Raw genomic sequence first — 144,179 nt, forward strand, 5'->3', positions numbered from 1 at the left:
CAATATTTTTTCCTCTAACAGGTACACCACTGTTACGAACCCCGTGGCTCTAAACGTCTAGGGTGGATGGACCTGAGACCCGTAACATAAATCATGCAAATTATAAGTGTGGCATGGAACAGTGAGAACAAATATGACACAACAACCATGAACTACCGTCAAACACAAATGGTTTATTTCTGAACACACGGTAAAGGTTTGGGAAAAAGGGCTGAGCAGGACCCAAGAAATGAAACAATAGTGTAAAACACCCCTAAACTGATCTTGCCTGCCTCAAGAACCGCTAGGCTACTGCTACCATACAAAAATACAGTGGGTGGTCCGCTCAGGTCTAACTAGTGTTTATAGACAGTTCTTTCTACGGGAAATGTATGCCCAAGGGCAGCTAGCTCAAACTCCCCTTTTCCCAGAAACACACAATAGTTACCAAACAGAGTAACCAACAAATTAATGAGTACTCTATACACAGGACATCACAGTATCCATTACTCACATACAAAACAGTGGTCTAACAAAAGTACCAACCAGAGTAACCAGTAACTTAGTGAGTAACCAAAAACAGGACACCACCGTGTCCATACTCACATACGGAAATATTCTCTCTCTCTCTCAACAAACACAAGACTGGTTTTTATACAATGGGATGTGTGATTGAACAAACGAGTAACAGGTGGTGCAATGCACAGGAATGTTCACTGATTGGTCCAATCAGCAGACACCTCAACGACCACCAATCAGGAACATACAGGACACCTGTGATTAGGGCAGAAGGAGAGAAAAACACAGGACACAGGATACCTGTATCCGTAACAACCACCTATCTATATCTAGAACCACCTATATATATCTAGAACCACCTATCAATATCTAGAACCATCTATATCTATAACCACCTATCTATATCTAGAACCACCTATTTTGTGAAGTGCACCAGTCCCTCCTGCAGCAAAGCACCCCCACAGCATGATGCTGCCACCCCCGTGCTTCACGGTTGGGATGGTGTTCTTCGGCTGGCAAGTTCTCCCTTTTTCCTCCAAACATAACGATAGTCATTATGGCCAAACAGTTCTATTTTTGTTTCATCAGACCAGAGGACATTTCTCCAAAAAGTATGATATTTGTCCCCATGTGCAGTTGCAAACCGTAATCTGGCTTTTTTATGGCGGTTTTGGAGCAGTGGCTTCTTCCTTGCTGAGCGACCTTTCAGGTTATGTCGATATAGGACTCATTTTACTGTGGATATAGATACTTTTGTACCTGTTTCCTCCAGCATCTTCACAAGGTCCTTTGCTGTTGTTCTGGGATTGATTTGCACTTTTCGCACCAAAGTACGTTCATCTCTAGGAGACATAACGCGTCTCCTTCCTGAGCGGTATGATGGCTGCATGGTCCGATGGTGTTTATACTTGCGTACTATTGTTTGTACAGATGAACGTGGTACCTTCAGGCATTTGGAAATTGCTCCCAAGGATGAACCAGACTTGTGGAGGTCTACAATTTGTTTTCTGAGGTCTTGGCTGATTTCTTTTGATTTTCCCATGATGTCAAGTAAAGAGGCACTGAGTTTGAAGGTAGGCATGAAAAATACATCCACAGGTACACCTCCAATTGACTCAAATGATGTCAATTAGCCTATCAGAAGCTTCTAAAGCCATGACATCATTTTCTGGAATTTTCCAAGCTGTTTAAAGGCATAGTCAACTTAGTGTATGTAAACTTTTGACCCACTGGAATTGTGATACAGTGAATTATAAGTGAAATAATCTGTCTGTAAACAATTGTTGGAAAAATTACTTGTGTCATGCACAAAGTAGATGTCCTAACCGTCTTGCCAAAACTATAGTTTGTTAACAAGAAATTTGTGGAGTGGTTGAAAAACAAGTTTTAATGACTCCAACCTAAGTGTATGTAAACTTCCGACTTCAACTGTATCTATATCTATAACCACCTATCTATATCTATAACCACCTATCTATCTATAACCACCTACCTATATACTGTATATAACCACCTATCTATATCTATAACCACATATCTATCTATAACCACCTACCTATATAGTGTATATAACCACCTATCTATATACTGTATATAACCACCAATCTATTTCTATAACCACCTATCTATCTATAACCACCTACCTATATACTGTATATAACCACCTATCTATATCTATAACCACTTATCTATATAGTGTATATAACCACCTATCTATATACTGTATATAACCACCAATCTATTTCTATAACCACCTATCTATCTATAACCACCTACCTATATACTGTATATAACCACCTATCTATATCTATAACCACTTATCTATATAGTGTATATAACCACCTATCTATATACTGTATATAACCACCAATCTATTTCTATAACCACCTATCTATCTATAACCACCTACCTATATACTGTATATAACCACCTATCTATATCTATAACCACTTATCTATATAGTGTATATAACCACCTATCTATATACTGTATATAACCACCAATCTATATCTATAACCACTCATCTACAGTGGGGAGAACAAGTATTTGATACACTGCCGATTTTGCAGGTTTTCCTACTTACAAAGCATGTAGAGGTCTGTAATTTTTATCATAGGTACACTTCAACTGTGAGAGACGGAATCTAAAACAAAAATCCAGAAAATCACATTGTATGATTTTTAAGTAATTAATTTGCATTTTATTGCATGACATAAGTATTTGATCACCTACCAACCAGTAAGAATTCCGGCTCTCACAGACCTGTTAGTTTTTCTTTAAGAAGCCCTCCTGTTCTCCACTCATTACCTGTATTAACTGCACCTGTTTGAACTCGTTACCTGTATAAAAGACACCTGTCCACACACTCAATCAAACAGACTCCAACCTCTCCACAATGGCCAAGACCAGAGCGCTGTATAAGGACATCAGGGTTAAAATTGTAGACCTGCACAAGGCTGGGATGGGCTACAGGACAATAGGCAAGCAGCTTGGTGAGAAGGCAACAACTGTTGGCGCAATTATTAGAAAATGGAAGAAGTTCAAGATGACGGTCAATCACCCTCGGTCTGGGGCTCCATGCAAGATCTCACCTCGTGGGGCATCAATGATCATGAGGAAGGTGAGTGATCAGCCCAGAACTACACGGCAGGACCTGGTCAATGACCTGAAGAGAGCTGGGACCACAGTCTCAAAGAAAACCATTAGTAACACACTACGCCGTCATGGATTAAAATCATGCAGCGCACGCAAGGTCCCCCTGCTCAAGCCAGCGCATGTCCAGGCCCGTCTGAAGTTTGCCAATGACCATCTGGATGATCCAGAGGAGGAATGGGAGAAGGTCATGTGGTCTGAGACAAAAATAGAGCTTTTTGTTCTAAACTCCACTCGCCGTGTTTGGAGGAAGAAGAAGGATGAGTACAACCCCAAGAACACCATCCCAACTGTGAAGCATGGAGGTGGAAAAATCATTATTTGGGGGTGCTTTTCTGCAAAGGGGACAGGACGACTGCACCGTATTGAGGGGAGGATGGAAGGGGCCATGTATCGTGAGATCTTGGCCAACAACTTCTCTCCCTCAGTAAGAGCATTGAAGATGGGTCGTGGCTGGGTCTTCCGGCATGAAAACGACCCGAAACACACAGCCAGGGCAACTAAGGAGTGGCTCCGTAAGAAGCATCTCAATGTCCTGGAGTGGCCTAGCCAGCCTCCAGACCTGAACCCAATAGAAAATCTTTGGAGGGAGCTGAAAGTCCGTATTGCCCAGCGACAGCCCCGAAACCTGAAGGATCTGGAGAAGGTCTGTATGGAGGAGTGGGCCAAAATCCCTGCTGCAGTGTGTGCAAACCTGGTCAAGACCTACAGGAAATGTATGATCTCTGTAATTGCAAACAAAGGTTTCTGTACCAAATATTAAGTTCTGCTTTTCTGATGTATCAAATACTTATGTCATGCAATAAAATGCAAATTAATTACTTAAAAATCATACAATGTGATTTTCTGGATTTTTGTTTTAGATTCCGTCTCTCACAGTTGAAGTGTACCTATGATAAACATTACAGACCTCTACATGCTTTGTAAGTAGGAAAACCTGCAAAATCGGCAGTGTATCAAATACTTGTTCTCCCCACTGTATATAGTGTATATAACCACCTATCTATATACTGTATATAACCACCTATCTATATACTGTATATAACCACCTATCTATCTATAACTACTATCTGAACACTACTAGTATTCTAACCTCAGGGCTATCCTATAGAGGTTATAGAGAAATAAGACAAGTCTGGTTTTTAGACCAAGTACACAACCCCATCTAACATGGCTGCCATAGAATGTTGTAGTGTCATGTAAAGAAACCTCAATGTCCCAACTCTCTAAATGCATCACTCTGTCTGCAGCCATTGACAAACTGACTGAAAAGTCTCAGGATGGCACCATGATCACTGTGCCAAAGATGGAACATTCACACGCGTCACACCACAGACAGACCACACACCCCAGGCTGACCACAGCGCCATCGTAGGGGTCAGCGACACAGAGTCCATTTCTGGAAGGGACAATGAGGTAAGGCTGTGTGTGTTGTGTGTGTGTGCGTGTGAACACATGCGCATGTGTGATCTTGTGTGGACGTGCGTGTGTATATGAGTCATCAGTGTTCTATGTTCTCAGGATGTTTTCTACACTGAGGCAGAGATGGAGAGAAGGTGCATGTTAAGCACATCATTACATTTACATTTGACATTTTAGTCATTTAGCAGACGCTCTTATCCAGAGCGACTTACAGTTAGTGCATACATTATTTTTATATTTTTCATACTGGCCCCATCCGCCATCTCCTGTACCTCTCAATCTCACTGGGCCCCTACACCAGACTGGGTGAGTAGGTCTCAATCTCACTGGTCCCCTACACCAGACTGGTTGAGTAGGTCTCAATCTCACTGGTCCCCTACACCAGACTGGGTGAGTAGGTCTCAATCTCACTGGGCCCCTACACCAGACTGGGTGAGTAGGTCTCAATCTCACTGGTCCCCTACACCAGACTGGGTGAGTAGGTCTCAATCTCACTGGGCCCCTACACCAGACTGGGTGAGTAGGTCTCAATCTCACTGGTCCCCTACACCAGACTGGGTGAGTAGGTCTCAATCTCACTGGTCCCCTACACCAGACTGGGTGAGTAGGTCTCAATCTCACTGGTCCCCTACACCAGACTGGGTGAGTAGGTCTCAATCTCACTGGTCCCCTACACCAGACTGGGTGAGTAGGTCTCAATCTCACTGGTCCCCTACACCAGATTGGGTGAGTAGGTATCAATCTCACTGGTACCCTACACCAGACTGGGTGAGTAGGTCTCAATCTCACTGGTCCCCTACACCAGACTGGGTGAGTAGGTATCAATCTCACTGGTCCCCTACACCAGACTGGGTGAGTAGGTCTCAATCTCACTGGTCCCCTACACCAGATTGGGTGAGTAGGTATCAATCTCACTGGTCCCCTACACCAGACTGGGTGAGTAGGTATCAATCTCACTGGTCCCCTACACCAGACTGGGTGAGTAGGTATCAATCTCACTGGGCCCCTACACCAGACTGGGTGAGTAGGTTTAATAGTAATATGATAATATAGTCATTTAGAAGACGTTTTTATTCAAGGCCACTTAAATAACTTTCAACATGGACAGTGACACATGAATTCAGTAAGTGGCCCATGCGTGACTCAAACCCACAACCCTGGTGTTGTCATGACCACACTCTAACACACAACCCTGGTGTTGCCATGGCCACACTCTAACTGATAACCCTGTTGTTGCCATGGCCACACTCTAACCCACAACCCTGATGTTGCCATGGCCACGCTCTAACCCACAGATCCATTCTAGATAGAACCGTCTGCAAAGGGTTTTACCCAGCACCAAAAGGGGTTCCCCTATGGGGTCAAACCGAAGAACCCTGTATGGTTCTACTTAGCACCTTTTGTTCTGAGTGTATTGTGTCCCTTCCTTCTCCCTCAGGTCCTCTCCTGGAAGTGTAAGCTCCCCCTACAGACCATAATGCGCCTGCTGCAGGTGCTGGTCCCGCAGGTTGAGAAGATCTGTATCGACAAGTAAGTCAAACATCACTGGTCATATTGGTCACCAAAGGTTTATTTCTATGAAGTGTCACAAGATGCCTCCTTGTCTGTATACCTGAAGACACAGACACAAAAGTGAGCAGTTCAGTCATCTGCACCCCCCAATACAGCTGGGCTTCAACATATTCTTATAGCCTACATATTCTTACCTCTTTGCTGATTGATATCCATTCAATTGTGTCCATTTTCTGTTTTAGAATGATTTGCACACATATGAAAAGATAGATGGTATCATCATAAAACAACATCAATTTAGATCACACAAGGGACAAACCTTACCTTAAATTGAGATCTTTAAATGTTTCAGTGAAGTGCCTGCACCTGCTGTCCTTTCAAATTAAAATCCAAATGTTTCAGTTGGGCAGTTAGGTTCCTGCAAGAACCCCCACCAACTAAGGAGGTTCCTCAATGAACCCCACCTCCTACAGGGTTCTTGGAAGAACCTTTCGGGGGCCATTTTCAGTGCCAAGAACCCTAAGATTCTTCGAAGAACTTTGAGGATCTTAGAAGAACCCTTGTTGAACCCCTAATTTTTAGAGTATACTTATAAATAATAATAATAATAAATATAAATTGTTTACTGTTGCTTATTCATGAAAGTTATTATAAAGTGTTGCAGAGACATCAAAATGAAGCTTCTGGATAGCAGCCTAAAATATTATTGGATGGCATTGCTATTTAACATGAATTGTATTTAATTGACACATTAAAGTGAGAACGTGTCATGATGTGAAATTGCACTCCTCCAATGAGACCTTACTGCTATGTTCTTTGTAAAGTGGCAATGTGACAATGTTGTCACGCTCGTTGACTGAAGCGGACCAAGGCGCAGCGTGATAAGCGTACATTCTTTATTTGGTACACACACAAACCAAAACAATAAACCAAACGATACGTGAAGTCCTAAGGTTACAACACAAAACCCTACGGAACAAGATCCCACAATAAACTAGTGAAAACAGGCTACCTAAGTATGGTCCCCAATCAGAGACAACGAGCTACAGCTGCCTCTGATTGGGAACCACCCTGGCCAACATAGATCTAAACGATCTAGAACGAAATCATAGAAAATTTAACAGAAACTCCACACCCTGGCTCAACATTTAAGAGTCCCCCGAGCCAGGGCGTGACAAATGTACTGTATCTCGTCAGGAACTTGAAAGGACACTATTGTCTATTTCAGACTGAAAGAAACAAATATCCAAACCAATTTTGTGTTGCTGCGTAAAAGTCAATGGCTATATCTTACATGTACATTGTTATATTTTGTCTGCATATCAATCTGCAATCATCAGTGTTGACTGTAAATACTGTGCTTGAAGTTTAAAGTAGTATTTCTTTCTTGAATTATGCTGTATAATACTATATTATAAATGTTTCATAAAGGAACCAGTAAAGAGCTGGAGACACTTATCTCCCTCAATAACTTTAAGCATCAGTTGTCAGAGCACCTTACCGATCACTGCACCTGTACACAGCCCATCTGAAATTAGCCCGCCCAACTACCTCATCCCTATATTGTTATTTATTTTGCTCATTTGTACCCCAGTATCTCTATTTGCACATCATCTCTTGCACATCTATCATTCCAGTGTTAATACTAATTGTAATTATTTTGCACTATAGCCTATTTATTGCCTTACCTCCATAACTTGCTACATTTGCACACACTGTATATATATTTATTTCTGTTGTATTTTTGACTTTGTTTTGTTTTACCCCATATGTAACTCTGTGTTGTTGTTTTTATCGCACTGCTTGCTTTATCTTGGCCAGGTCGCAGTTGTAAATGAGAACTTGTTCTCAACTGGTTTACCTGGTTAAATAAAGGTGAAATAAAAATAAATAATAAAAAAGCCTTTCAATTCCTTTATTTCATTACAATCATATTGCATTTGAAAGGACCATAAGAATAATTTTCTGATCCAGAGCTTAGTTGTACTTTCTTTATGCTATTCCTCATTTGGTCCATAGGTGGCAGTGCTGTCTAACCATATGCCCCATTTATATTCCTTAAAAGGGCATCTTCATTTTTACATTTTACAGTTTAGTCATTTAGCAGACGCTCTTATCCAGAGCGACTTACAGTTAGTGGTACATTATTATTATTATTATTATTTAATTTTTTCATACTGGCCCCCCGTGGGAATCTTCCTTCCTCCCTTCCTTGAAGTAATCACTGATAAAACATGACTGGAGAGGTGAAAGACGTGGGGAATCAACTCAATGGTCACTGTTAATAATTGCACATAGATCATTCACAATTTCACATAGCCTTATCGGTGGTTTCTGAAAACAAGATGGCGCCGTACTAGATTGCCGCTGTTTTATGAACTCCGACCCAACTTTGCTATTTTGTGATTCTTTTGCCGTTTATCTTACATTATTTTCACGAAATGTATCCGCTATCATTTCTTATAACCGACAAGAACTTTTGAACATCAGATTTGCAGTTACTTACCCCAATTCTGCCTTCAACTTCGACTCATCTGCCCTGGGCTCTTTTTGTAATTCCAACCCAATTTTCGGGGTATGCAAAAAGAAACACCGGCATTACAGAGGCAGGAGAGGGGGATTCCTGGCGAGATCAAGGTGAAGGTAAAACCGGCCACCTCTTCCCTCCATTCTATTGGCCAATGTACAGTCACTTGATAATAACATGTATGACCTCTGATCGCGGATTTGGTACCAACGGGACTCTCGTAACTGAAATATTTGATGATTTTCTGAAACATGGCTTTCGGACAAGATAGCCCCCATGGCTATCCAACTCGATGGATTTTCCATTCAACGAGTGTATAAGACAGTAGAGTCAGGGAAATCGAGAGGGGGAGGGGTTTGCCTCCTTATCAACAACAAATGGTGTGCTGACTCGAGTGCAGTGGTAGTCTTGACCCATTGTTCACCTGTCTTGGAATACCTGATGGTCAAATGCCGACCCTTCTACCTCCTGAGGGAGTTTTCAGCTGTTATCATGACTGTTGTAAACATTCCACCTCAGGACAGGAAATATAACAAGCTGGCACTTAACAAACTGTACGAGGCTATAAACAATCAGGAAAACGTACATCTGGAGGCTGCCTTTCTTGTCGCCAGCGATTTTAATTCCACGTCATTAAGACACGTTATGCCCAACTTCCATCAACACGTCTCCTTCGTCACTAGGGGCTATAAAGTCCTAGACTTTTACTCTACCCACAAGCAAGCATACAAGGCCCTCCCTCGTCCGCCATTCGGCAAATCAGATCATTGCTCCATACTCCTGCTTCCTGTTTACAAGCAGAAGCTCAAACAGGAAGTACATGTGACTCGCTCCATTGAGAAATTGTCATCAGAATCAGAGATTATTCTACAGGACTGCTTTGTTTGCGCTGATTGTAATATGTTCAGATATTCCGCCGATAACATTTATGAGCTCCTCCATCACCGGCTTCATAAGGAAATGCATCTGCGACGTTGTCCCCATAGTGAATGTTTGCTGCTTCCCCAATCAAAAGCCCTGGATTAACTCTGAGGTTGGCGCTAAACTAAAGGACAGGGCTACCGCACACAGGGCTATCGCAGACAACCCCGAGGCTACGGCTGAGGACAGGAACAAGTACAAGAAGTCCCACTACGACCTCTGCAGAGTCATTAAGCGAGCAAAAAGAAATATAGGAATAAGGTGGAATCATATTACACAGGCTCCGATGCCCACCGCATGTGGCACGGCTACAGTCCATTACAAATCACAAAGGAAGACCCAGCCGTGTTCTACCCAATGATGCCTCTCTTCCAGACAAACTCAATGCATTTCATGCAAGCTTCGACAATAATAACACCGAACCGTGCTTGAGGGCCCTGCGGCACCGTGAGTGGCATGGGCATAGGTGTGGATGAAGGACTCCCAGTGCAGCACCATGGACAGCGACACTCAGTTCAGCACTGTGGAATGCTGCACTACCTTCAGCACCAGGCCAGCCGAAGACAGCGCCACAGCTCTGCTCACCCAACACACCTGTGCAGGATTACTAATCAGCACACCTGAAAGGCATTCCCTAATCAACTGACTGGCAGAAGAGCGCAAACTGGACCTCACTCAAGTGTAGCAGTTAGGAAGACACATCCACAGCCTGCCTACTTTCTCTCTCTCCTTCCACAGACTCCTCAGAAGGGGCCGGACGGTATTCCAGGGTGCGTTCTCTGTCACGCCCTGGCTCTGGGGACTATGTTATGTTGAGCCAGGGTATGTAAGTCTATGTTTGTATATCTATGTGGGCCTGAGTCACTCCCAATCAGAGGCAACGAGTGTCAGCTGGTTGTCTCTGATTGGGAGCCATATTTAACTATCGGTCTTTTCACTTTGTGTTGTGGTTTCTTGTTCCGTTAAGGTTTGTTCGTGTTGTAACCTTAGACGTCACGCATCGTTGGTTATTGTTTTGTTCGTGTTGATCAGTTAATAAATATATATTATGTTCACCTTCAACGCTGCGCATTGGTCCTCTCTCGTAGACGATCGTGACAGAAGAAACCACCAGAACTGGACCAAGCAGCCTAGTGAGGAGCAGAGTAGGTGGACTTGGCAACAGTGGAGGCAGAGCTTCGACTGGGTCAAGTCGAATGAGGAGCTGAATGACGGAGATTGGAAGCAGAGGAGCGAGAGGTGGGCGAGAATTATCGAGGCCTGGCCCACGGGGAAGAGAGACTCCCAGAAATTTTTTTAGGGGGGCTCACGACGTCGGACCAGCAGGAGGCCGCGATAGAGCGGCCCAGTGGGTTGCCAGAGGAGGCCGCCAGGTTACGGGGGCCACTGGTCGAAGAGGGGATGGAGGATGTAGAGGCACGGCGAGAGGTACTGGCGTGTGTTGCCAGTCCGGTCCGGCCCGTTCCAGATCCCCGGTGTAGGGCCAGTGGTGTGTGTCCCCAGTACGGTCCGGTCTATTCCTGCTCCCCGCACCAAGTCAGGGGTGCGCATCGTCAGCCCGGTTCGGCCCGTTCCTACTCCACGCACCAAGCCTACGGTGTGCGTCGACAGCCCAGCCCGGCCCGTTCCTGCTCTCCGCACCAAGTCTGTGGTGCTTGTCGCCAGCCCAGTCCGGCCCATCCAAGCTCCCCGCACCAAGCCAGTGGTGTGCGTCGCCAGTCCGGCACGGTCCGTGCCTGCTCTCCGCACCAAGTCTGTGGTGCGTTGCGTCAGCCCTGTCCGGCCCGTTCCTGCTCTCCGCACCAAGTCTGTGGTGCGCGTCGCCAGCCCAGTCCGGCCCATCCAAGCTCCCGCACCAAGTCAGTGGTGCGGCGTCGTCAGCCCGGTCCGGCTCATTCCTGCTCCCCGCACCAAGTCAGGGGTGCGCTCGTCAGCCCGGTCCGGCCCGTTCCTGCTCCCGCACCAAGTCAGTGGTGTGCTTCGTCAGCCCAGTCCGGCCTGTCCCTGCTCCACGCACCAAGCCTACGGTGTGCGTCGTCAGCCTGGTAAGGCCCGTTCCTCCTCCACGCACCAAGCCAGGGGTGCGCGTCGTCAGTCCAGCACAACCCGTGCCTGGGTCATGTCCGGAGCCGGATCCGCCGCCGAGGCGGAGTGCCCACCCGGTCCCTCCTGTTGTGGTTGTTTGGCGCGGTCGGAGTCCGCGCCTTTGGGGGGGTACTGTCACGCCCTGGCTCTGGGGACTATGTTATGTTGAGCCAGGGTATGTAAGTCTATGTTTGTATATCTATGTGGGCCTGAGTGACTCCCAATCAGAGGCAACGAGTGTCAGCTGGTTGTCTCTGATTGGGAGCCATATTTAACTATCGGTCTTTTCACTTTGTGTTGTGGTTTCTTGTTCCGTTAAGGTTTGTTCGTGTTGTAACCTTAGACGTCACGCATCGTTGGTTATTGTTTTGTTCGTGTTGATCAGTTAATAAATATATATTATGTTCACCTTCAACGCTGCGCATTGGTCCTCTCTCGTAGACGATCGTGACATTCTCAGAGCATGCGCAGATCAGCTGGCAGGCATATTCACAGTAATGTTCAACCTCTCCTTGTCCCAGTCTGTAATCCCCACGTCTTAAAATGACTACCATCATTCCTGTTCCCAAGAACTCTAAGGCTTCATCCCACAATGAATACCGCCCTGTAGCACTCACATCTGGTATCATGAAGTGCTTTGAAAGGCTGGTTACGGGACACATCAACTCCATCATCCCAGACGCCCTAGACCAGTGGTCACCAGCCGTTTGCAGTTCTCCCAGGGTCAGCTCGATGAGTTGAAACAGGATAACGGCAAGATTACAGCAATCTGGAAGTCATTGATAGAGGACATCAGTTCTGTGTGTGAATCCATGATCTCGAGGGACAGTCAAGGTGTGACAACATGGTTGTGGATGGAATTGCAGAATCTCCACATGAGACCTGGATGGAGTCTGAGGACAAAGTGAGGGAAATTATCTCTGAGAAATTGAAGATGGACCACAGGAAGAATGGGGTGGAGCGCGCCCACAGGACTGGAAAACCCACCACCGGCCCAGGTGACAGGCCCGATTGTCACGGTTTACTACGCCAGAACCCAGAAGCAGACCAGGACAAGGTACTTTAGAGAAAAAGGTGAGTGTTTATTAATTGACTCCCGAGTGAGGCTGAATAATCCAGGGACAGAGCGGGTGGCGTGGATGGGTTGTTGAGGGTGCAGTGGTAGGTCCAGACATGGCTCGGCAGCCGCCGACCATCAGGCAGAGGTTGGGTGAAGGTTCCGGGTGAGAGACTGCAGACAGAACAAAACGGAGGTGAGTACACAGCAAAACAACAAGGTGCAAAACAACAAAACTAACGCTAGAACTCAAGGCTGATACGCTGACAACATACTGTTCATGGCTAACGATCCGGCAGGAACTGGATGTTCGGCCAGAGCCTAAGAAGGGTGATGATCAGGACCAGGTGTGCAGATTGCTGATGGGATGCAGGTGCGGAACAACAAGAGCGCTCCCCGGAGCGTTCCCGAACCCTCGGGAAACTGGAGCTTACGAACAGGAACACTCGTCACCAGACAGGACCCGACTCAGACAGCCGGGATCGTTACACCGATAGTGGTCAAGTTCCTGAGGTTCAAGGACAAGGCAGCTGTTCTGGAAAGAGGAAAGAACTTGAGAGGAATGTATATCTTTCTCAACAAGGATTATCCTGAAGCTGTGTGCCAGAAGAGGAAAGAACTTATCCCAGCCATGAAAGCTGCCAGAGCGTGTGGGGACATTGCTTACATCCGCTATGACAGGCTTATTGTCCACCCTCCCTCCCAGAAGCCTGGAAGGGATGAGCGAGCCAAGCCTATGGGTTCGTAGCTTCAACCCCGCAGCACACACACACACACACCAATTGATTAATGGACTGCTGAATGTATATATATTTTTATTATCTTTCTTTGTTTGCTCTTTTCAGTATTATGTCTATCTCTGATAAGCTACCCAGGAAAGGGCTGAAAATAGCCCATATTAATATATGTAGCCATAGAAATAAGGTTAATTAAATCAATAACTTGCTAAGATCAGCTAACATTAATGTATTAGCCATTTCTGAGACTCACTTAGATAATTCATTTGATGATACAGCAGTAGCAATACAAGAATATAACATCTATAGAAGAGACAGAAATGCTTATGGGGGAGGTGTTGCTGTATATATTCAGAGCCATATCCCTGTAATGCTTAGAGAAGATCTTATGTCAAGTGTTATTGAAGTGTTGTGGTTGCAGGTTCACTTGGCACATCCAAAGCCTTTTCTTTTGGGGTGTTGCTATAGGCCACCAAGTGTGAACAGTCAGTATCTAAATAATATGTGTGAAATGCTTGATAGTGAATGTGATATAAACAGAGAGGTCTACTTTCTTGGGGACCTGAATATTGACTGGTTTTCATCAAGCTGTCCGCTCAAGAGGGAAGGTTCTTACTGTAACCAGTGCCTGTAAAAAAAAAAAAAAAAAAAAAAAAGAGAACAGCGCCGGAAGAAGATGGCTGCCGTTTTACAGCCCTCTAACCAATTGTACTATTATGTGTGTTTTTCCGCGTTATTTGTAATTTATTTTGTACATAATGTTTCTGCCATCGTCTCTTATAACCAAAGAGAGCTTCTGGATATCAGGACAGCGATTACTCACCTCGCGTTGGACGAATACTTTTTCTTCAACGAGGCGTTCGCGAAGGATATTCTACAGACACCCAACAAGGCCCAGATCCCCGTCATTCGCGTGAGGAAGAGACGGAGATATCGTGGACGCAGATCCGGGTGCCTTGTAAGGATCCGACGGCTAACGAGTAAACTGCCTCTCCCATCAATCCTATTAGCCAACGTTCAAGCTTTTGAGAATAAAATGGACGATTTAAGATTACGGTTATCCTACCAACGGGACATTAAAAACTGTAATATCTTATGTTTCACGGAGTCGTGGCTGAACGACAACAATGACAACATTCAGCTAGCAGGCTATACGCTACATCGGCAGGATAGAACGGCTGCCTCCGGTAAGACAAGGGGCGGCGGTCTGTGTATATTTGTAAACAACAGCTGGTGCACAAAATCAAATACTAAGGAAGTCTCGAGGTTTTGCTCGCCTGAGGTAGAGTATCTTATGATAAGCTGTAGACCACACTATTTACCAAGAGAGTTTTCATCTATATTTTTCATAGCTGTCTATTTACCACCACAAACCAATGCTGGCATTAAGATTGCACTGAATGAGTTGTACAAGGCCATTAATCAACAGGAAAACGCTCATCCAGATGCAGCGCTCCTAGTAGCCGGGGACTTTAATGCAGGGAAACTTCAATCCGTTCTACCTCATTTCTACCAGCATGTTAAATGTGCAACCAGAGGGGAAAAAACTCTAGACCACCTTTACTCCACACACAGAGACGCATACAAAGCTCTCCCTCGCCCTCCATTTGGCAAATCTGACCATAACTCTATCCTCCTGATTCCTGCTTATAAGCAAAAACTGAAGCAGGAAGCACCAGTGATTCGGCTAATAAAAAAGTGGTCAGATGACGCAGATGCTAAGCTACAGGACTGTTTTGCTAGCACAGACTGGAACATGTTCCGGGATTCTTCAGACAGCATTGAGGAGTACACCACATCAGTCACTGGCTTCATCAATAAGTGCATCGATGATGTCGTCCCCACAGTGACCGTACGTACATACCCCAACCAGAAGCCATGGATTACAGGAAACATCCGCACTGAGCTAAAGGGTAGAGCTGCCGCTTTCAAGGAACGGAACTCTAACCCGGACGCTTATAAGAAATCCCGCTATGACCTCCGACGAACCATCAAACAGGCAAAGAGTCAATACAGGTCTAAGATTGAATCATACTACACTGGCTCTGACGCTCGTCGGATGTGGCAGGGCTTGAAAACTATTACAGACTACAAAGGGAAGCACAGCCGCGAGCTGCCCAGTGACACAAGCCTACCAGACAGAGCTAAACCACTTCTATGCTCGCTCGAGGCAAGCAACACTGAAGCATGCATGAGAGCACCAGCTGTTCCGGACGACTATGTGATCACGCTCTCTGTAGCCGATGTGAGTAAGACTTTTAAGCAGGTCAACATTCACAAGGCCGCAGGGCCAGACGGATTACCAGGACGTGTACTCCGAGCATGTGCTGACCAACTGGCAAGTGTCTTCACTGACATTTTCAACATGTCCCTGACTGAGTCTGTAATACCAACATGTTTCAAGCAGACCACCATAGTCCCCGTGCCCAAGAACTCTAAGATAACCTGCCTAAATGACTACCGACCCGTAGCACTGACGTCTGTAGCCATGAAGTGCTTTGAAAGACTGGTCATGGCTCACATCAACAGCATAATCCCAGAAACCCTAGACCCACTCCAATTTGCATACCGCCCCAACAGATCCACAGATGATGCAATCTCTATCGCACTCCACACTGCCCTTTCCCACCTGGACAAGAGGAACACCTACGTGAGAATGCTATTCATTGACTACAGCTCAGCATTCAACACCATAGTGCCCTCTAAGCTCATCACTAAGCTAAGGATCCTGGGACTAAACACCTCCCTCTGCAACTGGATCCTGGACTTCCTGACGGGCCGCCCCAGGTGGTAAGGGTAGGTAACAACACATCTGCCACACTGATCCTCAACACGGGGGCCCCTCAGGGGTGCGTGCTCAGTCCCCTCCTGTACTCTCTGTTCACCCATGACTGCATGGCCAGGCACGACTCCAACACCATCATTAAGTTTGCCGACGACACAACAGTGGTAGGCCTGATCACAGACAACGATGAGACAGCCTATAGGGAGGAGGTCAGAGATCTGGCCGTGTGGTGCCAGGACAACAACCTCTCCCTCAACGTGACCAAGACAAAGGAGATGATTGTGGACTACAGGAAAAAAAAGAGGACTGAGCACGCCCCCATTCTCATCGACGGGGCTGTAGTGGAACAGGTTGAGAGCTTCAAGTTCCTTGGTGTCCACATCACCAACGAACTATCATGGTCCAAACACACCAAGACAGTCGTGAAGAGGGCACGACAAAGCCTATTCCCCCTCAGGAGACTAAAAAGATTTGGCATGGGTCCTCAGATCCTCAAAAAAATTCTACAGCTGCACCATCGAGAGCATCCTGACTGGTTGCATCACCGCCTGGTATGGCAACTGCTTGGCCTCTGACCGCAAGGCACTACAGAGGGTAGTGCGTACGGCCCAGTACATCACTGGGGCAAAGCTCCCTGCCATCCAGGACCTCTATACCAGGCGGTGTCAGAGGAAGGCCCTCAAAATTGTCAAAGACTCCAGCCACCCTAGTCATAGACTGTTCTCTCTGCTACCGCACGGCAAGCGGTACCGGAGTGCCAAGTCTAGGTCCAAAAGACTTCTCAACAGCTTCTACCCCCAAGCCATAAGACTCCTGAACAGCTAATCATGGCTACCCGGACTATTTGCACTGCCCCCCACCCCATCCTTTTTACGCTGCTGCTACTCTGTTAAGTATTTATGCATAGTCACTTTAACTCTACCCACATGTACATATTACCTCAACTACCTCAACTAGTCGGTGCCCCCCGCACATTGACTATGCAACGGTACCCCCCTGTATATATAGCCTCCCTACTGTCACTTTATTTTACTGTATATATAGCCTCCCTACTGTCACTTTATTTTACTTCTGCTCTTTTTTTCTCAACACTTTTTTGTTGATGTTTTATTCTTACTTTTTTGTTTAAAATAAATGCACTGTTGGTTAAGGGCTGTAAGTAAGCATTTCACTGTAATGTCTGCACCTGTTGTATTCGGCGCATGTGACCAATAAGATTTGATTTGATTTGATTTGATTTGTAATCTGGTTCAGGTTATTAATCAACCTACCAGGGTGTTTACAAACACTACAGGAACAAGATCATCCACATATATATCGATCAAATATTTACTAATACTGTAGAACTTTGTTCTAAAGCTGTATCCGTACCCATTGGATGCAGTGATCACAATATAGTGGCTATATCCAAGAAAGCCAAAGTTCCAACAGCTGGGCCTAAAATAGTGTATAAGAGATCATACAAAAGATTTAGCTGTGACTCATATGTTGATGATCTAAAAAATATTTGTTGGTCTGATGTGATTAATAAGGAGCATCCAGACACTGCACTTGATGAATTTATAAAATTGCTTCTTCCAATTATTGATAAATATGCACCTGTTAGGAAACTGACTGTTAGAACTGTTAAGGCTCCATGGATTGATGAGGAATTGAAAAACTGTATGGTTGAAAGAGATGGGGCAAAAGGAGTGGCTAATAAGTCTGGCTGCACATCTGACTTACTGCAAATTGAGAAATGATGTGACTAAACTCAACAAAAAGAAGAAACTGTATTATGAAGCCAAGATCAATGATATAAAGAATGACTTTGGAGTACTTTAAATGAAATTATGGGCAGAAAGACTAGTTCAACTCCATCTTTCATCGAATCAGATGGCTTATTCTGTTATGATTTAACTGGATAGAACCCAAATGCAGACAAGTACACCAAGCCAGAGAAGTTTTAACAGGTTTATTATAATGTTCAATAGTCCAGGTTTCCAATAAATGGGGAAGAGCAAGTCCAGGTTACAGGGAGGGTACAGATCCAGGTCAGGGCAGGTGTGGTACCGTAATGTCCTAGTGTCCGTGGTGAGTCCAAAGGAGAGGCCCGATAGTGGAGAGCAGGATGGTGGTGGCAGGAGTGAAGCGGAGGCAGGAGTCAGGTTCCAAATATCTGTGGCACAGGAGAAAAAGTAAATAAACAGTCCAAAAAACACAAGAGCGAAAACAGACAGGTTGAGTCGGCAGCGAGACTAACATGGTTGTCTTGACTATGATCTGACGATGAGTGGAAAGTTTGACCGGGTCTTAAAGGCTGAGGTGATTATGGTGAATGAGCTGCAGCTGGAACCCTGACTCCCGCACACCAGACTTCACTCCTGCAATCAAGGACAGACAGAGGGGGAGGGGAGAGCAGAGAGAGAGCTACCTAGCAGCAGTAGGCCTAACAGTACCCCCTCTACGGACGCCACCTGGCGGCCGACAGGGTTTATCAGGATGTAACCTATGAAACTCACGAACCAGAGCAGGATCCACAATGAAGCTCCTGGGCACCCAGGAACGTTCCTCAGGACCATAACCCTCCCAATCCACCAGGTACTGGAAACCACGACCCCGGCGGCGAACATCCAGAAGTCGCCGGACAGTGTAGACCGGACCCCCACCCACGATCTTGGGCGGAGGAGGGGGACGAGAGGGCGGGCACAAAGGGCTAACCGACACAGGCTTAATCTGGGAAACATGAAAGGTGGAATGAACCCGTAGGGGAGGCAGGAAGCTGTAGCTTAACCGCGCAGGGGGTTAACAATAGACAGTATCTTGAACGGTCCTATAAAACGAGGCGCCATCTTCTTCGACTCCACCTTCAATGGAAGGTCCCGTGACTTCAGCCATACCTCTTGACCAGGAGAGTAACCGGGAGCCTGGGACCGGTGACGGTTGGCTTGCCTCTGCATGTACGCCGAAGCTCGGGACAGAGCTACCCTGGCCTTCCTCCAGACCTTGCAGCAGCGGCGCATGTGGGACTGCACCGAGGGTACCGCAAGTTCCCTCTCTTGGGAAGGGAACAGGGGAGGTTGATAACCCAGAGCACACAGAAAAGGAGACAAACCAGAGGAAGCGTTAGTCAAGGTGTTATGAGCATATTCCACCCAGGGGAGCATGGAGCTCCATGACCCAGGGTTAGACCCAGTGACACAGCGAAGTGCGGTCTCCATCTCCTGGTTCGCTCTCTCGGCTTGCCCGTTGGTCTGGGGGTGATATCCAGAGGACAGGCTGGATGTAATGCCCAAAGCTTTACAGAAAGCTTTCCACACCTGGGAGACAAACTGGGGACCCCTGTCAGAGACAATATCCGTGGGTAGACCATGAGAGCGGAACACATGTTCAACCAAAATATCAGCCGTCTCTCTGGCAGTGGGCAGTTTAGGTAGGGCCAAAAAATGAGCGAACTTAGAAAAACGATCAATCACCGTAAGAATGACAGTCTTACCAGATGAGGGGGGGAAGTCCAGTGACAAAATCCATAGCGATATGCGACCAGGGCCGGCTGGGTATAGGTAGAGGTCGTAGATGACCAGCGCTGGCCTGGGTGGAGTTTTTACTTCGTGCACATACCGTACAAGCAGCAATGAAGGCTCGAGTGTCCGCCTCCATCGTGGCCCACCAGAACTTCCGTCGCACAAAGTCAAGGGTCCGCGAAACTCCAGGGTGACAGGTAAGGGGAGACGAGTGAGCCCACTGAAGTACCTGGGAGCGAGCAGACTCAGGGACAAACATCCGGTTAGGAGGACCCCTCCCAGGGTCAGCTTGATGATGTTGAGCCTGTCTAACAATCCCCTCGATGTCACATGCGATGACTGCAATACTGCAGGTAGGAGGCAAAATGGGTTCAGGGTTACTACCAGTATCAACAGCCGAATGAACACGAGACAGGGCGTCAGGCTTGACGTTGCGTGACCCAGGACGGTAAGACAGAGAAAAATTGAATCTCCCAAAAAATAGTGCCCACCTGGCTTGACGGGGGTTGAGCTGCTTCGCTGACTGGAGGTAAGCCAGATTCTTATGATCCGTCCAAACGATGAAGGGTTGTTCCGCCCCCTCCAACCAATGTCGCCACTCCTCGAGAGCCAGCTTAACGGCGAGCAGTTCACGATTTCCAACATCATAATTCCTCTCTGCCTGAGAAAGTTTCCTTGAGAGAAAAGCACAGGGATGCAGTTTGTTATCTTCAGGAGAACGTTGTGACAACACTGCACCTACCCCAGTGTCGGATGCATCCACCTCCACGACAAACTGGCGGTCGGGGTCCGGCTGCATCAGAATGGGAGCCGAGGCGAAGCGATGTTTCAGTTCTTCGAACGCTGATTCGGCCCCTTCATTCCAAGCGAACGGTCGTGAGATGGAGGTGAGAGCGGTGAGTGGCGCCGCAATGCGGCTGTAGTCCTTGATGAACCTCCTATAGAAGTTCGCAAACCCCAGGAATCGTTGAAGTTGTTTGCGGGTAGAGGGAGCTGGCCAGTCCGTGACAGCAGAGATCTTAGCTGGGTCCATCCGCAGCTCCCCCTGAGCTATGATGTAACCCAAAAAGAGGTCTCAGACACATGAAATTCACATTTCTCCATCTTCACAAACAGTTTGTTCTCCAACAACCTTTGCAACACCTGGCGCACATGCAGTTCATGTTCCTGGGAGGACTCTGAGAAAATCAAGATATCATCCAGATAGACAAAAACAAACCGATTCAACATGTCCCGAAGGACATCATTGACTAGTGCCTGAAAAACAGCAGGGGCATTAGACAACCCAAAAGGCATAACCCGATACTCAAAATGTCCCAAGGGTGTGTTGAAGGCAGTCTTCCATTCATCACCCTTACGAATGCGCACCAGGTGATACGCATTTCGTAGATCCAGTTTCGTAAAGATGGTAGCACCATGAAGGAGGGGAAAAGCAGAATTAATCAAAGGCAGAGAATACTTGTTCTTAATGGTGATGTTGTTAAGTCCACGGTAATCAATACAGGGTCTGAGGGTCTTATCCTTCTTAGCAACAAAAAAGAATCCCGCTCCTACAGGTGACGAGGAAGGACGCATAATACCTGCCGCCAAGGAGTCCCGAATGTAGTTCTCCATAGCCTCCGTCTCCGGCCGGGAGAGATTGTACAGGCGACTGCTGGGGGAGCGGGGCTCCTGGCTGGAGGTCAATGGCGCAGTCGTAAGGCCGGTGAGGAGGAAGAGAAGTAGCTCTGTGTTTGCAGAAAACGGATGCCAGGTCATGATACACGTCAGGAACAGCAGAAAGATCCATGGACTCCAGTGGAGGTTGAGGCACAGTACTGGCAGGAGTCTGAGCAGAACACAAACAATTCACATGACAAAATGTGCTCCATGAAACAATGCTACCTGTCACCCAATCAATGTGTGGATTGTGTTTTATGAGCCAGGGGATACCAAGGACCAGGGGAGTCTGTGGGCAGTCGATAATATGGAATTGAATGTTCTCCTGATGATTTCCCGACACTCTAAGACAAACAGAAACAGTCTGATGGGTAATGCGGGTCAACAATTGTCCATTTAGACCCTTAGCCTGCAGCGGACAGTCCATAGGAACAGTCTCCAAATCCATTTGTTGAGCCCACTCTCTATCCAAAAGCTTTCGTGGCACCAGAGTCAATCAGCGCACTAACAGAGAAATTCTGGAACTGCCACTGGAGGGATGCCTGGAGCAGAATGCGGGGAGAAGAGGAAGAATCCGCTGCTCGGCTCACCAAAACTTCTCCCATAAATGATGAGCCGGCCCTTTTCCCGGACGAACTGGGCAGGAAGGAACGAAATGACCAGCTTCTCCACAATACAGGCAGACCCGAGCCTGAATACGACGTGCACGCTCCTCTGAGGACAACCGTGCACGACCCACCTCCATGGCTTCGGGTTCAGTGCTCCTCGTATCGACTCGGGAAGACACGGCTCTCTCCGTAGGGACGATGCAGGGAGGAGTTTGTTGATGACAGACAGGTTGCTTGGAACTAACACTCCTCTCCCGGCGGCGCTCCCGAATCCGATTATCCAACCTGATAGTGAGTGAAATAAGATTATCCAGCGTAGGCGATTCATCATATGACACCAATTCATCTTTTAAAGTCTCAGACAAAGCATTGATGAACACTCCTTGTAATGCCTCGTCATTCCAACCACTCACTGCTGCTAAAGTCCGAAACTCCACTGCCATCTCCGCCACACTACGAGCCCCCTGCCGAAGAGAAAACAACCGTTTCGCAGCCTCCTTGCCTCGTACGGGGTGGTCAAAAACCTTCCTCATCTCCGTGGTGAAGGCCACGTAAGCGTTGCAAATGTCCGACTGACTCTCCCAGACCGCGGATCCCCAGGCACGAGCGGAACCGCTAGTAGAGTTGATAAGGTAGGCAATACGGGCTCTTTCTGAGGCGTAGGTGAGGGGCTGTTGTTCAAACACTAACGAGCATTGAGTCAAAAAATCGCCACAGGTTCCCATGTTCCCGTCATAGCGCTCTGGAGCAGGAACAAAAGGCTCTCTGATCTGGGCTGAAGGGGTAGTAAGGGCAGACACTTGATTGGTGAGTAATTGAACCTGATTAAGCAGCACCTGACTGTCCTCAGCAATCGTCTTAAACAGGGTATCATGTTGGCCAAGTAGAATGCCCTGATTGGCTATGGCAGTCCAAATTTGAGTGCACTCTGGGGTGGTATCCGAGCTACTGTCTGCTGGGTTCATGTTGGTCAGATCATACTGTTATGATTTAACTGGATAGAACCCAAATGCAGACAAGTACACCAAGCCAGAGAAGTTTTAACAGGTTTATTATAATGTTCAATAGTCCAGGTTTCCAATAAATGGGGAAGAGCAAGTCCAGGTTACAGGGAGGGTACAGATCCAGGTCAGGGCAGGTGTGGTACCGTAATGTCCTAGTGTCCGTGGTGAGTCCAAAGGAGAGGCCCGATAGTGGAGAGCAGGATGGTGGTGGCAGGAGTGAAGCGGAGGCAGGAGTCAGGTTCCAAATATCTGTGGCACAGGAGAAAAAGTAAATAAACAGTCCAAAAAACACAAGAGCGAAAACAGACAGGTTGAGTCGGCAGCGAGACTAACATGGTTGTCTTGACTATGATCTGACGATGAGTGGAAAGTTTGACCGGGTCTTAAAGGCTGAGGTGATTATGGTGAATGAGCTGCAGCTGGAACCCTGACTCCCGCACACCAGACTTCACTCCTGCAATCAAGGACAGACAGAGGGGAGGGGGAGAGCAGAGAGAGAGCTACCTAGCAGCAGTAGGCCTAACATATTCATCACAAAACCATTTGATGTTGCCAATTATTTAAATGATTACTTCATTGGCAAAGTGGGCAAACTTAGGCAAAAAAAATGCCAACAATGAACAGTGAGCCATCGTATTCATGCATAAAAAAAAAACTAATAATGAAAGAAAAGCATTGCAAGTTTGAATTTTGTAAAGTTAGTGTGAGAGAGGTGGAAAAATTATTGTTATCGATCAATAATGACAAACCTCCTGGCATTGACAACTTAGATGGAAAGCTACTGAGGATGGTAGCTGACTCTATAGCCACTCCTATCTGTAGAATCTTTCATCTGAGCCTGGAGGAAAGTCTTTGCCCTCAGGCCTGCCAAAGTAATTCCGCTACCCAAGAATGGTAAAGCGGCCTTTACTGGTTCTAACAGCAGACCTATAAGCTTGCTGCCAGCTCTTAGCAAACTGTTGGAAAAATTTGTGTTTGACCAAATACAATGCCATTTCTCTGTAAACAAATTAACAACATACTTTCAGCATGCTTATAGGGAAGGGCACTCAACATGTACTGCACTGACACGAATGACTGATGGTTGGTTGAAAGAAATTGATAATATGAAGATTGTGGGAGCTGTACTGTTAGATTTCAGTGCAGCCTTTGATATTATTGACCATAACCTGTTGTTGAAAAAACATGTGTTATGGCTTTTCAATCTCTGCCATATCGTGGATTCAGAGCTATCTATCTAAAAGCACTCAAAGGGTTTTATTTAATGGAAGCTTCTCTAATGTCAAACATGTAAAGTGTGGTGTACCACAGGGCAGCTCTCTAGGCCCTCTACTCTTTTCTATTTTTTACCAATGACCTGCACTGGCATTAAACAAAGCATGTGTGTCCATGTATGCTAATGATTCAACCATATACGCATCAGCAACCACAGCTAATGAAGTCACTGAAACCCTTAACAAAGAGTTGCAGTCTTTTTTGGAATGGGTGACCACTAATAAACTGGTCCTGAACATCTCTAAAACTAAGAGCATTGTATTTGGTACAAATCATTCCCTAAGTTCTAGACCTCAGCTGAATCTGGTAATGATTGTGTGGCTGTTGAACAAGTTGAGGAGACTAAATTACTTGGTGTTACCTTAGATTGTAAACTATCATGGTCGAAACATATAGATTCAATGTTTGTAAAGATGGGGAGAGGTCTGTCCGTAATAAAGAGATGCTCTGCTTTTTTGACACCATACTCCAAAAAGCAAGTTCTGCAGGCTCTAGTTTTGTCTTATCTTGATTATTGTCCAGTCGTGTGGTCGAGTGCTACAAGGAAAGACCTAGTTAAGCTGTAGCTGGCCCAAAACAGAGCGGCATGTCTTGCTCTTCATTGTAATCAGAGGGCTGATATAAATACTATGCATGCCAGTCTCTCTTGGATAAGAGTTGAGGAGAGACTGACTGCATCACTTCTTCTTTTTATAAGAAACATTAATGTGTTGAAAATCCCAAATTGTTTGCATAGTCAATTTACACACAGCTCTGACACACACTTACCCCACCAGAGTTTGCTGCCGAAACAAGGGTGGTAGGCCTGATCACCAGCGCCGATGAGACAGCCTACAGGCAGGAGGTCCATGACCTGGCAGTGTGGTGCCAGGACAACAACCTCTACAGAGTGTGTTGCGGACAGCCCAGTACATCACTGGGGCCAAGCTCTCTGCCATCCAGGACCACTATATCAGGCGGCGTGAAAGGAATGCCCGGAAAATCATTAAAAACTTCAGCCACCCAAGCCATAGACTGTTCTCTCTGCTTCCGCACGGAAAGCGGTACCGGTGCATCAAGTCTGACACCAACATGCTCCTGAACAGCTTCTATCCAAAAGCCATAAGACTGCTAAATAGCTAACAGAATGGATACACGGACAATTGGAGTTGACCCTTGTATTATATTTTAATCTTTGCACCGTCTCTATGCACACTCACAGGACTTCACACACACTGACACTGACACTCAAGCACACACATAACATACACACACATTTATACTAACTCTACACGCACACATACAATCATAATATACGCTACTGCTACTCTGTTTATCATACATCCTGATGCCTAGTCACCTTACGTCTATACATATCTACCTCTATCACTCCAGTATCCCTGCATATTGTTAATATGGTATTGGAACTGACCCTGTATATAGCTTCTTACTTTCTTGTGTTCTTCTTATTTCTTATTTTAATTTATTGTGTGTTTTTGTTCTACCTTGTTATTTCTTGTGCTACATTGGTATTGATTACTGCATTGTTGGGTTTGGAGCTTGCAAGAAATACATTTCACTATACTTGTGCACGTGACATTGAAACTTGAAAATAAATATCACTGATATCAACACAACTATACACCTTTCGTCTGGTGCAGATACAGTTGAAGTCGGACGTTTACATACACTTAGGTTGGATTCATTAAAACTTGTTTTTCAACCACTCCACAAATGTCTTGTTAACAAACTATAGTTTTGGCAAGTCAGTTAGGACATCTCCTTTGTGCATGACACAAGTAATTTTTCCAACAATTGTTTACAGACGGATTATTTCACTTATAATTCACTGTATCACAATTCCAGTGGGTCAGCAGTTTACATACACTAAGTTGACTGTGCCTTTAAACAGCTTGGAAATTCCAGATAATTATGTCATGGCTTTAGAAACTTCTGATAGGCTAATTGACATCATTTGAGTCAATTGTAGGTGAACCTGTGGATGTATTTCAAGGCCTACCTTCACACTCAGTGCCTCTTTGCTTGACATTATGGGAAAATCAAAAGAAATCAGCCAAGACCTCAGAAAACAAATTGTAGACCTCCACAAGTCTGGTTCATCCTTGGGAGCAATTTCCAAACGCCTGAAGGTACCACGTTCATCTGTACAAACAATAGTACACAAGTATAAACAACATGGGACCACGCAGCCGTCATACCGCTCAGGAAGGAGACGCGTTCTGTCTCCTAGAGATGAACGTACTTTGGTGCGAAAAGTGCAAATCAATCCCAGAACAACAGCAAAGGACCTTGTGAAGATGCTGGAGGAAACAGGTACAAAAGTATCTATATCCACAGTAAAACTAGTCCTATATCGTTTAACCTGAAAGGCCGCTCAGCAAGGAAGAAGCCACTGCTCCAAAACCGCCATAAAAAAGCCAGACTACGGTTTGCAACTGCACATGGGGACAAAGATCGTACTTTTTGGAGAAATGTCCTCTGGTCTGATGAAACAAAAATAGAACTGTTTGACCATAATGACCATCGTTATGTTTGGAGGAAAAAGAGGGAAACTTGCAAGCCGAAGAACACCATCCCAACCGTGAAGCACGGGGGTGGCTTTGCTGCAGGAGGGACTGGTGCACTTCACAAAATAGATGGCATCATGAGGAAGGAAAATTATGTGGATATATTGAAGCAACATCTCAAGACATCAGTCAGGAAGTTAAAGCTTGGTCGCAAATGGGTCTTCCAAATGGACAATGACCCCAAGCATACTTCCAAAGTTGTGGCAAAATGGATTAAGGACAACAAAGTCAAGGTATTGGAGTGGCCATCACAAAGCCCTGACCTCAATCCTATAGAAAATGTGTGAGCAGAACTGAAAAAGCGTGTGCGAGCAAGGAGGCCTACGAACCTGACTCAGTTACACCAGCTCTGTCAGGAGGAATGGGCCAAAATTCACACAACTTATTGTGGGAAGCTTGTGGAAGGCTACCCGAAACATTTGACCCAAGTTAAACAATTTAAAGGCAATTCTACCAAATACTAATTGAGTGTATGTAAACTTCTGACCCACTGGGAATGTGATGAAAGAAATAAAATCTGAAATAAATCATTCTCTCTACTATTATTCTTCATTCTCTCTACTATTATTCTGACATTTCACATTCTTAAAATAAAGTGGTGATCCTAACTGACCTAAGACAGGGAATTTTTACTAGGATTAAATGTCAGGAATTGTGAAAAACTGAGTTTAAATTTATTTGGCTAAGGTGTATGTAAACTTCCGACTTCAACTGTAGTTGAGAAGAGGAACTAATGCAGGTTGTTGTCTGGTGCAGATAGTTGAGAAGAGGAACTAATGCAGGTTGTTGTCTGGTGCAGATAGTTGAGAAGAGTAAATACTGCAGGTTGTTTCAGCAGGATGTGATGTTCAGTCCTAGCCTGGTCCCAGATCTGTTTGTGCTGTCTTGCCAACTTGGCAAAAGCTGTGTGAATTGTCTAACTGCCACTGTGCCACTAACTTTGACAAGAGATGGGACCAGGCTAGTTGAGCTATGTAACACAGTGGAATCTGGAGTAGACAGAACAGAAAGAGGAAGCCAGTTGTCCACCTTTGATAATACAGAGAAGGGAACACTGGTTAAATATTGTTTTGGGTGTACTGTACATAATAATAAAGGGGCAACCTGGGATTCAAACAAGAACAACGCGGTCGTCCCCCACACTTGCTTTGCTAAACACCTGAGGGACGGGGTGGATAAATATAACCACTCTCAAGTTCATAGACTGAGCTATGGATGCAAGGACTTACCATCCATCAGATTAAAATGTTCTTTTTAACCATGTTTGTAATCAATGGGGTAATAAAACGTTATATTTTGTGTTATAGGTAAGACAGTTGTTGTAAGCTCCTGAGATAGTAAAAAAAAATAGTGCCAGTGCTTGGTCTGTGTTGTGTTACAGTGTGCCACAAAGAAGAAAGACTCATATCCCATAAAAATTCTTCATAAAATAATGTGCAATTTATTACAAAGTCATCAATTATAATTTAATATACAACTATTTATACAGTTTATTAGATACAGTTTAATAGTTCAGTGATATGGACATATTTCACTAAAAATGAAATTGTATTATATAATGGTTTTCTTTTTATCCTTTATATACATTTCAGTGCATGCTCAGGACAGGTCATAGTATAACAATAAAACATAGATTGTAAAAAAAAATATCTTTATACATGTTCAGAATGGTTTCTGTAATTTTCCTGCTTAGGAGGTTAGGAAGACCTCAAAGAGGCTGGCGACTGAGTGCATACGGTAAAAGATTCCGAAGGGGAGTCCGATATTCACAACAGCTGCCCACATGGTGAACTTGTAGAACTCTGCCCCGATCGTGTTGTCAAACTGGGGGCGGGCGCCAAACGCCGGCATGATCCAGAGCTGTCAATGGAAACAGAGTCATGATATTCAGTCCAATCTTTCAACCTAAACATACGAGTTACGATCATACTCTAATATGATGTATTGTACTGCACAAATCCCAGGGAGCCCTTTTGGCTCATGTGCAAGTTAGGCAAACAGGACAAAAGTTAATTTAAAGGGATGGTTCAGTAGTTTCAGTTTATTTGCGACGTACTGTACCTACCCACTGGGCACAGACGTCAATTCAACGTCTATTCCATGTTGGTTCAATGTAATTTCATTGAAATGACACGGAAACAACGTTGATTCAACCAGTGTGTGCCCAGTGGGTAGGGAGTTTCATCCAAACTTAATAAAAACTGTTTTGGATGAAAGGACACCACCCTAGTTTAACAAGCCCTTTAAAGGGACAGTGGTGGGTACTCAGTAGGCTACTCACAAGGATGTTGCAGAGCAGCAGAAATGCACAGATCTCCTTCAGGGCCCTCCTCTTCCAGGTCAGCCTATGGCGTTGAGGCAGGGGGGAGCCACAAGGAGCAGAAGGAGCAACATGCATACTGTGAACTGTGAGGGCCGGGGACGACTTGGTCTCCATGAACGTCCCTGGTAGGTTGTGTATGTCTCTTTGGGCTTGGGCTTGGAGGACGTATGGGTTTGTGAATACGGATGCCTGATGCACGTCTTCGTGGAAAGGCTTGCGATGCAGGCCCTCGATGATGAAGATGTTCTGCAGGCAGAGCTGGATCACAGTGAGCAGGGAGACAGCCAGGTTGAGAACGTTGAGGTGGCCCTTGGCCCCCGTCGCCACCACAGCCACGATGGTGAAATAACAGATGGTGAACTGTCCAATGGAGGCGCCTATCAGCAAGCCTACATCCAGGCTCCGCGTGGGGTTCTTCCCCGACACGTGGTCCCTCTGGTCTAGTCGGTAGATGGCGCAACCGGCCACGGTTGAGACGGACATGAGCGTCACAGCCACCGTGTTCATCACGTAGTGTATCATCAGCGCCGTGTCACGTTTCCCCGGGTCCCCCTTCTCCATGTCCACCTCATAGATGACGAAGGTTCCCAGGCCCGCCACCAGCATGACCAGCCCGACCACAGGCCCCACCAGCACGTCCTTCAGGCGGAAATGGAGCGAGTGGTGGTTATGCTCGTCCACCAGGCGGCCCACGTTCTTCCACATGACGTAGGCCATGGCCGAGGCAAACAGGCTGTACTCAATGTTGAAGGGGTACAGGTAGTAGTATGCCTTCTCTAAGATGGCACAGGCAGAGTGGCTGCACTTACAGCTGCTGTATCCGCCAGGGGCTGAAATAAGAGGGAGAAAAGATTTGCTTCATTGTTTGACTCTGTGAGGTGATGTTTTGTTATGTTGGTTTGTTTCTTTTGTATTTCATGGTTGGGGGCAATTCTATTTCAATTCAGTAAATTCAGAAAGTAAACTGTACATTTCCATTTATTTTATTCAACCTTAATTTAAACAGGGAAGTCCCATTTCAGTTTACATTCTGAATTTAAATGGAATTGACCCCAACCCTTTAGCATTTTCATTAGATTTGGTAGAGAGAAGATTCAACAACACAATATTCTCTACCTCTGATGTCATAGGAACGTGTGCTGTTGCTGTCCTCTGGTGGAACAACAGTCTGGTGTATGGACTCATCTGTGACTGCTGCCATCCACAATATCAGGTTGGTAGACAGAGTCAACATCAGCCCACAGCTTCAAGAGAGAAACACAGGAGTTTAGAACAGAATATAATAAAATACTTTCTATTTTTATATCCTGTTTCATTCTCTAAGAATATAATGGAATAGTTTTTATGTTTCCCAAGGGGAACTTCAGGGCAACCGGCAATGTTAAAATGTCCAACCATCAATCATACATCAATTTACAACATCAATAAATCATAATAAATAAATAAATAAATGATAATAAATTCAGTTATACAGTAGCAGTTAGTTCCGCTCACCGAGTTATGTTCCGTTGTAGTTGTACACAGGCTTTAGCGTGGAGCCAGAGGAAGTATGTCTGAAAAAGATACAATGTTCACTTAGACTTGCATTTTTCCCACCAGCCAAATCCCTCAGTGGTTTCCCTATTGTCATATCCTCTAATGGTAGCTCCATTTGAGACGGCAGAATTTGTGTTCTTACCTGGACAAGTATGAATACAGATTGCACGACAGGGAACACTATCTTCACAGCGGAGTCACAGTGCAGGTAGCCTACGTAGTTAGCAATCTTAAACACATCCATAATCAGACTGCATATGCCAAACAGCACCAGACCACCTAGAGAAAATAGTACAATGAAGTCCATTTAGAAATAATCACTCTCATTCAATCACTCACACTTATTCAATGATCACACTCATTCAAGACAATGGGTGAATGTAAAACTGTGTCTAGGTAAATGACATCCTATTAGAATAGAACTCTTCCCCAATCAAAAGAGAGATTATTAATGTCCAGTGATATTAACAGACATTGATTCCTATAGGGTAATGTTGAAAAAGTCCATAAACTTCACAGATTTCCCGGGATAAAAAAAAGGAAAAAACTAGGAACTTTGGAAAAGTTTCTGGAATTTAGCAGCCGTAGACCCAGAAGATCTGAAGAGGATGTCTTCTCTTACCCCTGAGCCACACAGGCCCGGCATGGCTATCCTTGTAGAGCACGGCGTGATCTTCCCGGGACGTGTAGATGGTGTAGTACAGCATCCAGGCAGTGGTGAGGATGACGAGGAGGATGAGGAAGATCTGCAGGTTGATGGCGTTGATCTTGACGTTGTTGGAGACACTGCCACTGACCAGAGCACAACCTAGGATCAGGACGTTGACCGTGATGATGCTAGAGAGTAGCCAGCTGCGGTTATGGCCCCTCACCCTCACCGTGCCCCCGCTGGTCGAGAGGACGTCGCTCCCCCTCCCCATACTCCCCACCTGGACTCCCACGTGGATGGAGCACGGGGTGGATGGGGGGGATATGTAGCCCTCCTCAGCCGCCATCTCAGCTTTAGCCGTCATCTTGCTGGATTCACATGAAAAGAAGTACATGATGTTTCTCATTCTGTAAAGGTCTAGTCCATAGTTTGTGGTTTATTACAATCCAAGCTTGCTTTGTTCAAAATGTCATATCCTAATGAGAAAATCTAATGAGTTCAGAAAGTCTTGCCGTTCTGATCAGAGCTTTGTGAACACCTAACCATCCACTCAAAGGCTCTGCCTGTATAAGGAGGTCCCTTCTACCCTTAACCCAGCTATTAACCTCATTTCATCAGCAATGTCAACCCCATCAGTGGTATGACGAAAGAATGGTTCTTATCATTTCACAGTTAATCATCAGAAGCAGTGTCAGTGCAGCATGCTTCAACGAATATGAGTTTATCTTGCTTGATTTGGGTCAATACCAGTGTTTGATTACATTGAAATTAACAAAGCAATCCTCACAGTTCAGATTTACTAACACACATTGGTCTTTTATTTACACGATGTCAGGTGTGTTTTGTTTCCTGGAAACCAACTTATTATTCTTCATAAAAAATAGTAGATTTTCAGTTTGTGTCTAATAAGATTGTTACTACAGCAGCACTAACTGTTCCTGGAACAACAGTAGGCTACTCCCCAATACCCAAACTGAGGTCTGAAAACACAGTGAACCATAGGCTAACATAATGAAAGCTGGAAATACCCTACTGGATCACTGAATTTCCTCATACGATATTAATCATTACACACCATACTGGTGTGCAGGTTCAAAAGTGACTTTTCAAAATGCCTATGTTGCAATCTAACAATAACCTAGCCTATGTAATGAAATAAATCGGTGACATTTCAGAAATGTTCTCATGACGGTGTAGTTATATCCACTTTGCAGTAATTAAAAATTGTATTATTAATCAGACCAACTGTAAATGCTGATAAAAGTCCAGTTGAAATAGTATTTGTATCTATTTGTCACAATACTTTGTAAAAAATAAATAATATGTTGACAGGACTTGATTTGATGTAGCCTAGTTCCCTGTACTTTTAAGATGAAAATGTAATTAGTTGGGTGTACTTATTATAGTGCATTGATGGATTTATTAGCATATGCATTGTTGTGGAACATTTTGTGTTTATTTTAATTTTATTTTTTAGTACTAGGTTACTAGCCTGGGTACCAGTCTCTTTAACTGATCCACTCCCTGTACTCCATGTCATGTGCAAAAGAGACTGGCCTTTCTTCCATCTTGGATTATGAATATTCTATCATTAATAAGCTCGAGGAGAACAGAATAATTTATCCTGATTCGATCATCATCACAGCTATCCTCCAATCACAACGATTATGCAAATATTGGAACTCTATCATGTTGGTATAGCAACCGTTTTTTCTTTGTCCAGACTAAATCAGTCTGTCCAAAGTTGCTAGTTGAAGTCTACATTGTCACACTAAATACATACTGCAATTCCAACCACAAAACGTCAAAATACAACAACTTGCCTAGCTAACAGCTAAATGTTTGTTTTTGACATTGTTATACATTCTAGTTCTATTTTCGAGGCTCCACATGTTGTCATGGAAAATATTAATGTTATTTCCAAAAACCAATGAGCAACTCCGCCATAAATCCAGCGAACGTTGAGATTGCGGAAAGGCCAGTCTCTTTGGCAATGACAAGGAGTGGCAAGGAGTGGCATGTTAGCTAAAGAGAGTGGGACAGACTACTAGATTACTTGTGATAATATCAATTTAATTGGATGCTTATGAATGGGGTTCCAATAGGTCAGTTTGACGTTCTATAAATTGATTACAGCCATCCACGCCATCTCAATACAAACGCATTAGTGGCAGTCTGCTAAACACACGAATGGTGAGAAAAGGCTGCAGTGCCCAGCATTATATGCTCAGTTTATCAAAAGTAATTGGTTTCCTGAACTTGACTGAATTATTTATCTAACAGGTCAATAAGAGTGTCAAACATAATGAGTTACTGAGTTACTTAATTTAAGTACAAACAAATGAAAAAAGTAATAACCATAAAGCATGTTTTTGAGTTCTATGAACAACAACAAAAAACTGTGTTAATCAGACTCACTCAGCTCAAGCCTTTACTTAATTATTCCAAGGCAATTAGTTTCAAAATAAAAAAAATTGTAAAGTTACATGTTACAGCAAATACCATCTCCATTTAAATAATAATACAGTCAATCTTATACCAATAGATCAATACATTGATGATCAATGTGAGGATGCCTGAGCAGCTGCTTACCTGGTGGGAGTTGTGGGCGATCAGGTTCAGAGTGAATGGGGGAGCTGTGTCCTTCATGGCTTTTATAGCCATCCCCAGCCACAGCCTGATTTACAGACAACAACACCAATGTACAGACAGTCATAAATGTCAAACATCTATGAAAAACAACATGTCTTTCAAAGCAGGCTTTGTTATATGTCCACACATAGTGAGTGTTTTTATTTATTTATCAAAAGAGCACTCATGTGTGGACATATAACAAGCTTCTACTTAGAAAAACACCCTTTAACCTTTTAGTAATTCACTGTCACAACATGGGTCATCATATTGTGATTTGCTCATCAAAATTAAAATCACACCATTAATGATGAGTCAGTGGATATGATGGTCTGTTCAGTAACACTGGCAGACTGCTGGTATAATGAGGTATAACTTGTTATAAGCATGTATGAGCCTTTAATAATGGCGTATGAAATGTTAAAAAGCATTTTTTAAATTATGTTGCTCTATGCATGAATCAACATTTCAAGTGACTCTAAATGGCTATTGGAAATGAATACCCACACCCTTAAAAAGTGCTATCTAGAACATAAAATGGTGCTTTGGCTGTCCCCATAGGAAAACCCTTTTTGGTTCCAGGTAGAGACCCCAAAACAGGTAGAGACCCCAAAAGGGTTCTACCTGGAACCAAAAAGTGTTCTATCTGGACCCAAAAAGGGTTCTGCCATGGCAACAGCCAAAGAACCCTTTTGGAACCCTATTTTCTGAGTGTAAATGCTGCATGTGTAGAATACGAATATTGAACTTGAAGTTATTTTTAAAGAAGGCCTATATATTCCAAGCTGTTTTCTTTCTTTTCTATATTCATTCACATGTATATTAGGCTCCGTGCATTTTGTGCACATCATGTAGACCAGACCAATTCTATTACTATGGACCAGACAACCTAATAATAGTCCTGCCGCGATCGCCCCTGGATACCAAATGCGCGTTCCCTCTCGGCTCGCGTGGCCGTCACTGCAATGGCATACGCCACAATAACATTTCGGACCAGTAAGCACGGTGCTTGCTTACAATGAAACACAGGTGAAGGCTGGCAGTGGAACTCTAGCCTGTGGTGCCTGCCATTTAGACCGAGAGATGGGTAGATGACGACCAAGAGCAATGGAGTCGAGGGCCCGTTGATACCATGAATGACAGGTATCACAAGGCGGCCCGGGATGGCTACCTGGACCTGCTGAAAGAGGCTACGCGGAAGGACTTGAACGCGCCCGATGAAGATGGCATGACACCGACGTTATGGGCCGCTTATCATGGCAACTTGGAGGCTCTGCGACTTATTGTGGGCAGAGGGTAAGTAGCCTTTTATGAACTAAATGTTGTATTCCTTTTGCTCAACTCGTGCAGTAGCTAAGGATACTGTGTCCATATCTCGTGCGGTTAATAATATTGTGGTTGATAGACATTGGAGTAGTAATGCGCAATCTTATCATGGATAGATAAGATAGGTAAAGTTCCCTCTATAGCCAACCTATACTAGCTAGCCTGCCCCTTTATGCAGTGCTCTGGGAATGTTATGTATATTCTCCTAGGTAACGCAACACCTCTGCAAGAATTAGGTCCTGTCTAGTAAGGTCTGTAGAATTAGTAAGGTCTGTAGAATTAGGTCAGGGCTAGTATTAAAGGTCTGTAGCATTAGGTCAGGTCTGTAACATTAGGTCAGGGCTAGTATTAAAGGTCTGTGACATTAGGTCAGGGCTAGTATTAAAGGTCTGTAGCATTAGGTCAGGTCTGTAACATTAGGTCAGGGCTAGTATTAAAGGTCTGTAACATTAGGTCAGGGCTAGTAAGGTCTGTAGCATTAGGTCAGGTCTGTAACATTAGGTCAGGGCTAGTAAGGTCTGTAACATTAGGTCAGGGCTAGTAAGGTCTGTAACATTAGGTCAGGTCTGTAACATTAGGTCAGGTCTGTAACATTAGGTCAGGGCTAGTAAGGTCTGTAACATTAGGTCAGGTCTGTAACATTAGGTCAGGTCTGTAATATTAGGTCAGGTCTGTAACATTAGGTCAGGGCTAGTAAGGTCTGTAGCATGGTGCAGCATGCAGGATAAATAAAGTAACAGTAGCCTACTGGTCTTTAGTTTGTTCTTTGTCTGTGGCAGGTTAGCCACGCCCATAATGCCTAAGTGGTGGTCAGTGAGGATTTATTGAAGTTATGTATGTTTGTTCCATTTGAATGAACTGTTTTGGCTAGGGGGAAACATGAAGTAAAAGGTCACCACCACCACCACACTGACCACACTAATAGTGTACACTGTAGAGAGGACTACCTACTGTGAACACTTTCTGTAGTTTTATTGGACAGCATATATCTTCTGTGTTTTTGAATATCATAGAATATCATAGAATAGAATACCATAAAATAGAATAGAATAGAATATCATAGAATAGATATATTGTCCATTTGATTAGAACAAGAATTGCCTTCTCCCACAATACCCCCAGACATATATTGACTGGCACAGCTAGGGTCAGCCACGAGGATATACCCTAGCTGTGTAGACCAGTTTAATCGTGAACCTTTCAATTGATAGACTATTAACTTAGTAGGTTAGATTGTTCCAGACTTTGTGCCATTTAAAGTCAAATAGGGTACTGCTAGGGGCCCCGGAGGCAGCGGTTCAATCCCCCGTTCTACCACTCAATCTGTACACTACTTTATCACTCATCTCATATTCTGTTCTATACCCGTCAATAAAACTTCAAAATACCCTAAAAAATATCATATTGGATCTGATAAATGTTTTGTTGACGTGATGATGTGCATGGATTGATTTGGCCTCGCCCTACTTTCTTTGTGGAGGGACTACTGGCTCCAACAATAGACTAACCAATGAGCAAGCTACTGCTTAGTTATTACATCATTGTTTTTCAATTAACCATAAAAGTGTCATAAAACTCTAATCATATCCTAGCAACATAAATGATTGCCAAAAAAGGAAGCCTACCATGATCAGTTAAGGCTGTTGTATCCCCTCTACAGCTTAACATTGCTTCTTGAAATAACATCAGAACATCAGAGAGGGTGAGATTAGAATTCTAGAATGTTACTTTACTGGTTATTGTGCAGGTCAGAGTTATGTGATGCAACAATGGACAACTCATCACACGTCATCATCATGCTATTTCTTCTTTCAGTAAAAACGTGGAAAGAGTAATGCGTTTTTATAGACAGACAATGTCACTTAGTTTCATTATTCCCATTTATGCAATTTGTCAGTAGCTATAAAATTCATTCAGATCATACATTCTATTCAGGATAGAAAATGAATAAATCACATTTTGGACAATCAGTGCAAATGACCAGTGGCCAATGAACCTGTTTAGATACAGTCAGGTACAAAATTATTGGCATCCTTGATAAAGATTTTTTTAAAGACTCTACAAATACTGAGATATGTTGTATGCAAAATAAATGGGAAAATTATATAATTTTATATACTAATACAATTGCTCAGAGAAATAGATTTAGTTTAACATGTGATAAAACAAGATAGGTGTAAACAATTCCCAATTTTTTGGAACATACAATATACAGTGCTATGAAAAAGTATTTGCCCCCTTTCTAATTTTCTCTATTTTTGCATATTTGTGATACTGAATGTTATCAGATCTTCAACCAAAACCTAATATTAGATAAAGGGAACATAAGTGAACAAATAACACAACAATTACATATTTATTTCATTTATTTCATAAACAAAGTTATGCAACACCCAATTCCCCTGTGTGAAAAAGTAATTGCCCCCTTACACTCAATAACTGGTTGTGCCACCTTTAGCTGCAATGACTCCAACCAAATGCTTCCTGTAGTTGTTGATCAGTCTCTCACGTCGCTGTGGAGGAATTTTTGCCCACTCGTCCATGCAGAACTGCTTTAACTCAGTGACGTGTGGGTTTTCAAGCATGAACTGCTCGTTTCAAGTCCTGCCACAACATCTCAATTGGGATTAGGTCTGGACCTTGACTAGGCCATTCCAAAACTTCCAATTTGTTGCTTTTTAGCAATTTTCATGTAGACTTGATTGTGTGTTGGATCATTGTCTTGCTGCATGACCCAGCTGCGCTTCAGCTTCAGCTCACAGATGGATGGTCTGACATTCTCCTGTAGAATTCTCTGATACACTTCAGAATTCATGGTTCCTTCTATTAAGGCAAGTCTTCCAGGTCCTGAGGCAGCAAAGCATCCCCAAACCATCACACCACCACCTCCATGCTTGACCTTTGGTATGATGTTCTTACTGTGGAATGCAGAGTTTGGTTTTCGCCAGGCATTACTGGAACCATGTCGTCCAAAAAGTTATACTTTTGAATAATCTGTCCATAGATCGTTCTTCCAAGAGTTGATGATCATCCAGGTGCTTTTTGGCAAACTTAAGTCAACTTTTTGGACGAGATGGGTCCTATTATGCCTGGCGAACATTCAGTATCACAAATATGCAAAAGTAGAGCAAATTAGAAAGGGGGCAAATACTTTTTCATAGCACTGTAACTCAGTATTTGTATTATTTATTCTATACAGTCTTTTTTGCTCATCTTTATCAAGGGTGCCAATAATTTTGGACCTGACTATGTTCGATTTAGATTAGGAAGCACCAGTACAATGGGGTACACAAAGCTCTCTTCAGTGTGTTTCTGGCTGACCTGGTTTCCCTTCCTGTCCAGAGAAAGAGGCCCATTAGCAAAGTGGTTAATTGGCAAAAGTTTGGGGGATTCTCTCTCTCTCTCTCTCTCTCTCTCTCTCTCTCTCTCTCTCTCTCTCTCTCTCTCTCTCTCTCTCTCCTCTCTCTCTCTCTCTCTCTCTCTCTCTCTCTCTCTCTTAATGAATGTGTATGCACCTAATATGGGGTGGGAGAGAGGGGTCCTGTTTCATACCTTGTGTTGGTGGGAGATTGTAACGGCAGTGGACACATAGAGAACTAAGTATCCCACCACAAAGTAGTATAGGTGGGTGAAGGTGGTTGGGGGTAGGGTGAGGATCCTGACAGGTGTCCTATTGGGGGGGAGATAGTTAGAGATGAGCTACTGGGTCTGGAGTCTAGTTTCAGAGTGTACGAGGGTGGCGTCTTCGGTTAAGGTAAATTGGGGCAAGAGTGAGGCTCTGTTATATGGGGCATGGAGGGACAGGGCACCTCCACAGCTTCCAGGTTGGTTGCAGTTGGGCTGTGAAGGGCTCAATATTCTTGGAGTGTATCTGTGCGTGGAGGTGTGGGTCAGGAAGAACTGTGATGGAGTATCACAAGTGGTGGTGTCGAAGCCGGGCGAAGTGGAGGTGGCTCCTCTCCCAAGTGTCATACAGAGGGAGGGTGCTGATCATCAACAACTTGGCGTCATCCTCCCTATGACATAAATTGGCCGTTCTCAACCACCCCCGGCGGTCTGCTTGTGGACCTGCAGTGCAAGCTGGTGGATTTGTTCTGGTCGGGGCATCACTGGCTGAGGGTGGCGGTGCTGTACCTGCCTGTCCAGGAGGGGGGACAAGGCCTGGTGGACCTGGAGAGCAGGGTGGCAGCATTCTCAGAGACTACTTTACCACACTGATGTTGGCTGGAAGGAAATAGCATGTGCTCTGTTGAGGAGGGCTGGCAAAATTTAAGTGATGTGGTGTTTTTAATGTAATGAGGATGTCTGATTAAACTAAGACAAAAGTAAAAAAATATCTCTGTCTCTCTCTCTCTCTCTCTCTCTCTCTCTCTCTCTCTCTCTCTGTGTCAGTGTGTCTGCTTTTGCCAGGCATAGTCCGTTCTCTCGTTCTCTCACACAGAATAAGTGGGCCTTGTGTGCATTTCAGGAACACAAATATACTGTAAGCAAATGCCCAATTAGGTTTGACGTGGTTCATTGGTCCTCTGTGCATTCCACCATTTTGTTCAGGGAAAATGTACACAAGGTAACACAATGGCGGGTCCACTTAGACAGTGTGGTGATAAAGTAACTGATAACAACCCTAGTTCTAGGAATTCCCACGGTATACAGCTTATAAAACATGTACTACACAAAATGTGTACTGTACCTATCTCTCACTGATTATGATAAACAGCAATTCTAACACCATGAAAAGTGTGAGTGACATTTGGTACTAAAAATAATTTCATAGTCACTATAGTTTCTCACAACACCATTGACTACTAGACAGCAGCACTCTTGAGATCCAGGGAGATCATTTCAATGATGTCTGACAACTTTATTGGGTCTGCAGCTGAAATACAGGCCTGGCAGATTTTTAGTGGATTTATATTGGGATAGCAAAACAGTAGCAAACAGCAATACAGGAGGGAGCAACAATCTGTCATTCTATGATGTAACAACTAGCATAGTCAGGACACTGAGGACTGGAATCCTTTTCAATTACATTCCATTCTTATCGTCTTTTATGTGAACAGGGGTTATCACGTGTTATTATTGGGTTATGACCTGCAGTAAAGGTGCCCAGAGAAGAGTGAGGGGTGTAACATTATGTAATGTCTAACAACTGTAGCTGTAATTGCATAAAAGCCATTATATATCATCAAATAGCTGGTCCTCTGTAGCTCAGTTGGTAGAGCATGGCGTGTGCAACGCAATGATAGTGGGTTTGATTCCTGGGACCACCCATACATAAAATGACTGTAAGTCGCTTTGGATGAAAGTGTCTGGTAATTGGCATATATTATATAATAGCACTGATATTTTGATTTATTCGAGATTCATCTGCCCAGAGGCCCAGGCATTTGTGGCACAGTCCTTTAGGCGCTTGATGGCAATCACAGAGGTCAGACGTTTCTTGTAGTTGGCCACCAGGTTTGCACACATCTCAGGAGGGATTTTGTCCCACTCCCCTTTACAGATCTTCTCCAAGACATTAAGGTTTCGAGGCTGACGTTTGGCAACTCAAACCTTCAGCTCCCTCCACAGATTTTCTATGGGATTAAGGTCTGGAGACTGGCTAGGCCACTCCAGGACCTTAATGTGCTTCTTCTTCAGCCACTCCTTTGTTGTCTTGGCCGTGTGTTTTGGGTCATTGTCATGCTGGAATACCCATCCACGACCCATTTTCAATGCCCTGGCTGAGGGAAGGAGGTTCTCACCCAAGATTTGACGGTACATGGCCTCGTCCATCGTCCCATTGATGCGGTGAAGTTGTCCTGTCCCCTTAGCAGAAAAACACCCCCAAAGCATAATGTTTCCACCTCCATGTTTGACGGTGGGGATGGTGTTCTTGGGGTCATAGGCAGCATTCCTCCTCCTCCAAACACGGCGAGTTGAGTTGATGCCAGAGAGCTCGATTTTGGTCTCATCTGACCACAACACTTTCACCCAGTTCTCCTCTGAATCATTCAGATGTTCATTGGCAAACTTCAGACAGGCCTGTATATGTGCTTTCTTGAGCAGGGGGGACCTTGCGGGCGCTGCAGGATTTCAGTCCTTCACGGCGTAGTGTGTTACCAATTGTTTTCTTGGTGACTATGGTCCCAGCTGCCTTGAGATCATTGACAAGATCCTCCCGTGTAGTTCTGGGCTGATTCCTCACCGTTCTCATGATCATTGCAACTCCACGAGGTGAGATCTTGCATGGAGCCGCAGGCCGAGGGAGATTGACAGTTATTTTGTGTTTCTTCCATTTGCGAATAATCGCACCAACTGTTGTCACCTTCTCACCAAGCTGCTTGGCGATGGTCTTGTAGCCCATTCCAGCCTTGTGTAGGTCTACAATCTTGTCCCTGACATCCTTGGAGAGCTCTTTGGTCTTGGCCATGGTGGAGAGTTTGGAATCTGATTGATTGCTTCTGTGGATAGGTGTCTTTTATACAGGTAACAAGCTGAGATTAGGAGCACTCCCTTTAAGAGTGTGCTCCTAATCTCAGCTCGTTACCTGTATAAAAGACACCTGGGAGCCAGAAGTCTTTCTGATTGAGAGGGGGTCAAATACTTATTTCCCTCATTAAAATGCAAATAAATTTTTTATAACATATTTCACATGCGTTTTTCTGGATTTTTATGTTGTTATTTTGTCTCTCACTGTTAAAATAAACCTACTATTAAAATTATAGACTGATCATGTCTTTATCAGTGGGCAAACGTACAAAATCAGCAGGGGATCAAATACTTTTTCCCTCACTGTATATACAGGGGGTACCGGTACAGAGTCAATGTGCGGGGGCACAGGTTAGTCGAGGTAATTGAGGTAATATGTACAGTTGAAGTCGGAAGTTTACATACACCTTAGCCAAATACATTTAAACTCAGTTTTTCACAATTCCTGACATTTAATCCTAGTAAAAATTCCCTGTCTTAGGTCAGTTAGGATCACCACTTTATTTTAAGAATGTGAAATGTCAGAATAATAGTAGAGAGAATGATTTATTTCAGCTTTTATTTCTTTCATCACATTCCCAGTGGGTCAAAAGTTTACATACACTCAATTAGTATTTGGTAGCATTGCTTTTAAATTGTTTAACTTGGGTCAAACGTTTCGGGTAGCATTCCACAAGCTTTCCACAATAAGTTGGGTGAATTTTGGCCCATTCCTCCTGACAGAGCTGGTGTAACTGAGTCAGGTTTGTAGGCCTCCTTGCTCGCACACGCTTTTTCAGTTCTGCCCACAAATGTTCTATAGGATTGAGGTCAGGGCTTTGTGATGGCCTCTCCAATACCTTGACTTTGTTGTCCTTAAGCCATTTTGCCACAACTTTGGAAGTATGCTTGGGGTCGTTGTCCATTTGGAAACCCATTTGCGACCAAGCTTTAACTTCCTGACTGATGTCTTGAGATGTTGCTTCAATATATCCACATCATTTTCCTTCCTCATGATGCGATCTATTTTGTGAAGTGCACCAGTCCCTCCTGCAGCAAAGCACCCCCACAGCATGATGCTGCCACCCCCGTGCTTCACGGTTGGGATGGTGTTCCCTCGGCTTGCAAGCTACCCCCTTTTCCCTCCAAACATAACAATGGTCATTATGGCCAAACAGTTCTATTTTTGTTTCATCAGACCAGAGGACATTTCTCCAAAAAGTATGATATTGTCCCCATGTGCAGTTGCAAACCGTAGTCTGGCTTTTTTGTGGCAGTTTTGGAGCAGTGGCTTCTTCCTTGCTGATCGGCCTTTCAGGTTATGTCGATATAGGACTTGTTTTCCTGTGGATATACAGTGAGGGAAAAAAGTATTTGATCCCTTGCTGATTTTGTACGTTTGCCCACTGATAAAGACATGATCCGTCTATAAATGTAATGGTACGTTTATTTGAACAGTGAGAGACAGAATAACAACAATAAAATCCAGAAGAACGCATGTCAAAAATGTTATAAATTGATTTGCATTTTAATGAGGGAAATAAGTATTTGACCCCCTCTCAATCAGAAAGATTTCTGTCTCCCAGGTGTCTTTTATACAGGTAACGAGCTGAGATTAGGAGCACACTCTTAAAGGGAGTGCTCCTAATCTCAGTTTGTTACCTGTATAAAAGACACCTGTCCACAGAAGCAATCAATCAATCAGATTCCAAACTCTCCACCATGGCCAAGACCAAAGAGCTCTCCAAGGATGTCAGGGACAAGATTGTAGACCTACACAAGGCTGGAATGGGCTACAAGACCATCGCCAAGCAGCTTGGTGAGAAGGTGACAACAGTTGGTGCGATTATTCGCAAATGGAAGAAACACAAAAGAACTGTCAATCTCCCTCGGCCTGGGGCTCCATGCAAGATCTCACTTCATGGAGTTGCAATGATCATGAGAACGGTGAGGAATCAGCCTAGAACTACACGGAAGGATCTTGTCAATGATCTCAAGGCAGCTGGGACCATAGTCACCAAGAAAACAATTGGTAACACACTACGCCGTGAAGGACTGAAATCCTGCAGCGCCCGCAAGGACCCCCTGCTCAAGAAAGCACATACAGTGAGGAGAACAAGTATTTGATACACTGCCGATTTTGCAGGTTTTCCTACTTACAAAGCATGTAGAGGTCTGTAATTTTTTGCATAGGTACACTTCAACTGTGAGAGACTGAATCTAAAACAAAAATCCAGAAAATAACATTGTATGATTTTTATGTAATTAATTTGCATTTTATTGCATGACATAAGTATTTGATCACCTACCAACCAGTAAGAATTCCGGCTCTCACAGACCTGTTAGTTTTTCTTTAAGAAGCACTCCTGTTCTCCACTCATTACCTGTATTAACTGCACCTGTTTGAACTCGTTAACTGTATAAAAGACACCTGTCCACACACTCAATCAAACAGACTCCAACCTCTCCACAATGGCCAAGACCAGAGAGCTGTGTAAGGACATCAGGGATAAAATGAAAATGGGTCGTGGATGGGTATTCCAGCATGACAATAAACCAAAACACACGGCCAAGGCAACAAAGGAGTGGCTCAAGAAGAAGCACATTAAGGTCCTGGAGTGGCCTAGCCAGTCTCCAGACCTTAATCCCATAGAAAATCTGTGGAGGGAGCTGAAGGTTCGAGTTGCCAAACGTCAGGCTCGAAACCTTAATTACTTGGAGAAGATCTGCAAAGAGGAGTGGGACAAAATCCCTCCTGAGATGTGTGCAAACCTGGTGGCCAACTACAAGAAACGTCTGACCTTTGTGATTGCCAACAAGGGTTTTGCCCTAAGTACTAAGTCATGTTTTGCAGAGGGGTCAAATACTTATTTCCCTCATTAAAATGCAAATCAATTTATAAAATTTTTGACATGCGTTTTTCTGGATTGTTTTGTTGTTATTCTGTCTCTCGCTGTTCAAATAAACCTACCATTAAAATTATAGATTGATCATGTCTTTGTCAGTGGGCAAACGTACAAAATCAGCAGGGGATCAAATACTTTTTTCCCTCACTGTAGATACTTTTGTAACTGTTTCCTCCAGCATCTTCACAAGGTCCTTTGCTGTTGTTCTGGGATTGATTTGCACTTTTCGCACCAAAGTACGTTTATGTCTAGGAGACAGAACACGTCTCCCTCCTAAGTGGTATGACGGCTGCGTGGTCCCATGGTGTTTATACTTGCGTACTATTGTTTGAAGAGATGAACGTGGTACCTTCAGGCATTTGGAAATTGCTCCGAAGGATGAACCAGACTTGTGGAGGTCTACATTTTTTTTTCTGAGGTCTTGGCTGATTATTTTTTTTTTCCCATGATGTCAAGCAAAGAGTCACTGAGTTTGAAGGTAGGCCTTGAAATACATCCACAGGCACACTTCCAATTGACTCAAATGATCAGAAGCTTCTAAAGCCATGACATCATTTTCTGGAATTTTCCAAGCTGTTTTAAAGGCACAGTGAACTTAGTGTATGTAAACTTCTGACCCACTGGAATTGTGATACAGTGAAATAATCTGTCTGTAAACCATTTTTTGAAAAATTACTTGTGTCATGCACAAAGTGGATGTCCTAACCGACTTGCCAAAACTATAGTTTGTTAACAAGAAATTTGTGGAGTGTTTGAAAAACGAGTTTTAATGACTCCAACCTAAGTGTATGTAAACTTCCAACTTCAACTGTACATGTGGGTAGAGTTAAACTGACTATGCATAGATAATAAACAGAGAGTAGCAGCAATGTAAAAGAGGGGGTGGGGTGGGTGGGACAATGCAAATAGTCCAGGTAGCCATGATTAGCTGTTCAGGAGTCTTATGGCTTGGGGAAAGAAGCTGTTAAGAAGCCTTTTGGACCAAGTCTTGGTGCTCCGGTACCGCTTGCCGTGCGGTAGCAGAGAGAACAGTCTATGACTAGGGTGGTTGGCGTCTTTGACAATTTTTAGGGCCTTCCTCTGACACCGCCTGGTATAGAGGTCCTGGATGGCAGGAAGCTTGGCCCCAGTGATGTACTGGGCCGTACGCACTACCCTCTGTAGTGCCTTGCGGTTGGAAGGACGAGCAGTTGCCATACCAGGCGGTGATGCAACCAGTCAGGATGCTCTCGATAGTGCAGCTGTAGAACCTTTTGAGGATCTGAGTACCCATGCCAAATCTTTTCAGTCTCCTGATGTGGAATAGGCTTTGTCATGCCCTCTTCACGACTGTCTTGGTGTGTTTGAACCATGATAGTTTGTTGGTGATGTGGACACCAAGGAACATGAAGCTCTCAACCTGTTCCACTACAGCCCCGTCGATGACAATGGGGGCGTGCACAGTCCTCTTTTTTTTCCTGTAGTCCACAATCATCTCCTTTGTCTTGATCACGTTGAGGGAGAGGTTGTTATCCTGGCACCACATGGCCAGGTCTCTGACCTCCTCCCTATAGGCTGTCTCATCGTTGTCGATGATCAGGCCTACCACTGTTGCGTCGTCGGCAAACTTAATGATAGTGTTGGAGTCGTGCCTGGCCATGCAGTCATGGGTGAACAGGGAGGACAGGAATGGACTGAGCAAGCACCCCTGAGTGGCCCCCGGGTTGAGGATCAGCGTGGCAGATGTGTTGTTACCTACCCTTGCCACCTGGGGGCGGCCCGTCAGGGGTGCGTGGCAGATGTGTTGTTACCTACCCTTGCCACCTGTGGTCCTCTGTAGCTCAGCTGGTAGAGCACGGCGCTTGTAACGCCAAGGTAGTGGGTTCGATCCCCGGGACCACCCATACACAAAAAAATGTATGCACGCATGACTGTAAGTCGCTTTGGATAAAAGCGTCTGCTAAATGGCATATTATTATTATTATAACTCCAGGATACAGTTTCAGAAGGACGGGTTTAGTCCCAGGGTCCTTAGCTTAGTGATGAGCTTTGAGGGCACTATGGTGTTGAACGCTGAGCTGTAGTCAATAATAGCATTCTCACATAGGTGTTCCTCTTGTCCAGGTGAGAAAGGGCAGTGTGGAGTTCAATGGAGATTGCATCATCTGTGGATCTATTGGGGCGGTATGCAAATTGGAGTGGGTCTAGGGTTTCTGGGATAATGGTGTTGATGTGAGCCATGAACAGCCTTTCAAAGCACTTCATGGCTACAGATTGCTACAGGCCGGTAGTCATGTAGGCAGGTTGTGTTAGTGTTCTTGGACACAGGGACTATGGTGGTCTGCTAGAAACATGTTTGTATTACAGACTCAATCAGGGACATGTTGAAAATGTCAGTGAAGACTTTTGCCAGTTGGTCAGCGCATGCTCTGAGTACACGTCCTGGTAATCTGTATGGCCATGCGGCCTTGTGAATGTTGACCTGCTTAAAAGTCTTACTCACATCGGCTACGGAGAGTGTGATCACATAGTCATCCGGAACAGCTGATGCTCTCATGCATGCTTCAGTGTTGCTTGCCTCGAAGCAAGCATATAAGTAATTTAGCTTGTCTGGTTGGCTCGTGTCACTGGGCTTCCCTTTGTAGTCTGTAATAGTTTGCAAGCCCTGCCAAAATCCGACGAGCTTCGGAACCGGTGTAACCCTACCTAACCCTGTCCCTAACCCTACCAGACCCTAAACCTAACCCTACCTAGCCCTACCTGACACTAACCATACCTGACCCTAACCCTACCTGACCCTAACCCTACCCCTACCTGACCCTAACCCTACCTGACCCTAACCATACCTACCTGTGCAGTAGAATAAGCAGGTCAGATCAGTTCAAGGATGTAGTAGAGACCAATATAAAGTATATTTGTTTAATTGTTCTCTATTATTCTGTATACATCTGTGATCCCTCAGTTCCTAGAAGATTTAGACTGTGACCCCTCAGTTCCTAGAAGATTTAGACTGTGACCCCTCAGTTCCTAGAATATTTAGACTGTGAACCCTCAGTTCCTAGAAGATTTAGACTGTGACCCCTCAGTTCCTAGAAAATGTAGACTGTGACCCCTCAGTTCCTATAAGATTTAGACTGTGACTTCTCAGTTCCTATAAGAATTAGACCGTGACCCCTCAGTTCATAAAATATTTAGACTGTGACCCCTCAGTTCCTAGAGGATTTAGACTGTGACCCCTCAGTTCCTAGAAGGTTTTGACTGTGACCCCTCAGTTCCTAGAAGATTTAGACTGTGACCCCTCAATTCCTAGAAGATTTAGACTGTGATCCCTCAGTCCCTAGATTTAGACTGTGACCACTCAGTTCCTAGAAGATTTAGACTGTGACCCCTCAGTTTCTAGACGATTTACACTGTGACCCCTCAGTTCCTAGAAGAACCCTTTGAAGAACCCATTTTGGTTCCAGGCATAACCCTTTTGGGTTCCATGTAAAACCATTTCCACAGAGGGTTGTACCTGGAAGCAAAAAGGGTTCTACTTGGAACCAGAAAGGGTTATCCTATGGGGACAGTCGAAGAACCCTTTTGGAACCCTTTTTTCTAAGAGTGTGCATTGTCACATCAGGACAGGAAGAAATAAAGTCAGGCAAGTTAGGAGTTGGTTAATCCTATGTCTCTCCTAGCTAATGCCTAGGTTTTAGCTCAGTGGGCTAAGACAGCCATATGGCCTGTAGGAGACCTGAGTTTGAATCTTGATCGTTCGCACATTGGGGGTGGAAATCAGGATCATGCAGGTGAGGTGTTAATCTGCTGGCATTCCGAGCTAATGCCTTTTACTCATTGGGCTAAGACTGTTGTGTTGCGCAAGAGACCCGGGTCGGTCACACAAGAAATCAAGGTCAGGCTGGTGAGAAGGTGCTAAGCCTGGCTCTGGTTGGGACGAGCGTGGCAAGCACACAGCTTCTCTGCTGTCTGTGAAAACCTTGCAGCTTTGTCAATTAATAATGTATCCCTAGCCTCTGTGACCAGTGCAACGCTAGCTTCACCTGCAGCCCATCAAATATTGATCAAGCCTGTTGGAGGACTAATGCTATATAGGGATACCACGACTGAGGTCAAATCCTGTCTGTTAAAGCATTTACGTTGGAAAGTCAACTGAAATCAACTCAATTATTTGGTTTGACATTACTTAAAGGTAATTTGGCTCTTTTTTTAAACAGTGCACGGTTGCCCCTATCATTTCCATTGATTGTTAGCTAGCTAGCTGTGGCTAAAGTTAGCATATGATTCTAGTGACTTTTTAAAGAAAACTGGAAAATGACAGACTTGGAGAGTAATGGCAGAATCTGCAAAAGCCAGCAGGAGTGGGAGGAGAATAGTTGGGTCAGTTTAAGGTTTCTTTCTTCTGGTTATATAGATCTCTGGCTCCCTCCCTCTCATTTGTGTCTTATTTCATCAAACAGTAAGCTTAAAGCATCAGACAAGCTCAATGCATATACCTGATTTTATTAAAACACAGAGGGTGTGTCTATATATGGAAAATAAACCTTTTTAAAATTTCAACCAATTGATTGGAACCGACTTTTGGTCAACCAAGATTTGTTTTAGTCAGGGACAGCCCTAAAGGCTAGGTAAAAAATATGTAATTCATACGCATTCTGACTGAGTGACAGCAAACTTGGCTACCTACTGCAAGTTGAGGACACAGACACACGCAGACACACCCACTCCTCCATGCGCTGCTCCTAATCTGCAGCTTTTTTGCAGTGAGAACTTGCAGGGAGGTATTTTGCCAACATCTATTTAGGCATATTAAAACCCTTCTGTTTTTTCAGATTGCAAGTATCATCCGATCCGACTATCAACTGTCAATTTACGGATAAGATTACGAATATGAGTATGGCCATGTTGGCACACCCCTACTTTCATAGCAGCCACATACAAACAGGATGAGCCCTTTGATTGTTCGATAATTCCTTCTCGCATCTACGCTCTCTCCTCTCACCTTTTCCCTTCACTTGTGGACTTCAGTGCACAACACATCAGCTGTCTGTAACCAGGCGAAAAAACCTTTCCAAGCCAAACCTTCATATAATAACCGCTAACCACTAAACACAGCCTAAGTCATTGTCACCATATTTGCTAACGTCAACATAGCTATCAACATACCCCCCCTGAAATATAGCTATCTCTCTCTCTCTCTTGCTTCTCTTTAATTTTTGAAGAAATTAATTTGTTTAACTATTGTCTTTCTCTCTCTTTGAGTCAACTACTCAACACATGTTATGCACTGCAGTGCTAGCTTGCTGTATCTTATGCTTTCAGTACTAGATTTATTATATGATCCTTTGATTGGTTAGACAACATGTCAGTTCATGCTGCAAGAGCTCTGATAGGTTGGAGGACGTCCTACGGAAGTTGTCATAATTACTGTGTAAGTCTATGGAAGGGGGTGAGAAACACAAGCTTCCTAGGTTTTGTATTGAAGTCAATGTACCTAGAGGAGGACGGAAATTAGCTGTCATGGTGCTACTCTACAGAGTGGGGTTGAGGCTACTGTAGACCTTCATTGCAAAACAGTGGGTTTTAGTCAATTATTTGGTGACGTGAATATATTTAGTGTAGTTTTATCTAAAAGGGATAACTTTTTAAATGTTTCACTATTTAGATTTTTATGAAATTCACTAAGGAGGATGGTCCTCCACTCACTCATCTGAGGAGCCTCCACTGCTTCCAAATGATATCCAACTCAACCATTTATTTTTTCTAGTGGTGAAAACATGGATGTCTCATGGTATGGTGGGGAATGCAAAATGGGTCAACTTTGAGCACCTTTATCTCTTGAATGTTTTGGCATTCAGGTCAAAATAGTCACTTTCTGAGCACTTCTACAATGAGCAAATATGTATGGAAGGTTTTGTTCAAATCAAAAGGGGTGCTGTCAAAAAGTGATTGAATTCAAATGTATTTACCCTATCGTAACAGGACCTCTTTCACCCCCTCTGCCCGGTTGACACTAATAAAGATGATCATTTTCCCCATGCTTGACTATGGGGACGTCGTCTACAGGTCAGAATGCAAGGGAGCCACTGAGAAGCAAGATGGGCTTTATCATTCCACCATTTTGTTCAGGGAAAATGTACACAAAGTAACACAATGGCGGGTCAACTTAGACAGTGTGGTGATAAAGTAACTGATAACAACCCTAGTTCTAGGAATTCCCACAGTATACAGCTTATAAAACATTTACTACACAAAATATGTACTGCACCTATCTCACACTGATTATGATAAACAGAAAGCATTTGCATTCCGATCTATCGGCCTGTCAATGTATCCTCAAGCAATGGAAAAGTGCTGAATACTACCTGACCCTAGCCCTACCTGTACAAGTAGACTACGCTCTACCTAACACTGACCCTAACCCTACCTGACCCTAATCCTACCTGGCCCTAACCCTAACCCTAACCCTACAAGACCCTAACCCTAACCCTACATGACCCTAACCCTACCAGACCCTAACCCTACTTGACCCTAACCCTAACCCTACCTGACCCTAACCCTACCAGACCCTAACCCTACCTGACCCTAACACTACCTAATCCTAACCCTACCTGACCCTAACCCTACCTGACTCTAACCCTACCTGACCCTAACCCTAACCATAACCCTAATCAAAAGGGGTGCTGTCAAAAAGTGATTGAATTCAAATTGAGTTACCCTATCATAACAGGACCTCTTTCACTCCCTCTGCCCGGTTGACACTAATACAGATGATCATCTTCCCCATGACTATGGGGACGTCATCTACAGGTCAGCATGCAAGGGAGCCACTGAGAAGCAAGATGGGCTTAATCATTCCACCATTTTGTTCAGGGAAAATGTACACAAAGTAACACAATGGCGGGTCAACTTAGACAGTGTGGTGATAAAGTAACTGATAAAAACCCTAGTTCTAGGAATTCCCACAGTATACAGCTTATAAAACATTTACTACACGAAATATGTACTGCACCTATCTCACACTGATTATGATAAACAGAAAGCATTTGCATTCCGATCTATCGGCCTGTCAATGTATCCTCAAGCAATGGAAAAGTGCTGAATACTACCTGACCCTAGCCCTACCTGTACAAGTAGAATACGCTCTACCTAACACTGACCCTAACCCTACCTGACCCTAACCCTAACCCTAACCCTACAAGTCCCTAACCCTAACCCTACCTGGCCCTAACCCTACTTGACCCTAACCCTACCTAACCCTAACCCTACCTGACCCTAACCCTACCTGACTCTAACCCTACCTGACCCTAACCCTAACCCTAACCCTACCAGACCCTAACCCTAACCCTAATTAAAAGGAGTGCTGTCAAAAAGTGATTGAATTCAAATTGAGTTACCCTATCATAACAGGACCTCTTTCACTCCCTCTGCCCGGTTGACACTAATACAGATGATCATCTTCCCCATGACTATGGGGACGTCATCTACAGGTCAGCATGCAAGGGAGCCACTGAGAAGCAAGATGGGCTTAATCATTCCACCATTTTGTTCAGGGAAAATGTACACAAAGTAACACAATGGCGGGTCAACTTAGACAGTGTGATGATAAAGTAACTGATAACAACCCTAGTTCTAGGAATTCCCACGGTATACAGCTTATAAAACATTTACTACACGAAATGTGTACTGTACCTATCTCACACTGATTATGATAAACAGCACGCATTCGCATTTCGACCTATCCGCCTGTCAACGTATCCTCAAGCAATGGAAAAGTGCTGAATACTACCTGACCCTAGCCCTACCTGTACAAGTAGAATACGCTCTACCTAACACTGACCCTAACCCTACCTGACCCTAACCCTACCTGACCCTAACCATACCAGACATTAACCCTAACCCTACCTGACCCTAACCCTACCTGACCCTAACCCTAACATACCCTAACCCTACCTGACCCTAACCCTACCAGACCCTAACCCTAACCCTAGCAGACCCTAACCCTACCTGACCCTAACGCTACCTAACCCTAACCCTACCCCTACCTGACCCTAATCCTACCTGACCCTAACCCTACCTGATCCTTAACCTAGCCCTACCTGACCCTAACCCTACCTGACCCTAACCCTACCTGACCCTAACCCTACCTGATCCTTAACCTAGCCCTACCTGACCCTAACCCTACCTGACCCTAACCCTACCTGACCCTAACCCTACCTGATCCTTAACCTAGCCCTACCTGACCCTAACCCTACCTGACCCTAACCCTACCTGATCCTAAACCTAGCCCTACCTGACCTTAACCTTACCTGATCCTAAACCTAGCCCTACCTGACCATAACCTTACCTGATCCTAAACCTAGCCCTAGCCCTACCTGACCATAACCCTACCTGTACAGTAGAATCAGGTCAAATTAGTTTAATGACGTTTCATGAATACAGAATAGTAGAGACCAATATAAAATATATTTGTTTCATTGTTCTCTATTATTCTGTATACATCTGTGACCCCTCAGTTCCTATAAGATTTAGATTGTGACCTCTCAGTTCCTAGAAGATTTAGACTGTGACCCCTCAGTTCCTAGAAGATTTAGACTGTGACCCCTCAGTTCCTTGAATATTTAGCTGTGACCCCTCAGTTCCTATAAGATTTAGACTGTGACCCCTCAATTCCTTGAATATTTAACTGTGACCCCTCAGTTCCTAGAAGATTTAGACTGTGACCCCTCAGTTCCTAGAAGATTTAGATTGTGACCCCTCAGTTCCTAGAAGATTTAGACTGTGACACCTCAGTTCCTAGATTTATACTATGAGATTTATACTGTGACCCCTCAGTTCCTAGAAGATTTAGACTGTGACACCTCAGTTCCTAGATTTATACTGTGACCCCTCCGTTACTAGAAGATTTAGACTGTGACCCCTCAGTACCTAGTAGATTTAGACTGTGACCCCTAAATTCTTAGAATATTTTGACTGTGACCCCACAGTTCCTAGTAGATTTATACTGTGACCCCTCAGTTCCTAGTAGATTTAGACTGTGACCCCTAAGTTCTTAGAATACTTAGACTGTGACCCTTCAGTTCCTAGTAGATTTAGACTGTGACCCCTCAGTTCCTAGAAGATTTAGACTTTTCAGACGACCTTTGTCTAATGTCCCAGACAAGACTACACATGCAAAACAAGACACTAAAATGGGCAGACTAGAGACTGCAAACATTTTCAGGAGACCCAGGTTGAACCCTTGTCGGTAACACTAGTACAGTGAGAAGGTTGGGCAGGTGATGGTGTTAATCCATTGGCTCCCTGATCTAATGCAGAGGCTTTAGCTCAGAAGGCTAAGTAACACAGTAATGTGGTGGTCAGGAGTCCTGGGATTGAACCCTGGATTGTCTCATCAGGGCAGGAAGAAATTAAAGTCAGGCAAGTGAGGAGTTGGTTAATTCTATGGCTCTTCTAGCTAATGCCTAGGTTTTAGCTCAGTGGGCTAAGACTGTTTTATGGTGCGCAGAAGACCTGGGTTCGAATCTTGATCGGTCGCACAGTCGGGTGGAAATCAGGATCAGGCAGGTGAGGTGTTAATCCGCTGGCGTTCCGAGCGAATGCCTTTAACTCATTGGGCTAAAACTGTTGCGTTACGTACGAGACCCGGGTCGGTCACACAAGAAATCAAGGTCAGGCTGGTGAGAAGGTGATAATCCTGGCTCTGGTTGGGACTAGCGTGGCAGGCACACAGCTTCTCCGCTGTCTGTGAAAATCTTGCAGCTTTGTCCATCAATAAGTGCGATGCTAGCTTCACCTGCAGCCCATCAAAAATGTATCAAGCCTGTTGGAGGACTAATGCTATATAGGGATACCACGACTGAGGTCAAATCCTGTCTGTTAAAGCATTTATGTTAGAAAGTCAACTGAAATCAACTCAATTATTTGGTTTGACATTGCTTAAATGTCATTTGGCTATTTTTTTTAAACAATGCACGGTTGCCCCTATCACTTCCATTGATTGTTAGCTAGCTAGCTGTAGCTAAAGTTAGCATATGGTTATAGTGGCTTTTTAGAGAAAACTGGAAAATGACAGACTTAGATTTATATATCAGGTAAGTCCATTTGAATTCAAACACCTTTTGACAGCATCCCTTTTGATTTAAACAATATTTTCCATACATGTTTTCCAATGGAAGAAGTAGTCAGAAAGTGACTTTTTGGACTTGAATGCCAAAACATTCAGGAGTTAAAGGTGCTCAAAGTTGACTAATTTTCCATATCCCACAATACCATGAGACATCCATGTCTTCGTCACTGGAAAAGATAAACGGTTGAGTTGTATATCATTTGAAAGCTTACAAACAGGGTTGTCAAACTGTTTTATAATTTCTTTAAATTATTAGTATTATTATTCTTTTTTTATTCTGTCATTTTTTAATCTTTAATGTCAATTATCTAAACACATGTACATTTCAGTTTAAAAAAATGTATTAGCATACGTTGTAGTTTAGACCCTACTTTACATAATCTGAGGTTTTTGTGTTGTGTCCACCAACGGTTGGAAACAGCATGCTTTAAGATTTTTTTTCAAGAAATTATCAAATAGTTTGACAACCTTGTTTGTAAGATAAAAAAATTATAACAATCTCAACCGTTTATCTTTTCCATTCTATTGCTAATTGTCTACTATCTATGCTGACTGTTTTTACTAAATGCTGTGCTCTAGCCATGTGTTTCTGCCCGCTGTGTTGTTGTGATATCTGTTCTCCTAGTGCTATAACTGTTCTGTATTGACTTCTGTGTTTGTCACATGTCCTTCTCCTTCTGTGTTGTCACATGTCCGTGTCCTTCTGTGTTGTCATGTCTGTGTTGTCCTGTGATTTCAATGTTTTTTTTGTTAATTGATTTATTGCACCGCACTTCCCAGTCTTCACTGGCCAGGCCGTCATTGTAAATAATAATTTGTTTGTAGCCCTTTACAGGCAGATTTGAACTCTGATAAGGGCCTATATTGTAACGCAGTGGCTGTATACATGTAACTTCACATTTCCATATCATAAAACTCATGTAATATAACACCATGTCAACGTTTCTGAACACTATGTTTGATGTACAGTTACAAGATGACATGGTGTTATACCCTGGGTTTGTTCTGAACAGAATGAGAAAATGTTTGTTGTATTGTGACAAAGATTTGCTGTGGACCACGCATCTGAATGCACTCATGACTCCATTCTATGCGCAACAAAATTACGAACTGCTTCTCTGAATTGCCTTGTGAAAGCCTTAACACTGTAATATCATATTTTATAATTTAGCTACTCATGTTGGCAATAGAACATTAAAAAAACACCTTATAGTTGAAGACTTCTTTGAGTCATAAAAGTACACTGAAATTACTTAGGAACTGTGCACACTTTGGAGAGGTATGTGGCCACTTGGAAACACCAGTTAGACCTCTCACTCAAAACCTTGTCATTCTTTGGTTGCACCTACCCCAATTTTCCAATAATATTCTTATCATGTTACTGAATGTATTCAGAGTATGTTCTGATTTCGTTATCAACAAATGCAGCGAAAAGTGCTGTAAATGTAAAAAGAAATCACATAAAATCAACAGTGGATTCAGTCTTGTGTCAGGTGAACTGTTGTGTCCTCACCTTTAGTCTAATAATCGTCCCATAATCTCCAAACTGTTCCCTTTTAATTGCTACCATGATTATGCGTTTCCATATTTCCTCTGAAGGAAACATTTAATTTAGCCCTATCCATAGCCCTATCCATATAGGCCAATGCCCACGAGTTTAAGGGGTTTTAACTGACCTGGGTTAAATAAATAAAAAGATACATTTAAAAAATAACCATGGATTAAAGTTTCTCCTGGCCCATAGACTACTTTCAGGGTGAGGAACCATCTAACATCAAGTTGTAAAATCCAGAATTTTCCCTTTAAGATCAGGAATAGGGTTAGTGAACCACCATCTGGAACCATTCCAAATCTGACAGCTGTTTATACACTGACTTTAAATAAAGAGGAACTTCCTGTTTAATATTTAAACCTCTGAAAGGATCAATTGAAGTACAATCTGGCGGTAAACAATATTTCACCTTTTACGTAATACCTGTAAAAAAAAAAAGTCACAAAAAATCCCCCTTTCCTGGGAATAGAACTGAAATACCAATCACGTTGTGATATGTTATCAATGATTTATGGAATAAATTAGAACTCAAATATGCCCCTCCCCCTAAACAAATATTAGTCAAGTTCAGTCATCTGTACTATCCCTACTCAGTTGGCATTATGCCAGACAGCTCTAATGCTGCGTGACTGAAGGAATTCAGCATGACATCACCAGTCCAGGTATGCACGCCACGGTAGTACGCTCCTGAATCAAGTGCAGCCCGACCGGCCCGGGCCTCCCCTGAAACAAGACACTGGTTAGTGTAGTGGTGTTGACAAGCCGATGGTCGTATTACAGGCCGACTGTAGTGTAGAGGTGTAGGCCCTAGTGGAGGCTGAGGTGCCCCCCTGGGGTCATGGTAGGCTGATGGTAGGGGAATGGAAAGCATGGAGCATGACTACTATGCCAGAGAAATCCTCTAAATGTAATGAGAGCAGGTCCAAACAGTGGCATTGTTCATCTCATAACTTGTGTATCTGCCATCTGTTGGGTGTCGTTGAGAACTAGTTTACTGTGTTGTTGCTGTTGTTGTTGCTGTGGTTGTTGTTGTTGTTGTTGTGGAGATTTACCAGTGCTAAAGGGTAGTGTGATGTAAGGTTATACATGATTTACGAAGACTCGATGAACAGCCCATCAGCTCAGTGCTGAAAATATGATAAAAAGATAATGGACTTTCTCACAAGGTCCCTGGTATGTTTAGGAGTATCTGGAGGGAAGCCAGAAGAGTGGGTTATCCTTCTCCTGGTTCATATTACTCACAGATAATGCTTACTGAATGCCTTTGGAACAGAACAGCATGACTTGTTGTAACAACATCATCACCTCTGTCTTGGCACGGGTCTTCGTTGGCACCGTAAAGTGTTTGTGATTTTTCAGTCTTGATATCGTTGCAAAATTGATGTTTCAAGTACAGATAAGAGTAGAGTAAAAAAAAAAGTATTTTGTTTACTATACATTTTATAAAGAGCACGTATTTGTGGTGTATTAGATTTAGCTTGATATTTGCACTTTTGGGACTACTCCATTGGTTCTGGGGAAAAACTAAATCCAGCGCAGTTCAAGTATTTGAAATAATTGTACACAGTCCTATGTATTTGACCCAGGTCTATGCGTACGACATCCATATTAGGATGAAGACTTCCTAATATGGACTCCGTATGTGTGCTATATGCACGTTGCTTCTTTCAGCATCTCTGGATCACAATTCTGGCTGATTTCTGTACTTCCTCTTGTTCTGCAGAGGCAACCCTGATAAGTGTGACATATGGGGGAACACACCTCTTCACCTGGCGGCTGCCAACGGCCACCACAACTGCCTGTCCTTCCTGGTGTCCTTCGGTGCCAACGTGTGGTGCCTAGACAACGACTACCACACGCCCCTCGACATGGCCGCCACCAAGAGCCACATGGACTGTGTCCGCTACCTGGACTCCATCGCTGCCAAGCAGTCGGCCCTCAACCCCAAGCTGGTGGGCAAGCTGAAGGAGCGGGCTTTCCGCGAGGCCGAGAAGAGGATTAAGGAGTGCGTGAAGCTGCAGCGGAAGCACCACAAGCGCATGGAGCGCGAGTTCCACAAAGAGGCGGCGTCGGAGCAGTCTGTGTCGGACGCCATGAGCTTCTCCAGCTACACAAGCAGCTCAGTGAGCCGCAAGCTGCACCACCTGAACACCGCCACTGTCAGTGTGCCATACTCTCAGGTCAGTACAAGCTGCACCACCTGAACACCGCCACTGTCAGTGTGCCATACTCTCAGGTCAGTACAAGCTGCACCACCTGAACACTGCCACTGTCAGTGTGCCATACTCTCAGGTCAGTACAAGCTGCACCACCTGAACACCGCCACTGTCAGTGTGCCATACTCTCAGGTCAGTACAAGCTGCACCACCTGAACACCGCCACTGTCAGTGTGCCATACTCTCAGGTCAGTACAAGCTGCACCACCTGAACACCGCCACTGTCAGTGTGCCATACTCTCAGGTCAGTACAAGCTGCACCACCTGAACACCGCCACTGTCAGTGTGCCATACTCTCAGGTCATTACAAGCTGCACCACCTGAACACCGCCACTGTCAGTGTGCCATACTCTCAGGTCAGTACAGTACAGCCTAAATCCAGCTATTTATGCCTTTTGAATATTTATTGAAAGGGACATTCCACTCCAAAACCAATGTTTGTCAGATGTTTTCAGACCTCAAAAATAGTCCAATGTCAAGATGAGTGCACATCCCACGCCATTGGTTGTGTATCTCCAGCTACATGATGCCTCAACCTAAATGAATGAATGGGAAAGATGAGCACAGCAAATCTGGAAATAATATGGTGCTTATCTTTTCCCTTCATTTAGGATTGTAGTACAAAGCTGCATCTACAAAATGAATGACCTGGGATGTGGACTTATCTCAAGTTTGAAAGATGACAAATGTTTAATATTGGAGTGTAATGTCCCTTTCATTTTCAACATGGTGTACATAATTATAGATTGCACATAACTGTCATTGTATCCTCTCCTTTCTCCACTAATGGGAAATGTTGCTGTGCATGTGAAATTATACAGCAGCAGACATAACAGATAGAGAGTTTCACATGCACAACAGTTGGAACATCAACATTTCCCATTAGTGGAGAAAGGAGAGGATACAATGACAGTTATGTGCAATCTATAATTATGTACACCATGTTGAAAATGAAAGGGACATTACACTCCAATATTAAACATTTGTCAACTGTTAAACTTGAGATGTGTGCTGCTGTATAACTAGTGGTTGAAGCCTGTGTTGTTCTTTGTCCCTGCAGGCTACTCTTCACGCCACAACCCGAGGCAAGACCAAGATCCAGAAGAGGCTGGAGAAGAGGAAGCAGGGGGGCGGGACCTTCAAGATCTACGAGGACGGTAGGAAGAGCGTGCGCTCCCTTTCTGGCCTCCAGCTGGGCAACGATGTCATATTCCTTAAACAGGGAACCTACGTCGGCCCTCGGGACCGCACAGGGCGCCGCGGCAACCTCCGAGACATATTCCACGGAGACGCCAACGACGACGCCATCTCTCGTGCCATCAGCGAGCCGGACTTGTCTTACCGGCCCGACGTGGAATACTCTGAGGTCAGCACCGACTCAGGCCACGACTCCCTCTTCAACCGGCCCGGTCTGGGAACCATGGTGTTCCGACGCAACTACATCAGCGGCGGCCTGTTCGGCATCGGCGGGCGCGACGAGGGGAGCCTCAGTGGAGCAACCGAACGGGCTGGCAGCGCCAACGTGCGGCTGCACAGCCGGCTGCACAGCCGGCTGCGGCGTTCGCCTAGCCTGGATGATGGGGGGGACAGCATCGGCAGTGCCCGCAGCCTCCAGGAAAGGAACCGCCAGGAGCTTCCTTGGGACGAGGTGGAGCTGGGGCTGGATGATGACTGCGAGGCCGTGACTAGCCCATTGGAGGTGTTCCTGGCCGCGCAGACCATGGGCGAGTTCCTCACCGTTTTTAGGCGTGAGAAGATTGACCTGGAGGCGCTGCTGCTGTGCTCGGACCAGGACCTTAAGAGCATCCACATCCCCCTAGGGCCCAGGAAGAAAATCCTGGACGCCTGCAAGAGACGCCTGGAGACCCTTGAGGACCCTGACTGCATCGAGGACACCCCGCTGTGAATGGTGACTGATGCTTTTGGATCTGAAGATGCTGTGTAGGTACTGTATACCTCCACTACTGTGATGTTCACCTACAGAGTAAACCTAACCTACAGAGTAAACCTAACCTACAGAGCAAACCTAACCTACAGAGTAAACCTAACCTACAGAGCAAACCTAACCTACAGAGTAAACCTAATCTACAGAGCAAACCTAACCTACAGAGTAAACCTAACCTACAGAGTAAACCTAACCTACAGAGCAAACCTAACCTACAGAGTAAACCTAACCTACAGAGCAAACCTAACCTACAGAGTAAACCTAACCTACAGATTAATCCTAACCTACAGATGAATCTTAACCTACAGAGTAAATCTAACCTACAGAGTACATCTGAGTGTGTAGAGGAGAACAGGGCCAACTGTAACAGTTTGGGGATTTTTCACTGGGACATGTTAATATTGTCGGCACTCTCCCCTACACATAGTTATGAAGGTAGGCGTCTAGTTTTTTCTTTGGTTGATGATAATAGTAACAATCCGGTATATAATTAATTCCTGTCTGTCTCTGCAAATATGGCATTGCCATTCTTCTGGAGACCACTAGGTGGACACACTGTATAGGTCAAGCAGAATGCTCTTCCAACCTTAAAGGTGGAGCATTGATGCTTAGTCTTGTCAGGACTAATGTCTCGTGGGTGTTTGTTGTAGTATATGCAATATTCAGAGACTTTACAGCTACAACATAAATAGCGGTTTGTTGTAGTGTATGCAATATTCCGAGACAGTCTGACTCTATACGATTATGTAAGGACATTCAGAGAAATGTTCTAATTTCATACCCTGGGTCACCCTGTGACTAGTTAGGCAGAAAGGAGGACATTGTCAAGACAAAAATCTCAAGTAAAATACAGAAACCTGAGCTTTCTTTGGACTTTATAAATGAAGGAGAAGAGCTGAAGAAATCTGAATGGTATTTTGGATCATTGCAGCATCATTCGAGTGAGTTCTAGAAGTCCACTGCACTGCATTGTTGACCGTTTTAATGAACTAAATGACACTGTTGACCGTTTTATTGAACTAAAATACACTGTTGACCGTTTTAATTAACAAAAATACACTGTTGACCGTTTTAATGAACTAAATGACACTGTTGACCGTTTTATTGAACTAAAATACACTGTTGACCGTTTTAATGAACTAAAATACACTGTTGACCGTTTTAATGAACTAAACGACACTGTTGACCGTTTTAATATACTAAAAGACACTGTTGACCGTTTTAATGAACTAAACGACACTGTTGACCTTTTAATATACTAAAAGACACTGTTCTCAGAACAGAGGACCGTGTTGCTTCCGTGAAGGACAGAGAGCTATGGCATGCCATCTTTTGGAGCATTGCGCCACCATACGCAGTCAGCAAAAGACTGCCTGGATCTGTATCTACAGAACACATTGTTGATGTGCAACAGTGTTCTTGTATCTACAGAACACAGTGTTGATGTGCAGCAGTGTTCTTGTATCTACAGAACACAGTGTTGATGTGCAGCAGTGTTCTTGTATCTACAGAACACAGTGTTGATGTGCAGCAGTGTTCTTGTATCTACAGAACACAGTGCTGATGTGCATCAGTGTTCTTGTATGCCATGTGGCACAGTGTACAGAGAGAGGAACAAGGAGGTGTGGCCTGCCCCCCTCCAACACCTCTCTGTCTGAGCCCAATACATTGGCCCCTGTGGGGCTTGTTAGGTACCATACCACCATCCCCTGAGCCTGTGCTCCTGGTGCCAGTGCATTTGTTAAGGACATGATTTTTACATACATGAGCATATGGTTAATTGTTTGTATTTGTTTATTAATCCATTAGACGTAGGCTGGGATTCAATACAAGGCACTTTTTAGCGCAGTGCACCATAACAGGTTTTTAAAGGTAATTTACTCTTTAGCCGGCATGCGCAGCTTTTACAATGAATGCGATCTCCGTGAACATCTGGGAAAATGCCTTTAAAAAGCACATTGTCAGCTGTATAGTGCGTGCTATAACGCGCCTTGCACGGAATCCTGGCCAAAGTCTCAAATCCATAGTTTTGTATAGATACTTCCATTGTTGACATTGATGGTGATAATGTAGCGAATTTGTAGGGTGAGTCACAGTCAGTCTGCCTCTCCAATTCGCTACAATATTATAATTATCTGTGCATTACCAGTTCTATGCTATTAAGGCATTTGTTTTACCTGTTGATTGGTTTGGCCCAGGTCATTCAGCTTGCTATGCATTGTTCCATTTTGTACCAGTACATTTGTTTACACACAGTATGCCAGGTCAAACCACTTTCAGTTTGGTTCACTGATAAAGGAGGCCAATTGCTTTTTTTCATTGACGGTTGACGCTATGAGAGAATGGTAGAATAAACTTGTATTGAGTGGATTATTTAATGTTTCGATGGGTAAAACTCACACATAATTAAATCCATTGTCATAGATATTTTGATGAGGATTTTATGATACAGTATGTAGATGTCCAGAGTATAGGCCTACCCCCCATGAGGTTTTGAATTACAATGTTGTCATATCATGTTGATCACATCATTAAGGATGTTACACTACACTATGGAAGTTTAGTTACTAATTGTTTACGTCAAATTTTGGCTTGAAGGTTGGCTGTATGCTTATACATGTTTGGTATGATGCTAAAGTAACTATCCAGTGAAATCTCACTTTTAAAAGTTTGTATTCTGTTAACTCATACCCAGATAATGTTGTTGAATCATCCTATTCTCGTATTTGTGGCTAAAGCATAAATTGGAGAAAAAGAAAAACACTTGAAAAACGCCACCTCAAACTTGTATCTCAAACAGACAGTTTAAAAAATGCTTGCTATTTCCTCATAGAGGATGATGTCATCCTCCTGAGGAGGATGAGCTGGCCAATCAGCGGTCTACTAGCGTTCATATGTTTAATGACCAGTATAAGCCCACACCATTCTATTGTTGGGGTGCGGCCGCACCATTCCAACACAGAAACGCTTCTTTTTAACATATTTAATTAAGACAATTTGGGAAGGATAACTATATTCACTCATATTGTAATTCATTATAGGTCCTATTTCTTAGAAATCTGGAAACACTGGATATTTACTTTAATCAATTTCATGAAACTACACAAGTTTTGAATTTTAGGCAAATAATATGTTATGCTTTTTCTCATGGTTATGAGGACATGTGCCTCTTTCTGTCCAATGATGTAATTTCTGGACACTATTTCTGTCCATTTAGGTTAATGGACACATTTTGTCTGAAGAGCACCCCTAAAGGCTAAAAGTTCTCTATCGCCTCTTTAACCATCATTGTAGGCTTCAGTCTGTACTGGATGTCTCTGTGGTATGTACTGTATGTCTCTGTGGTATGTACTGGATGTCTCTGTGGTATGTACTGTATGTCTCTGTGGTATGTACTGGATGTCTCTGGGGTATGTACTGGGTGTCTCTTTGGTATGTACTGGGTGTCTCTGTGGTATGTACTGGGTGTATGTGGTATGTACTGGATGTCTCTGTGGTATGTACTGTATGAAAAATGTATGCACTCACTAACTGTAAGTCTCTCTGGATAAGAGCGTCTGCTAAATGACTAAAATTTAAAATGTAAATGTACTGGATCTGTTCTGATAATGTGACGAAGTCTTCCCAATATACTGTATGTGTCATTGGTTTTAGTGGTTGATTTTATCAGATGCACTTGAAACCTAAACAATGTTCACATTGAATGCCTCATTTTTTAAAAGGTTTAAACAGTGTTTTTTGCATAATAAACAAATATACTAATATGTCCTTCTCTGCATTGTATGTGAAGCTGCAACAGACAAGACTCTGACTGTGGCAGGCCGCTCTAGGGTCTAGGATCATCTTCCCCTACTACAATCCTAACCTTAACCATTAGTGGGGGAGCGACTAGGAGCAACTTCACCCTGCACCCGACAGGCCTGGGAGGAATTCTCATTAACTTAGTCACCCTGCATCCCGATTCTCTGTCCTTTCCCCACGAAGTGTGCAATGGTGCATTCCTCATGAGTGTAAATGCATTTTCACAAAATTAATTATGCCAACCCTCAGTTTTAAATCCATGAAGGGAAATGAACTAGAGCACACTTCCAGAAAAAGGAAAATTGGGCCAGATGTAGGAAGAGGGATAGGGGAAACAATGGGGGAGTCAGAGTTTATGGGTCATTTAAGTAAACTGATACTCAGAGGCCAAAGATTGTTCCCACTGATTAATGTGCACGGTAGGTAAGGACTGTTTTGTCAATCAAGGATATTATTGAGTCATTTTTGAAGTATGCATTAAATTAGAACTAACTGGATCACAACATGAGCTTGGATTTTTGGTCATAACCGATCATTGTACATTACTTCACAGACATTCCCATTCAGTTCCGTAATTCTATTTCTATGCCTGACTTACTCTCATTGTTTTACAATGGCTCTATATCCAGACAATCTACTTCCTGTTTACATTTCCTGTTTATATGGAATCTAGCCTAGTCTGGATCTAAACTGAATTGTTCCATTTCAACAAAAGTGAAACGGAGCAAATTAGTTTGGATTCAGGCTAAACCTAGCCCCTCTCCGAGCTGCATTTGTATATGAAAGACAAATGGGTGTTAGAGAGATTTCCAAAATGTCCAGTTCAGTCTCTCATTACATTATTGTAAGATAAGTTGGAGTATGGTTAGAAAGAGTCGCAGGAAGTTAGGGTACGGCGGGAAAATAAAATTGTCTAGAAACATCCCTTCTCTTTAATCAGAATGGAACACTAGGTCAGGCCTGGTCACTGTGGTTCCTTGACTTCTTTAACTTTGCATTACATTAGTGTTACAGTATCTCCAGACATTGGATGACTCTTCTGTGATCATGTCAACCACAATAGCATCTGAAAAACCTTGTATCTCAATGTATTTCAGTTTGTTATTTGTTCTCGTTCATCAACTGTGAATATATGAAAACTTTACTGTATGACCAGTCATTCCAAAACACCTTGTGATGACTCCTGAAAAGTTAACTTTTCAGAGATACAGGTTTCTACAGGATGCTGACATTCCAGTTTTCACAGATTACACTGCAGAAGACGGTCAGCTGACCCAGATCATCTCTGTTGATACAACATAATTGTTTTCCTACGAAATGCTATTATTACATAATAGCTTTGGAATTGCCACGTCTGGGATGTCCTATGAGGGAGTGTGGCTGTACAGTTACGATTTCATGATTCATAATAATAATAATAATAATAATTTGGTGGGTGATTTTACTGTATTTGTCCTGTTAAAACAGAGATCTCCACATTCCTTGCCCTCAGTACCCACTTCCCCCTTCTCTCCACTCAAACCGACATAGCCTTCCCTGAACCCAACTGAATGAGGGAGGAGAGAGTGAGAAAAGGAGAGAGAAAGAAAGAGAGAGAAGGGAGGGAGGAGTGTAACAAGAGGAGGCTCCTGCTGCCGCCGCTGACTCACACGGATAAAGTTATTAAGGCGTGGTCCTCAGTTCTGTTCTTGTCTTTTCACTGATTTATCTTGAGTTAGGGAGCTGGACAGAGAGTTAGAGAGGAGAGACTTACAGAGAGACAGACAGACAGACAGACATACATAGGGTGTGAGAGTTAGGGCAAGAGACGGTGAGACTCCATGAGAGAGAGAGAGAAACAGACAGAGAGCGAGAAAGTATGTTTGAGAGAGATAGAGAGCGATAGAGAGAGAGAGCGACTTACTGAGCGAGAGAATAGGAATTAAAAGAGTAGTGAGGCCTGTATAGGATGTCATGATAGACTAACACGTAGACCTGTCAGCCCAGCTCCATGGTGAGGAAAGATCTGCACCGTCTGCCTGTTCAGACCCAGAGACCTAGACAGAGGCACAGTGGTCACACCCTGCACCCTGAAGTAGAAAGGAGAGAGTGAGGGAGGTATCTTGGCACACCAGCCTCACACAGGACATCCACAGAGTAGAGAAAGAGAACATGGAGACCCTCATCATCAAGAATGAAGAGAATACAGAAGAGAGTCATCCCATAACTGGAAGCCAAGATGTCACCACATCCATGATAAACGTGTGGGGCCTGATCCTAAACCAGAACCAGGAACAAGGGGACCCAACAAGAATGCACGATAAACCAGGGGAGAACACCCAGCCTCAGAACCAGGAACAAGGGGACCCAACAAGAACAGACGATAAGCCAAGGGAGAACACCTAGCCTCAGAATCAGGAACAAGGGGACCCAACAAGAACAGGCGATAAGCCATGGGAGAACACCCAGACCCAGACAGTCTCTAGCGGATTTACTGTCACCCCAGAGGATGTGCTGTGTGACTCCTGCATCGAGATCCCGTGCCGGGCCCAGAAGTCCTGCCTCACCTGCCTGGTGTCGTACTGCGAGGCCCACCTCAGACCCCACCTGGAGAACCAGAGGTTCCAGAACCACCGACTGGTGGAGCCCTTACAGGACATCGAATGTCTCACCTGCGAGGAGCACCGGCTACCGCTTGAACTATACTGCCTGACGGACGGCTGTGGTGTGTGTGTGTGCTGCGAGTGTGAGGGACAGGGGCATCTGTAGAGGAGGCTCGAAGACAGATCGAGGTATTGGTAACATTTATATTATACCAGTGGAGGCTGGTGGAGGGAGAAATGGGGAGGACTGGATTCTTTGTAATGGCTGAGCCTGTCCTCCCCTTTCTCCCTCCACCAGCCTCCACTGATATATACAGACACACAACACACTTACATTTCACAGATGGTGGTTGATAACTGTACAAGCGCTCTCTTTTTTGTTTGGCATGGACATGTTGTTTTGGGTCGTTCCACGAAAAGAGTGCCCTTTGATATTTTAAGTAGAAATTGTGCACCAATAATGAATTTTAAAAGCCTGTTATATTAAATGAAGTGCCCTTTAATATAGACCACATGGAGAATTCAATAAATCTTTAATATGAATATAATCTTGGTTACCCAGAAGTGAAATTCTCGCGAAAGTTGAATCACATGAATCTGTCCACAAGAGATGAATATGAATAAAGACTTGCTAAAGTGCCAGAATTCTACATTTTGACGTCCCTCCTTGCACCCGCTGTGACTTCTGGGAAGATTTGAACTCACTTAACCTCAACATTTCTCCAAGTTTTCACCACCATTGTAAAGCCGTAGTAATTTTGTTGCTTTGACAAAGTCATGTCTGAAGATTATTATTTATTTCATGTGATTAGCGATTCATTTACGTCTGTCCCTCATTTTAAGGTCAACCCTGTTACGTGAACTGAACTCTCGATTCAATATGGTGAAACTATTCATAAAAAAATTAAAATACATTCAAAAGAAACATTGAACATCTAGTAGTCAAATCATAGTGTAAAAGCAAGTGAGCTGGTTCTATTCTTTTGGTCATTTTCTGGTGTGTTGTGGTGGAAAGCTGAGAGGGTCTAGCATAACACGTCAACCCTGATACCCATAGATAGAGCTAGAAATGTTTTAACATTCAATTGGCCCAGTGTCGTCCGGGTTTGGCCGGTGTAGGCCGTCATTGTAAATAAGAATTTGTTCTTAACTGACATGCCTAGTTAAATAAAGGTAAACAAATTAATAAAACATTGTCACTCCCTGTTGCACACAACAAGCTTCCATTCCACCTGTCATAAGGGGATTTATGGCTGATTCAAGATGAAATCGTCAACCCTGTTACGGTCAGCTCTGTTATCTTATTTGGCACTTAAAGCTGAAATCAGCAGTTGAAACAATAACAAAGTGTTTCCCCGCCCCTGTTTTGGTACAAAGCTGAAGGATGGGCCTGGAGAAATATAACCACTCAAATTCATAGACAGAGCTATGGATGCAAGGACTGACCATCCATGATATCAAAATGATAGTTTTAACCATGTTTTGAGGCTAAATAGTGTGTATTACTTTGTTCACAAACATTGGAGTAAAACAAGCTTATATTTTGGGTTCTGATGGGGTATGACAGTTGAACTAAGCTCATTAAACATTTATAAGTTATATTCTTCAGAATCAATGGGTACATATAATTAAGTTGAAAAATGTCTGTAGCAACTGTAGATTGCCCCTTTAACCGGCATTTCCTATAGTCCTTTTTTTTATTGAACCTCGTTTTTTATTAAATTGAACATGTGCTCTTTATGACAGAATGTTAAAGTTAGGTAAAATAAAACTTATTTTTTTTACCAAGTTACACTTCTCAAAAGGCACCGGGTTGGTGGAACGACCCCCCATGTTGTTGTTCCCTCTTTTTAGTGTCAGTATTGTCTAGTGATCCAGGAGTCTCCAGGCAAATTAGTTTTTATCACATCATTAGTTTATCACAAGACTTCAGTATGTTTCTCTGTGATAAGAAACCTTCTGTGTGACGTGATACGTACAGCCTGCCCATTGTGTTTCAAGCTGGTCCAATAGGTTGCCCTCTCTCAAAGCTAGTAAATAAAGCAAATGCATTTCCCATGGGCTATGCTGGTAACCTTCTGGCATTGGTCCCAACACATGGTACTCTTTAAGAAACAGACCCCTGAATGTGTGTGTGTGTGTGTGCTTGCATGCGTGGGTGCGTATGATTGTCTATAGACAGAGCTGCAGAAGAAACAAGGGGAGATTATGAAGACTGTCTCAGTTGCGGAGAATGCCATTGGCAAGCTACAGAGCAACACTTCATCCATAGAGGTACGCCACTGAAATGTCATTTGTCACTACACCCGTATTGTACTTTCACCATTTCCTCTGACCTTAATGAACCTTAAACACACAGCTGATACAACTAAGTACCTCCTCCTCTCCTCTTTTTTTAAGTCGGTCACACATTCTCTCCCCTCATTCCCCTATTGGTCATTTATCACTTATAACATCGTCACTGATCTTAATGAACCTTGAAACACACAGCTGATACAAACTGACAAAGTACTTCTCCTTTCCTCCTCTTTTTCTTTATCACAACTTCTCTCCATCTTTCTCTCCCCAGAGCTCTGTGGCAGGGGTACGTGCTGTGATGGAGCAGCAGTTCTCCCTGCTGCAGGGGGGGCGTGGAAGAGGCCCAGAGGGGGGCCACAGATGTTCTGGAGGGGGAGCAGAGGCAGGCGCTCAGCCAGGCCGAGGGCATCCAGAACCCACCTGGGGCAGAAGAGCCTAGAGCTGAAGAAGACCCTGGCCAGAGTGGAAAGACTCTTCAGGAACAAGACGGACGTGGACTTCCTGCAGGTGAGAGACTGGGGCTCCCGGGTGAAGCTTCCCATTTTTTAATTTTAATTTTTTACATTTTACTCATTTAGCAGACGCTCTTATCCAGAGCGACTTACAGTTAGTGAGTGCATACATATATATATATTTTCATACTGGCCCCCTGTGGGAATCGAACCCACAACCCTGCCGTTGCAAACGCCATGCTCTACCAACTGAGCTACACAGACCTAGGATCAGTTTTCCCTCCTCCAAACCTAACCTTAACCATTAGTGGGAAAAATGCTGGAAAATGCTAAACTGACCCATGATCGTCATATAGGCCGGGGCAACTTAACCTGCACCAGAGAGGGTTGGGTTTAATTCCATTTCAATTCAGTCAATTCAGGAAGCAAACTGAAATTCATAGAAAAGCACTGAGGAAAATGAATTGACTAAATTTAAATTGAATTCACTCCAAACCCTGGTGAGTGTCACACAAATGAAACAGAACGCATGCAGCTAGTGTTGTTGCTGAAAAGGAAAATATCAACCTGCTGCCTTCAAGTCTCCTGTGTCTTGATACTGTGAGATGTATTTAATGTATTTTTACATTATATGTACATGTATTCTATTGGTTGATGGTATATACTGCATTCAATAATTGTTGACTCAAGACATTTCAGCTTTTCATTTTTAATTAATTTGTAAAAAGTTTGAAAAACATAATTCCACTTTGACATTATGGGGTATTGTGTGTAGGCCAGTGACAAAAAACCTAAATTGAATCCATTTTAAATTCAGGCTGTAACACAACACAATGTGGAAAAAGTCAAGGGGCGCAAATACTTTCTGAAGGCACTGTATATTTACATGTATTCTATTGGTTTATGGTATATACTGCATCATACTGCGGTCTTTGGAAGTGCCTGACTGCTCATTTGACACATTCTGAACCCTATCCAGAGAGGACTACTGTATGAACCCATTTACCTCTTACCCTTTGCCTCAGCTTTCCCCTATGATCTGTTAAATATTGTCTCGGTCAGTAATTTTGACTCGTCAATGTTTATTGTGGCTGTCAGTGTGTTGACAGTGTCGACAGTGTTAGGGAAGTGACAGGACAAGTGCCAAGGAAATCCAAGTAATGGGCCCTGGTGGGAAGAGCTATAGGAGGATGCAGAACGGGCTCATTGTAATGTCTGGAATGGAATTAATGGAACGGAGTCAAACGTGGTTTCCATATGTTTGATGTGTTTGATACCTTCCATTGATTCCATTCCAGCCATTAGAATGAGCCCGTTCTGCTATAGCTCCTCCCACCAGCCTCCACTGCTTACCATAGACACTTCATTTAGATCTTAAAAGGATTTGATAGGTATAAACAGTATAGCCAAGAACCTACCAAGTCTATTCAAGGGAAAGCAATACTACCATATTGCTTTTATCTATCTGAAATGTCTAGGGGGTAGAGGCTGGGGGTTATTTCTGGACGGGGCCCTATTATGCATCCCAAATGGCACCCTATTTCCCATATAGTGTACTACTTTATAGTACATTACTTTGCATGCTGTGATGGAGCAGCAGTAAAAGTATTGCACTATAAAGGGGATAGGGTGTCATTTGGGAATCATACATAGTTTTCTTAGTAGTGTGAGTGACAGTATTGTGAGTGGCTACTCCTGCTGGTGAATGTAGGAATACTCAGAGTGGAAGACGGGGGCAGTGGATGTCTGTCTGCCTGGGGTCTACATTGGCCTCACAGATCGCCTGGCCTCCTTCAGCTGCCTGCTCACTGAGTCCACCCAGGAACTGTGTGACCAGCTCAAGGCTACCTACAGGGACAAACTGAAGGACATCTGCAAGACTGGTGATGAGTGTACACATTTTAACCAGGGCCGTGTTCATCAGGCACCAAACAGAACAAAACTATAGAAGCTTGGAAAAACTGCTCATTTTCGTTTTATTTTTACATTTGCCGTTTCGTGACATAATGAAAACGACCCAGGTTGTTATTGTAAAAGAGAATATGCTCCCAATGACTTGGCTAAATCAAAGTTAAATACAGTGAGGGAAAAAAGTATTTGATCCCCTGCTGATTTTGTACGTTTGCCCACTGACAAAGACATGATCAGTCTATCATTTTAATGGTAGGTTTATTTGAACAGTGAGAGACAGAATAACAACAAAAAAATCCAGAAAAACGCATGTGAAAAATGTTATAAACTGATTTGCATTTTAATGAGGGAAATAAGTATTTGACCCCTCTGCAAAACATGACTTAGTACTTGGTGGCAAAACCCTTGTTGGCAATCACAGAGGTCAGACGTTTCTTGTAGTTGGCCACCAGGTTTGCACACATCTCAGGAGGGATTTTGTCCCACTCCTCTTTGCAGATCTTCTCCAAGTCATTAAGGTTTCGAGGCTGACGTTTGGCAACTCGAACCTTCAGCTCCCTCCACAGATTTTCTATGGGATTAAGGTCTGGAGACTGGCTAGGCCACTCCAGGACCTTAATGTGCTTCTTCTTGAGCCACTCCTTTGTTGCCTTGGCCATGTGTTTTGGGTCATTTTCATGCTGGAATACCCATCCACGACCCATTTTCAATGCCTTGGCTGAGGGAAGGAGGTTCTCACCCAAGATTTGACGGTACATGGCCCCGTCCCTTTGATGCGGTGGAGTTGTCCTGTCCCCTTAGCAGAAAAACACCCCCAAAGCATAATGTTTCCACCTCCATGTTTGATGGTGGGGATGGTGTTCTTGGGGTCATAGGCAGCATTCCTCCTCCTCCAAACACGGCGAGTTGAGTTGATGCCAAAGAGCTCGATTTTGGTCTCATCTGACCACAACACTTTCACCCAGTTCTCCTCTGAATCATTCAGATGTTCATTGGCAAACTTCAGACGGCCCTGTATATGTGCTTTCTTGAGCAGGAGGACCTTGCTGGCGCTGCAGGATTTCAGTCCTTCACGGCGGAGTGTGTTACCAATTGTTTTCTTGGTGACTATGGTCCCAGCTGCCTTGTGATTATTGACAAGATCCTCCCGTGTAGTTCTGGGCTGATTCCTCACCGTTCTCATGATCATTGCAACTCCATGAGGTGAGATCTTGCATGGAGCCCCAGGCCGAGGGAGATTGACAGTCTTTTGTGTTTCTTCTATTTGCGAATAATCGCACCAACTGTTGTCACCTTCTCACCAAGCTGCTTGGCGATGGTCTTGTAGCCCATTCCAGCCTTGTGTAGGTCTACAATCTTGTCCCTGATATCCTTGGAGAGCTCTTTGGTCTTGGCCATGGTGGAGAGTTTGGAATCTGATTGATTGCTTCTGTGGACAGGTGTCTTTTATACAGGTAACAAAATGAGATTAGGAGCACTCCCTTTAAGAGTGTGCTCCTAATCTCAGCTCGTTACCTGTATAAAAGACAACTGGGAGCCAGAAATCTTTCTGATTGAGAGGGGGTCAAATACTTATTTCCCTCATTAAAATGCAAATCAATTTATAACATTTTTGACAAATGCATTTTTCTGGATGTTTTTGTTGTTATTCTGTCTCTCACTGTTCAAATAAACCTACCATTAAAATTATAGACTGATCATTTCTTTGTCAGTGGGCAAAAGTACAAAATCAGCAGGGGATCAAATACTTTTTTCCCTAACTGTAACTGTTGAATGAATATCCATAGTCTTCCCAATGCATTGTATCATAGAGAGTTCTCTGTGTATTAGCTGGAGGATAACTCCCATTTCTCCTACACTGACCTACAGAGAAACTGGGCATTATAATCATGGTCCATCCCAAGATGTCAAAGTCTTTTTCACTGCCTGAGCCTGAGACACGAGATGACTTCCTCAAACGTAAGATGTCTTTTTTATTGCATTAGCAACAATTTCAAATTTGATTTGCATAGCCAGTGCTCTTCACAATGAGCTAACCCTTTTGAGAAATAGCCTGACTTGGTGTAACCCAGTCCTTCTCAAATAGTGGGGCGCGCCCCCCTGGGGGGGCTCGGAGCGATGCCGGTGGGGGGCGCGTGTGACCCCGGGGAACATGCATTTTTTTTGCCGCAGGGAGTAGGTTTTTTTTGCACGGAACAAGAGCACACAGCACAGAGCAGGAGATATGAAGTGCAGATAACAAACCCTTAAGAGACACCATGGAAAAATATTTAACAGGTATGAAAAGAAAGGCGGAGAGAGACGGAGATGAGACAAACGTAAGTCTCCCGAAAGCTAAGACAAGGAAATATGACGAAGCGTATGTAGCGCTTGGCTTCACTGCGACTACGGTGGGAGACGAGGAAAGACCGGTATGTTTACTGTGTCTAAAAATGTTGGCAGCGGACAGCATGAAGCCAAATAAATTAAGGCGTCACTTAAAGACATTACACCCCAATCACGCTGATACACCCCAATCACCAGACCACTAAAAACAAGAGTATTCTCTGCTATCTGTGAGGAGATGGGAGCTGAACATGAAGCTGTGCTGTTTCACAGTGAAGCAAGGTGGCTGTCACGAGGAAAAGTCTTGTCCCGAGTTTTTGAGCTCAGAGAGCAGATAAGAATGTTTTCGGAGCAGGAGCACAAGTATGACCTCGCAGAAAAATGTAGTGATGAGAACTTCCTGGCAAAACTGGCCTACCCGAGTGACATATTTGGAAAGCTAAATGAACTAAATCTACAGCTTCAAGGGAAAGATAAACACCTCAGGTCACAGACAAGATCAGCTCTTTCACTCGAACGCTTGCAATGTGGGACAGGCGACTTGATGAAGGAAATATTGATTCATTCGAGAACCTGCATGAATTTGTTGACACTACTGACTATGATGCCACCTCAGTGATTCCATATATTAAGGAGCATATTTCATCACTGATGGGATTCTTTAAAAAGTACTTCCCTGAAAACAGTTCCCAATATGACTGGGTGAGAGATCCTTTCAATGCACCAGCTCCAACTGGTTTCAGCTCTGCAGAGGAGGACCAGTTCATTGATATGACGTCTGACTCCACATTGAGACTGAGGTTCACATCACAGACACTGAGTGAATTCTGGCTGAGTGTAGAGAGGCAGTATCCACTCTTAGGGCAGAGGGCCATGGGCATTCTTCTTCCTTTTGCAACATCTTATCTTTGTGAGATTGGCTTCTCTGCTGTTGCTGCACTGAAGACCAAGTACAGGTCCCAGCTAAACATTGAGCAGGAGCTGAGAGTTGCAGTATCATGCTTGGCCCCGTGTAGCTCAGTTGGTAGAGCATGGCGCTTGCAACGCCAGGGTTGTGGGTTCGTTTCCCACGGGGGGCCAGTATGAAAATGTATGCACCCACTAACTGTAAGTCGCTCTGGATAAGAGCGTCTGCTAAATGACTAAAATGTCAAATGTAAATGTAATGCTTCAAACCCCGCTTCGAAAAGCTGTGCACTGCAAAATGTGCTCATTGTAGCCATTAATCCTGACTTCCTCATTTTTATAAAAAAAATCAGCACAAATTGTTTTATTCATTTTTGTTTTATAGGTCAAAGTGTTTCATATATTGTGCTCCTGAGTTAATGTTGCTGATCAATTTGAATTTATTATTATTTATTGATTATATTTAATTTTGTTTTTCAGTATCAAATGGTCAAAAAAATTTTACAGTTTAAATAAGGTTTGCATTTTTTATTTTATTTCAGGCAAATTGATGAACTTTAAGTATTTTCTGTTACAGACTAAAAACAATGTTAATAAAGTTATTCTTTGATCCATATTACTTTATTTTTTATTTTTTTTGTTTTCTTTAATGTTAATAAGGATACAATGTTATGCAGAGGTGTACTTATAACAATTTTATAGACAAATGATACTATTTACAGTCACGGCGGAGAGTTGGGGGGTGCGAAATGTTTACTTCTTCCTGGGGGGCGTAACAGAAAATAATTGAGAAGCACTGGTGTAACCTTTCACATGTATTATAGCGACTTAGATAACCTTTGAATAAGCATGTATTTGTATTGGTATACGTTTGTATTGTCCCTGCATGTGTCCTATGCTGGCGACAAATCCAATGAATAAGGATGAATAAAGTTTATTCAATTCAATGTGTCTACTTGGCAGATGCCAGCAGTCTGACCTTTGATCCAGACACTGTTCACAAGTTCCTGAGACTAACCGAAGACAACAGGAAGTTGACCAACACCACGCCCTGGCAGCACAGCTACCCAGACACGCCCGAACGCTTCGAGTACTGGCGCCAGGTGATGACCTCAGAGAGCCTCTACCTGGGCCGACACTACTTTGAGACAGAGCTGAGCGGGGAGGGCGTGCACGTGGGACTCACCTACAAGAGCATCGACCGGAAAGGCGTGGAGAGTGGCAGCTGCATCACAGGAAATGACTTCTCATGGAGCCGCGGAAGGGAGGGGCGGAGCTTTTCCACTTGGCATGCTGATATGGAGGCGGTCGTGGAAGCCACAAGTGTGTTCACAAGGATTGCAGTCTACATTGACTTTGACTCAGGCTCATTAGCTTTCTATGGTGTGACTGACGCCGCTATGACACTCCTCTACAGGTACAAGGCTGAGTTCATGGAGCCCTTGTATCCTACTGTCTGGCTCTCAAAGAAGGACAATGTGGTGTTATTGGTCGGCCCTAAGGACCCCCCACTAATGAAGAGCTCAACTCTGCCTGCCACCCCCATTACTCTCATAGCAACATCCGCTCCTGTCACTCCGGAATCATAATACTTTGACTGCAGTAGTGTAGTTTGGTTAGAGAGGCGGACCAGTCCACATTTCTGTTTCCCACAAAGACAATAAAGTATCTATTCTATTCATAAGCAGTTGCCTGAAGTGACTGATACCGTACTAATTTAACAGGACACAGCATCAAGTATCACAAGACAGCAAACATAGACTTCACAGGGGGTGTCTGCTCTCATGTAGTGGTGATATAGAACAAAACATATTGTGTTGGTATGACACTGAGGGATTGAGTAATAACTTTTTAACTGCTCATTTTATTGGAACTGGTTAGCAAGTGACTGACTTACTAACTGCTGTGATTGGTCTTTCATTGTCAATAAAAAGTACATTACGTGTTCACATACTATGTTTATTTGACATTGTGCTGAGTACATTTTTGTGTCCATGGTCAATCCAATGTAAATCATATTAACAATGTGACAAAGCTTTTGTAAAATATTTTCAGAATCGATTTACAAATATGAATTGCTTGACTTTTTTAAATACCTAATACTTAATAGGAATTTAAGCATGAAACATATTCTTTATACATTTCAGATACATTACAACACGTAATAAATTATTCTCATAAGAATGGGCACGTAATATTGGCAGATACCATGACACAAAGTCTCAGGCAGTGAAATCGATTGAGGTCTCGTTCTCATCATACGCAGGGTTAACAAAATGCACACCTGACTGCGTCAGGGAGATAGAGTTGGCGGCTTCACTCCCATAGATACCTGGTACTTCGGGCATCATGGTGGGCTTGTCGAAGATAGGGTTTTCAAAGCCGTGGTCTGTGAAGTCTCCGATATCCTCCTGACTTCTCTTCAAGCTGCTCAGAGAAGGGATGGAGATTGTGGGCATGGTTGGCATTTTTACGACGCCTCTGCGGAAGAGGACAGCCAGGAGGGGAAGACCAACAACTACTATCAGGACCCCGAACACGGCTCCCACCACCACTGCTGTGTTGCCACCTGCCCTGTCACCACTGGTGGCCCCAGAGGAGGCCTGGAACTCAGCCCCGGTTATGCCCAGGTTTGAGCCTTGGGCTTGGACGTCCTTCAGTATGTCCCGAGCCAGGGCCTCTGCCACCGCACCAGACTCACCATCCAGGAGCACGATCTGGATCGCGGCGGCAGCCGCAGGTGGGATCACACCGAGGAAATACTGGGATTTGAGCACCTTGGACATGCCTAGCTGGATGGACTGGTACGAGGGCAGACCAAGGAAGAGGTGCTGCAGTCGATTCCAGTAAGACTCCAGGTTGAAGCCTGAGGAATACTGGACGGTGACGATGGCGCCGCACACGTCGCAGCAGTGTCCCGTGGGGTACAGTGGCTTCTTACAGCTCATAGGAGTACATGTCACGGTGCCGCAGATCCTTTCGTGATTCGCAGAGTTCCCACAGACACAGCCAGAGGCGTCATCGCAGCCAGAAACCCCGACGCTGGGGGACGAGGTGCCGTGGAACTGCAGCCGGCCAGAGAGCGATCCGAGATACTGGGTAAACTCCGAGCTGCTGCTGAACTTCTTCCCCAGCACGGACACACTCTGGACGGGGACGCTGAACTGGTTGGAGGTGGTGTCCACGCGGAACGAGGAGCCGGCGCGGAACAACACGTCGTCGTACTGGCATGGCACGCTCTCCTCGTGTACCGAGAACAGGAAGCGATCTTTCTCCAGGTCGTCTAAAGATGCCGCCGCCTGCCACAGCGCCGGGTCGAACCACTGCAGAGACTCTGCATCTTTGAACTGGGCGGTGACGCCCGCCCCGCAACCGGGGTCCCCTCCGTTACTGACCGTGAAGCCTCCCCCCGAGGGAAGGATGAACTCCCCGTCCACTGGTAGCCGCATCTCCTGGACAGAGTGGACCGTCTCCACGTACACAGACACTTTCCTCTGAGCCGAGAACTGCACTATGTCGTTGCCGCAGGGCATGGACCCTTTGTCCCAGTTGGTCTTGTTTTCATAGTTAGTGTCGGGTATCCACTGCTTGTACAGGGCGTCAGCTGCCCCGAACAGACAGAGACCGAGGAGAAGAAACACGGCTGGTGTTTTTGGCATCCTGAATGCTTGTGACAGAAGTGGTTGGACTTCGGGGTGACCTTTGTCTCTGACAGTGTGACTGTCACATGAGGGAGTGAATGCACAGGTTCCCAGATTATGAAGTTGATGAGCTCTGGTAGACACTCATCTTTACCGCCTGGTCACCAGCTTGGTCAAAGATTAACTGTTGCTGCAGCCGCAGCAATAATGCCCCAAAATAACAGTGTAGATGTCTCTATGAAAGAAAAAGTGATTTGATTCAGGCCTACAGCTTTACATAACCTTTATGCCTAAAAACTTTAAATACCTCACTCATTGCTTCAAGACACACCCACCAAACGGGAGCAAACCTTTTGATACAGTCATTGGCTTAAACATACTTCAAAGTCTGTTCAAGAACGTTTTGCAGAAACGTGTCGTTCAGTACAAACCGTTCTGCAACGTAGCAAACGTTCAAGCGAATTGAACGCACCTCTGATTTAAGGGTCGGTGTGGCCGCTATACATATCGGTGGCGGATTCCCTTACTTGGAGGTGAGACGCTTTGCAGATGATCAAGGTGGGTATGAAATGAAACCATTCAAAATGAATTACCTGAAAATTATCAGCCAAATCACCAAGCAGTAAATTATGTTCAAGTTGAGGTAAAGATATCGCCAGTAATATTTTTTATAAATTAACCTATACCATTTTTGATATCACATTTCACATCACATTGTAATCAGGCAACTTATTTAGCCACACATGAGTGGGGTCCTTCACACAAGCATGTTTGTTGTTTACCTACACGTCATCCGGAAGTGAGTGTCAAAGATGATGAGACTGGTGAGATCTTCATATTTTCAAACAAATAAGTTGTTTTATATATTTAATTATTGATGACACTATGCCTGGTAACGCTTTACTGTTCAAGTTGCTCTCGTGGCGTTTTTCGTAGCTAACGATAGGCTCACAGAAGTTGGGCAACACAAAGTTAGCTAACTAGCTAACAGCTAGCTAGCTTGCTAACTTACTGCACTTTTGTTCTTTTAGCTAGCTAGCTACGTTTTATGCAATTACTTTAATAGATACAACTTTGTAAGGTTTTAAACCGAACTATTTAGCTAGAATACACAAATTACCCCAAAGCCATCTAGTTAGTGTCACTCACTATCATGTCAGTTAGTTAGATGTACAGTAGTACCTATCTAGCCTCATAAAAATGAGCCTTGCTTGACAGCTCATTTCTTACTTGAAAGGATTCACAGGAGGCAGATGCTCCACTCTTTGGTGACGACGATGATGATGCCCCCACCGCCGTCAGACAGAAGAAATCAGAAATCAAGTCAGTTTTGGAAGTTGATTCACTATTGATGAGGAGTAACAGAACAAACTGATATGTTCATTTCAACCCGTATCAGCTATTCTGATCTACAAGAGAGGTTGTTTTGCTGTAAATGTGAACTCTTCCTCGTGTGTGTGTGTGTGTGTGTGTGTGTGTGTGTGTGTGTGTGTGTGTGTGTGTGTGTGTGTGTGTTCAAAACCTGCTCTTGTTTTAGGCATCCCCTGGCCACGTTCTTCCACCTCTTCTTTCGCACCAGTGCCATCCTAGTCTACCTACTGTGTGAAATCCTGAGCAGTAGTTTCATCGTCTGCATGGTCACCATCATCCTCCTCCTTTCATGTGACTTCTGGACAGTCAAGGTGGGTTGTCACAGTTTGATGTGGTACAACTTAATTAGGCTATACCCTTTTCACACTAACATGCTGGCTGGATATTTCCTTTTCACATTGTCCTTTCCAGCATGTTTCCAGCAACTATGTTGGATGTGTAACCAGGCCAGACTAGCCCAGCACAGCTCGACGGAGTAGTGTGAAAAGGGTAAAAGTTGCCTTTAGTTTTTTATTCTGTGTGTGTTTATAGGTCCAGTTGGTGAGTAATCCTATTGTGTTTCTTTCTCAGAATGTGTCTGGCAGGTTGATGGTGGGCCTCAGGTGGTGGAACCAGGTGGATGAGGATGGACAGAGTCACTGGGTGTTTGAGTCCAGACCAGTACGGTTGCACTATAGTTCATGACTGGAGTTGTAGTTGTGCCTGTCTATTAGATTAGTTTAGTTTAGTTCTAGTTGATTCATTCACACACAAAGACAAGTGAAAAACAAACAGTGCAGATAAACAAGGTAAAAAGATGTGCAGGTGAGGTTGGAAATCCAAGAGGGCTTATATGAAAATCACACACAAAAAAAGATATATATATACACATACACAGTGAGGGGAAAAAAGTATTTGATCCCCTGCTGATTTTGTACGTTTGCCCACTGACAAAGAAATGATCAGTCTATAATTTTAATGGTAGGGTTATTTGAACAGTGAGAGACAGAATAACAACAACAAAAATCCAGAAAAATGCATGTAAAAAATGTTATAAATTGATTTGCATTTTAATGAGGGAAATAAGTATTTGACCCCCTCTCAATCAGAAAGATTTCTGGCTCCCAAGTGTCTTTTTATACAGGTGACGAGCTGAGATTAGGAGCACACTCTTAAAGGGAGTGCTCCTAATCTCAGCTTGTTACCTGTATAAAAGACACCTGTTCCACAGAAGCAATCAATAAATCAGATTCCAAACTCTCCACCATGGCCAAGACCAAAGAGCTCTCCAAGGATGTCAGGGACAAGATTGTAGACCTACACAAGGCTGGAATGGGCTACAAGACCATCGCCAAGCAGCTTGGTGAGAAGGTGACAACAGTTGGTGCGATTATTCGCAAATGGAAGAAACACAAAATAACTGTCAATCTCCCTCGGCCTGGGGCTCCATGCAAGATCTCACCTCGTGGAGTTGCAACATTTCATGAGAACGGTGAGGAATCAGCCCATAACTACACGGGAGGATCTTGTCAATGATCTCAAGGCAGCTGGGACCATAGTCACCAAGAAAACAATTGGTAACACACTATGCCGTGAAGGACTGAAATCCTGCAGCGCCCGCAAGGTCCCCCTGCTCAAGAAAGCACAGGCCCGTCTGAAGTTTGCCAATGAACATCTGAATGATTCAGAGGAGAACTGGGTGAAAGTGTTGTGGTCAGATGAGACCAAAATTGAGCTCTTTGGCATCAACTCAACTCGCCGTGTTTGGAGGAGGAGGAATGCTGCCTATGACCCCAAGAACACCATCCCCACCGTCAACATGCATCGGAAAGGGATTTTGGGGGGATAAACTACTCGAAGTTAAGCTGAGCTACAGAGGACCACATGGAGGTGGAAACATTATGCTTTGGGGGGGGGGGGTTTCTGCTAAGGGGACAGGACAACTTCACCACATCAAAGGGACGATGGACGGGCCATGTACCGTCAAATCTTGGGTGAGAACCTCCATCCCTCAGCCAGGGCATTAAAAATGGGTCGTGGATGGGTATTCCAGCATGACAATGACCGAAAACACACAGCCAAGGCAACAAAGGAGTGGCTCAAGACGAAGCACATTAAGGTCCTGGAGTGGCCTAGCCAGTCTCCAGACCTTAATCCCATAGAAAATCTGTGGAGGGAGCTGAAGGTTCGAGTTGCCAAACGTCAGCCTCGAAACCTTAATGACTTGGAAAAGATCTGCAAAGAGGAGTGGGACAAAATCCCTCCTGAGATGTGTGCAAACCTGGTGGCCAACTACAAGAAACGTCTGACCTCTGTGATTGCCAACAAGGGTTTTGCCACCAAGTACTAAGTCATGTTTTGCAGAGGGGTCAAATACTTATTTCCCTCATTTAAAATGCAAATCAATTTATAACATTTTTTACATGTTTTTCTGGATTTTTTGTTGTTGTTATTCTGTCTCTCACTGTTCAAATAAACCTACCATTAAAATTATAGACTGATCATGTCTTTGTCAGTGGGCAAACGTATAAAATCAGCAGGGAGTCAAATACTTTTTTCCCTCACTGTGTATATATATATATCAGATTGTTCAATTAAACAAAGCACAAAGTCTATGACTCAAAGAATTGCAACAACTAAGACATCTGTAGAACATAAACATGTGCTTATTTTTCCCCTCTCTCTGTAGGCAACCAGTAGAAAAGTTCCGACCAACTCTGAATCACGGATCTTCTGGCTGGGTCTGATTGTGTGTCCTGTCCTCTGGGGCATCTTTGTGTTCAGTACTCTCTTCTCCTTCAAGTTTAAGTGGCTGGTGGGTTCAGTGCCTTTCCTTCCTCCATTTGAATTTAGACATCTCTAATTTCCAACTGCATAATTTATATTTCAAACCTAGTATGAAACTAGCTATATGATTTGACCTTAAACAGACACATGCATTGTTTGGGTTCTCAAAGAAACATACCGCATTAGCATCGAACAGCCCCCGCGATATGCAACTTTTCAGGGAAGTCAGGAACCAATATACACAATCAGTTAGGAAGGCAAAGGCTAGCTTTTTCAAACAGAAATGTGCATCCTGTAGCACTAACTCCAAAATGTTTTGGGACACTGTAAAGTCCATGGAGAATAAGAGCACCTCTCAGCTACCCACTGCACTGAGGCTAGGAAACACTGTCACCACCGATAATCTACAATAATCGAGAATTTCAATAAGCATTTTGCTACGGCTGGCCATGCTTTCCACCTGGCTACCCCTACCCCAGCCACCAGCTCTTCACCCTCCATTGCAACTTGCCCATGCCCCCCCCCCGCTTCTCCTTCACCCAAATTCAGATAGCTGATGTCCTGAAAGAGCTGCTTAATCTGGACCCCTATAAATCAGCTGGGCTAGACAATCTGGACCCTTTCTTTCTAAAATTAGCTGCCGAAATTGTCGCAACCCCTATTACTAGCCTGATCAACCTCTCTTTCGTATCGTCTGAGATCCCCAGAGATTGGAAAGCTGCCGCGGTCATCCCCCTCTTCAAAGGGGGTGACACTCTAGATCCAAACTGTTACAGACATATATCCATCCTGCCCTGCCTTTCGAAAGTATTTGAAAGCCAAGTTAACAAACAGATCACCGACCATTTCGAATCCCACCGTACCTTCTCCGCCATTGCAATCTGGTTTCCGAGCTGGTCATGGGTGCACCTCAGCCACGCTCAAGGTCCTAAACGATATAATAACCGCGATCGATAAAAGACAGTACTGTGCAGCCGTCTTCATCGACCTGGCCAAGGCTTTTGACTCTATCAATCACTGCATTCTTATTGGCAGACTAAATAGCCTTGGTTTCTCAAATGACTGCCTCGCCTGGTTCACCAACTACTTCTTAGATAGCGTTCAATGTGTCAAATCGGAGGGCCTGTTGTCTGGACCTCTGGCAGTCTCTATTGGGGGGCCACAGGGTTCAATTCTCGGGCCGACTCTATTCTATGTGTATATCAATGATGTTGCTCTTGCTGCTGGTGACGCTCGGATCCACCTCTACGCAGACGACACCATTTTGTATACATCTGGCCCTTCATTGGACACTGTGTTAACAAACCTCCAAACGAGCTTCAATGCCATACAACACTCCTTCCGTTGCCTCCAACTGCTCTTAAATGCTAGTAAAACTAAATGCACGCTCTTCAATCGAACGCTGCTTGCGCCCGCCCGCCCGACTAGTATCACTACTCTCGGCGGGTCTGACTTAGAATATGTGGACAACTACAAATACCTAGGTGTCTGGTTAGACCGTAAACTCTCCTTCCAGACTCACATTAAGCATCTCCAATCCAAAGTTAAATCTAGAATCGGCTTCCTATTTTCCAACATAGCCTCCTTCACTCATGCTGCTAAACATGCCCTCGTAAAACTGACTATCCTACCGATCCTTGACTTCGGCGATGTAATTTACAAAATAGCTTCCAACACTCTACTCAGCAAATTGGATGTATTCTATCACAGTGCCATCCATTTTGTCACCAAAGCCCCATATACTACCCACCACTGTGACCTGTACGCTCTCGTTGGTTGGCCCTCACTACATATTCGTCGCCAAACCCACTGGCTCCAGGTCATCTATAAATCACTTCTAGGCAAATCCCCGCTTTGTCTTAGATCATTGGTCACCATAGCAACACCCACCCGTAGTATGCGCTCCAGCATGTATATCTCACTGGTCATCCCCAAAGCCAACACCTCCTTTGGCCGCCATTCCTTCCAGTTCTCTGCTGCAAATGACTGGAACGAACTGCAAAAATCTCTGAAGCTGGAGACACTTATCTCCCTCACTATATTTAAGCATCAGTTGTCAGAGCAGTTTACCGATCACTGCACCTGTACACAGCCCATCTGTAATTAGCCCACCCAACTACCTCATCCCCATATTGTTATTTACATTGTTATTTATTTTGCTCATTTGCACCCCAGTATCTCTATTTGCACATCATCTTCTACACGTCTATCACTCCAGTGTTAATACTAAATTGTAATTATTTTGCACTATGGCCTATTTATTGCCTTACCTCCATAACGTACTACATTTGCACACACTGTATATAGATTTTCTATTGTGTTATTGACTGTATGTTTTGTTTATTCCATATGTAACTCTGTTGTTTTTATTGCACTGCTTTGCTTTATCTTGGCCAGGTCGCAGTTGTAAATGAGAACTTGTTCTCAACTGGCTTACCTGGTTAAATAAAGGTACAAAAAATCACAACGCATTGCATTTTTATGTCATGTCCTCTTGCAGGCAGTGGTGATCATGGGTGTGGCCTTGCAGTGGGCCAACCTGTACGGATATGTGCGATGCAAAGTAGGCGGGAAGACCAACTTGAGGAGCATGGCAACCAACTACCTTGGCAACCAGTTCTTCAAACAGGTATATAGTTCTCATATAAAAACAGATCATATTAGACATTTCAGCTCATAGGTAGCAATTTGGAGGATAATAAACATCACATTTTTCATTTTGACTACAATTGTATTTCCCATTTGAGATTGGGTTCAGTTGCAACATGGACTATTTTGTCTGTGATAATATAGTAATATGATAGTTCTGCCATCTAAACCTTCATATGTTTGTGTTCTTTTTATAGGCAATGGCCAAACAGGGACCCTAGAGGTGGACGTGCAGAGAGAAGAAACATTAGCATTGCTGCTAATGTCATATTTTATGTTATCAAGAGGATCTTGCCTTGCTTTAACTGAGGCATAGGCTACTGTTATTTTTCTTAATTCCTGTTGAGCAGGTGGAAGGCATCTCTCTATTCTGAGGGCACAGGGTTGTTTCCTACAGAGTCCTACAAACTGTGTAGTTTCAAACTAAGATACTACTAGGTTTCTTTGTATGTTGGTTTAATTTGTTTTCCTGCTAAATATTCAAACACAGCCTTGTTAATGATTGAAAACTGCTGATTGTAATATAAGACTTTTGTAAATATTATATTTACATTACATTTATGGGTGAATTAAGAAAAAAAAACGTTTCAAGTGAGTTGTTTTAATATCAGGCAAAGAAATTACACAGTGGACACTGAATGCAGCCAAGCCAATGGAATTCCTCCTTGGAAGTTTGGCGCGAAGACGCTCAAGCCACGTGACCAACCGTCAACAAACCAACCCTTTCATCTGTGGTTCAGTTGGCTAACTAATTTACTTGGCGGGGGTGAACAGTCTTACAAATGCTTGACAATAAAATAGTGAAGTTATACCTAATAAGATAAGGGATAATTGTTAACAGAATGACTGCGACAGAAGAAACATCTTTGTGGAGAGAGAAACTTGGGGAGAAGATCAAACAAGTAGGCTCGCTGGCTAGTTGCAGTAGCTAGCGTTAGCAATTCAATTTAACATCAATAAGCTAGGACTGACGTTAGCAGCTGTAGCTTTTTGCTAGTAACAAGCCTGGATTAGGGTGTCAATCAGACCACAAAATGGCTAGTGAACACTTCACACTTCTGTCCTAATATTATATGACATTGCTAGATAAGAGTAGTAGACTTACTGTTAACATTTTGATTATTTGAGATGTCACTGTAGCCTCTTTAAATGGGACAATATTAGTAGCTGTAGGAAGAGCTAGCCAAGTTAGCTTAAGCCAGTCCTTCTCAAATTTTGGGGCGCGCCCCCCTGGGGGGGCTCGGAGCGATGCCAGGGGGGGGCGCGTGTGACCCCGGGGAACATGCTTTTTTTTTGCTGCAGGGAATAGTATTTTTTTGCACGGAACAAGAGCACACAGCACAGAGCAGGAGATATGAAGTGCAGATAACAAACCCTTAAGAGACACCATGGAAAAATATTTAACAGGGATGAAAAGAAAGGCGGAGATGAGACAAACGTAAGTCTCCCGAAAGCTAAGACAAGGAAATATGACGAAGCGTATGTAGCGCTTGGCTTCACTGCGACTACGGTGGGAGACGAGGAAAGACCGGTATGTTTACTGTCTAAAAATGTTGGCAGCGGACAGCATGAAGCCAAATAAATTAAGGCGTCACTTAAAGACATTACACCCCAATCACGCTGATACACCCCAATCACCAGACCACTAAAAACAAGAGTCTTCTCTGCTATCTGTAAGGAGGTGGGAGCTGAACATGAAGCTGTGCTGTTTCACAGTGAAGCAAGGTGGCTGTCACGAGGAAAAGTCTTGTCCCGAGTTTTTGAGCTCAGAGAGCAGATAAGAATGTTTTCGGAGCAGGAGCACAAGTATGACCTCGCAGAAAAATGTAGTGATGAGAACTTCCTGGCAAAACTGGCCTACCCGAGTGACATATTTGGAAAGCTAAATGAACTAAATCTACAGCTTCAAGGGAAAGATAAACACCTCAGGTCACAGACAAGATCAGCTCTTTCACTCGAACGCTTGCAATGTGGGACAGGCGACTTGATGAAGGAAATACTGATTCATTCGAGAACCTGCATGAATTTGTTGACACTACTGACTATGATGCCACCTCAGTGATTCCATATATTAAGGAGCATATTTCATCACTGATGGGATTCTTTAAAAAGTACTTCCCCTGAAAACAGTTCCCAATATGACTGGGTGAGAGATCCTTTCAATGCACCAGCTCCAACTGGTTTCAGCTCTGCAGAGGAGGACCAGTTCATTGATATGACGTCTGACTCCACATTGAGACTGAGGTTCACATCACAGACACTGAGTGAATTCTGGCTGAGTGTAGAGAGGCAGTATCCACTCTTAGGGCAGAGGGCCATGGGCATTCTTCTTCCTTTTGCAACATCTTATCTTTGTGAGATTGGCTTCTCTGCTGTTGCTGCACTGAAGACCAAGTACAGGTCCCAGCTAAACATTGAGCAGGAGCTGAGAGTTGCAGTATCATGCTTGGCCCCGTGTAGCTCAGTTGGTAGAGCATGGCGCTTGCAACGCCAGGGTTGTGTGTTCGTTTCCCACGGGGTGCCAGTATGAAAATGTATGCACCCACTAACTGTAAGTCGCTCTGGATAAGAGCGTCTGCTAAATGACTAAAATGTAAATGTAATGCTTCAAACCCCGCTTCGAAAAGCTGTGCACTGCAAAATGTGCTCATTGTAGCCATTAATCCTGACTTCCTCATTTTTATAAAAAAAATCAGCACAAATTGTTTTATTCATTTTTGTTTTATAGGTCAAAGTGTTTCATATATTGTGCTCCTGAGTTAATGTTGCTGATCAATTTGAATTTATTATTATTTATTGATTATATTTAATTTTGTTTTTCAGTATCAAATGGTCAAATTTTTTTTACAGTTTAAATAAGGTTAGAATTTTTGATTTTATTTCAGGCAAATTGATTAACTTTAAGTATTTTCTGTTACAGACTAAAAACAATGTTAATAAAGTTATTCTTTGTTGTAAGTTGATCTATATTACTTTATTTTTAATTTTTTTGTTTTCTTTAATGTTAATAAGGATACAATGTTATGCAGAGGTGTACTTATAACAATTTTATAGACAAATGATACTATTTACAGTCGCGGCGGAGAGTTGGGGGGCGCGAAATGTTTACTTCTTCCTAGGGGGGGCGTAACAGAAAATAATTGAGAAGCACTGGCTTAAGCTAACAAGCTAGCTACTATCCGTTTTATTATCAAGGATCAAGATCTGCTGACATTCGTTAGTGACACCCTCAAAATAAGTGATCAGCTGACTAAAGGCATGGTAAGCTAAATCTGAAAGCAAAGCAACCTTGAATCCTCATACATAAGCTAGCTAGCTAGCTACCTACCTAATTTGTGTCCAACTTCACAGCTATTAATCCAATCAGAACTGAGTACCACACCTCAAATGTTCTATTACTTGAGTTCCTGCACCTCTTACAGAATATGATTAGCTAAAAAGTATTGCTGAGTTCATGTATTGGATTGCAAATAAAGTAGAGTTCAAATGCCATGTCTTTTTAAGATAGCTACAGTTCTATGCAAGCTTGACATGAGACAGTGTAGCTAAAGTTTTGGTGTCCAAGGTGTCCATTCTCTCATCGTTCGAGGGCCGTCTGGAGCACCTGGAGAACTCGGCCATTCCCATGCATGACAGCACACAGAACCTACTGCAGCTGAAGGGGACAATGCAGAATACATTATTCTACCTGGACGATGCCATCAGCCATTACCAAGCCGTCCGAGACACAGACAAGGTCATCATACAGGGGTGAGAGTAAGGAGCATGATGACACACACAAGCCCCATATTTGACCTTGTTTACCCTATTCACAATACTGGGCGGAGTTGGCCTGCACTGGCCTGGTTAGGTTACACTTAGTTGCTGGAATTACACTGGAAAAGTACAATGTACAAAGAAATGATCCAAGCCAGCACAGTTCGTTTTGGGAAGGCACGATAGAGTGAAAAGAGTACTACTGACGTTCTCTGATGTTTATTGTGAATAGAGGTTCAGTATGGGTCAAGGGAGAAGGAGAGGGAGAATAGTCCTATTTGTGTCAAATACATGACTGATCAAATGATAATTTTAGAATGAAATACATTATATTTTTCTGTATGTACATGTGTTTCTTTGCAAAGGCCTGCAGGAAGACTGTCTGACTATCTAGCATGTGTTCACCGACTCAAAAAAGCAGAGGAGTACTTTCAACAGGAAGACCCGGACGGGCCTGAGCTGAATATGCATGTCTTTCTCTTACCATCTGTCCTTCAATCAAGTCAGATTCTCTTTGTAGAAGTATGAATACTATCAAACATTTGGACAAGAGAATAGAGAGTGATGCTTTGCTTCAGTGAAAGGGTGCTCATTAGTCACAAGATACCTTATTTTACTAGAAGAGATGATCCCTATTAAATCACTATAGTCAATATCCAATAACTGTTAGATTTCAATCACTATAGTCCAATAACTGTTAGATCCTCCAATTTGAACGTACAGCACACACTGAGTGTACAAAACAGTATGAACACCTGCTCTGTCCATGACAGACTGACCAGATAAAAGCTGCGATCCCTTATTGATGTCACTTGTTAAATCCACTTCAATCAGTGTAGATGAAGGGGAGGAGACAGGTTAAGGAAGGATTTTTAAGCCTTGAGACAATCGATATATGGATTGTGTATGTGTGCCATTCAGAGGGTAAATGGGCAAGACAATATTTAAGTGCCTTTGAACAGGGTATGGTAGTAAACCAAGGTTGGGTTCAATTTCAGGAAGTCCCCTGAAATTCCAATTCCAATTCTCTTCAATGCTTTTCAATTAGGAATATTTGGAATAGGAACTGAAATTTGGTTTACATTCTGAATTGACTGGGTTTGAAATGGAATTGACCCCAACACTAATCGTTTTTGCAGAGATGCCGTTTAGAGAGTGCCAAGTCACAGCTGGAGTCCGTGTTCCAAGTCCTGTCAAAATCCTCGATGTCCTGGCCAAAAAGTCACTGAATGGGTCTGCAGGTGGGGTGGAGGAGGTAGAACTAGGCTTCAGGACATCATCTCCATCTCCACCTGGCTGATAGGTAAAGTAGTGATACTGCCTGTTCACCTGTAGTCTGTCTCTGTCACTAACAGGAGGAGGTCCCTACTCTCAGCATTGTTGTCCATGCTGTAAACCAGGGTTGGGGTCAATTCCATTTAAATTTCAGTAAATTCTGGAAGTACACTGAAATTCTAATTCACTTCAATGCTTTTCAATGAGGAAAATGTGGATTTGGAATTGGAATTTGTTTTTTTCTGAATTGACTCTTAACCCTGGTGTAAAGTTAAACCACATAATTCAGTGGAGTCTTGGGTCATGTTCTTTAGGGGCGGCAGGTAGCTTAGTGGTTAAGAACGTTGTGCCATTAACCGAAAGGTCGCTGGTTCTAATCCCCAAGCCGACTAGGTGAAAAATCAACAACAACATTTTGAAACGTGTCTAATAAGACGTTGCAAATATGTGTTCTACATTGCTTGCACCCTACTGAGCCAAACCCTGATGTTAAAGGCAGAGTGCAGCAAATGCTTATGATGTCAAGGTGAGCATGCTAATGATGTCAGTGTTAATCCAGGTGAGGATGCAGCTCTGACAACTAAGAGAAGAGTCTCTGCCAGCAAGTTCAAAACACGGTCACTGGAAAGAAACCCATCGCACCACTCTCTTGGAAAACTGGAGCCCAGCAGCTTTTTCACCAAGAAGTCCTACTGCTCCAAACTCAAAACGCAGTCTCTAGGCAGAAAGCCATCACTAGAGAAAAAGACATCAACGGACTCTCTTGGAAAACTGAAAGCAAACAGCTTGTTCACCAAGATGCTCGGCCTGAAGTCATTCGGTAAATTCAAAACGCAGTCCCTAGACAGAAAGCCATCACTAGACAAGAATCCATCGCTAGACTCCCTTGGAAAACTGGAATCCAGTAGTTTTTTCACTAAGGTATCCACCTCGAAGCCATGCAGCACACTGACAATTCCTGATATTAGGCACCCATCTTTGGAGTCCATCCCATTTCTGTCTAGAGACTCCACCTCCCATACCTTCCCATCCTGCAAACCCAAGCCCCCAGCTTCCACCTCCTACATCCTGCCATACTTCAGACCCAAGCCCAGCTCAGCCTTTGGTAAGTTAAACGCAGCCTAGGTGGCATCTCTTCTATTGGTAGGGTGGAGGTGTATGTTCGTCAATTAGTTTTCTTAAATATAGGTAACTGAACTGACGTTTTGGTAAGGGCGATGACCCTCCCACAAGTCCTCTCTGGGGGGTTTCCCTGTCCCTGCACAATTATCCTTCACTTCATTTTATGATATATCTGTTGTATCTGTTTCTTTATGTGCAAAACATTTTTATAGGGCTATTGTATCTGTAACACGGCTATGTCTGGCACAGCGTACCTAGGATTTGAACCTGCGTCCCAACAGCACACCCTTTGCTCCATTGATCAGTGGCCATGGTGATCAATCACGCTGTTATTGTTCTACAGATATCAAGGCCCACTACGCCAAGGTGCGCTCCAATCAGTTGGACTGCTCTATGAAGGGTTTGAAGGACCACAAGAGTAGGAACCTCCTCTACCCAGTGCTGCAGAGCAAGCACGTATATTCTGCCATCAAGAAGAACAAGAAAACAGGTCAAGAAAACCCACCTTGCACAGCACCTTCATGATGGTTATAGACACAGTTACAGGGGATGCTTTTCTGTTTGCACATTTTTTGTGAACATATTAATAAGCATGCCATAGATCCAGGTTTCCCTAAAAAAAAGAACCCTAGATTCCTTATTTCAAAGTACTTCCTGGTTAAATAAAGGACTCCTTATATCAAGGTACTTCCTGTTTAAATAAAGGATTCCTAATATCAAGGTACTTCCTGGTTAAATAAAGGACTCCTTATAGCAAGGTACTTCCTGGTTAAATATAGGTTTCATTAAACTATAGATAGATGAGATAATATGTTAATGATATTTCCATGGCATTCACCCGTTCACTCCTGTCTTGTGTCACTAGGGAGGGACAGCATATTAAACATTAAGATTGAAACCTACATCGCCTGCATCACAGCCTTCTTGTCCCTGGCCAAGAGTGAATACACCATGGTGTCCAAAGTCTTCTCTCTGAACTGCACCAATACCTTTGAAACGCTCATCCAGGTCAGAAGTGAACGATATTAAAATGTAATGAATAGAATATTACAACTTTATTGTCAATGTCTACACAATGTGGACATTTGCTTTTGGCTATTATAAGGCTTCACAGTGGCCAGATGATACACAAAACAAATAAAGATTTAATATCGGGAGCTCTTCATAATGGAGATCATTACAGCTATATAACCATCATGGTTACATATACACATGGTTATACATCGTACACAACCGGGGTGATGTGGATTTATTTGTACTCCCTGGCTGTAAGGTATCTTGATTCTAGTTTTAGACCAATGACGTCGTTATGTACATGTTATGTACATGGTGTTATGTACATGTTATGTACATGGTGTCATGGTGTTATGTACATGTTATGTACATGGTGTTATGTACATGTTATGTACATGGTTTTATTTACATGGTGTTATGTACATGTTATGTACATGGTGTCATGGTGTTATGTACATATTATGTACATGGTGTAATGTATGTGACTTTGCACTTTTTTTCCTTGTTTATTGGGTTTTTTAATGGTCTTGAGAATGATGTGCTCATGAGGGTGTTTAATGTCTGTTTTTATGTGGTGAAGCAGAAGACACATTTCCACATTGCGTGGACAATAAAGTTGTTCTAATTCTAATTTGTAATTGTAATCTTTTTTCCTTCAGGTGGCTCTGAACCAGCTGATCCAGAGTGGGGAGAACATCGTGTCCTCTGTCAGACGAGCCTGTTCACATCACGACTACACAGCCCTCGTCGTCATGTTACCTGTCCTGGGCCGTCTCCTGGAGGAGGACAAAGAGTTTAACACATTACTAAAGGTGCCATATAATACTGAGAGGACAGTTTGAAGTTGAGCTTTCTCTCTATTGTTGTGTGCTCAGGGGGTGTCATGGTTAGGGGGGTCATGGTCGGGGGGTCATGGTCAGGGGGGTCAGGGTTGGGGTCATGGTCAGGGGGGTCAGGGTTGGGGTCAGGGGGTGTCATGGTCAGGGTCAGGGTCAGGGTTGTGGTAAATTCTATTTCAATTCTAGTCGATTCAGAAAGTAAACCAAATTCCAATTCCAAACTTTCCTCCTTGAAAAGCATTGAAGAGAATTTGAATTTCAGTGTACTTCCTGAATTGTCTGGAATTGAAAATGTAATTGAGCCCAACCCTGCAGTATACTGAGGGAAATGTATGATTATGCCTCACTGTGATGTCATGTTTCATACTGCGTGTCAGTGCACAACAAGAGGCACCTTGGCCAAGGTCTCCAAACTCATTACATCTATGAAGACCCTGGCAGCCAGAGCACTGGAGGATTTTGCTGTCCATGTCAAGGTACAACATTCTAACCATTCAAAGATTGTTTTAGTTGGAAGGACTTTGAAATATAAAACATTTAATCATCCAGCAAGGGAACCTCTGACTGGATTGTTGTAATAATATTATTTAATCAGACAGACAACCGGGTGAGTTTCCCAAAATGCTTCATAGCATTGAGATCATTTTTCGGCCATGATTGTGTACATTCCTATGATGTAAAATGATCTGGAAGCTTTGAGAAACTCAACCAAACTGTAATTTTCCCCTTTCTCTCACAGAGCAACCCTGACAGAGAGAGTATGTCCAAGGATGGAACGGTTCATGAATTCAACAGCAATGTAACAACTCTCTTCTCTGTTATTACATGTCCATCAGTTTCCAGTCAATAAGTGAATCAGTAATGCTGATGTGCTTATTGAGATTTGTGTAAGGACAATAGTGGTTTTGTTCCAGAGGGTGTTTGTGTTTCCTTATATTGTAGTATCATGGGATACTAGACAGTTGTCAGTTTCTCACTAAATGTATAATAAAGTATATATATTTTTTCTCCCATTTGAACTGACCTAACTAAAGATGTCAATTATGTTAATTGTTCTCTTACTGTCTCCAGACCATTCTATTCCTGCAGCAGTTGCTGTCCTTTGCAGATGCTGTTCGGTCCATCCTGTATCCTCATGATGTAGACAGTGACACAGTAACTATGGAGGTGTCCAGTAGTGTTCAGGTGGACGTTCAACATGACACTGGTACGGAGTTTTTCTCTTTGTTTATTAGTGAGTTTTCTGTTACAAAACTAGATGCTTATTAGATGGTTGTTTTTTCCCTATTGAGAGAAGATGTGCAGTGTAGATATAAAACAGTTTTCTTCACCAGATGCAGATGAATCAGAAGAACAGCCATCAGACAGTCAGTTCTTCTGATTCATCTGCATCTGGTGAAGAAAACTGTTTTATATCTACACTGCACATCTTCTCTCAATAACCCCTACCTGTCCCAGACCTGCTGTTTTCAACTCTTAATGATCGGCTATGAAAAGCCAACTGAGAGACCTGAGCCCTAGGACCATACGTCGGGACTACCGGCCGTGGTGACTCCTTGCTGTCCCCAGTCCGCCTGGCCTTGCTGCTATTCCAGTTTCAACTGTTCTGCCTGCGGTTATGGAACCCCTACCTGTCCCAGACCTGCTGTTTTCAACTCTTAATGATCGGCTATGAAAAGCCAACTGAGATTTATTCCTGATTATTATTTGACCATGCTTGTCACTTATGAACATTTTTGAACATCTTGGCATGGTTCTGTTATAATCTCCACCCGGCACAGCCAGAAGAGGACTGGCCACCCCTCATAGCCTGGTTCCTCTCTAGGTTTCTTCCTAGGTTTTGGCCTTTCTAGGGAGTTTTTCCTAGCCACCGTGCTTCTACACCTGCATTACTAGCTGTTTGGGGTTTTAGGCTGGGTTTCTGTAAAGCACTTCGAGATATTAGCTGATGTAAGAAGGGCTATATAAAATAAAATTGATTGATTGATTGAGTCCAAGGGGAATGATAGTCAGAGAGCACTGAGTCCTTACGTCTGTGAGTGTTCAACATGGCTGTGTCTAATATCCAGAATTACACCTTTGACAAGGGCAAGACGCCGAGCCGTTGGGTCTTAAGGCGCCAGCATGCTTCAGTTCGGCTGGTGGCTAGCCGAAGTCGGCTAGGCGAACTTAACGAGTGTGCTCGCATACTCCCTTAAAAGACCTTCGCTTGAAAAACAAGAAAAAGCTGCAATAGTACTGTTTGTCCATTTTGAGACGCCGTAGCCAGTTTACACTTCCTCAAAATAGTCAGAATTAATCTAAGATAACTCAAGAAATCTGTCATTAATTTTGATGTTTTTGCCGAGGAGATCTTAGTCGTGCAACTTTACATCTAACTAGGATGTTTGGGGCAGCAGTGTTTCTCAATGAAAACATGTGAATGAAAACGAGTTGTCTCATTGAATGACAACAAAGACTACTGTTGACCAATCACAGACGAAGGGGCGTAGACTTCAGCTACCGACTTCGGCTACCGACTTCGTCTTGCCTCAAGAAAAAGATGTGTCCCTGAACAACCGGAAAAAAACTTACCAAAGTCCAAAACGAACAGAAACGTCACAAAATGTTGACATAATATATGCACAAACTCTTCCGAACTGTTTCGGCTGGGAAGCATGCGGACGCCTTTAGGCTAAGACAATATGCTGGTTTCTGGCTTTTTGCTCCAAAGAAAGTAAATTAACTACTATTATAAACTGAGTAGTTTAGATACTGGAGGTCCCAATCTACTTTCAACTCTGATAATGAATCAGAATCAGCCACAGGTGGTGTTTAGTTCAAGTGTCTTGACTGCCCCATTGTGGTGGCTATGTGGTTTTACATGAGATGCCTTGACTGCCCCATTGTGGTGGCTATGTGGTTTTACATGAGATGCCTTGACTGCCCCATTGTGGTGGCTATGTGGTTTTACATGAGGTTTATGATTTCCCTTCTCCAGGTAAAGTGCTGGAGCATCTCCAGTACAACCTACAGAGTAAGGCCAAGGTGTACGAGGACCACGCTCTCGGGGCCATATTCCTCCTCAACAACTACAACTACATCCTCAAGTCAATGAAGAAGTAGGCCCTCTCTTTGTTCATTTCAAAAGTGTGTGTTATCTTTAATATACAGTGTGGATAAACCATTGCTTGAGTCTGGCATTAGGGCCTGGCACATTAATGAACAGGGTCATGTTCATTGGGCAACAATTGGATGAAAACGCTCAAACGGAACGGAGGGACCACCTGGACTTTAGAAATAAGAAACGCAAATGTTCTTTTTCAGTTACAAAACATTTAAAAACGTTTTCCGTGGCGTGCCCTAATGAATACGACTTCAGTCATGCAGTTTTCCAACACTGTTCCAGAACAGTCCTGAATTATGAGAAATCTTTATTTGTGACATTAGAGATCCCTAAGGTTGGAATATTAACTAGGCCTACACAACATAATGATCACTCCAAGTGGGCTACACTTTGACTTTCCATGTACTTTAGTTCAGGGTTGTAAGTGAATTTGTCACAGCTCACAGGGAGACTAGATATGACAGGGAAATCTACCTGCAGGTCATCTCTGTTTGAAGTGGTTAAAACCAGCGGCAGTGTCACGGATTCTGCCGAGGCTGCTCCTCCTCCTTGCTCGGGCAGGCTTCGGCGTTCGTCGTCCCCGGAGTACTAGCTACTGCCGATCGATGTTTCGGTGTTTGTCTTGTTTTGTCTTGAGTAGTTACACCTGTTGTCTATTATGTTTGATTGTTTAGCCTATAATTTCCCTTGTCTCACGTTTGGTATTTGTGTGTTATTGTTTTATGTCTAGTCGATGTTCGGCCTTGCTGTTATTCCATATTTCGTATATGGTGTTTTTCCCTCCAGTTGCGGAGGTGTTTGTTTTGTACTTTACATTTAGTAAAGTAGTCTGCCTGAATCTCTGTGTCCTGCGTCTGACTTCACTCGCCGCGTACACATCACTCCCTGACAGGCAGGGATCCAGAGGTTGAGTACGGGGAACTGATTGAGCAACAGAGGCAGGCGTACCAGCACAGGTGAGGGACCAGGCATCCAGAGGAGGATACAGTTACATATCGGGATATTATCTTTGACGATATATCGTATTGTTTTGACAATATGGCAATATTATTTTTGCGCTAGTTTGCTGTGCCTGCACCAAAACTCTAGTGTTTTTCCTTCATAGCTTGTTCTCCATCTTCATTTTAAATAGGGCGGAAATTTATTAGGGAGACAATTTGTTTTCAGCACTTTTTTATTTCCATGACTAATCAAAACTAGTATTCTCATGGCTCTCTCGTCTCTCTGCAGCAGACGTATTGGGAGCAATATGTTTGGAACATCGAATCGCAATAAAATCACAGTATCAAATAGCCATACATATAAAATCGTGAGAATCGCAATACATATCGTATTGGTACCTAAGTATCGTGGTATCGTATCGTGAGGTCCCTGGCAATTCCCAGCCCTAATCAGTACCATATGACATCTCTACACAACAACCCTTATTCATACTCAAAAACAGAATGATCACAAACGTCTAAACCCAACATGTCAGCTTAGGGCTCGTATTTATGGGGCACCATTTGTAACATGCTATGTTTATGGACACAAAATATTGTAATATTTGCATTTTCTGTTACAAAACAGTGCCCCCATATGTGATAACATGACGGTACATGGCTGTCCACAATCTTTTTTCTATGACCTTTGACCTCGCATCGTCCAGAGCTTCAACGAGGGCCTGGAGGAACTGTATAAGGCTCAGAAGGTGTGGGCCATCCCAGACAGAGAGCAGCGCCAGGCCATCTGTCAGGCCCAGAGAGAGATGGTGTCCAAGGCCTACACATCCTTTCTGCTGAGGGGAGTCATGGCATATCACAGAGCTTATTACTGGAGACTGCTGCTGAATTCAGAAATCAACCCCTGTTCCCTATTCCCTAGCCCTTACTCCCTAGACCCTATTCCCTAGCCCTTACTCCCTGGACCCTATTCCCTAGCCCTTACTCCCTAGACCCTATTCCCTAGCTCTTACTCCCTAGACCCTATTCCCTAGCTCTTACTCCCTAGACCCTATTCCCTAGCTCTTACTCCCTAGACCCTATTCCCTAGCCCTTACTCCCTAGACCCTATTCCCTAACTCTTACTCCCTAGACCCTATTCCCTAGCCCTTATTACCTAGCCCCTATTCCCTAGCCCTTACTCCCTAGACCCTATTCCCTAGCCCTTATTACCTAGACCCTATTCCCTAGCTCTTACTCCCTAAACCCTATTCCCTAGCTCTTACTCCCTAGACCCTATTACCTAGCTCTTACTCCCTATTCCCTATTCCCTAGCTCTTACTCCCTAGACCCTATTCCCTAGCCCTTACTCCCTAGACCCTATTCCCTAGCTCTTACTCCCTAGACCCTATTCCCTAGCCCTTATTACCTAGCCCCTATTCCCTAGCCCTTACTCCCTAGACCCTATTCCCTAGCCCTTATTACCTAGACCCTATTCCCTAGCTCTTACTCCCTAAACCCTATTCCCTAGCTCTTACTCCCTAGACCCTATTCCCTAGCTCTTACTCCCTAGACCCTATTCCCTAGCTCTTACTCCCTATTCCCTATTCCCTAGCTCTTACTCCCTAGACCCTATTCCCTAGCCCTTACTCCCTAGACCCTATTCCCTAGCTCTTACTCCCTAGACCCTATTCCCTAGCCCTTATTACCTAGCCCCTATTCCCTAGCCCTTACTCCCTAGACCCTATTCCCTAGCCCTTATTACCTAGACCCTATTCCCTAGCTCTTACTCCCTAAACCCTATTCCCTAGCTCTTACTCCCTAGACCCTATTACCTAGCTCTTACTCCCTATTCCCTATTCCCTAGCTCTTACTCCCTAGAGCCTATTCCCTAGCCCTTACTCCCTAGACCCTATTCCCTAGCTCTTACTCCCTAGACCCTATTCCCTAGCCCTTATTACCTAGCCCCTATTCCCTAGCCCTTATTACCTAGACCCTATTCCCTAGCTCTTACTCCCTAAACCCTATTCCCTAGCTCTTACTCCCTAGACCCTATTACCTAGCTCTTACTCCCTAGACCCTATTCCCTAGCCCTTACTCCCTAGACCCTATTCCCTAGCTCTTACTCCCTAGACCCTATTCCCTAGCCCTTATTACCTAGCCCCTATTCCCTAACTCTTACTCCCTAGACGCTATTCCCTAGCCCTTATTCCCTAGCCCATACCCCCTACTCCCCAACCACTCCTGTAGATCTGAGTGGATTGGATGGATACAATCATTATGGTAATACCTTCATCTAGCCTTCTGATTGGCTGAGTGAAAATGTTTTCATATTGCTTCTACCTATCCAATACTCTCAGATCTGCAAGGGTGGCTAGGGAATAGGGGCTAGGGGGTCCATTTGGAATTCAGCACACGTTAGGTGGTTGAATAAGTGATGCTTTTCAAATACTGTAGATGAAACTGGGGTGTACCATGTATGTTTGGTCTCTATGTACGAGACGTGTTCTTTTTATTCAGCACAATTCAATAGTGATTTGCAATAAGAATTTCATACAAAACGCTGGTACAGTGATATTCCTTTATTATGGTCATTTACCTGTACACAGATGTGACAATGCTGATTTCTCCAAACACCCTGAGAGATACCACAAATACAGCCCAGCACAGGTGGAGGAGATGATCGTGAGACTATTTGATATCTCAGCCTGAGGTTGAGAACCTGCTTAGTTAGGTGATAATGTAAGGCCTTCACACTGCCTCTATAGGAAATAACACACTGTTGATTTGTTTCCACACTACTAATACTACAGCTACAGTCTCCATTACATGTATTCATTAGAGTTCTATGACTCTATGCTGGGGGATTATAGCACTTCAGTCCCCTTTACATGTATTCATTAGAGTTCTAATTGCTAAATGTATTATTCCACATATGACTGGCTAGTTTTAAATATGTTTAAATAAATATTTTTGCAGAAAATGACATACCCAAATCTAACTGCCTGTAGCTCAGGACCTGAAGCAAGGATGTGCATATTCTTGATATCATTTGAAAGGAAACACTTTTTTTTTTGCATCATCTTTGAAATGCAAGAAAAAGGCCAGACAGTGATGTAGGATTCTATATGTAATTTAGATGTTGTCCACTAGATGGCATCAGGGTGTGCAACGTTTCAGACTGATCCAGTGAAGAATTACATCACTACACAATATGTTGTATCAAGTCTGCTAGGAGTTTTCCCAAATGTGCCGAATTGGTTTTCAAGTACATAACCATAGAGAACATACACAAATGCTATGGTAATACAAAATTTAAGTTTGCACACTCCCAGGAATGTCATACATGATGGATCATTAGCTTCCCTACAGAAAATACACTAATCGTCACACATCTAGATGGCTGAGCGGGGTGGGTGTGGAACCAGAGGTCAAACTGTAGAACCCAGTTCCTACATTTGAATATAAAAATTTAGTTTTCAAAAAAAACGACACTACATTTTATCTCTGGGACCCTCAGGGTGACAAATCAGAGCAAGATTACTGAATTAAGTACATTATTTACCTTCAGAGGTGAATGTACCAAACCAGTTGCCGTGATAAATGTGTTTTGTTGTTGTGCACTATCCTCAAACAATAGCATGGTATTTTATAGCTGTAATAACTGCTGTAAATCGGACACTGCAGTTAGATTAACAAGAATTTAAGCTTTCTGCCCATATAAGACATGTCTATGTCCCGGAAAGTTGTCTGTTGTTTACAACACTATTCTAGTCACATATCGAGCTGCAACCGCCCTGTATAAGGGACACCGATCCCGTGGAGGTTAAAGCCCTACTGAAGAATACACACATCTATTTATTTTACCCAGAAACTCAAAAAAACTTTTTGTTAGTGCTTGCACATTTTCTGAAGACCCAAATAGACCAATATTTCTTGAAATATGGTTGTTAAAAGCGAATAAAGAATTTATGACCAGAAATCTAATTGGTCGATCTCACATCGAGAACCAAAGGAGAAATGTAAAATGACGACTGTATAAACAATGAGGATGGTGAGATAGATACAGAAACAGATCAAGTCCACTTTGTTGGCAAAGCGATGGTGTCTAGCTTTTCTCTGGTCTTGTGCTGCCATTTTGTTGAGAAACTTTACCACCTTCTGGAGGGGTGAATTCTTCTCTTCCTCTGAGGCTTTCAGTTTGATGACAGTAATATCAGGCCTGGATTCTAGACAAAGTAAATCAGATAAAAAAAAGGACAACATAATTAAAATAACATAATTTAATAAAGAGGTAAAAATTATGGACATTTTTGTAAAAACCATTCAGGACATAGATCAAACATCAAATGGAGTAGCTGGCCAGACCAGCGTACACACGAGACAAATGATGGTAACAAGAAAATATGATGGGAAAGATGTCAACTGCAAGCTTTAACTGCAGCTAAAGGGTAAGAATGAAAAGGTTGTGCATCAATAAAATACAACTTGACTAGTTTATGGTGATTTAGATTTTTTTAAATGGGGTACCCAGTAAAACTGGTTGTAATAACGTCATTATGACATCATGGTCAGGTTATAAATGGTTGTATAAGGACGTTTTGTTAACTTCTTCTTTGGCAACCAGAAAAATATATCTTGCTCTGTGGGTAACTGAGATGACAGAAGAATAAAAAAGTTTACCCTCTTCATTGTCTGTGTCTTTAAGCGGTGAGTCTTTGGACTTGGAGCGGCTGCAGGGCCGGAGAGTGCCACACATAGCCAGATGTGTGAGCACCATAGACTGCAACATGCTCAACACCAGGATGACCAAACAGAAACAGAAGTGCTTTCCTATGGAGTACAACAAGAGAGAGAGATGTGTGAGTGTTATATGGTGGCAGAGAGGTGCTGTACACATTAAACCGAAGTCAGTGTGCTGCTAACAGTATAGCTTCCTTTACTGTCCCTGTAACATACTGGGCTAGAAATAGTGATCCTCTGCTCACAAAGGATCACTAGGATCACTGTTGCTGTTCAGGATCACTGCTCGCAAACACACGTGACCGTCCTCCTTGACAATGTACCAAACAATTGAGCTATAGAAATTTGATAGCTCCCTTGGCGACATTTCAAGCTAGCTGTGAAAAAAGCCTATGGCACGTTCTTAACTCTGTTACATAATGCTGTTCCACGCAGAATACTCACTGATGATGGGGCTGCACTGGCCTCCTCCAGGCAGAAGGTCCTTGAGGATGATGAGGAACATGATGAAGCTGAGAACCAGTTTAACCTTGAATGAGATACGCTCGCCCCCTCCCAGCGGCAGGGCAAAGCTCACCACATCAGCCACAATGATCAGTATACTGGGCAGGACCAGGGACAGAAACGGGGTTTCGGACCGCATTTTCAGTGACACCTGTGAAGACAGATTGGTAGGCCAGACTGAAATAATTCGTTTTTTTTCTCTCGAGTTCTTGCATCTAAACGTAGCATTTGTTTAAAATTGAAAGGGAAGAGCGTTACACTCCAAAATCAGACTTTGTCAGAACTCAAAAGAAGCCTAATGTCAATGAGTCCACATGCTTCACCATCGGTTGTGCAGATCCAACTATTCCATAACCCCAAATGAATGGGAAAAGATACATACTGTAAATCTGGAAATTACATAGTGCTCATCTTTTCCATTAATTTGGGATCTAAACAATAGATAGCCTGGGATGTGTATTTATGGATCTATGCAATAGATAGCCTGGGATGTGTATTTATCTCAACGGAACACTACTTATGAAAGGTATGAAAACATCAGATACATTTTTATTTAAGTACATTGTATTTTTTTGTTGTTGTAAATGTTGTTTAAGCTCTGCCCTTACAAATAGGAAGAGTAAAGTATCTTTACATGTCCCACAAAACAAAACTAATGAAATCACCTGGAGCACTCACTAACCCATAGATAGTTGTGATCATCTGCCTCCTTTAGCAGTGAGTTCCATGTTCTCGGTAAGCCAATCCCTGCGGTTTGCGCTAGTCTTGCTCACAGCCCCAAAGTTCAGGAACATACCACATCCTAGAAAGGCAGATATTTTATACTAGTTCACTCACTCAAAGATCATACCATAGCTTAATACAACAAATCATTTGTTTTAAGGGTGTAAAGATATACTTTTTTTGTTCGGTTCATTTTCTTGATATTTGACTCTCTTGTTTTGGTTTTATCTTGGTTCTCAGGAGAGGATGTAAAAAACGATCACATCAATAAATAAAAAAACGTTTTAAAAAATTGAAATGATAAAAAAATAAAGATGTGAACATTTTGATCCCTACTCCAGTGGTGGTCGCCTACTGTAACAAATATTTCAAATATTTCAGAGCCACTTTGGTGAAACAACGTCACTGCTTAATCCATAAGAAGCTGTTTGATTTATTCTGGCAGGCATATCCAAACAAAACGTCTTTGTTTGGTAGCGTGTGGTCTCCGAGAGAAGTGCCACATTATTTGCAAAATACAATGTAAAAGAAAAAAGTGTCCAAATCACCTTTAAGTAACAAACTAAATATGGAGTTGATTTGCAGGATTGCCCCAATCACTCCCATTGACTTTGTTTTGGTTAGCAGTGGCTAAAGTTAGCTGAAGTTTGTAGTTAAACTGAACCACAGATTACACTTTCTCATAGCCCATATACTACTTTCAGGGTGAGGAACCATCTAACATCAAGTTGTAAAATTCTGAACTTCCCCTTCAATGCTAGGCTAAAGCTTACGGGAGTAATCAAATAATAAGAATATGGGAGATTTCTAGAGTGTTCTTGCTTTCAGCATACACACTAATAAAACACTGACTCCTCTCATCCTGTCTCATACTGCACAGAACACAGTTGGGCTACTTTCAGGGTGAGGAACCATCTAACATCAAGTTGTAAAATTCTGAACTTCCACTTCAATGCTAGGCTAAAGCTTACGGGAGTAATCAAATAATAAGAATATGGGAGATTTCTAGAGTGTTCTTGCTTTCAGCATACATACTAATAAAACACTGACTCCTCTCATCCTGTCTCATACTGCACAGAACACAGTTTTTGTCTTTCATTTTATAACAGCCCAGGTCTCACGTCTATCGTCATGCAATACTGCTAAAACCATTTAACCCCGCATTTGTCTCTTTCACGCTACTGCCTTGAACTATACAACACATTAAAACTTGCATTTGTTATGTTGTTTATATAATTCTTATTCGTGCTTAACTTATGAATTTACCTTATTTAATTTGGGAGATAAATTAGGCCTAAAGAGTGTCTATCTTTATTATAATTTACAAAGGATGGTATAATGGTAGTTTTTTCCCTCCTGAAAACCGAGCCAAAAATCAAGGACTGAACCAAATAAAAATGTTTGTGAACCATTACACCCCTAATATTCACTGTGTCCAGCCCACTAACCAGCACCAAAAGACACCCAAAGGCCAATTGGGTCTGCAGCATGCTACACCGGCCCAAACACGCCTCTGTTAACACAAACCTGGAGGGGACGGAGTGTCAGGTACAATGATTTACAGTGCCTATGGAAAGTATTCAGACCCCTTGACCTTTTCCACATTTTGTAACGTTACAGCCTTATTCTTAAATGGATTTAAAAATAATAATAATCCTCAGCAATCTACACACAATACCCAATAATGACAAAGTGAAAACAGGTTTTTGCACATTGATTAAAAAATACCTCATTTACATAAGCATTCAGACCCTTTGCTATGAGACTCGAAATTGAGCTCAGGTGCATCCTGTTTCCATTGATCATCCTTGAGATGTTTCTACAACTTGATTGGAGTCCACCTGTGGTAAATTCAATTGATTGGACATGATTTGGGAAGGCACACACCTCTCTATTTAAGGTCCCACAGTAGACAGTGCATGTCCGAGCAAAAACCAAGCCATGAGGTCGAAGGAATTGTCCGTAGAGCTCCGAGACAGGATTGTGTCGAGGCACAGATCTGGGGAAGGGTACCAAAATATGTCTGCAGCATTGAAGGTCCCCAAGAACACAGTGGCCTCCATCATTCTTAAATGGAAGTAGTTTGGAACCACCAAGACTCTTCCTAAGAGCTGGCCGCCCGGCCAAACTGAGCAATCGGGGGAGAAGGGCCTTGATCAGGAGGTGACCAAGAACCCGATGGTCACTCTGACAGAGCTCCAGAGTTCCTCTGTGGAGATGGGAGAACCTTCCAAAAGGACAACCATCTCTGCAGCACTCCAACAATCAGGCCTTTATGGTAGAGTGGCCAGACGGATGCTGCTGTGGGGATTATTTTCAGCAGCAGGGACTGGGAGACTAGTCGGGATCGAGGGAAAGATGAACGGAGCAATGTACAGGAGTGGCTTCGGGACAAGTCAATGAATGTCCTTTAGTTTTCCAGCCAGAGCCCAGACTTGAACCCGTTCGAACATCTCTGGAGAGACCTGAAAATAGCTGTGCAGCGACGCTCCCCATCCAACCTGACAGAGCTTGAGAGGATCTGCAGAGAAGAATGGGAGGAACTCCCCAAATACAGGTGTGCCAAGCTTGTAGCGTCATACCCAAGAAGACTCGAGGCTGTAATTGCTGCCAAAGGTGCTTCAACAAAGTACTGAGTAAATGGTCTGAATACTTATGTAAATATGACATTTCATTTTTTTTTGTAAGAAATTTGCAAAAAAATCTAAAAACCTGCTTTTGCTTTGTTATTAATGAATATTGTGTGTAGATTGATGAAGAAAAAACCCAATGTAATCTATTTTAGAATAAGGCTGTAACGTAACAAAATGTAGAAAAAGTCAAGGGGTCTGAATACTTTCCGAATGCACTGTATACACTACATGACAGATGGGGGCCGCTGTGCCTCCATCTTGGCCCTCCCCCACCATTGTAAAAACATTTTTTATTCATCTCTACATTCATTTTCACCACATTTATTCTATTACAAACACCATATAAACTCATTGAATAACAGCTTCATACATGGATAAACAGATAGTCCTCCAAATAAATGTAAAATAAGTTTGTTCTGAAGTGTCTGTCCTATATCTGAGAGATATAAGAAAGATCAGGAAACTATTATTATTTGTAAAAATTATTTTTTAACCCCTTATTTTAGACACTAAACTATCTCATATATTATTCCTTTCATTTTTTCAACTGGTACCCGGCTACCTTCAGACTAGTCTTGTGAGGCTTGTGGACTTCCGTGTTCGTGAGAGACTCACCTTTCCATAAAGGGGTCATATTAGTGATGCAAAAAAACCAGATATCTCTAGCTTAAATGGACAGATTTGATTGTTTTATTATTATTATGCTAATTAGATTTCCGGGGGGTACAGACATTGACTCTAGGGGTTTTTAAAGTATAATGTTTTGAGATTACTAATGTTACTGTCGCCACTACAACAAAACAATACAAAATACATGTAATTTTATCCTTGAAACATTTAATTGAAATACTGTAGAATTACATTCATTATGGAGGACTGTTCCTACTGGGGAGTGCCAATATGGCCGACCAGTTGCTTCAAAGCCTCTCAATGGCCAATACATAGCATCAGCAATCCAGGGTTTATATACAGTGCCTTCAGAAAGTATTCATACCCCTTGACTTGTGTTACACATCTTGGTTGTGTTGCCATCTGGATTTGGGGATTTTCTCCCATTCTTCCTTGCAGATTTTCTCAAGCTCTGTTAAGTTAGATGGGGAGCGGCGATGAACAGTACTTTTCAAGTCTTTTCAATGGGATTCAAGTCTGTGCTTTGGCTGGGCCACTCAATGACTTTCGCACTCTTGTTCTGAAGCCCTTCCAGCATTGCTTTGGCTGTATGCTTGGGGTCATTGTCCTGCTGGAACGTAAATCTTTGCCCCAGTCTAAGGTCGTTTGCACTCTGAAGCAGGTTCTCATCAAGGATTTGCCTGTATTTGGCTCCATTCATTGTTCCCTCTATCCCTACCAGTCTCCCAATCCATGCTGCTGAAATTCATCCCCATAGCATGATGCTGCCACAACGGTAGGGATGGTGTTAGACGACTGATGAGCTGTGCCTAGTTTTCTCCAGACATAGTGGTTTGCATTCAGGCCAAATAGTTCAATTTTTGTCTCATCAGACCACAGAAGTCTTTAATGTGCCCTTTTGCAAGCTCCAGGTGTGCTGTCATGTGTCTTTTTCTCAGGAGTGGCTTCCGTCTGGCCCCTCTCCCATAAAGCACAGATTGGTGAAGTACTGTAGAGACTGTTGTCCTTCTGGCAGGTTCTCCCATCTCAGTCAAGGAACTCTGTAGTTCTGTCAGAGTGGTCATTGAGTTCTTGGTCACCTCCCTGACCAAGGTCCTTCTTGCCCAGTGCTCAGTTTGATGGGACGGCCAGCTCTAGGCATAGTCTGGGTAGTTCCATATTTTGTAAATTTCCCAATGATGTAGACCAGTGTGCTCTTGGAAACTTTCAACACTCTATAAATTATTTTATACCCTTCTCCAGATATACTGTATGCCTCATCACAATTCTATCTCGGAGATCTACGGACAGTTCCTAGGACTTAATGGTGTAATTTCTGCTCTGACATGCACTGTCAACTGTAGGACCTTACAATCCATGTTGCCGTGCTTTATCGTTGTTTGCACTCTAGATATGAGAGGTTGAGGATAGACAACTGAGGATTGATCTACTGAAACTGTCACACCTAACAATTTAGCCACTCAAAAAATAAATACTGTATCTCTAATTGATTTCTGTAGATGTTTCACTCACTATTTAGAAGATAATGTTATAAAAGGAATCAAGAATAAATGAAACATAGGTTAATGTATTCTGTTGTAAGTGGACTCACCCATTAGTCACATGGAGTTCAGGAGTCCAGATTTTGCTGACAGGCAGGACCACCATATCATGATGATAGACTGATGTGTCCCATGATAAGTCAGGGTCTTCCCAAGACTGTAGTTTAGAATCATAATCATGAGTAGTATTACAAAATGTCACATTTACTTGAATGTCTCATTGGATTTTTTATGTGTACATACCAACATAACTTGCAGCTGACTCTCGAAGCGGAGGTATTTTGTGTCCTATTAGGAAGATAATAAGTAAGGGAAGAATGGGCCCCGTGTAGCTCAGTTGGTAGAGCATGGCGCTTGCAACGGCAGGGTTGTGGGTTCGTTTCTCACGGGGGGCCAGTATGAAAAAAACTAACAAAAAAACGTATGCACTAACTGTAAGTCGCTCTGGATAAGAGCGTCTGCTAAATGACTAAAATGTAAATGAATGCCAACGTTCTGTACATTACCTTGGGAAGAAACGGTGGAGCATGTGTTGTTATATTGTTGTAAGTATGTTGAAGAGAGGGAAAGATGGAATTGTAGGGTCATTGAGGTTGTATGGGGTTGGGGTTGGGGGGGAGTATGGGGTCTATTAGAAGTTAGTAGGGCTCTTTTTTTATTTTCTCAGAAGTACTGAGTTAGGTAGGAGGATTTAGACATGTTGTAACCCGTGATTGACCACACACTCCAGCACAGTAGGTGGCGGCATGCACCTTTAACGTTGGTTTGCGGACCGCCATTATATCATAGAAGAAGAAGATTACCTTGGAAATAATTGACGACGCAGCGGGACGAGGCGGAGCCAAGTCACTTTGCAGAGTCTATTTTTCCAAGGTAATGTACAGAACTGAGGCGTTTATCCCGCTTCTACCACAGTTGCCAAAGAAAACAATACTAAAGCACCCATTTACCGGTAGAAAAAAATAAAAAATGTTGATATTTTCATTTTTATAAGATCATTCATACTTTCTCTTCTTTTGGTTGCAAGAGACCCAGTCTTTCGTTTGATTAGTTCGATATTTATGGACGCGACCCAGTTCGTTCTATTTGTTGTGCTCGCTGGCAACCTTTTTGTCCCTTTCTTGCTAGTTAGCCAACTAGCTATGGCTAACACAGTCACGACCTCTGCTGCCAGAATAACAGGAAAGTAGATGCATTTGCATTTGTTAAAGCTTTTTTCTATTGACATTAATTTGGATACATCCATAACAATGAGCTGATCAAGCATGATTTTGCCTGGCATAGCTAGAAAAGTTTGCCTTTCCATTAGGATGCTCGACACTGTTCATTACGAGGAGATCGCATTGCATATCAAACACTAGGCTAGAAGCTAGCTAAATAGTTTGTTGCTAGCAAATCTGCCAATATGGGAACCTAATTCAAAAATACCAGTTGCTGAAAACAGCTGGTCAAACTTAAAACATGTGGGATGATTTGACAGCATAGCGCCACCGTCATGACTGCAAAAATTCATGTTCATCACTCACCACATTAGGTCATCAGACGCTCACAAAAAAATAAGTATCTGAAAAACAAATCAGTGCTAGCTAGCTAAGTTTTTCCTTGTTGTACCTGCGTTTACAATGTATCCAATTTAGGTTTGTGTGGCTGTTGGTTTAGCTTTCTGTAACAACTGTCCCGTTAGCTGGTTTTAATGGCCATTTTAGAATGCCCTTTTAGCCAATTGGAAATGAGTATTCAACAATGATACAACTGTCAATAGGTTATCTCTGAAACTCATCACATTGTACAAAACTCAATTAAAAGGAACAGAAAGGGACTTACGACAGACAGAGTTTCATACACTATTGACGGCACACTGATTTTTGAGATGCATGATGGAGACTGTGGCTGACTCAGAGCTTCTTTTGCAATCAGCATGCTGGCCAGACATCGACGTGTCGTACAGGATGGTGTGGTTGCACTGGATGAAGTGGCTGTGTTGGATGAAGTGGCTGTGTTGGATGGTTTGTTTGCACTGGCTGTGTTGGATGGTAGGTTTGCACTGGCTGTGTTGGATGGTTGGTTTGCACTGGCTGTGTTGAATGGTTGGTTTGCACTGGCTGTGTTGGATGGTTGGTTTGCACTGGCTGTGTTGGATGGTTGGTCTGCACTGGCTGTGTTGGATGGTTGGTTTGCACTGGCTGTGTTGGATGGTTGGTTTGCACTGGCTGTGTTGGATGGTTGGTTTGCACTGGCTGTGTTGGATGGTTGGTTTGCACTGGCTGTGTTGGATGGTTGGTTTGCACTGGCTGTGTTGGATGGTTGGTTTGCACTGGCTGTGTTGGATGGTTGGTCTGCACTGGCTGTGTTGGATGGTTGGTTTGCACTGGCTGTGTTGGAAGGTTGGTTTTTTATTTATTTCACCTTTATTTAACCAGGTAAGCCAGTTGAGAACAGGTTCTCATTTACAACTGCGACCTGGCCAAGATAAAGCATAGTAGTGCAATAAAACAATAACACAGAGTTACATATGGGGTAAAAAACATAAAGTCAGAAATACAACAGAAAATATATATACAGTGTGTGCAAATGTAGCAAGTTATGGAGGTAAGGCAATAAATAGGCTATAGTGCAGAATAATTACAATAGTATTAACACTGGAATGCTAGATGTGCAAGAGATTATGTGCAAATAGAGATACTGGGGTGCAAATGAGCAAAATAAATAACAATATAGGGATGAGGTAGTTGGGTGGGCTAATTTCAGATGGGCTGTGTACAGGTGCAGTGATCGGTAAGGTGCTCTGACAACTGATGCTTAAAGTTATTGAGGGAGATAAGAGTCTCCAGCTTCAGAGATTTGCAATTCGTTCCAGTCATTGGCAGCAGAGAACTGGAAGGAATGGCGGCCAAAGGAGGTGTTGGCTTTGGGAATGACCAGTGAGATATACCTGCTGGAGCGCAGACTACGGGTGGGTGCTGCTATGGTGACCAATGAGCTAAGATAAGGCGGGGATTTGCCTAGCAGTGATTTATAGATGGCCTGGAGCCAGTGGGTTTGACGACGAACATGTAGTGAGGACCAGCCAACAAGAGCGTACAGGTCACAGTGGTGGGTAGTGTATGGGGCTTTGGAGACAAAACGGATGGCACTGTGATAGACTACATCCAATTTGCTGAGTAGAGTGTTGGAGGCTATTTTGTAAATGACATCGCCGAAGTCAAGGATCGGTAGGATAGTCAGTTTTACGAGGGCATGTTTGGCAGCATGAGTGAAGGAGGCTTTGTTGCGAAATAGGGAAGCCGATTCTAGATTTAACTTTGGATTGGAGATTCTTTATGTGAGTCTGGAAGTTGAGTTTACAGTCTAACCAGACACCTAGGTATTTGTAGTTGTCCACATACTCTAGGTCAGACCCGTCGAGAGTGGTGATTCTAGTCGGGTGGGCGGGTGCCAGCAGCGTTCGATTGAAAAGCATGCATTTAGTTTTACTAGTGTTTAAGAGCAGTTGGAGGCTACTGAAGGATTGTTGTATGGCATTGAAGCTCGTTTGGAGGTTTGTTAACACAGTGTCCAATGAAGGGCCAGATGTATACAAAATGGTGTCGTCTGCGTAGAGGTGGATCTGAGAGTCACCAGCAGCAAGAGCGACATCATTGATATACACGGAGAAAAGTGTCGGCCCAAGAATTGAACCCTGTGGCACCCCCATAGAGACTGCCATAGGTCCAGACAACAGGCCCTCCGATTTGACACACTGAACTCTATCTGAGAAGTAGTTGGTGAACCAGGCGAGGCAGTCATTTGAGAAACCAAGGCTATTTAGTCTGCCAATAAGAATGCGGTGGTTGACAGAGTCGAAAGCCTTGGCCAGGTCGATGAAGACGGCTGCACAGTACTGTCTATTATCAATCGCGGTTATAATATCGTTTAGGACCTTGAGCGTGGCTGAAGTGCACCCGTGACCAGCTCGGAAACCGGATTGCATAGCGGAGAAGGTACGGTGGTATTCGAAATGGTCAAATTATCTGTTTGTTAACTTGGCTTTCGAATACTTTCGAAAGGCAGGGCAGGATGGATATAGGTCTGTAGCAATTTGGATCTAGAGTGTCACCCCCTTTGAAGAGGGGGATGACCGCGGCAGCTTTCCAATCTCTGGGGATCTCAGACGTTATGAAAGAGAGGTTGAACAGACTAGTAATAGGGGTAGCGACAATTTCGGCGGCTAGTTTTAGAAAGAAAGGGTCCAGATTGTCTAGCCCAGCTGATTTGTAGGGGTCCAGATTTTGCAGCGCTTTCAAAACATCAGCTGTCTGAATTTGTGTGAAGGAGAAGCGGGGGGGCATGGGCAAGTTGCAGCAGAGGGTGCAGAGTTGGTGGCCGGGTTAGTGGTAGCCAGATGGAAAGCATGGCCAGCTGTAGCAAAATGCTTGTTGAAATTCTCGATTATTGTAGATTTATCGGTGGTGATAGTGTTTCCTAGCCTCAGTGCAGTGGGCAGCTGGGAGGAAGTGCTCTTATTCTCCATGGACTTTACAGTGTCCCAAAACTTTTTGGAGTTAGTGCTACAGGATGCAAATTTCTGTTTGAAAAAGTTAGCCTTTGCTTTCCTGACTGCTTGTGTATATTGGTTCCTAACTTCCCTGAAAAGTTGCATATCGCGGGGGCTATTTGATGCTAATGCTGTACGCCACAGGATGTTTTTGTGCTGGTCAAGGGCAGTCAAGTCTGAGGAGAACCAGGGGCTATATCGGTTCTTAGTTCTGTATTTTTGAATGGGGCATGTTTATTTAAGATTGAGAGGAAATTACTTTTAAGGAACAACCAGGCATCCTCTACTGACGGAATGAGATCTATATCCATCCAGGATACCTGGGCCAGGTCAATTAGGAAGGCCTCCTCGCTAAAGTGTTTTAGGGAGCGTTTGACAGTGATGAGGGGTGGTCGTTTGACCGCGGACCCGTTACGGACGCAGGCAATAAGGCAGTGATCGCTGAGATCCTGGTTGAAGACAGCTGAGGTGTATTTAGAGGGTATGTTAGTCAGGATGATATCTATGAGGGTACCCATGTTTACGGATTTAGGGTTGTACCTGGTAGGTTCGTTGATAATTTGCGTGAGGTTGAGGGCCTCTAGCTTGGATTGTAGGATGGCTGGGGTATTAAGCATATCCCAATTTAGGTCACCAAGCAGTACAAACTCTGAGGATAAATGGGGGCAATCAATTCACATATGGTGTCCAGGGCACAGCTGGGGGCTGAGGGGGGTCTGTAGCAAGCGGCAACAGTGAGAGACTTATTTCTGGAAAGGTGGATTTTTAGAAGTAGAAGCTCAAACTGTTTGGGCACAGACCTGGATAGTATGATAGAGCTCTGCAGGCTATCTCTACAGTAGATTGCAACTCCACCCCCTTTGGCAGTTCTATCTAGACGGAAAATGTTATAGTTGGGGATGGAAATTTCAGAATTTTTGGTGGCCTTCCTGAGCCAGGATTCAGACACTGCTAGAACATCAGGGTTGGCAGAGTGTGCTAACGCAGTGAATAACTCAAACTTAGGAAGTAGACTTCTGATATTTATGTGCAAGAAACCAAGACTTTTGCGATTACAGAAGTCATCAAATGATAGCGCCTGGGGAGTAGGAGTGATACTGAGGACTGCAGGGCCTGGGTTAGCCTCTACATCACCAGAGGAACAGAGGAGGACTAGAATAAGGATACGGCTAAAGGCTTTAAGAACTGGTCTTCTAGTGCGTTGGGTACATAGAATAAAGGGGGCAGATTTCCGGGTGTTATAGAAAAGATTCAGGGCATTATGTACAGACAAGGATATGGAAGGATATGAGTAAAGTGGAGGTAACCCTAAGCGTTGGGTAACAATGAAAGAGATAGCATCGCTAGAGTCATCAATTGAGTCGGTCTCCCGCGTGTATAGGGGGAGGTGCAAAGGAGCTATCTAATGCAGGTTTAGCTAGGCTGGGGGGTCTACAGTGATATAGTACAATTAGAAATAACCGAAACAACAATAAACTAACCATGTTTGGGCTGAGGCTAAACATAAACAGGATGTAGTACCGTAAAAAGGAACAGCCCAGCAGATATCAGCTGTATAGCTGAGTTATCATAAGGTCCGGTGGTGAAGCACTAGTAAGAGGCCACGGCTAGCGGGCCAGGGCTAGCAGATGGATGGAATCTTCGTGGTTAACGTCGTAACCACATCAGACGATTTCGTCCCGCAGACCAGTCGTGTAGGATCGGGCGGGGCTCCGTGTCAACACTAGGTGGTCCCGTCCGGTTGACAGAGAGGTAGATAGCCGGGAGATGGGCGATGGGCCTAGCTCAGGATGATTTGATTAGCCAGACCACAGCGTCCGTTTTGTTGTAGCTGGCTGGTGGTAGCTAGCTGGTAGCGATGAAATCCGGAGTTAAAGGTCCAGTGATTCAGTGATTCCGGCGGAAAAACTGATATGTTCTGGGTCGATAACGCGCTGTGCAGACTGGCCGAATATCCGGTGATCAATGTCCAGTGATTAAAATTAATCCCGCAGAAAAAAATCCAATGTCCTGGGTGAAACACCGCTAGCTGTGGCTAATAGCAAATAGCAAGTAGCTAGTTAGCTGGCTAGCTAGTTTCAACTGGAGATTCTAGATTCTAGATAAAGGTAAGTCAAGGTAAGTCAATAATAGAATCCGTTCCACATTGAGTGAGGCGGGTTGCAGGAAAGTATATCTTGTAGAAGGATGAAAAGTCTGATAGGGAAATATGTACGAAAAATAGGGTATTTACAGGCTATTTACAGACAGACGATAAAAACACAACTGCACTACTACGCCATCTTGGTTTTCACTGGCTGTGTTGGATGGTTGGTTTGCACTGGCTGTGTTGGATGGTTGGTTTCCACTGGCGGTGTTGGATGGTTGGTTTGCACTGGCTGTGTTGGTTGTTTGGGCTGCATTGGATGTAGTAGTGGCTGTATTGGATGCATTGGCTGGAGTAATTTCACTAGCTGAAATGGCTGCATTGGATAGAGGGTCTGCTGCAGATACTGTGGAACCAGAGACAGGTATTTAATTTCAGAATAATACATTGGATTTATATAGCGATTTTCTAGGAACCAATGATGCCTTCCAATATTTCAACAACCACCGTACAATAAATAACAAACTGAATCTAAATGAAATTGCATAAGGTTGTTGCATGGCTTCATAGTAGCAGAAATACTTTAAGAAATGAGGAAATAGGAATCTCATTGGTCACTGAATGGAGGAACGTATTAACGCTCCGCTCATTAGACAATCGCATTCACGTTGTCATGCTGTGTCATACGGTTGCTAAGCTAATCGTCACGAAATCCCTTGTAGAAAGTCAAGTTATGAGTCTAGAAACTGCTTATATTCTTAAAAAGTACGTAACGTCACGAAACAAAAACTAAAACAAGTTAAATATCTCAGAAAATATTCATAATGTTGTGCTTCTTTTTCACATAATTCATGCTAATGTTGGGTTTTTGAGCTAATGCCCAATTGACTCCCATTCACTCCTTGAAGGAGTCCACTCCTTGTCCCAGATTTACCCAGAATGCCCATTGACAACGCATGGGCAATGTACACAATGGCCGTTAATACGAAACAAATGGAGTTTCCCGTCTCCCCATTTAGAGTATTTCTGAAGGCTTCATAGTAGTGACTCAATATCTGTGAAAAGTGATCTAAACCTGATACTCTATCACTAGTCTTTATCGCTCCTGATTTAAAGCACAAGTGGGCACTGGAAAACAACCTACTACGTGGCCAGCTTTTAGTGCAAAATGTTATACAGCTTCAATACACTTATTTGAATGTTTTATTTCTATTTGTTTTCATGGTTTTCATGACTTTAATAATATAGTCTGTTTGAAAGGCAATGGCCTGCATTTTTCATACGCAGCCCAAGAAGTGTGCCAAAATGGGACGAGGCAGTTTTTCAAAGAACATGTTTTGAATATTGCAGCTTGTGATAACCGTGTGTAACGCTTGTTTCACAATGTTTACTTCATATCTGCTAATAGGAATGATAAAGATGATATTCTTCTAGTGCAATTTTTGCCTGTTTTAAGAGGAGTAAAATGGAGCCCAATGTCTTACCTGTTAACAAGAGTAGGGAGAAGAGACAACATTTCAGCTTGCTGTGGTCCATAGGTCTCATCCCTGCACGTCCTCCTGTCACAAAGCATATAGTCAGTTGGACATTGGTATACAGTCTTAGTAGAAATTAAGATGAGTTTCCTCTAATGAAACTGTTAGAAGAAGGACTGAAAACCTACCTTTAGCTGCTTAGTGATCACCACTTGCCTTCTCCTGTCCTCTCTTTCCAGTAACACACCTGGGATGACACTTATAAAGGCTGCTCTGGAACATTTTGTCACAGCAGTTTTCCACGAGAACATACACACCCCTACAAACTGTACATGTGAACATAATCCTTGATATTGTACAGGATGTGCTTGGCTATAATCCCAAAATAATTAGTTTTTAAATTAGCCTTCCAGGATTCATTTCACCATCATGTGAAAACAACAACCACAACAGACTGGTAATTACTACTTGTCACTGGTCAGAAGGGGATATACCTCCACCTGTCATTAAACCCTATAGTTGCCTATATGTTTCACTGGACCTCAGTTGGACCGAAGGCTATTATCATATCGTTGAGCATACAGACTTCATACAGACAATAATACAAAAGGGATTGAGTTGGTTTATTTGAAAAAAGACAAAGCATTGTGGTTTCAGTGGTACTGCTTCCTCTCTGGGTAATGGAGAAAGGTTGCTATCTCCTCACTAGTGGTTCATAAAGCAGCTTGTTTTGACAGCTGGTTGTGGACTAATTGTCCGGACATCTGAACCTACCCACAGTTTAAATTAGAGAGTAACTCTGACTGATGTAAAACTGTTTATGTATAGCATCAGAAGGGTTAGCATGGTGGTCCTTCCTCTGATGAAAACATCAGGAACAACTGAATAATTTACAGACTTTTCTGTTGAGAGTAACTGGATGTACTGGGGAGGTCCACATGTACACTGCACATCTACCATGACGACAGTAGATGGGTCATGGCAGAAATGGTATGCTGATGTTATGTGTTTCAGCAGAAATGTTCCGTTACTGTGTGTTTGAGATCCATAGAGATGCGTATATACCATGCCATCTCTAGTCTCTAAACATGGCAGAAAAACTCATGGGGGCAGTTCCCCAGGCACACATTAAGTTTATTCCTGGACTAAAGCTTTTTCAATGGAGGTTCTCTGCTTAATTTGTGTCAGGGAAACTGGCCCATTATGTATTTATCTCTTCACACCGCAGGAGGACTTTATAATAAGCACGATCCTTAAAATACTATTTGTCGAGAAATACATACAGCTATCTTACAGACGCTCCATGTAAGTTAAAACGTTAATGGGTGTAATCGAGCACACTGCCATGCAATGTCCATAGACAAACATTGGCAGTAGAATGGCCTTACTGAAGAGCTCAGTGACTTTCAACGTGGCACAGTCATAGGATGCCACCTTTCCAACAAGTCAGTTCGTCAAATTTCTGCCCTGCCAAAGCTGCCCCGGTCAACTGTAAGTGCTGTTATTGTGAAGTGGAAACGTCTAGGAGCAACAACGACTCAGCCGTGAAGTGGTAGGCCACACAAGCTCACAGAACGGGACCGTCTGTCCTCAGTTGCAACACTCACTACTGAGTTTCAAACTGCCTCTGGAAGCAACGTCAGCACAAGAACTGTTCGTCGGGAGCTTCATGAATGGGTTTCCATGGTCGAGCAGCCACACACAAGCCTAAGATCACCATGCTCAATGCCAAGCGTTGGCTGGAGTGGTGTAAAGCTCGCCGCCATTGGACTCAGAAGTAGTGGAAACGCGTTCTCTGGCGTGATGAATCACGCTTCACCATCTGGCAGTCCAACGGAAAAATCTGGGCTTAGCAGATGCCAGGAGAATGCTACCTGCCCGAATGCATAGTTCCAACTGTAAAGTTTGGTGGAGGGAGAATAATGGTCTGGGGCTGTTTTTCATGGTTCGGGCTAGGCCCCTTAGTTCCAGTGAAGGGAAATCTTATTGCTACAGCATACAATTACATTCTAGACGATTCTGTGCTTCCAACTTTGTGGCAACAGTTTGGGGAAGGCCCTTTCCTGTTTCAGCATGACAAAGCAAGGTCCATACAGAAATGGTTTGTCGAGATCAGTGTGGAAGAACTTGACTGGCCTGCACAGAGCCCTGACGTCAACCCCATCGAACACCTTTGGGATGAATTGGAACGCAGACTGTGAGCCAGGCCTAATCACCGAACATCAGTGCCCGACCTCACTAATGCTCTTGTTTGCTGAATGGAAGCAAGTCCCCGCAGCAGTGTTCCAACATCTACTGGAAAGCCTTCCCAGAAGAGTGGAGGCTGTTATAGCAGCAAAGGGGGGACCAACTCCATATTTTTGCCCATGATTTTGGAATGAGATGTTCGACAAGCAGGTGTCCATATACTTTTGGTCATGTAGTGTATGTCGATCTGGTCCTACCAATAACTGCGGCTTATATAAACAGACATATGAATCATACTTACCTACTCAACACCACTCTGAAACAAAGTTGTATTTTAATAATCACTATACAATATCTGCCAAAAGAGCACTATGGTAAATATGAGACAAAAAGTGGTTGGCAGACATCCAAATGTGCCACTTTTCAAATAAGTATTCTTCAGATACACACACAGACAATCATGTCACTACTTGTTCTATAGCTTAATTACATACATGTAACTGCCAAAGTAAAGGAAACACATGAGTAAATGAGGGATACAAAGTATATTGCAAGCAGGTGCTTCCACACAGCTGTGATTCCTGAGTTAATTAAGCAATTAACATCCCATCATGCTTATGATCATGTATAAAAATGCCCAGTTGCCCATTATTTTGGCTACCATGGCTAGACGAGATCTCTGTGACTTTGAAAGAGGGGTCTCAAAGGAGCACAGTTGGTTTAAAGGGTGTGTGTGTGTGTGTGTGTGTGTGTGTGTGTCTCTTCACCAGGTCTCAACCCAATTGAACACTTATGGAAGATTCTGGAGCAGTGGCTGAGACAGTGTTTTCCACCACCATCAACAAAACACCAAATTATGGAATTTCTTGTGGAAGAATGGTGTCGCATCCCTCCAGTAGAGTCTCAGACACTTGTAGAATCTATACCAAGGCACATTGAAGCTGTTCTGACTCCCTATTAAGACACTTTGTGTTGGTGTTTCCTTTATTCTGGCAGTTACCTGTAGCTTAAGCATCTATTGTGAACATTTACAGCAGGATCCATTCAGAATCAGCAAATGGCTTAACTATTTTGTGTACACAGCTAGAAATAACATTTAATTAACAATTAACAAAACTTTACATTTAATTATCAGCTACTAAGATCATCAGCAAAATAAACAACTACAGTATTGATTGATTTGGCAGCTGAGCAATATTTCTTCTGACTTGAGGAAAAAACTGTTTTCTACATACATTTCTTCTCCAGTAAGGGTGAAGTGTTGGACAACAGGTTTTTCTGACCAAGACTGAGACAAAAACAAGTTTTTCTGACCAAGACTGGTCTGAGACATTTAGGACTTGTGTACAGTGAGGGAAAAAAGTATTTGTACGTTTGCCCACTGACAAAGAAATGATCAGTCTATAATTTTAATGGTAGATTTATTTGAACAGTGAGAGACAGAATAACAACAAAAAAATCCAGAAAAACGCATGTTATCAATTGATTTGCATTTTAATGAGGGAAATAAGTATTTTACCCCCTCTCAATCAGAAAGATTTCTGTCTCCCAGGTGTCTTTTATACAGGTAACGAGCTGAGATTAGGAGCACACTCTTAAAGGGAGTGCTCCTAATCTCAGCTTGTTACCTGTATAAAAGACACCTGTCCACAGAAGCAATCAATCAATCCGATTCCAAACTCTCCACCATGGCCAAGACCAAAGAGCTCTCCAAGGATGTCAGGGACAAGATTTTAGACCTACACAACTGGAATGGGCTACAAGACCATCGCCAATCAGTTGGTGCGATTATTCGCAAATGGAAGAAACACAAAAGACCTGTCCATCTCCCTCGGCCTGGGGCTCCATGCAAGATCTCACCTTGTGGAGTTGCAATGATCATGAGAACGGTGAGGAATCAGCCCAGAACTACACGGGAGGATCTTGTCAATGATCTCAAGGCAGCTGGGACCTTAGTCACCAAGAAAACAATTGGTAACACACTACGCCGTGAAGGACTGAAATCCTGCAGCGCCCGCAAGGTCCCCCTGCTCAAGAAAGCACATATATAGGCCCGTCTGAAGTTTGCCAATGAATATCTGAATGATTCAGAGGAGAACTGGGTGAAAGTGTTGTGGTCAGATGAGACCAAAATGGAGCTCTTTGGCATCAACTCAACTCGCCGTGTTTGGAGGAGGAGGAATGCTGCCTATGACCCCAAGAACACCATCCCCACCGTCAAACATGGAGGTGGAAACATAATGCTTTGGGGGTGTTTTTCTGCTAAGGGGACACGACAACTTCACCGCATCAAAGGGACGATGGACGGTGCCATGTACCATCAAATCTTGGGTGAGAACCTCCTTCCCTCAGCCAGAGCATTGAAAATGGGTTGTGGATGGGTATTCCAGCATGACAATGACCCAAAACACACAGCCAAGGCAACAAAGGAGTGGCTCAAGAAGAAGCACATTAAGGTCCTGGAGTGGCCTAGCCAGTCTCCAGACCTTAATCCCATAAAAATCTGTGGAGGGAGCTGAAGGTTCGAGTTGGCAAAAGTCAGCCTCGAAACCTTAATGACTTGGAGAAGATCTGCAAAGAGGAGTGGGACAAAATCCCTCCTGAGATGTGTGCAAACCTGGTGGCCAACTACAAGAAACATCTGACCTCTGTGATTGCCAACAAGGGTTTTGCCACCAAGTACTAAGTCATGTTTTGCAGAGGGGGTCAAATACTTATTTCCTTCATTAAAATGCAAATCAATTTGTAACATTTTTGACAAGCGTTTTTCTGGATTTTTATTTATACTGTCTCTCACTGTTCAAATAAACCTACCATTAAAATTATAGACTGATCATGTCTTTGTCAGTGGGCAAACGTACAAAATCAGCAGGGGATCAAATACTTTTTTCCCTTCCTGTAGGGTTACTATACATGATTTTAACCCAATTTATAAGAGATTGTCCAAAATTGAAATGCTCCAGGCATTTATATATAAACCCCAGTCGTACTTTATCAAATGCCTTTTCGAAGTCTAATATGAATAGTAGGCCTGGTTTCCCAGATTTTTCATAGTGTTCTATTGTTTCCAGTACCTGCCTTATATTATCTCCAATGTATCGCACATGTAAAAAAACCTGTCTGATTAGAATGAATAATGTCCGACAATACCTTTTTTTATTCTATGCGCTATACATTTTGCTAGAATTTTTGCATCACAACACTGAAGTGTAAGGGGCCGCCAATTTTTTTAATGGACTGGATCTTTATATTTTCCACTTGTATCCTGTTTCAGTAATAATTAAATCAGACCTTCTTCTTGAGTGTCTGATAATCTACCATTTACATAGGAGTGGTTAAAACATGCTAATAACGGTCCTCTGAGTATATCAAAAAAGGTTTGGTATACCCCGACTGGTATGCCATCCAACCCTGGAGTTTTCCCGGACTTAAAGTCTTTAATTGCATCCAGAAGTTCCTCCTCTGTAATTTCACCTTCACATGAGTCTTTCTGTATGGCTGTTAATTTTACATTATCAATAGAAAAATAATTTCTAAAATTTGCTTCAGTTAGAGGAGATGGAGGCGACTGAACCGAAAACATATGTTTACAGTACTTTGTTTCCTCCTTCAAAATATAATTTGGTGAATCATGGGTTACTCCGTCATTTGTAACCAGTTTCAATAAATTATTTTAGGTAGCATTCCTATGTTGAAGATAAAAAAATAATTTGGTGCATTTTTCCCCAAATTCCATCCAGTTTGCTTTATTTGTATAATATATTACACTTGATCTTTCTTGAATAAGTTTCTCAATTTATTTTTGTTATCCCTAGGCATTTGTAAAAAAATATATATACACTACCGTTGTGCTGATTAAAGAAGCAATAAAACTGGCCTTCTTGAGACTAGTTGAGTATCTGGAGCATCAGCAATTGTGGGTTCGATTACAGGATCAAAATGGCCAGAAACAAATAACTTTCTTCTGAAACTCATCAGTCTATTCTTGTTCTGAGAAATGAAGGCTATTCAATGCGAGAAATTGCCAAGAATCTGTAGATCTCGTACAACGCTTTGTACTACTCCCTTCACAGAACAGCGCAAACTGGCTCTAATCAGAATAGAAAGAGGAGTGGGAGTCCCCGGTGCACAACTGAGCAAGAGGACAAATACATTTGAGTGCCTAGTTTGAGAAACAGACGCCTCACAGGTCCTCAACTGGCAGCTTCATTAAATAGTACCCGCAAAACACCAGTCTCAACGTCAACAGTGAAGAGGCGACTCCGGGATGCTGATCTAGGCAGAGTTGCAAAGAAAAAGTCCAGTGTCTTTGTTCTTTTGCCCATCTTAATCTTGTCTTTTTATTGGCCAGTCTGAGATATGGCTTTTTCTTTGCAACTCTGCCTAGAAGGTCAGCATCCGGAGTCGCCTCTTCACTGTTGACGTTGCCCTTTAAATACGTCACTCCTTGCTTCAATTCACACCTCGCCACACCCACCAAATGGGAGAAAACATACCTCAAAGTCCTGTTCAAGAGCTTACAAGAGACTTTTGTCGTTCAGTACAAAATGTTCTGCAACGTAGAAAACGTTCAAGCAAACGGAACGCACCTCTGCCGTTAGTGTACCATGGGTACCCTTTACTCTAATTGTTTTCTAGACAATCAATCAATCAAATTGTATTTATCGCATGTGCCGAATACAACAAGTGTAGACTTTACAGTGAAATGCTTACTTGCTAGACCTTCCCAACAATGCAGAGTTAAAAATAGAAAAATGTAAAACAAAAACTGTAACACAGAGGAATAGATACACAATAAATAACAAAAATAAGGCTATATACAGGGAGTACCAGTACTGAGATAATGTGCGGGGGTACGAGGTAGAGGAGGTAGATATGTACATGTAGGTAGGGGTAAAGTGACTTGGCAATCAGAATAGATAGTAAACAGAGTAGCAACAGCGTATGTGATGAGTGTTACAGTGTGCGTGTGTGTGTGTGGCATCAGTATGCATGTTATGTGTGTGTGAGTATATGTAGTGTGTGTGTGTGTGTGTGTGTGTGTATGTGTGTTATGGAGTGGCAGCGTGTGTGTGATTGTGTGGGTAGAGTCCAGTGAGTCAGAGTCAGACATCTCCTGGTGCAATATAGTGTTGCATGTTGTTGTCTGTTTTGCTATTTTACGGTTGTATTGATCGCTTCTTGAGAGTATACGTTCCTTGTACTACCACTACATTTAACACATGTTCTAGTAGAGATACATCTACACTGAGCAAAAATATAAATGCAACATGTAAAGTGTTGGTCCCATGTTTCATGAGATGAAATAAAAGATCCCAACCCCAAAGTTTTTTTATTTTTTTAAAGAGCTCTTAGAAAATACGTTTTGGAAAATACGTTTTGAACTCTAGAAAGAGTTCCAAGTCGGGAACTCAGGCCTCTTGCTAGAGCTCCGACCTGAAAATCACTGATGTCATGATTCAACTTTGTTTTTTTCCAGAGTTCCCAGTGTTGAAAGCACCATACATCCAGAGAATGCCAGACTTTGATGACGAAGTTTGATGACAAAATTTGCCCACAAGAAGGACCGTCGCTCCACCTTCATGTTAAAGTGAACACAGCACAACAAGTTGAGTCCAAAAATGTATTGTATGCTGCTGCATAAATGATGTAATATGCCAGGGAGATATGTATTCTGTAGCTAAGAAAGTAATACTAAGTGTATGTTCTGTAGTAAGCTGTTAATAGCCCATGTGCCTCACCCTAATAATTTGGTTTGTTTACCCATCTTAATTTCACCTACGGTTCTGACTCGGTGGTGCACATGTAGCCTTTAACCTGTTTTAGAGAAATGTCATCATTGAATATTGTAAGAGCTTTCATTGTCTGCTTATATACCCCCTTTATTTATCCTAAGGTCTGACTTGGTGTACAGGGAGAACACTGTAAGAACGGCCCATGTTCTGAATTCTGTCGCTGTACATTTCAAAAGTGCTGAACAAATAGTTATATTGTCACGTCCGTCTTAGCTCGCTCATTAAATCCCATTTTCATTTCTTTAATGGAATTTATATACATTACATTGGTCCAGATATGATGAGAACACACATGCAAACACACGCACCAGGGTCTGGCTTTTCCTGCCTCACCATAAGTTCTCACCTTTGACCACACACCCTTCTTTAACATTTTGGAGCAGATAGAGGATCAGTTTGGCTTTTTCTATATTGTATTGACAAGGGATACCTGGTCAGTGGTCCTCAATCTGCCCTCCTCAGGCTTTGATACCTACATCGTCCATACCTTTTATGTGTAAGTGCACCCGGTCATCTGTTTGTTGGTCGTGCCTGTAGGTTCGGGCCTTGGGCTATGAATCTCTTTCACTTTACTGCCATAATCATGCAGAGCTACAGCAAACCTCTCACATTAGAAAATGCCCAGTGAGACAGTGTAATGACAATTTATTTAGGTTACAATGGTAGCACATTACTGTCACCTTGAATCGATTTAATCAAAGGGCAGTTGAACAAGAGTGAGCAAAATGTAGGATGAGGGGCCAACAGCAACTTCCCAACAGCAACTTCCCCAAATGTATCCTGGAGAGAGAGAGAGCATGGGGAAGTTGAGGGATCATTCAAATTCTGTGAGAGGGACGTAGTATTTAAACATACAGGTAACAAGTAGATAGCCTGATGTGGACAACCATTCACAGGCAAACAATTTGAAAGTGTCTAGGAGTCATCTATATGTAATACCACACGACATGAGAGAGAATGAGAGACACACCTTGAGAACATCATGCCTAACAGGAAGTGTAAAGAAGGGTCTTTCATTGAAGGACGGGGAAGAAAAGGAGGGTCTCAGCTGTTGTTCAAGCATTCTGATATGTTTTGTCCAGTTGTCCCTCAAACAGGCCTGCAGGTGCCATCAACCAGCGTGCATACCATCTGTGAGTTAACCGTGAGGATGGTCAAGGAAGAGAGGGAGAGAGAAAGAGATCAATAATCACTGTTGAGCAGTCCATTTAAAATATTGTAAAACTGTTCTAGAGTCATATTGTCTCAGCACAGTAGGGTACAGCGGGGTGAGAGAGATATGCAGACTTACAGTCATGGGGACAGGATTACTGCTTCTCATCAGGGTGTTGTAGGAGGTGGTAGTGCAGGACCTTCTCATCAGGGTGTTGTAGGAGGTGATAGTGCAGGACCTTCTCACCAGGGTGTTGTAGTGCAGGACCTTCTCATCAGGGTGTTGTAGGAGGTGATAGGGCAGGACCTTCTCACCAGGGTGTTGTAGTGCAGGACCTTCTCATCAGGGTGTTGTAGGAGGCGGTAGTGCAGGACCTTCTCATCAGGGTGTTGTTGGAGGCGGTAGTGCAGGACCTTCTCATCAGGGTGTTGTAGGAGGTGGTAGTGCAGGAGCTTCTCATCAGGGTGTTGTAGGAGGCAGTAGTGCAGGACCTTCTCATCAGGGTGTTGTAGTGCAGGACCTTCTCATCAGGGTGTTGTAGGAGGTGATAGTGCAGGACCTTCTCACCAGGGTGTTGTAGTGCAGGACCTTCTCATCAGGGTGTTGTAGGAGGCAGTAGTGCAGGACCTTCTCATCAGGGTGTTGTAGGAGGTGGTAGTGCAGGACCTTCTCACCAGGGTGTTGTAGTGCAGGACCTTCTCATCAGGGTGTTGTAGGAGGCAGTAGTGCAGGACCTTCTCATCAGGGTGTTGTAGGAGGTGGTAGTGCAGGAGCTTCTCATCAGGGTGTTGTAGGAGGCAGTAGTGCAGGACCTTCTCACCAGGGTGTTGTAGTGCAGGACCTTCTCATCAGGGTGTTGTAGGAGGCAGTAGTGCAGGACCTTCTCATCAGGGTGTTGTAGAAGGTGGTAGTGCAGGACCTTCTCACCAGGGTGTTGTAGTGCAGGACCTTCTCATCAGGGTGTTGTAGGAGGCAGTAGTGCAGGACCTTCTCATCAGGGTGTTGTAGGAGGTGGTAGTGCAGGAGCTTCTCATCAGGGTGTTGTAGGAGGCAGTAGTGCAGGACCTTCTCACCAGGGTGTTGTAGTGCAGGACCTTCTCATCAGGGTGTTGTAGGAGGCAGTAGTGCAGGACCTTCTCATCAGGGTGTTGTAGGAGGTGGTAGTGCAGGACCTTCTCACCAGGGTGTTGTAGTGCAGGACCTTCTCATCAGGGTGTTGTAGGAGGCAGTAGTGCAGGACCTTCTCATCAGGGTGTTGTAGGAGGTGGTAGTGCAGGAGCTTCTCATCAGGGTGTTGTAGGAGGCAGTAGTGCAGGACCTTCTCATCAGGGTGTTGTAGGAAGCGGTAGTGCAGGACCTTCTCAATAGGGCTGAGTGACTGAACTGTGAGAATGGTCCTGTGGGCGTGTGTGTGTGTGAGTGAGTGAGTGAGTGAGTGAGTGAGTGAGTGAGTGAGAGAGAGAGAGAGAGAGAGAGAGAGAGAGAGAGAGAGAGAGAGAGAGAGAGAGAGAGAGAGAGAGAGAGAGAGAGAGAATCAGAATCAGTAATCAGGTAATATCAGACTGTCTCCGTATCATTGATCATCAGCCCACCTGACAGGGGGTATGTATACATTCAGAGAAGTAGGCCAATTGTTGTAGCAATAGTTGTGTTCACAACTGAAGTGTACAGCCTACGTCTGCCTTTCAGGGAGCAGGAGAGGATGTTGGTGAAGTATACCCAGACCAATAAAAAGGCTGATTTTAACTTCCTGTGTTGGATGATGTAACTACATGAAGTTCATGATGATCTGCTCAGATGACAGACCCTTCTCATTCGGGCACATTCAGGACACACACACACACACACACATCAGCAGTGACTATAGCTTAATTGGATATTGTTGTATGTCTAAACAATAGCTAAGTTAGCTATGCAAAGTGTCAGATAGGTAACCATTTACATTAACTGCAGTTCATTATTACTCAGTCAATAAGCACCATTAGCCAGACAGAAGATCTAGCTAGGTTAGCTACAGAAAGTAATGGAGAAATTCACCTTTCTGCAGCAGGTAGCTCTCGCCGGGCAGCTTCATCTTGTAGCAGGACTAACTTACTTCCACTAGCTACTACTAACTAGCATGACTATAGTCAGTAGCCAGCTAGTGCAAAACAACTTTCTTCAGTTGTTGTTGAGTTTATTCTATTGGCATGCTAACTTCATGATAAGTTCTGCATCTTAGCTAACATTAGTATTTTTAATTTCCTGTCAAACTGACAGACTAATCCTTTCTTTGTGCTGCCAACCTAGGCTGTAAACACCCCTCTAAGCCCCATTAATATTCTATGAGGGGGGCCTGTATTTCCGGGTATGAACAAAAACCAAAACATTGAATACGTTTTGTTATTTGTTTTCCTTTATTCCATATCCAATTTTGATACAATAAATTAGAAAATAAGTCATTTTTCAAATTCAAAAATGAAAAAACGAACCGTTTTCTGTTTTTCACTCTCCGTTTTGACTCGGAAATCAAAATAACAAAACGTACACGCCACGGACCGAAAAGGAATTGCAAACATGACATTGATGTATTATTTGCTCATTTGCATTTAAGATTTAATAAAGTCGAAGAAATAATTTCATAGTGGTTGGATAAATGATATGTTTCAAATACTGTAGGTGTAGCTCTGGGGTGTACTATGTATGTTTGATATCTATGTCAAGTATCTTTTTTATTCAGCACTGTTCAATAGTGATTTGCAATAAGAATTTCATACAAAATGTTGGTACAGTGATATTCCTTTATTATGGTCATTTACCTGTACTTTACACAGATGTGACAATGCTGATTTCTCCAAACACCCTGAGAGATACCACAAATACAGCCCAGTGCAGGTGGAGGAGATGATCGTGAGACTATTTGATATCTCAGTCTGAGGTTGAGAACCTGCTTAGTTAGGTGATAATGTAAGGCCTTCACACTGCCTCTATAGGAAATAACACACTGTTGATTTGTTTCCACACTAATAATACTACAGCTACAGTCTCCATTACATGTATTCATGTCTAATTGCTAAATGTATTATTCCTCATATGACGGTCTAGTTTTAAACATGTTGAAATAAATATTGTTAAAGCTCTAGTGAAGAATACACACATCTATTTATTTCACACAGAAACTCAAAAGCTAGCTTCTTGCTAGTTCTTGCTAAATTTGTGAAGACCCAAACCATAGAGAATGATAGGCCTCTAGTGGCCAAACGCCTGTATTAGCATGGGCAGCACCATGGGTCTTTAACCATTTTGAAGTAATCAACTGGGTTAAGGAAGGATCACATGATTCCATCCTGGTCATCAGTAGGGATCAGCCAATGCATTATACTCGTGAGCAAACATTCCATAACTGCAGTAAATTGCCAACCTTGACTTTATACCTCTTGAAATTACACACTACATGTGGCAGTATGCACACTTTCAGTTTGTTTGCCAACTCATAGAAGTAGTAGAAGAAGAAAATTGGCTACTTAAATGGAGATTGCCTCAATGGTGCTGCCGGTGCGCTCACAGACGTCATAATGGGAATGATATAGGAATGCTTTCTCTATCATTCTCTATGACCCAAACAGACAAATAAAGAATTTAGTTCTCCCAGAAATCTAATTGGTCGATCTCACATCGAGAACCAAAGGAGAAATATAAAATGACGACTGTATAAACAATGAGGATGGTGAGATAGATACAGAAACAGATCAAGTCCACTTTGTTGGCAAAGCGATGGTGTCTAGCTTTTCTCTGGTCTTGTGCAGCCATTTTGTTGAGAAACTTTACCACCTTCTGGAGGGGTGAATTCTTCTCTTCCTCTGAGGCTTTCAGTTTGATGACAGTAATATCAGACCTGGATTCTAGAGATAGTAAATATAATATGAGTTAATATAACACGATAAACTAGGGGTGTGCTGAAACTTATCGTACTGGTATTCATAATCGTATCTCGTGATCGGAAAACCCGGAAGTGCGCTTTAAATGCTGGTAAAGACTATACCTCAAGCGCAAATTAATGCGCTGTCTGTCAGAGCTGGCGTAGGTGTGGTGTGGGAATCAGATGCAGGATGCAGAAGTAGTCCCAAATACTTTAATAGAGTCCACAGAATGAACGGCTATAAACAGAGCCGGAGGCACAAGAAAAATAACGCACTCAGCGTAATAAACAAACACGCACAATAGTGCGGACTCTCTACAGAAAAATGAGCACAAACTTGACATAGAAACACCTGCTGACAAAGAACAACTACACACAACCACAAGACAGAAACAACGAGAACTTAAAGGACACATAATCAAGACAAAATGAGAAACAGGTGTACCAAAACAGACCAAACCAAACGAACACAGAAACAACGAACGGTGGCAGCTAGTACTCCGGGGACGACGACCGCCGAAGCCTGCCCGAACAAGGAGAAGGAGCAGCCTCGGCAGAAACCGTGACAGTACCCCCCCTTGACGCGCGGCTCCAGCCGTGCGCCGACCCCGGCCTCGGGGACGACCAGGAGGACGCTTGGAGCAGGGCGCGTGGGATGACCACGATGGAACTCAGTCAGAAGAGACGGGTCTAAGATATCTCTCCTTGGCACCCAGCACCGCTCCTCCGGACCGTACCCCTCCCACTCCACGAGATATTGGAGACCCCCCATCCCGCGTCTCGAATCCAGGATGGACCGAACTGTGTACGCCGGAGCCCCTCGATGTCCAGCGGGGCGGAGGAGTCTCTGCTATCTCACAGTCCTGGAGTGGACCAGCTACCACCGGCCTGAGGAGAGACACATGGAACGAGGGGTTAATATTCTTATAATCAATAGGAAGTTGTAATCTGTAACACACCTCGTTCAACCTCCTCAGGACTTTAAAAGGCCCCACAAACCGCCGACCCAGCTTCCGGCAGGGCAGGCGGAGGGGCAGGTTTCTGGTCGAGAGCCAGACTCGATCTCCCGGTGCGTACACCGGTCCCTCACTGCGGTGGAGATCGGCACTCGCCTTGTGTCGACGGATGGCCCGCTGCAGATGTACGTGAGCAGCGTTCCATGTCTCCTCCGAGCGCCGCACCCACTCATTCACCGCAGGAGCCTCGATCTGGCTCTGATGCCAAGGTGCCAGAGCCGGCTGGTACCCTAGTACACATTGGAAAGGAGTGAGTCTGGTGGAGGAGTGGCGAAGGGAGTTCTGGGCCATCTCGGCCCAGGGAACATACCTCGCCCACTCCTCCGGCCGGCCCTGGCAATACGACCTCAGAAACCTACCCACATCCTGGTTTACCCGTTCAACCTGCCCATTGCTCTCCGGGTGGTACCCCGAGGTAAGGCTCACCGAGACCTCCAAGCGCTCCATGAACGCTCTCCAGACTCGAGAGGTAAACTGGGGGCCTCGATCAGACACTATATCCTCGGGTACCCCGTAATGCCGGAAGACGTGAGTAAATAGTGCCTCAGCGGTCTGTAGGGCAGTGGGGAGACCCGGCATGGGAAGGAGACGACAGGCCTTCGAGAACCGATCCACAACGACCAGGATGGTGGTATTTCCCTGGGAGGGGGGAAGGTCAGTAACGAAATCCACCGAGAGGTGAGACCAGGGTCGTTGTGGAATGGGCAGGGGTTGTAGCTTACCCCGGGGCAGGTGTCTGGGTGCCTTACACTGGGCACACACCAAGCAGGAGGAAACATAAACCCTCACATCCCTGGCTAACGTTGGCCACCAGTACTTAGTGCTAAGGCAGTGCACCGTCCGGCCAATCCCTGGATGTCCAGAGGAGGGTGACGTGTGAGCCCAATATATAAGTCGATCCCGAACCTCGAGCGGAACGTACGTCCGACCCACAGGACACTGTGGAGGGCTAGGATCGGTACGCAACGCCCGCTCGATTTCGGAATCGACCTCCCACACCACCGGTGCCACCAGGCAAGACGGCGGGAGTATGGGCGTGGGCTCAACGGACCTCTCCTCCGTGTCATACCGCCGGGACAGGGCATCTGCCTTACCGTTCTGGGACCCAGGGATGTACGTGATCTTAAAAACGAACCGGGCCAGAAACATGTTCCACCAAGCCTGGCGAGGGTTCAGTCTCCTAGCTGCCCGGATGTACTCCAGGTTTCGGTGGTCGGTCAAAATGAGGAAAGGGTGTTGAGCCCCCTCAAGCCAATGCCTCCACACCTTTAGGGCCTGGACCACGGCTAGCAACTCCCTGTCCCCCACGTCATAATTTCGCTCCGCCGGACTGAGCTTTTTAGAGTGAAAGGCACAGGGGCGGAGTTTCAGGGGCGTGCCAGACCGTTGCGAGAGCACGGCCCCTATACCGGCCTCAGACGCGTCTACCTCGACCTGGAATGGTAGCGCGGGATCCGGATGCGCCAGCACCGGCACCGAGGTAAACAGGTCCTTCAGTCTCCCAAAAGCCCTATCAGCCTCAGCAGACCACTGCAAGCGCACCGGACCTCCCTTTAGAAGAGACGTTATGGGAGATGCCACCTGTCCAAAACCCTGGATAAACCTCCTGTAGTAATTCGCAAAGCCCAAGAACCGCTGCACCTCTAACAGTGGTTGGAGTTTGCCAATTACGCACGGCCGACACACGGTCAACCTCCATCTTTACCCCTGATGCAGACAACTGATAACCCAAAAAGGAGACAGACTCCTGGAAAAACAGACATTTCTCTGCCTTGACATATAGGTCATGCTCCAACAATCTCCTCAACACTCGGCGCACCAGGGCTACATGCTCGGCTCGGGTAGAAGAATACACCAGAATGTCGTCAATGTACACGACCACTCCTTGCCCCTGCATATCCCGGAAGATCTCATCTACGAAGGATTGGAAGACTGAAGGAGCATTCATTAACCCGTATGGCATGACGAGATACTCGTAATGACCCGAGGTGGTACTAAATGCTGTCTTCCATTCGTCTCCCTCCCTAATACGCACCAAGTTGTATGCGCTCCTGAGGTCCAATTTTGTGAAGAACCGCGCCCCGTGTAAAGACTCTGTCATAGTCACAATCAGAGGGAGTGGATAACTGTATTTCACAGTAATCTGATTGAGACTGCGGTAATCAATACACGGGCGCAAACCTCCATCCTTTTCTTCACAAAAAGAAACTCGAGGACGCAGGGGAAGTGGAGGGCCGTATGTATCCCTGTCTCAGAGACTCGGCTATGTAAGTCTCCATAGCTCTCTTCTCCTCTTGAGACAAAGGATACACATGGCTCCGCGGGAAGCGCAGCTCCTACCTGGAGGTCTATCGCACAATCCCCCTGTCTATGTGGTGGCAATTGCGTCGCCTTCGCCTTACTAAACACAAGTGCTAAATCCTCATACTCGGGGGGAATGTGCAATGCGGGCACTTGGTTTGGACTCTCCACCGAGGTCGCCCCTACGGAAACGCCCAGACATCGCCCAACACACTGGGCAGACCACTCCTTAAGAGCCCTCTGTTGCCACGAAATAGAGGGATTATGGGTAATCAACCAGGGAAGCCCCAGCACCACCGGATACGCAGGAGAGTCAATAAGATATAGCTGTATAGTCTCCTCATGACCCTCCTGCGTCCCCATCCTAAGTGGAGCTGTGACCTCCCTAATCAACCCCGATCCCAACGGACGGCTATCTAGAGCATGTACAGGGAAAGGATTGTTGACAGGAAGGAGGGGAATCCCTAACTCTGCACAAAATCTCTGATCTATAAAATTCCCAGCTGCGCCTGAATCTACTAGCGCCTTATGCTGGGAACGAGGTGCAACCTGTGGAAAGCAAACAGGTATGGTTAGGTGCACAACAGAGAGCTCTGGGTAAGTGGGGCGCCTACTCACCTGGAAGGACTCCCCAGTGCGTGGCCTGCCGTCTCGTCCCCTAGGAGACCCCCCCCCAGCACCTGGCCGCAGTGTGTCCTCCACGGCCACAGTTGGTACAGGGGTTGGTCCCCCTGGGGCTCCTTCTCCTCTCCTCTCTAGCGCCAGCACCCCCGAGCTCCATAGGACTAGGCTCGGAGGTGCTGGAGGGTGGAATGGACGACCCCCACTCAGGACGTCCCGCGGGTGGCCAGCAGGGTGTCTAGGCGAATGGCCATATCCACCAACTGGTCAAACGTGAGGGTGGTGTCCCTGCAGGCCAACTCACGACGGACGTCCTCCCGTAGGCTGCAGCGGAAGTGGTCTATGAGGGCCCGCTCATTCCACCCTGCGTCTGCCGCTAGAGTCCGGAACTCCAGTGCAAACTCCTGGGCGCTCCTCTTCCCCTGTCGGAGGTAGAATAGACGTTCTCCCGCCGCCTTCCCCTCAGGTGGATGGTCGAATACAGCCCTGAAGCGACGGGGAGAACTCCGCATAGGTGATCGTCGCGGGGTCTATTCTCCTCCATTCGGCGTTGGCCCACTCCAACGCCTTGCCGGTGAGACAGGAGATGAGGGCGGAAACGCTCTCGTGTCCCGAGGGCACCGGGTGTACGGTGGCGAGGTAGAGTTCAACTTGTAGGAGGAAACCTTGACACCCGGCAGCGGTACCATCATACGCCCTCAGGAGCGAGAGCCGAATCCCACTGGGTTCCGGAGCGTGGACAAAGGGACTGACCGGTGCTGGTGGTAATGTGGGAGGAGGCGTGGGTGCCCAACTGGTCTCCAGGCGATGCAGGGTATTCATTACTCCCTGAAGAGCGTTGGTGATTTGAGCTATCCTGTCATCCTGTCCGCGGACGCGCTCCTCCCATGACTCGGTCGCTGCTGCTGCTCCTGCTGATTCCATGAGTGGTGTGTAGTTCTGTCAGAGCTGGCGTAGGTGTGGTGTGGGAATCAGATGCAGGATGCAGAAGTAGTCCCAAATACTTTAATAGAGTCCACAGAATGAACGGCTATAAACAGAGCCGGAGGCACAAGAAAAATAACGCACTCAGCGTAATAAACAAACACGCACAATAGTGCGGACTCTCTACAGAAAAATGAGCACAAACTTGACATAGAAACACCTGCTGACAAAGAACAACTACACACAACCACAAGACAGAAACAACGAGAACTTAAAGGACACATAATCAAGACAAAATGAGAAACAGGTGTACCAAAACAGACCAAACCAAACGAACACAGAAACAACGAACGGTGGCAGCTAGTACTCCGGGGACGACGACCGCCGAAGCCTGCCCGAACAAGGAGAAGGAGCAGCCTCGGCAGAAACCGTCACACTGTCACTCAGAGCACATCTCAGAGCGCATCTGTATGTTCTTTCACTCATGTTCAAAGCAAAGAAATGATCCTGACAGCTGAAAATGCACATGCTTATGCCTATGTAATGGGGAATTTAAGATGAATAATGTTAAACTCATATCTGTTGATGACCTGTTAAACTGCCAGTATCAAATGTCTGCCGGTGTTGAATGTTATGGTTAAAGTTTGACGACATTCTTGGCCGGGATTACACTGATAATGTATCTGTGACCCTGTGTGATTCTATAGCAGCTGATGTTGTCTGTATGGTGCCAATAGCCAGGGTCACTATGCCTTGTTTTGAGTTCCTAGAAGATTTAGTGATATTGTTGACAGAACAATTGTTCCTGATAGTGGTTATAAGGGCCTTCTCTAGGTAGATTTAGTGATATTGTTAACAGAACAGTTGTTCCTGATAGTGGTTATAAGGGTCTTCTCTAGGTAGGTGTATAACTACAACCAGTTAGCAAGTCAGAAATGTCAGAGTTTCCTAGTTCCGACTAGCATGTGAACGCGGTATATGTTTGTGTGACTGGGGCCGGGGCACAATGACAGTCAGGGAGGGAGGGAGAGAGAGATGCACTTGTTCTAATCCTATCGTGGCAACAGCCTTAACCTACAGCCTCCTTTCTTCCTTTCTTCCTTTCTTCCTTTCTTCCTTTCTTCTTTCTTTAGTTAGGCTATTTACAGCGCTTCACACTGTTTGTGAAAGAGAGATGCGTGATGGCAGATAATTACAAAAAACACTTGTATCATAATCGTATTTGGAAAATCCGTTAAGATATTCATTTTGTCCGAGTACTCGGCACACCCCTAATGAAAACCACTCAGGACATAGTTTTCAGTGACAGATTAAACATCAAATGGAGTAACTGGCCAGACCAGCGTACACGCGAAACAAATGATGGTAACAAGAAAATATGCTGGGAAGACGTCAACTGCATGCTTTAACTGCAGCTAAAAGGTAAGAATGAAAAGGTTGTGCATCAATAAAATACAACTTGACTAGTTTATGGTGATTTAGAATTTTTTTTATGGGGTACCCAGTAAAACTGGTTGCAATAACGTCATTATGACATCATGGTCAGGTTATAAATGGTTGTATAAGGACGTTTTGTTAACGTCTTCTTTGGCAACCAGAAAAATATATCTTGCTTAGTGGGTAACTGAGATGACAGAAGAATTAAAAAGTTTACCCTCTTCATTGTCTGTGTCTTTAAGCGGTGAGTCTTTGGACTTGAAGCGGCTGCAGGGCCGGAGAGTGCCACACATAGCCAGAAGTGTGAGCACCATAGACTGCAACATGCTCAACACCAGGATGACCAAACAGAAACAGAAGTGCTTTCCTATGGAGAACAACAAGAGAGAGAGATGTGTGAGTGTTATATGGCGGCAGAGAGATACTGTATATATGAAACCGACATCAGTGTGCTGCTTACAGTATAGCTTCCTTTACTGTCCCTGTAACAGACTGGGCTCGAACTAGTGATCCTCTGCTCACAAACACATATCGGCTGTCCTCCTTGACAACGTGCCAACCAATTGTGCTATAGAAAAATATCAAATTTGATAGCTCTCTTGGCAACATTTCAAGCTAGCTGTGGAGTGAGCTTACTGCACATTCTTAAAGGGCGGCTGAACGTCCTGATTTGGCCTCGTTTTAGATTTGTCTCATAAAAAAATGCTAGCGGCCATGACTGAAGCCAAACGAAAGTTATCTTTGGGGTGAGGTTGGATGTGGGTGTTTCTTTGGTGTGTCTTTGCCATTCAATAACATAAAAGGGTAGTAACGTTAGTGTAGTGACAGCAAGGTAAACTAAGCTATCTTTGCTATGGAGAGACGTTTTGAAGTTGAGGACTTCACCCCACCTGAGTGACTCGCCATCTCAAGATGGTAATCTAATTCAGTTCTGTGTAGGCTAAAGTAGAGAAGAGGCGAATAGATAATATTTTGTGTTGAACATATGTTTAACCAAGCTTGGGGGAGCTGGCTAGCCTGTCTAACCTTAGCTGGCATATATTTCTCTGTCAAATCAAAAGTATGCCAAGATGGCAAGAACCAGTGTATGGAATGTTTCATGAGACACTCCTTGCTGCGAAAAGACCCTACAACTTAGTTCAATGTTTCATCACTTCATGTAAATACATGTTACCGTGGAAACTATACCAACTACTGCGAGTTGAATGCAGCGGTCTTCAGTCAGCTCAGCGGTCCTACAACACATTGTGTTGTGACAAAACTGCACATTTTAGAGTGGCCTTTTATTGTCCCCAGCACAAGCTGCACCTGTGGAATTATCATGCTGTTTCATCAGCTTCTTGATATGCCACACCTGTCAGATGGATGGATTATCTTGGCAAAGAAGAAATGCTCACTAACAGGGATGTAAACAAATTTGTGCACCAAATTTGAGAGAAATAAGCTTTTTGTGCGGGTGGAACATTTCTGGGATCTTTTATTTCAGCTCATGAAACATGGGACCAACACTTTACATGTTTCGTTTATATTTTTGTTCAGTATAGAACATCCCAGGTTGTACTGTGCATGTCTGGCAGTGCGTTTATGAACTTGACATATCATCATTAGATACTGTAGATATCAGCATATCTCCCCCTTAAGCAAAGATGGCTGATCCTATAATGGTCTGAGACGTGCCACCCGGACAGCTGATGAAACTGTGGGTTTGCACAACCGAATAATTTCTGCACAAACTGTCAGAAACAGTCTCAGGGAAGCTCATCTGCGTGCTCGTCGTCCTCACCAGGGTCTTAACATGACTGCATTTTTTTCCCACTTCAGTGGGAAAAATTCTCACCTTCGATGGCCACTGGCATGCTGGAGAAGTGTGCTCTTCACGGATAAATCTTGGTTTCAGCTGTACCGGGCAGATGGCAGACAGCATGTTTGGCGTTGTGTGGGTGAGCGGTTTGCAACGTTGTGAACAGAGTGCCCCATGGTGGCGGTGGGGTTATGGTATGGGCAGGCATAAGCTACGGAAAACAAACACAATTGCATTTTATTGATGGCAATTTGAATGCACAGAGATACCGTGACAAGATCCTGAGGCCCATTGTCGTGCCATTCATCCGCCACCATCACCTCATGTTTCAGTATGATAATGCACTGCCCCATGTCGCAAGGATCTGGACACAATTCCTGGAAGCTGAAAATGTCCCAGTTCTTCCATGACCTGCATTCTCACCAGACATGTCACCCATTGAGCATGTTTGGGATGCTCTGGATCAATGTGTGTTCCAACAGCATGTTCCAGTTCCCGCCAATATCCAGCAACTTTGCACAGCCATTGAAGAGGAGTGGGACAACATTCCACAGGCCACAATCAACAGCCTGATCAACTCTATGTGAAGGAGATGTGTCGCGCTGCATGAGGCAAATAGTGGTCACACCAGATACTGACTGGTTTTCTGATCCACACCCCTACTTAATTTTTTTTAAATCTGTGACCAACAGATGCATATCTGTATTCCCAGTCATGTGAAATCCATAGATTAGGGCCTAATGCATTTACTTCAGTGACTGATTTCCTTATTTGAACTGTAATTTTTGCCCTAGAATATATACAATGTTGTTGTCATGTTGTTTTCTAGCTCGCTAGCTGCTTAATTTGCAAATCTGACTTGAAATTAGGTAGCTTCCCGCTGGGCACACATTGGTTGAATCAACGTTGTTTCCGTTGAACCAACATGGAATAGACATTGAATTGATGTCTGTGCCCAGTGGGTAGTTAGTTAGCTAGATAACATTCCGCTAACGTTAGCTAGCAGGGATCTTTTGGCTAGCCAGTTTGAGTAGAAACATTATTGAAAGCAAGCTGACTACATCCTAGCCCGGGTGGGCGGGATTGCTAATTTACAACCATTCCATTGGTTTATTTTCTACCAGTCAATTGCATTTTACATTTTTCGTCATTTAGCAGACACTCTTATCCAGAGCGACTTACAGTAGTGAGTGCATACATTTTCATATTTTTTATTTTTATACTGGTCCGCCGTGGGAATCAAACCCACAACCCTGGCATTGCAAGCACCATGCTCTACCTGAGCTACGCAGGACCACATTGGAGAAATCTCCACCCACCAGGGGCACCGGGCCATGCAAAACGAACTTGTCCAATCTTCCACAAACAACACGGTGCCACTTGGGCAAAAGGGGGCATGAATTGTTGGCATGATTGGAATCCAAACCTAACCATAATTTACGTTGTGACGCACTCTGGTACAAAACTCAGTTTTGGAATAGGCTGATTTTATAACAAATTATCGTATTTACACTTTGTAGTCAATTTCTACAATATAATAAATGTTTCTGGCTCATATCAATGCCACATAGGCCATTTACAAAGGAATTTGTTGTTTTTTAGGGTGCAGTCACTTTATAACTCACTAACTTTAAGCATCAGTTGTCAGAGCACCTTACTGATCACTGCACCTGTACACAGCCCATCTGAAATTAGCCCACCCAACTACCTCATCCCTATATTGTTATTTATTTTTGCTCATTTGCACCCCAGTATCTCTATTTGCACATCATCTCTTGCACATCTATCATTCCAGTGTTAATACTAATTGTAATTATTTTGCACTATGGCCTATTTATTGCCTTACCTCCATAACTTGCTACATTTGAACACACTATATATATTTTCTGTTGTATTTTTGACTTTATGTTTTGTTTTACCCCATATGTAACTCTGTGTTGTTGTTTTTTATCACACTGCTTTGCTTTATCTTGGCCAGGTCGCAGTTGTAAATGACAACTTGTTCTCAACTGGCTTACCTGGTTAAATAAAGGTTAAATAAAAAATAAAAAAATAACTCCATTACATACATACCCGTTATAACAAAATGCTGTTTCATTCTGGTGCATTACACACAGGATACTCACGGATGATGGGGCTGCACTGGCCTCCTCCGGGCAGAAGGTCCTTGAGGATGTTGAGGAACATGATGAAGCTGAGAACCAGTTTAACCTTGAAGTGGATGCGCTTGCTCTCTCCCAGTGGCAGGGCGAAGCTCACCACATCAGCCAAGATTATCAGTATGCTGGGCAGGACCAGGGACAGAAATGGGTTTTCGGGCCGCATTTTCAGCGACACCTGTGAAGTCAGACAGGTAAGCCAGGCAGAAATAATCTGTTTTTGAGTAAATGTATTGTCTTTGATTGTAAATGTTTTTTAATCTATGCCCTTAAAAATAGGAAGAGTAAGGTATCTTTACATGTCCCCAAAAAATAACATATACATACATACATACATACATACATATATATATATATATATACAGTGAGCTCCATAATTATTTGGACAGTGACATTTTTTTTGTTCTTTTGGTTCTGTACTCTAGCACTTTGAGTTTGAAAGGATACAATGACAATGAGGGTGAAGTGCAGACTGTCAGCTTTAATTTGAGGGTATATTCATACATATCAGATGAACCGTTTAGAAATTATAGAAACTTTTGTACATGGTCCCCCCCATTTTCGGGCATCAAAAAACATTGGACAGTTTAACATAATGTAGAATAAAGTAATCATTGTTAATATTTGGTCGCATATCCTTTGCATGCAATGACTGCTTGAAGTCTGCGATGCATCGACATCACCAGACGCTGGGTATCTTCCCTGGTGATGCTCTGCCAGGCCTGTACTGCAGCCATCTTCAATTCCTGCTTGTTTCGGGGACTTATTGCCTTCAGTCTCCTCTTCAGCATGTCAAATGCATGTTCAATTGGATTCAGATCCGGTGATTGACTCGGCCAGTCAAGGATTTTCCACTTTTTGGCCATCAAAAACCCCTTTGTTGCTCTAGCAGTATGTTTAGGGTCATTGTCTTGTTGCATGATGAAGTGACAGTCAGCATGCATCGAAAATTACAAATTGCATTAGGCTATACAGACAAACATTTTGTTGTTGTTTTTGGTTAGTAAGATCTTTGGTAAGTAATTGTTGCAAGAGCCATTTAGCAGACAAAATTAGGTTTGAGATGATGCACTTACCACTAATTGCCCACACATTAAGGGCGATGGCACAGAAATCTGAAGCGAAGGGATAATTGTATAGATTGACCTCACAGCCCACCACAATGTTCATGATGACAATGTGCTCTACGGTCCCATTGCTGTGCACCAGCAAATCCTTGTTGCCGTGCTTTATCGTTGTTTGCACTCTTTAGACATGAGAGGTTGAGGACAGACAACTGAGGATTGATCTACTGAAACTGTCACGACCCTAAACATTTGGCCACTCAAAACATATTAGTACTGTATCTCTAATTCTGACAATGTTTTACTCGCTATTTAGAAGATCACACATAAATTGACTGTAATATTATAAAATATAAATGAAAAAATATATATATAAACATAACAGGCTATTGTATTCTGTTGTAAGTGGACTCACCCATTAGTCACATGGAGATCAGAAGTCCAGATTTTTCTGACAGGCAGGACTACCATATCATGTTTATAGACTGATGTGTCCCAAGATAAGTCAGGGTCTTCCCAAGACTGTAGTTTAGAATCATAATCATTATAACAAAATGTCACATTTACTTAAATATCTCCCTGGATGTTTTGTGCATACACTCTTAGAAAAAGGGGTTCCAAAAGGGTTCTTCGGCTGTCCCCATAGGACAACCCTTTTTGGTTCCAGGTAGAACACTCTGTTCCCAAAAGGGTTCTACCTGGAACCAAAAAGGGTTCTTCAAAGGGTTCTCCTATGGGGACAGCCGAAGAACCCTTTTAGGTTCTAGATAGCACCTTTTTTATCTAAGAGTGTACTTACCAGCGGGACTACCAGACGACTCTTATAGGATTCTTTAATGTATCATTAAGGCAAATGTAGGGAGATGCCAAAGGTAAAATATAATAAACATGTTTGATATTTTATAATCCAGATACATGCTTAAATAAGGAATATAGCCATGTAGTATATGTTGTGTTTTAAATGAATGTATGTGCTCTTTCACAAAAGCTCTCAACAGTATGTGTTACATTAGTTCTTTTTTAAGAAGGGGCCTAAGCCACGCAGCCAATAGAATGATAGAATGAGAGGCTTCATATAGAAAAAAGCATTCATGACCTTTTGGAGTGGACATTCTGTGACAGCTGGACGTTGGAAAAGAAGGGTGGTGCAGAACTAAATAATAAGTTAGGAATTTGCCATAAGGGGGTAACTGAATATGCCATGGAAGTATGTTTGTGCATTTGTGTGTGTATAAAAGGAGCTCTAAGCCAAAGAGAGACAGCCGTTCTATGGAACTGCTCGGCTTTTGTTATTAGATAATAAAAGTCAAATTTTTGGATTCACAGGCTCCAGTTTCTTGAGAGATATGTTTGAGTTGACTACTTTCGAGTCATATATATTTCTACGACATATTTGGCGAGCTTGCCAGGAGTTGATAACAGGGGCCAGAGACGGTGTACATCTGCAGTTATGAAACGGCTTGGACGGACCATACAAACAAAAGCGGACGCATTTAATAGGTAAGCCAAGTTCTTACTTATATAGTATAAAGTTGTATGGTTCGATCCGGGGCCCGGCCTCAGCAGCAGAATACCAAGTAGGTCTCTCCAAATTTAAGAACCAGAAAATTAGAGACTGGGAGCTTTTGGATTTAAGAATACATGTCGATATCACTCTGTTGTTCGTCTGAACCGTTTGTTCAAATCATATGATTCATTTGTTTGTCCTGTTGGTCATTCTGTTTAATCCATTGTGATTTGATTGGTTGTGGTCAAGTTGGCTGATTCATCTGTCTCATTCAGGTTGCTCATCTGGACAGTCTGATCGATCTGTTTGATTCAATTGCTCAATTCGTGCATTCAATCATCGGGGTCACTCGGCAGCTCATCAGATGCGTCTGTTCGATTCAGTCGACTCATTTGATTCATCTTGCTGATCGCTCTGTCTGGGTCATTTCGGCACGGGCGGCTGTCCAGCTGGTTGAGTGATCAGACAATAACATGTTAAAAAGACCTACAGATACCGCTCTAGACGTGTAGTGGAAGTGAATCATCTTGAGGACTGCTTAGGTAGGCGAAATCCTGTGCAATAACGCTCTCTCTCTGTGTCGTGGAAGTGTATCAGAGAAAGAGGGCCAAATTTACAGGTCGCTTAGGAAAGCGTAGTAGAAGTCCAGGTGTGTCGAGGAAGTGTATCACCTAGGGGGCTAAATAAATAGAAATCCTGTGGATACCGCTTTGGAGAGCTAAAATTAGCACTCCAGAGGGCTGAACGGGCAGGTGGCTAGCTAAATTTGGGACCTACGGTTACCGCTCTAATGAGGAATTCATTGTTAGAGGTCTGCTCGGGTAGGTGGGGCATCATCCTGTGTTGTGGTGATGCCAAAGTTAGGCAGGGTCGATCAGGTAAAAAAGTTAGGTCATCCTGAGTAGGTGAACAGGTTAAATAGCCACAAGGGCTTCAAAATATAGAGAAAGTGTTAAATAGAGTAGGTCTGCTCATCTTGTGTGGGTGAATGGTTTGCTTGGGCGGCTGTGAGTCATTCAACTGTCTGATTCATTTAGGCACAAGTGGCTGCTCATCTGTGTGAGTGACAATAATAAGAAATCCTGCAGATAATAGCCTTTCTGTAAGGAAAGGAACTATATTTGAGGTCGTTTGAAGCTTCTGTCTGATGGAGAAAGGGCGTGCCCAATCTCACATTAGGAAAGAGAAGAATAAATGGTGCGTGGACATTCATTGACAAACTAAGTGTAGAAAATTCACGTTACCAGGAGGGGTAGAATAAATCCTGTTGGAGGAACAGGTCACGTGTACCGGTGTGATCATATGATGTCTATGCATTGTATTTTGATCAATCTTTTAGGGTATGTTTCTGACATTATATTTGGAAACTTTAGAGGTGATGTAGTATTATGATAAATTGACTACAGTAAAATAATAACTGGGATAGGGTTAACATTCCAAATTTGGGCCCTCTGATAGAATAAAATATTCCTGTAGGTTATACAAATAGTAATTAAGCACGTTTGAGAACAACATTGTATAAATATGGAATAAGAGTGGTATAAATGGTGTAAGTGAGTCGCACTCTGAAGTTTGAATGATGAGATATAGAGGTGTGTATGATAATTATATATACGTTGGAATAATAAGCTTTTCTTGTAAATGATATCTTGGAGTTTCGTACAACAATGCCTGTCATAGAATTTTGTAAGATCAGGGAATAGTGACCAGCATATACGATTCTGGGAGGATTCTATGACTGAGAGGAAGGATTTGGGTAATTTGTTGTTCGTTCCGCTGAGACTAGATTGTGATTAATTGATTTGTGGCAATAAAGAATCATTAGAAACATTAATGGTTTGGTAGATGTGAATATATTAGAATATAATTAATTTTATGGGAGTGTAATTTATTACGAGGGATTGGATAAAATTATAGGTGTTGACTTGCACGCCCATTATAATTGGAATAAAAGAGGATTAACTTGTCATTTCAATAAAGCATAGATTCTGCATCGCTGATTAGAGTCTAGGTTTTTTAAGTATAGTTCAACTATGGTTGTGGGTTGTTTAGATTGATGGAACAGTCAGGATATACTGGACGATTTAGCAGCCTGCGTCTTTTCAGACTGAAGGACTCACTTATTCAACGGGAAAGAAGGAGGAGTGACTATAGTCTAATCAGAAAGGACAGTTACATACATTTGAATAGCGGACTGGCAATTGCGATAGAGTTATGGCCATAATTTGAATTGTTTAGGTAGACTGGAATAAAAGTAAG

The 144,179-nt window shown here is 43.7% G+C and overlaps 6 protein-coding genes and 1 long non-coding RNA gene across 10 annotated transcripts; 5 read left to right on the plus strand and 2 right to left on the minus strand.

Annotated features, from left to right (window-relative positions):
- Window positions 1-28,274: 28,274 nt before the first annotated feature.
- Window positions 28,275-31,684, minus strand: LOC121551887 (proton channel OTOP2-like). The gene is made up of 6 exons (XM_041864568.2): window positions 31,294-31,684; window positions 30,814-30,950; window positions 30,630-30,688; window positions 30,252-30,379; window positions 29,094-29,965; window positions 28,275-28,672 (listed from the first exon to the last, which is right to left on the minus strand). The coding sequence occupies exons 1-6, from the start codon at window positions 31,682-31,684 to the stop codon at window positions 28,502-28,504; spliced, it is 1,758 nt and encodes a 585-aa protein (XP_041720502.2). The 3' UTR covers window positions 28,275-28,501.
- Window positions 31,685-34,912: 3,228 nt separating this feature from the next.
- On the plus strand, window positions 34,913-64,665 carry LOC121551607 (Usher syndrome type-1G protein homolog). 3 transcript variants are annotated; one of them, XM_045211030.1, is made up of 4 exons: window positions 34,913-35,247; window positions 58,017-58,473; window positions 59,570-60,454; window positions 63,672-64,665. In XM_045211030.1, the coding sequence occupies exons 1-3, from the start codon at window positions 35,084-35,086 to the stop codon at window positions 60,413-60,415; spliced, it is 1,467 nt and encodes a 488-aa protein (XP_045066965.1). In that variant the 5' UTR covers window positions 34,913-35,083; the 3' UTR covers window positions 60,416-60,454; window positions 63,672-64,665. The 3 variants fall into 3 exon arrangements, with proteins under 3 accessions (XP_045066965.1, XP_045066966.1, XP_045066964.1); XM_045211031.1 differs by having other exon boundaries at window positions 59,570-60,450; XM_045211029.1 differs by lacking the exon at window positions 63,672-64,665 and having other exon boundaries at window positions 59,570-63,264.
- A 1,741-nt stretch (window positions 64,666-66,406) lies between these two features.
- LOC123482572 (tripartite motif-containing protein 16-like protein) lies at window positions 66,407-76,678 on the plus strand. Its single transcript, XM_045210712.1, is given in 9 exon segments — window positions 66,407-66,449; window positions 66,741-66,959; window positions 69,020-69,111; window positions 69,407-69,460; window positions 69,462-69,545; window positions 69,547-69,642; window positions 71,299-71,470; window positions 73,368-73,457; window positions 75,693-76,678. Coding segments are annotated over 9 exon segments (1,476 nt in total). The 3' UTR covers window positions 76,319-76,678.
- LOC121551606 (protein amnionless) lies at window positions 76,673-78,562 on the minus strand. The gene has a single exon (XM_041864308.2). The coding sequence runs from the start codon at window positions 78,386-78,388 to the stop codon at window positions 76,952-76,954; it is 1,437 nt and encodes a 478-aa protein (XP_041720242.2). The 5' UTR covers window positions 78,389-78,562; the 3' UTR covers window positions 76,673-76,951.
- A 236-nt stretch (window positions 78,563-78,798) lies between these two features.
- Window positions 78,799-85,743, plus strand: LOC123482641 (Golgi apparatus membrane protein TVP23 homolog B-like). Of its 2 annotated transcripts, none has more exons than XM_045211044.1 (7): window positions 78,799-78,928; window positions 79,608-79,693; window positions 79,908-80,052; window positions 80,312-80,401; window positions 82,410-82,535; window positions 85,008-85,136; window positions 85,354-85,743. In XM_045211044.1, exons 1-7 carry the CDS (start codon window positions 78,920-78,922, stop codon window positions 85,375-85,377), a joined length of 609 nt encoding a protein of 202 aa, XP_045066979.1. In that variant the 5' UTR covers window positions 78,799-78,919; the 3' UTR covers window positions 85,378-85,743. The 2 variants fall into 2 exon arrangements, with proteins under 2 accessions (XP_045066979.1, XP_045066978.1); XM_045211043.1 differs by lacking the exon at window positions 78,799-78,928 and adding an exon at window positions 79,126-79,194.
- An 87-nt stretch (window positions 85,744-85,830) lies between these two features.
- Window positions 85,831-93,165, plus strand: LOC123482573 (exocyst complex component 7-like). Its single transcript, XM_045210713.1, has 8 exons — window positions 85,831-86,058; window positions 88,352-88,417; window positions 88,722-88,906; window positions 89,278-89,379; window positions 91,192-91,292; window positions 91,653-91,799; window positions 92,175-92,317; window positions 92,983-93,165. Exons 1-8 carry the CDS (start codon window positions 85,999-86,001, stop codon window positions 93,163-93,165), a joined length of 987 nt encoding a protein of 328 aa, XP_045066648.1. The 5' UTR covers window positions 85,831-85,998.
- Window positions 93,166-95,154: 1,989 nt separating this feature from the next.
- LOC123482646 lies at window positions 95,155-96,785 on the plus strand. Its single transcript, XR_006657815.1, has 3 exons — window positions 95,155-95,197; window positions 96,143-96,263; window positions 96,749-96,785. It is a non-coding gene; the product is annotated as an uncharacterized LOC123482646 (long non-coding RNA).
- Window positions 96,786-144,179: the final 47,394 nt, after the last annotated feature.

Source organism: Coregonus clupeaformis, chromosome 35 (genome assembly GCF_020615455.1).
Source record: "Coregonus clupeaformis isolate EN_2021a chromosome 35, ASM2061545v1, whole genome shotgun sequence".
Taxonomy (NCBI): Eukaryota; Metazoa; Chordata; class Actinopteri; order Salmoniformes; family Salmonidae; genus Coregonus; species Coregonus clupeaformis.

Coding starts and splice junctions, on each gene's coding strand:
- LOC121551887 (XM_041864568.2), bottom strand. CDS start 31,684: ATGACGGCTAAAGCTGAGATGGCGGCTGAGGAGGGCTACATATCCCCC. Junction 30,380..30,629: donor CTACAACGGAACATAACTCG/GTGAGCGGAACT, acceptor TCTCTCTTGAAG/CTGTGGGCTGATGTTGACTC. Junction 29,966..30,251: donor ACGTTCCTATGACATCAGAG/GTAGAGAATATT, acceptor CTCTTATTTCAG/CCCCTGGCGGATACAGCAGC.
- LOC121551607 (XM_045211030.1), top strand. CDS start 35,084: ATGAATGACAGGTATCACAAGGCGGCCCGGGATGGCTACCTGGACCTG. Junction 35,248..58,016: donor CGACTTATTGTGGGCAGAGG/GTAAGTAGCCTT, acceptor CTTGTTCTGCAG/AGGCAACCCTGATAAGTGTG. Junction 58,474..59,569: donor TCAGTGTGCCATACTCTCAG/GTCAGTACAAGC, acceptor TTGTCCCTGCAG/GCTACTCTTCACGCCACAAC.
- LOC121551606 (XM_041864308.2), bottom strand. CDS start 78,388: ATGCCAAAAACACCAGCCGTGTTTCTTCTCCTCGGTCTCTGTCTGTTC.
- LOC123482641 (XM_045211043.1), top strand. Junction 79,694..79,907: donor CAGAAGAAATCAGAAATCAA/GTCAGTTTTGGA, acceptor CTCTTGTTTTAG/GCATCCCCTGGCCACGTTCT. Junction 85,137..85,353: donor GCAACCAGTTCTTCAAACAG/GTATATAGTTCT, acceptor TTCTTTTTATAG/GCAATGGCCAAACAGGGACC.
- LOC123482573 (XM_045210713.1), top strand. CDS start 85,999: ATGACTGCGACAGAAGAAACATCTTTGTGGAGAGAGAAACTTGGGGAG. Junction 88,418..88,721: donor ATCAGCTGACTAAAGGCATG/GTAAGCTAAATC, acceptor TTGGTGTCCAAG/GTGTCCATTCTCTCATCGTT. Junction 91,293..91,652: donor CAAGCCCAGCTCAGCCTTTG/GTAAGTTAAACG, acceptor ATTGTTCTACAG/ATATCAAGGCCCACTACGCC.